We start from the raw sequence: 144179 nt of genomic DNA on the forward strand, positions 1-144179 counted from the left end.
ATCTCAAGTATTTGTGGGTTAATTATACGACATGCATCAAATTATTTTAGATTCATCATATTCAATCCACCACAAAGAACTTCAAAGAGTACCCCAAGATTTCTACGAGATAATGTAGTACGAAAACGTGCAATCAACCCCTATGCATAGATCCCCAAGATCACCAGAATGCGCAAGTTGATGGCATAACATATATAAAGTGAATCAATAGAATGCCCTATTGTCACCACGGGTATCCACATGCAAGACATGCATCAAGTGTTCTCAAATCCAATATTCAATCTAACATAATGACATCCCAAAGGGAAAGATTCAATTCATCAGAATAACATAGCAAGGGAAGAACACCATTTGATCGAAGTATAGTAACAAAGCCCATGATACATCAAGATCGAGACATCTCAAGAACACAAGACAGAGAGAGATAGAGATAGATAGAGAGAGAGAGGGAGAGAGAGAGAGAGATTGAACACATACCCTCAGCCCCGAGGATTAACTACTCCCTCCTCGTCATGGCCTCTGCCAGGATGATGAAGATGGACACCGGAGATGATTTATGCCGTCCGACAGGGTACTGGAAAGGTCCGGATGGTTTTTTGTCGATAGAGAGAGTTACAACGATGGAGCGAAAGTTCTTTGTTTATTTCTGAGGGTTTCTGTATATATATTGGATTTTTTGGCGTTAGAATCATGCTAAATGGAGCCACGTGGGCCCCAAAAGCATCATGGCGTGCCTAGGGGGTGGGCGCGCCTTGTTGGCTTGTGGCCCACAAGGGCCCCCCTCTGGTGGTTCTTTGCTCATGTATTGCTCATATGTTCAAGAAAAAATCGTCAAAAAGTTCCACGCGATTCCAAGAACTTTCATTTTCTGCACTAAAAACAACACCGCGGTAATTCTGTTGAAAACAACGACACTCTGGGTTACTTCTAAATAAATCACAAAAAGTGCATCAAAGCCATATAAAAATATTGTAAACATACGTGAATATGGCATGAATACTTCGTAAATTATCGATACGTTGGAGATGTATCAATACCCCAAGATTAATTCCTACAAGTCCTCGAGTAGGTAAATGATAAAAGAAATAATTTTTGAAGTGTGAATGCTATCATAGTATATAAGTTTGATCAATGTTAATTCCAATCACTTTTTCTAGCATCATAACCAACAACTTTTTATAAAAATAATCGTGGTTGAGTAGCAATCAATTCAGCTGTCATGGTTCAAACAATGCATTTTCTTTAAACTTAACAACCCATGTTCTTAGTCACCAAACAACTTCTATGCATCATCAAGTCTAAGTAAGATCTCTACATACACAATTATCACATAGTCTTCTATGACTGATAATAGTCAAGGCATATTTTTAGAACAAACAATATCCATCGAACACAAAGAAAGATATGGGCTTAAAGTTTCGCCTCCCAACATACTTATCACAAAGATAATTGTCAACAATAATGAACTATGATCAAATATATTCGACTGGATATATATGTTTAGATCTTTCCCCACCACATGGTGCTTGCCAACTAATAGACCGAGGTTGGAATAAGGAGTTGAGTCAACATGAAAAGTAAGTAAAATGAAAGTAAATAGATTGTCCCTTCGTAGAGGGAAGCATGGATTTGTACAGGTGCGAGAGCTCATTGTTTTAAAACAAAGATCATTATGTAATTTTGGATGGTGTGCCTTTCATGTCAACGTCACAACAGGGTTTTCAATATCTTCCATGCTAATCATATTATTGGTGGTTCCGAAACATAATTCAAATTTTACTCCCCCTCCACCATCGAAACACATTCTGTGGCTAGCCGTATCCACGGCTACCATCGAAACAATCAACTTTCTAGGGGGAGTTCTTGTTTATTTATTTTTGTATTATGCAGGACTAGGCATCCTTTTTACCGGCCTCTCTCATGCAATGACAAGTGAATAAACACTCATCTTGAGAATGACTCGCTTACCATGGAAGATAATGATCGCCTCGTCGCTCCATGAGCGGCACTAGCACACAAAACAGATGTTTATTTGAATGTTTAGAGGTGAAAGATGAAAATTTACTTGGAATGGCAGTGGAATACCATATATAGGTAGGTATGGTGGACTCTCTTGTAATAAACTTGGCTCAAGGATTTGGATGCACAAGTAGTATATCTCTACTTAGTATAAAGTTTTGGCTAGCAAAAGGTTCTAAACAAGCACCACACGTTGGCTGATCCATAACAATATAACTTCTATGCCAATATACACAAACATAACCATTACATTGTCTTCCTTGTCCAACTTAAAATATATGATCAAGGCTGAAAATAATTAATAGGTATTCACAATCATAAAACATGCCCAAGATAATATATTTGCATGTGAAAGTTCTCTCCCTTATACTAATCATTCATGAATTACTAGCATGACCAATATTGTGGTTGTCAAACTTCAATAGATTTATTTTCTAAACAAAGTGTGAAACTACTACTAAGCATAAAGCACATTTATAATTTCATATTTATTATATTTAATTCATTCACGATTTACACTTAGGATATATGTGAAGCACAAAAGTAAATATCAAACTACTCTCAAAAGATATAAGTGAAGATCAATGAGTAGTCAAACAATTAAGTAACTACTTGAGGACTCTCTATACATAAATATTTTCAGATCTGAGCATTTTATTAAAACATCAAAGAAAACGAAAATGCATTCCATGAATAGCTCATATCATGTGGGCAAATAAAAACTTAGGCTCAACATAGGCTAACCAATATTTGTTGACGAAGAGAGGTGGGATGTGTAGCATCCCCAAGCTTAGATGATTGATACTTATTGTAATATTTACTTGAGATGCCTTAGGCATCCCCAAGATTGATATTTTTTATCTTGTCCAATCCTCTCATATCCCGGTTTCACCTAAATCTTAAAAACGTCATCCGCACAAAAGTTGAAAAGAACTCATGAGATAGGTTAATACACATAAGACTAAACAAACACCTAATGTACTGCCAAGAAAAGAGGCATAATAAGTCTCAAACATAATTTATTTTATACTATCATTTCCACAATTTATATCTACCAACATAATCCATGAAAACTCTAGGATAAGTAGATAACAAAACTGTGACAACAACCTGTCCAAACAGAACAATCTATAGCAATCTATTAAAACAATGTACTTCTCTAACTCCAAAAATTATGAAACTTTAGGGCATGATAAAAATTTGTGAGAAAGTACTATTATAAAATTTCAAAAACTTTCCACGTTCGAGTAAAATCTGATAATTGAAATACTACATTAAAAGTTTCTGTTTTTGTACATCACATATAACACATGAAATTCAAGCATTCTAAAGGTTATTCTTGGAACTTTCTATTGAAAAAAAAGATTATAAATATTGGGAAACAAACAATAACAAAATAAAATGATGCTCCAAGAAAAACACATATCATGTGATGAATAAAAATATAGCTCCAAGTAAGATATACCAATAGTGTTGGGGACAAAAGAGGGGATGCGTTCTGGGGCATCCCTAGGTTTAGATGCATGAGTATTAATTGGATATTAAATTGGGGTTTCCTTGGGAGTCCCTAAGCGTAGGATCTTGGTGCTCCTTATTCACCTCATATCGGTATCTCACCCAAAACTTGAAAACTTCAGCCACACAAAACTTAACGTAACTTCGTGAGATGGGTTAGTGTAACAAAGATAGATCATTCACTTAGGTACTTCAAAGACAAGATTCATAATTGTGATCACATAATACCTATATTATTTTTTAATTACCATAATTTTTATCACTCAATATAAGCTATGGAAACACTAAAACAAGCAAACTATGCACGCAAAACAAAATCTGTCCAAAATATAACAATGTGTGAAGATCTCAATGAACACCTTACTTCTGTGACTTGAAAATTGTGAATAATTAGGAAACCACACAGAAATTGCATCACAATGTTTTTTAAAAAATGCAGAATTTTTTGACTCTCCAGTAAAATCACATAATTCGTATACTCGATATAGAAGTTTATGTTTTTGCACAGAATCAAACAAACAAGTATCCACACTATTCCAAAGGATTTACTTGGCACATTATTTGAATAGAAGCTATAAAACATGATTACTACAGTATCTTAGTCAGGCTAACACAAAAAATAGTAGGTATAGTTATTGGGTTGTCTCCCAACAAGCACTTTTCTTTAATGCCTTTTAGCTACGCATGATGATTTTAATGACGCTCGTATATAAGGTAGTAATTGAAACATGCAAGAGAACATCATGAATATAATTGCAAGAACATTTAAGTCTAATCCACATCCTATGCATGGGTATTTGCAAGAAAACAACTTATTGTAGAAAGAAACAACTTGCATAGGAAGGCAAAACAAGCATGACTTCAAAACTTTGAACACATAGGGAGGAAACTTGATATTACTGGAACACCTGCAAGCATATGTTCGTGCCTCATAATAATTTTCAGTTGCATCATGAAGGAATTCAACATTATAAATATAACATAAAGCATTCTTTTCATGATCCAAAAAGATAAAATTTTCATTACTCTCCACATAAGCAAAAAAAAATCATTCATAGTAGTGGGAGCAAACTCAACAAAATAACTATCATGAGATACTTGATTGATATAATCCAAATGAAAATTAAAATCATGATGACAAGTTCCATGTTTATCATTATTATTTATAGAATAAATTTCATCACAATAATCATAATAATCCCTTTGTACCTAAATAATTGTATTTGTGGAGAACTAAACTAGTTCTCCCCAACTACAATTATTTATGTGCAGAGGGAGTAAATAACAACTTTGTTGTCATAGTCAATTGAAACCTCTTCCAAAATAGTGGACTCATTACTAAATAAAGTAATGACCTCCCCAAATCCATTTTTATCATTATGACAATAAAATTTAACACCCTCCAAATTAGTGGGATCATTATTACCTAGAGTTGACACTCCTCCAAACCAATTTTCATCAATATAGTAATCATACATAGGAGGCATGCTATCATCATAATAAATTTACTCATCAAAACTTGGAGAAAAATTATCATTTTAATAAAACATAACACCCCCAAACATGTGGCTTTGCATATCATTAGCATCATGGATATTCATAGAATTTATATTAAAATATTTCTATCATGCTCATCATTCAAGGAATTCACATTAAGCATTGTTATAAATTCTTCCTCTAACAATTGAGCACAATTTTGTGAATCCTTATTTTCACGGAAGACAATATACGTGCGAAACAATTGAGGCAACCTAAATTCCATTTTTTCGTAGTTTCTTTTATAAAACCAAATTAGTGAAAAACAAGAAACTACAAGATTGAATTGCAAGATCTAAAGATATACCTTCAAGCACTCACCTCCCTAGCAACGCCGCCACAAAAGAGCTTGATGTCTACTACACAACTTTATTCTTGTAGATATTGTTGGTCCTCCAAGTGCAGAGTTTTGTAGGACAACAGGAAATTTCCCTCAAGTGGATGACCTAGGTTTATCAATCTGTGGGAGGTGCAATAGTTCTACGAAGAGATGCTGACACAAGTGTAGTATGGATAGTAGATATATGTTTTTTTCATTTGAAAATATAAAAGAACAAGGTAGAAAGTGTAAAACAGCGAGCAAAACATTGTATAAATGCTTGGAAATAATGCCTAGGGTTCATACTTTCACTAGTGAAATCTCTCAATAATGCTAACATAGTAGAATCATATGATCATCCCTCAATGTGCAACAAGGAATCACTCCAAAGATCATAAGTAGCAGAGAACATAAGATGAAATTGGTGTAGGTAGTAGAACTACCTCAAAGTTATACTTCCTAATCAATCTTTTGAGATATTCATATAAGTGTCACAAAAAGCTCTAGAGTTCGTATTAAAATGGCACCTATTATACATATCAATCAATCCTAATGTCACCTAGATACTCCAATGTCACCTCAAGTGTCCGTGGGTTAATTATACGATATGCATTAAACAATTTCAGATTCATCATACTCAAAGAGTACCCCAAGATTTATATCGGAGAACGTAGTATGAAAACGTGCAATCAACCCCTATGCATAGATCCACACGATCACCGGAATCTGCAGATACGTCCCAAACGTATCTATAATTTCTGCTTGTTCCATGATCTTTTGGGTGACATTGTTATATCTTTTGCTACACTTTTATATCATTTTACACATATTTGGACTAATCTACTAACTCAGTGCACCCAGTGCCAGTTTCTGTCTACTGATGTCCATTTTGCACGGGCTTTTACCCAATTTTCCGAATCCCGAAAAAATATATAAAAAATCAGCAAAACAGAAGATTCTGGATCACCGAAGGAGGGCTAGAGGCAGGCCAGGGGCCTCCCAGGCAGCCTGCTGGCGCGGCCAGGCCCTAGGCCGCGCCAGGAGGATGCCTGGGTGGGTCCCACCTCCTCCTGTGCCTTCCTTTGGCCTATATTCAGAGTCCTGAGAGGAAACCCTCGTAGACTTTCTAGAATCGCGAATTTCTCCATCGTTGCGCCGCTGCAGCGCTTCCGAGATCAGGAGCGTCGGGAGACCTCTTCCCGGCACCCTGCCGGAGGAGGATTGACCTCCGGGAGCTTCTCCACCACCATGGACGTGTCCTGGACATGCCATGAGTAGTCCTCCTTGGACCATGAGTCCATGTCCAGTAGTTATGTGATGCCTTCTCTCCAATCTTGTGCTTCAGTGGTTAGTCCTTGTGAGCTTCCCTACATGATCAAGGCATCTATGTAATTCTCTTGCTATTGCTATGCTCGGTTTGTTGGGATCCGATGGATTATGAGATTATGTTTAGATTGTTATGAGTTATATATTTGATTATCCTTTTATATTATGTTCCTTAGAGATTCATGCATGTTCTCCATTGCCTTTTATTGCTTTGGCCAAGTAGTAGATCGTAACTCCAAGAGGGAGCGTTATGCATGATTGTGGGTTCGTGTATCTCGATGTCTAGCTTGAGTGACAGAAACATGAGACTAGGGGATGTGCTTGTTGCCACCAGGGAGAAAACAATGGTGCTTGCGACCACGGTTTTAAGGATGGTTTACCTTACGCATAGTTCGGTAATGCAGTTGTCCATTGCTTTGAGATTACACTTTGGGTGGGGCTCGCAACTTAATACTGGAGAGATGTTCTGGATTGGTATCTCAAGGTGGATGATTAGTAAGTACACACTGATGAATAAACGGTCTACTTGTCTTGGCGTACTGCCCATTACTATTGAACCTCTAACTATCAAGGAGCATAATTAGCATTGCAGTGCGATCATAATTCTATCAATTGCCCAACTGTGATTTGTTTACCCTAGCATAGTTGTTTATAGTCTTTTGGGAGAGAGACATCACTAGTGAACGTCATGTGACTCCGGTCCATATCACCATCATTGTTTACACCTCCATCATTTACCATTTTCATTTACTTTTCCATTGCAATCACTATTACCTTCCTTCTTGTGTTTTGATCCTTTGCAAACTACAAGGCCGGAGAGATTGACAACCTCTTTGTACTCGTTGGGAGCAAAGTTATTTGTTGTGTGTGAAGGTCCACGTCTTCTGCTAGCGCCAGGGTGGAAGACACCTACTTGTTGAGCCTAGGCGTCCTCCTGGTTCGATAAACCTTAGAGTCTCCGTGTAAGGGAAATTTGTTGCTTACTACATCTCCACCTTCCACTTGGGGTAACCAACGAGGGGCAAGAAGTATATCCATCAACTCGTCATCAAGCGAATTTCTGGCGCCGTTGCCGGGGACTCCAGTCTTCAAGATAGGGGAGTTGCACAATATCTTTTACCTTTTCTTTTTAGACTTGTTAGTTTGATTTTTAGTTTTTGCTTTAGAGTCTTATACCAAAAACCACACAAAAATTAGTTGCTTGGTTCTTGCTTGTTGCCGCTGTTATGGGTTCCACTGAGAACACCAAGTTTTGTGACTTCAATAGTCACAACAACAATGACTTTATCTGCACACCTATTGCTGCTCCCGCCACTGAGGCCACGTCCTATGAGATTAAACCTTCTTTGCTGAACCTACTTATGAAAGATCAATTCTCCGATGGTGGAGATGATGCTGCTTTGCACTTGAAATTTTTTGTTGAGCTCTGTGATATGCAAAAATACAAAGAAGTAGATGGTGATATTGTTAAACTTAAGATTTTTCCTTTCTCCTTGAGAGGAGGAGCTAAAGTGTGGCTTCAATCTTTGCCTAGGAATAGCATAGATTCTCGGGATAAGTGCAAAGATGCTTTTATTGGGAAGCATTACCCGCGTGCTAAGATGATCCAGTTGAGGAGTAACACTATGAATTTTAGGCAATTGGATAATGAACATGTTGCTCAAGCTTGGGAGCGTATGAAATCTCTTGTTAAAAATTTCCCTACTCATGGTTTGACTGCTTGGATGGTTATCCAAACTTTCTATACAAGATTAAACTTTACCTCGCGGAATCTGTTAGACTCGGCCGCGGGAGGAACCTTTATGTCAACTACACTTGGTGCTACCAAAAAGCTATTGGATGAGATGATGACAAATTATTCTCAATGGCACACCAAGAGAGCTCCAACAGGTAGGAAGGTAAACTCTGTTGAGGAGATTTCCTCCCTTAATGGTAAGGTTGACATGATCATGACCCTACTTACTAAGCAAGCTCCTATTGATCCTCATGATGTTCCTTTAAATTCTTTGGTTTCTCAAGAAAGAGATCAAATGGACGTTAATTTTATTTCTAGGAACAACTTCAATGACAATGCTTATAGGAGTAATTTTGTGTGAAAGCCCGAGACCGACGCCCAGAAGATTCTCCCATCTTTTCCGCTTTCGTCGTGTGTTTAGTTTTATTCGTTGCATCGTCATGTAGTTTGCATCATCGCACCATGCATGGCATCATCTCAACCGTGTCTTGTCGGTGTTGCCTGTTGCTCCGTGTTGTTGGGTATTAGTGCTTCGTGAGTGGCGTCGTTTGTTGGCGCGATGAGAATGCGTGCGTGAGAGCCACCGCTAAACCCCGTTGCACCGCCGACCTAAACCTTCTCTCCCCTCTCTTTTATTTGTTGTGCGGTTTGTTAAAGTTTCCGTTTTAACCCCGTCAAAAGATTCGTCTTCTTTTAAGAGGTCCTTTATTTAAATGCGGGGGCAACCAAGGTTTTCATTATATTTATCCTTTGGTTTTATTTTAAATCCGTATCATTTTTTTCCTTTTCTCTTTTAAAGCACTTTTATTTTATTCTTTAAATAAAAGAGGTCTATTTTATTCTTCAAAAGATTTTAATTTTAATTCTTAAAAAAGGGGGTTTATATTATTTCTTTTAAAATGCCCAACTATTTCTTATAGTTAGGATTTTTTTTTTCAAAAGAGGTCAAAAGCATTTATTCTTTTTTTTGTAAAAGCCTTTCCTTATTTTAAAATTTCTATTTACAAAAAAAACCAATTAGGGGGAGGGAAGCCGTCCCAAGGCCAGCAACCCCCCAACCCTAGCCAGCCCATCCCGCAACCCTTTTTTCCCTCCTCGTTCCTCTCTCCCGCAGCGCTCCCTCTCCTCTCCCCGCGCGCCGCCTTGGCCGTGCCGCCAACCATGGCCTCGAGCAGCCCCAGCGCCGGCCTCCTCTCTGCTCCGCGCCGGAGCGAGCCGCCGTCGTCTCCCGCACGCGCCCCGCTGTCAGCAGCCCCGCGCCTCGCCGGTCTCTGCGCCGCCGCTCTGGCCTCCCGTGCGCGCGTCCCCTTCCCCAGCGCCGCCCTAGCCCCAAGCTCCTGCCGTCGGCCCCTCCTCGCCGCGCATCCTCTCTCCCGTCACCGGTGCGCAGCCCCGCCGAGGCCTCTCCTCCGTCGCGCCGCCGCCTTGTCCTCCCGTGCCAGCGCTGTGCCCCGCGGTGCTCGCCTAGGCACCGCTCCTCCCTCGGCTCGTCGTCTCCCCGCGACCCTGCTGCCGCCGTCGCCGCGCCTCTGGCCGCCTCCCTGCCCTGCCGCCGTCGCCCTGTCCTCTTGTCGCCGGAGGTTCCCCCTCTCCTCCCGTGGACGCCGCCCAGCGCCGCCATGGCCTTGCCCTCTGTGCGCCGCTGCCGCCTTGCCGGACCTTGCCGCCCGCGCTGGTTGCCCGCCGTGCACTACCGCGCCGCGCGGCCCTTGGTTCCGTGCCGAGCCGCCTACTGCGGTGCGTTGCTGCTAGGTGCTGTGCCGATGCTGTTAGCCTGCTATGCCGCTACCTTGCCGAGCTGTTGCGTTGCTTGCTGCTTGCATTGCTGAGGTAGCTGCTGCTTTGCCTGTTTTGCTTGCTGCTTGCTATTGCTGTTTATAGATGCCCAGATGCTGTTGCTAGATGCTGCTGCCCATGCCGAGCCGATGTGTGCCTGTCCCTGTCGCGTGCTCGCGTCGCTGTGCTGCTTGCCGCTTGGTGCTGTTGCTGCGGCCGCTTTGCTGATTAATGTTTGCTGTTGTAGCTTGCTTTGCTGCTGCTAGTTTGCATTGCTGCTAGTGGTAGGTTGCTGCATGCTAGTGCTAGTTGCTGTGCTAGAATGCCGTTTTGCTCTGCTGCACCGCTTGCATGTGGTTGCTAGCTGCTTAACTAGTTGCCGTAGGTTGCGGCTTGGTTGCCGTGCTGCTTGCCGTTGTCTACCAGCGCCGATGCATTTGCTGCGGTGCCGCATGCGTCCCCGCGTGCGCCGTTCCCCTCCGCCGTGGAACCAACAAGTTTTCCGCGAGTACCACGACGCCCCGACGACCCCAGACATCTACGGATTCGTGATCGACTACCTTCGCCGAAGACCGTCTGCCGACGCCGAGAGTACGACCACCGTCGACGAGACCGTGTACCACTACTTCAACTACCGGCGCGTGTACGACTACTTCCACGACGACCACGACATCGACGACCTCCGCTTCGAACCGATCCGCTCCGATATGCACGCGTCGAAGGTATACCGATGGGACATGTCGTGTACCGTGTACTAGGGATGTACGGATGTATGTGTTGTACAAGTTGAATGCATGTATGCACCATATGTATGCACCGTTGTTTGCCCGTGCACGTTGTCTTCCTTTTCGTCGTGCCCTCGACACATGGGAACCCGAGATACGGGATCACCCCATCTTTATTTACCGTTCCTGCACGCGTTCGTATACGTTGGCACCGGTTTCTCCTCGAGTTATCGGGACCAGAACGTGCCGTGGCATCGTTTCCGATTTGCCGCCATGGGTTCCTCACGCTCGCCGTGGCGACACCTGTTTATTTCTCTTCTTGCCCGTGATGTTTGAACTCTCATGCATGACGCATTCATGGCATATATATATTGTGTTGCATGCCTCTTGTGCTGTAGCTCCGCTCTTTGTTACGCGAGTTAAACTGACTAGGATGCCATGTAGGACCGTCGCTTCACCCTTGCCATGTTAACTACAACTTAATATTGCCGTGTAAATAACCGGGAGTGAACTAAATAATTAATCGAGGAGTTTCGTCGATATGCAACCCGTTGCATATCGAGCTTCACTTAATGTGTAGTGTTTGCGTGAGGTGAATTGCCATGCCACCCCTTGCATCAATGAACTGATCATGCATCATATTAGGGTATGCATCATGTCTTGCTTTTGTTGTGGTGAATACTTGTGTTGATGTTTGTTTCCGGTTTGCCCGTCTCGATAGAGTTCCGCAAGCGTGTCGGAATGTGAGGACCCGTTCGACTACGTTGGTTCGCCGACCTCTCGGAGTTGTTCTTCTTCCAAGCGGGATCTCAGGCAAGATGATCATTTCCCCAGATACCATTACTATCATTGCCATGCTAGTTATCGCTTCTATCGTTTACGTCTCGTTGCCTACCACATGTTTCCATATCAGCCTTTCAACAATGCCATGATAACCCTCAACCTGTTCGACCTAGCAAACCACTGTTTGGCTATGTTACTGCTTGCTTAACCCTGTCGTTAGCGTTGCTAGTTGCAGGTGCAGATGCTTCCATGTGATAACATGGGTTCCTTGTTATATCACCATATGTAAATGCTATTTAATTTAATGCACCTATATACTTGGCAAAAGGTGGAAGGCTCGGCCTTTTTCTAGCCAGGTGTTTTGTTCCACCTTTGCCCCCTTAGTTTCCGGCTACCGGTGTTATGTTCCATAAACGAGCGCTCCTAACACGATCGGGGTTGTTATGGGGACCCCCTTGATAATTCGTTTTAGATTAAAGCTGGTCTGGCAGGGCCCAACTTTGGTACTACATTTGCCTAATAACTAATGAACTGCATAGGGAGAAATTAACCCGAGGAGATTGAATCAACCCCCGAGCCAGTGCTCCTCATGAGTGTTGGTCCAAAAGAGAGCTACTTATTAACGCTACCCGGGGCAACTCGGCGTTTGGCGTGGTAACCATCGCTCATCCGTCGTGTCGTGAGAACGAGGTACGCGACTCCTATTGGAATCGTCGACACGTCGGGCGGCCTTGCTGGATTAGTTTTACCTTTGACGAGATATCTTGTGCATCGGGATTCCGGTGATGCTTTGGGTAATCTCAGAGTTGAGGTTTTCCACTAGGGAATCCGACGAGGTCGCGAGCTTCGTGATTGAGGATTTCTATGCGGCTTGTGGTAATTTGTGATGGACTAGTTGGAGCACCCCTGCAGGGTTAAATCTTTCGGAAAGCCGTGCCCGCGGTTATGTGGCAACGTGGAAACTTTGTTTAACACTAGTTCTAGATAACTTGAAGTTAATTTAATTAAAATATGCCAACTTTGTGCGTAACCGTGACTGTCTCTTTCGTGAGTTCCTTCTCCGATCGAGGACACGGTGGGGTTATGCCTGACGTAGGTAGCTGTTCAGGATCATTCATTTGATCATCAGTAGTTTACGTCCGTGATGCGTAGAACTTCCCCCTTTTATTCTTGTACTCGTAAGTTAGCCACCAAATATATGCTTAGTCACTGCTGCAACCTCACCACTTAACCATGCCTCACCTAACAAGCTTTGCTAGTCTTGATACCTTTGGAAATGAGATTGCTGAGTCCCCTGTGGCTCACAGATTACTACAACACCAGTTGCAGGTACAGATAGAGGTCATTTGACGCGAGCGCGTTGATTGTTCATTTGGAGTTGCTTCTTCTTCTTCTTCTTCATCGATCTAGGATGGGTTCCAGGCCGGCAGCCTGGGATAGCAAGGATGGACGTCGTTCTTCTTTTGTCGTTTGTTTTCGTCCGTAGTCGGACCCTGCTCTTCTCTTGATGATTATGTAATGTACTGATGTGACTCTGATGTAGCTTGTGGCGAGTGTAAGCCAACTCTTTATATATCTCTTCTTTTCAGTACATGTACTTGTCACGATATCCATTCTTGCGACACGACGAGATGCGCTTCTATCCCTGACGAGGCCCTCGTGCCAAATTGAGGATAGGGTCGCATCTTGGGCATGACAAGTTGGTATCATAGCAAGGACCGACATAGGAGCCCCCTTGATTGATCGAACTTGGCCGAGTCGAGTCTAGTGAAAAACTACTTTGAGTCTAGTATATATCGGAGAGTAGGATTCTTTTTTCTCCTCTTCTATGCTCTGGTGAGGAATCTTGACGTAATATTTTAGTTCTACTCCTCTTCTCACTCAAATTTTTTTTAGGATCACGCGGATATTCTTGGAATCTATATGATGCCGATGTGACGGAGTTCTGTCTTGGTGCCTCCTGTCTGACTTGATTTTCTTCCGGGGAGTTGAGCTCCAGGGGATTCTTGAGCACATCGTTATCATTCAGATTTCTTAGTATCTCAGAACGAAGGATGTTCGTAATTGCTTCAATACTAGTAGTGGCGAGATAACTCCGATGTCCCCAGTACTGGTGCAGATTGTTCGGGAGTACTGCCATACTCTGTATCATTGTGATCACGAGGGTCTGTAGGAGATGAAGGTCCGGGATTCTGGTCGTGTGTTGACGGATGTGATACAGGTGACGGGTTAGTATAGGAGTTGTGTGATTATTACTCCTTGTATCCGTGTACCAGATTGCATGACCAGATATTTCGGGAATTCATAGGTGGGAATTCAAGTAGTTGCTTAGAGGACAATCTTCCAACAAATGCAAGATGTTAGGTTGGGGTTCGACATTTAGTGGATTCGTTTGTTCACGCTCGACTTACAGCAGTACACGTTATGTCTTAAAGTGTCCTTGTAGCTTGCTACGACTCGGGGACGCTTTGTATGTCGGGTGCACTGCCTTGCACTTGATGACTACTGTAAAATCGAGCCCGTGCGATCCTGTCCACGAAAATATCGAACGGAAATCTTTCTCATGAGTTTGCTCTGGCTTGTTTTGTAAGCCTCTCCCTTTGTTTTTTTGAATATGGTAATTCAGTTGCTTCGTTGTCAAGTGATGATTTCAGATCTTTCCTAAGTGGTGTTCTCATATTTTTATGTGGGAATGCAATTCTTTTGTTCGTTCAAATTGTCAAATCAATTCTTGTCTACCAGGTTGTCATATCAATTCTTTTCCTACCGGTGTGCTTCTCTTAAGTGAATTCAACCCTCTCCAATTTGCAAGATTTTTCTCTCATTTTATTCCAGAGTTCATCTCATCTGTCCCCAGTTGTCTTTGTTTTTCCCCACCCTCCCGCCCTTTTTCTTCAGTGGTTGGATTTCATCGAACTGCATTTCATTTCAGTGATGCTTCCGCTATCTCTTCTTTCTTTCGTAACCGGTGATTCATTGTGAAGATTATCAGGAGATTCGTGTTCATCTTTATTCATTCTTGTCATCCTTACCGGTGAATTTAATTCAATTGTCCGTGTTCATCATATCCTTTTCATCATTGTAATTCTTTCCTATGTTCGAGATTCTTTCAGGCTATCTTGGTTATTCGTTCCTCTCTTTTCATCCGGAGTGTTGAAGATATCTCGGAAGTTTCGTATTTTCAATTCTTTTAATTCTTTCGAGGTGCTCAACCTCATCTAGTTTTCTTTTTACCGGTGCAGTATCTTTCTTTGTTAGCAATTGTTTCAACGGAGGTTTCTTTGAGTGGGCCCATAAGCCACAGGTTTTTCCCAGGATCTTTCCTGGCTCTTTTAATTTCTTCCCAGAGATCTCTAATTCTTTCCAACTATGACGTAAGTATGAATTTCATCAGTCATATCCCTTCTTCAAGTTCTATTTGAATTAATTCTCTTATTTGGCTCAACCTTGCATGCTTCTTTATTCCGGAGTGTCTCATTAATTTTTTGTGTTGCTCTCGTCTTCATTCTCAGCTTGCAATTCGAAGGAGTGTTTTTCTCGAATCTTAGTTCATTCTCTTGGATATTCATCATTTCAGCCTTGTGTTATAATCTGGAATTGTTTCCAATCATGAGTAATTCCTTTCGTGCTATCCGGTGCTTCTCTGAGTTGTTTTTATTACTCGATCCTCCGAAGGCCATCATTTCAGAAGACTTCTTCGTTCTCAGCTTTCAGCTTTCATCCTCAATTCTTCTCAATTGTTGTCTCTTCGTTCGTCTCTCAATTATTCTGGTGCCTTGTTCTAGTTTTCTCTCAGGTGGTTCATGATCTCTTCATTCTCTTTCATCTCCATTAATTCTTGGTTGCCTCATTTATTTCAATTCTCACCGGTGTTTCTTGCAACATTTCTTCTAGTTGTGCTCATATATCTTTCCTAAATCATTTCTAGAGGAATAAGTGGTATGCTAAATCCGTTGCTTGTCATCAATTTAACTTGATGAAGGATAAGCATAATATAATTCTTATTCTTGTTCTTCCTTCTTCCAAGAGATTTCAATTCTTCTTCCGGAGTGGATCACGATATCAATTCCTTTTCTCTAGTGTTCTTATCTTTCTTTTCCGGAGTTCCAAGTTTTCTCAAGTATCTCTTCGTGTTGCTTCATTTAAATCTTGGCAAGGTCATAATCTTATTCTTTTCTACCTTGATATCTTTGCATCATTCATTTGTATACGGAGGTCCTTCTTGGTGGTTCGTCAAGGTTTCAATTCGTTCTCAAGTGTTCTTCAAGATTCTTGTTGGAGAACCTCTAGTATCCTTTCTTTTGCATTTTTATGTGCGTTGTTCTCCTTTTTCCTTTGCGGTGGTATTATAGCATTCTTGTTAGTGTAGGAGCCTCGAAGAGTTTTCCTCTCAAGAATGAGATAATGAAACCCACCAATTCTATGATCATGAGATATTTCAACCCATGATTTCTTCATCGAGCTACCTTGGTTTGGATTTCACCTAAAGCCTTTCCTATGGATTGTTGCTATCATGGTGCTTGTCTTTAATCTAAGTTCTCAATGCATCCTCTTGGTGTAAGATTGTTCATGTCTTGTTTCTCCCAATCTATCCTTGTTTCTTTTAGTGGTTGATTGTCACCTGATATTTGTTGAGATGATTTTCATAAGTCCACTACTATCTTGTTCTTTTCGTTGTTGTTTCTCCAACAACTCTGTTCAATTCTTCTTGCAAGGGTGCTTGTCAAGTTCATTTGAGTTAGTAGTTGTCATTCTCTCTTCATTCTCTTCTTCCGTATGAGCTAGTTCCTATTCTATTGTTCCGGAGGCTTTGTGATGTTGCTCTTTTGGGTCTATTACGTTGTTCTATCAAGATCATGGTGTTCCCTTGCTCTATTTACTTGTTTGTTGTGAATATTGTCTAATTCTCTCTCCTTTTCGAATTTTTTGTCCCATTTTCCTACCGAAGTGCTGCCGAAATTTTCCGTGAATTCTTGCTTCTTTCTCATATCATTCCTCATCTCTTTGCTACCTTCAAGGATCGTTGGTTTCACTCGTTTGTCAAAGAAGCGACTAAATTTTTACCTCTTGTTCTTTCTAATCCTCTTCCCCCTTTCATTCTTGGATCTCGGGGCGAGATCTTCTTGTAGCGTGGGAGAGTTGTGACAGCCCGAGACCGACGCCCAGAAGATTCTCCCTTCTTTTCTGCTTTCGTCGTGTGTTTTGTTTTATTCGTTGCATCGTCATGTAGTTTGCATCATCGCACCATGCATGGCATCATGTCAACCGTGTCTTGTCGGTGTTGCCTGTTGCTCCGTGTTGTTGGGTGTTAGTGCTTCGTGAGTGGCGTCGTTTGTTGGCGCGATGAGAATGCGTGCGTGAGAGCCACCGCTAAACCCCGTTGCACCGCCGACCTAAACCTTCTCTCCCCTCTCTTTTATTTGTTGTGCGGTTTGTTAAAGTTTCCATTTTAACCCCGTCAAAAGATTCGTCTTCTTTTAAGAGGTCCTTTATTTAAATGCGGGGGCAACCAAGGTTTTCTTTATATTTCTCCTTTGGTTTTATTTTAAATCTGTATCATTTTTTCCTTTTCTCTTTTAATGCACTTTTATTTTATTCTTTAAATAAAAGAGGTCTATTTTATTCTTCAAAAGATTTTAACTTTAATTCTTAAGAAAAAGGGGGTTTATATTATTTCTTTTAAAATGCACAACTATTTCTTATAGTTAGGAATTTTTATTTTTTTTCAAAAGAGGTCAAAAGCACTTATTCTTTTTTTTTGTAAAAGCCTTTCCTTATTTTAAAAATTCTGTTTAGAAAAAAAAACCAATTAGGGGGAGGGAAGCCGGCCCAAGGCCAGCAACCCCCAACCCTAGCCAGCCCATCCCGCAACCCTGTTTTCCCTCCTCGTTCCTCTCTCCCGCAGCGCTCCCTCTCCTCTCCCCGCGCGCCGCCTTGGTCGCGCCGCCACCCATGGCCTCGAGCAGCCCCAGCGCCGGCCTCCTCTCTGCTCCGCGCCGGACCGAGCCGCCGTCGTCTCCCGCGCGCGCCCCGCTGTCAGCAGCCCCGCGCCTCGCCGGTCTCTGCGCCGCCGCTCTGGCCTCCCGTGCGCGCGTCCCCTTCCCCAGCGCCACCCTAGCCCCGAGCTCCTGCCGTCGGCCCCTCCTCGCCGCGCCTCCTCTCTCCCGTCGCTGGTGCGCCGCCCCGCCGAGGCCTCTCCTCCGTCGCGCCGCCGCCTTGTCCTCCCGTGCCAGCGCTGTGCCCCGCGGTGCTCGCCCTGGCGCCGCTCCTCCCTCGGCTCGTCGTCTCCCCGCGACCCAGTTGCCGCCGTCGCCGCACCTCTGGCCGCCTCCCTGCCCTGCCGCCGTTGCCCTGTCCTCTTGTCGCCGGAGGTTCCCCCTCTCCTCCCGTGGATGCCTCCCAGCGCCGCCATGGCCTTGCCCTCTGTGCGCCGCTGCCGCCCTGCCGGACCTTGCCACCCGCGCTGGTTGCCCGCCTGGCACTGCCGCGCCGCGCCGCCCTTGGTTCCATGCCGAGCCGCCTGCTGTGGTGCATAGCTGCTGGGTGTTGTGCCGATGCTGTTAGCCTGCTATGCCGCTGCCTGGCCGAGATGTTGTGTTGCTTGCTGCTTGCATTGCTGAGGTAGCTGCTGCTTTGCCTGTTTTGCTTGCTGCTTGCTGTTGCTGTTTATAGATGACCAGATGCTGTTGCTAGATGCTGCTGCCCATGCCGAGCCGATGTGTGACTGTCCCTGTCGCCTGCTCGCGTCGCTGTGCTGCTTGCCGCTTGGTGCTGTTGCTGCTGCCGCTTTGCTGATTAATGTTTGCTGTTGTAGCTTGCTTTGCTGCTGCTAGTTTGCATTGCTGCTAGTGGTAGGTTTAGTTTTACCTTTGACGAGATATCTTGTGCATCGGGATTCCGGTGATGCTTTGGGTAATCTCAGAGTTGAGGTTTTCCACTAGGGAATCCGACGAGGTCGCGAGCTTCATGATTGAGGATTTCTATGCGGCTTGTGGTAATTTGTGATGGACTAGTTGGAGCACCCCTGCAGGGTTAAATCTTTCGGAAAGCCGTGCCCGCGGTTATGTGGCAACGTGGAAACTTTGTTTAACACTGGTTCTAGATAACTTGAAGTTAATTTAATTAAAATATGCCAACTGTGTGCGTAACCGTGACTGTCTCTTTCGTGAGTTCCTTCTCCGATCGAGGACACGGTGGGGTTATGCCTGACGTAGGTAGCTGTTCAGGATCATTCATTTGATCATCAGTAGTTTACGTCCGTGATGCGTAGAACTTCCCGCTCTTATTCTTGTACTCATAAGTTAGCCACCAAATATATGCTTAGTCACTGCTGCAACCTCACCACTTAACCATGCCTCACCTAACAAGCTTTGCTAGTCTTGATACCTTTGGAAATGAGATTGCTGAGTCCCCTGTGGATCATAGATTACTACAACACCAGTTGCAGGTACAGGTAGAGGTTATTTGACGCGAGCGCGTTGATTGTTCATTTGGAGTTGCTTCTTCTTCTTCTTCTTCATCGATCTAGGATGGGTTCCAGGCCGGCAGCCTGGGATAGCAAGGATGGACTTCGTTCTTCTTTTGTCGTTTGTTTTCGTCCGTAGTCGGACCCTGCTCTTATCTTGATGATTATGTAATATACCGATGTCTCTCCGATGTAGCTTGTGGCGAGTGTAAGCCAACTCTTTATATATGTCTTCTTTTCAGTACATGTACTTGTAACGATATCCATTCTTGCGACACGACGAGATGCGCTTCTATCCCTGACGAGGCCCTCGTGCCAAATTGAGGATAGGGTCGCATCTTGGGCGTGACATTTTGGTAGCAATCCTAGACCGTTCCCATCCAAGAACTATGGGAACAACAACAATTATCCTAGCACCAAAAACTCCACTTCTGAATTAGAGAGCATGCTTAAAGATTTTATCACTTCTCAAAAAGCCTTCAACAAGAGTGTAGAAGAGAAACTAGAAAAAATAGATAGTCTCTCTTTGAAGGTGGACAACATAGCTCATGATGTAGAGATGTTTAAAACTAGAACTTCCCCACTTGAAGAAAGGAACACCACACCCATGAATGCTATGCTAGTCCAAATTAATGAGAACATAAGAATGCTAGCCAAACTTAAAGAGAGATGGGCTAGAGAAAAGGAAGAGGAAGAGAGAATTAAGAGCCTTCCTACACACACTACCATTGCTACTATACAAGTTGTTGAGGATCTTAAAACTTTTAGCACCCATCACACTCCCAGTCCCAATGGACCTATTAATGGTGATGCTAATACCTCAACTATAGGAGAAGAAGGTCCTATGAATTTAGAGACTACCAAAATAATGAGCTTAGATGACATTACTACCACTTTAATTAATGGTAGTAACCTTGATTTTGACAATTGTAGTCTCTCCGAAGTTATCACCTTTTTGCAAAGAATGGCTGAAGACCCCCACACTAGTACGCTCAATATTGCCTTCACCGAGCATATTACCAATGCTCTTATCAAAGCTAGGGAGGAGAAGCTCAACCTAGAGACTTCTATTCCTAGGAAGCTAGAAAATGATTGGGATCCTATGATCAAGATTAAATTGAATAATATATCTTGCTTTGCTTTGTGTGATGTTGGAGCTAGTGCCTCCGTTATGCCCAAAAGAATGTATGATATGCTTGATTGGAAACCTTATGATCCATGTTCTTTTGGTGTTCGTCTTGTTGATTCTTCCATAAAAAACCTTTAGGGAGAATTGATGATGTTCTTATTATTGTCAATAATAATTATGTTCCCGTTGATTTTCTTATTATAGACATTGAATGCGATCCTTCATGTCCAATTATTTTGGGACGTCCTTTTCTTTGCACCGTTGGTGCTATCATTGACATGAAAGAGTGAATTATCAAATTCCAATTTCCTCTTAAAAAGGGAATGGAACACTTCCCTATGAAGAAGATTAAGTTACCTTATGAGTCCATTACTCGGGCAACTTATTCTATTGGAGTTGGTAACACTTGATCTTCTTGCATTATGCCTAGCTCAAAGGCATAAAAGAAAGCGCTTGTTCGGAGGCAACCCAATTTGTTTTTTACTTTCTGTTTTAGTGGTCTTGATGCTTGTTACTACTGAAGCAACATCATTTTATCTTTATTTTTAAGCTTTGTGCCAAGTTATAGCCCCCGATTGCAAGAAAGTTCAAAAATTGTGACATGCTGTCTAGAAACAGATTCTGTGTGCTTGACGGAAAAATTCGCCAAAAATCAGCAGATCATCTTTTTGATCTGAATTGTTTTTACAACATGATCTATATAATTGACTTTGTGGCATATGTTCTGAGTTTTTTGATTTGAGTTACAGAAGTGCCCCGAATAAATTATTTACTACCTTTGTTCTCTTTTTCACAGATTGTGCCATGTTTTGTGTTTTCTTTTTTTGCGAATCCTAAGCTTGCTATTTATTTGCAAAAAACTTTTGGCATTCATGATAAGCAGTAGCTTTTCATGAAAATCTTTATTTTCAGCGGGTATTAAATTATTTTATTAAGGGTACTAACCACTCTAATCAGTTTATGATGAGTTTCATATGAAGGGAGTTTTCAAGTATGCAATGGGAGAGATGATGAAAGAAGATACAGGAGTGTAAAGCGCTCAGGCTTGGGGATGCCCCCATGCACCCCAAGAAATATTCAAAGGAGACTCAAGTGTCTAAGCTTGGGGATGCCCCCGTGCATCCCCTTCTCTATCAACAATCATCAGGTCATCCATCTCCATGCTATATTTTTATCACTTCATATGATATGTGCTATGCTTGGAGCGTCCCGCTATTTGCTTTTTAGTTTGTTTTAGTTTTGTTTGTTGTTAATAACAAGTCGGAACCTATCCTACCTTGTTTGGGAGAGACACACGCTCCATTCCACTCTAGAACACAACATAGGTTTTCATGCTTATTCTTTATGTGTGTTCTTCATCTTTTCGTAGCTACTGTCATGCTTAGCTCTTAGGTTTCATGCTTATCTTTTTAAGAGCTTTTATTTAGGTTGATTTTGGAACTCTCTTGAGTTATCATGTTTATCTTGTTTAGAGAGTTAGCTCATTGCACTGAGTTGTGTGTCTTGCATGAGTAGGTAACTGAGGTTGCTATTTAAGTATAATAGTAACTTGCAATAGTTTTGAGGTATTGATTTGAGTATTGTTTGGACTATTGGTGCAAAGAGCTTGAGCCTATTTGTGATAGGTGTCGTATTTTGGGAAATCCATGTATTTTTCAAAAACTAAAAAATTAGTTGAGAACTCTAGCTACTAAATTGATCGCTAACCTCTGGAGGGGTTGGAATATATAGAGTACCCTCACGATACCATGAGTCGAGGATGCGCAAGGATAACCAAACCCCCAAACACTCCTCCTCGGGGTACTCGCCTCTCTGTGAATTTCCTAACTAGATCGAGAGTTAGCAATAATAAGTGTATGAGTTCTTCGAACTAATGTGAGTATTCGATTGTTGGCACTTCCACCATCCATATTTTGCTACCCTCTTCGGTACCGTGCATTGCCCTTTCTCACATTGAAAGTTGGTGCAAACTCCGCCGATGCATCCAAACCCATGACATGATACACTCTATCATACATAAGCCTCATCATATCTTTCCTCAAAACAGCCACCATACCTACCTAATAAGGCATTTCCATAGCCCTTCCGAGATACATTGCCATGTAACATCCATCATCTCATGACTTGATCTTCATGTCATACATGCTTTTGCTTGATCATAGAGCCGCATGATAGTTGGGTCTTGCCCTTATTACTGCTACATAACGCGCTAGTATCATTGCATATCCTGCAACACTAGCAGAGGCATATATATATTTGCATACATCATGATAGTTTGCACTTGTATTATAAAGTGTGATGAATTTTCTTTTTATTCATGTAGAACATAGAGTGTTGCCCTTAAGAGAGGAAAATATTCCAAAGAGGACAAACAAAAGATCCCTAAGAGGACAAATGAGAGATAAAAGAAAGAGCCAAAGAGGCAACAAAAAAAATAAAAAAAAGAGAAAAATAAAAAAGAAATAAAAAGAGAAAAGGGGGCAACACTACTATTCCTTTTGAAAGATCCACACTCGTACTCCATTACTATATTGGTAATACATGGAGATTATCATTCATGCATAACGATGTGGGGATCCTTACACTATAGAACTTGGTTTGCATATTCCAATGATGAGCCTCCTCAAATGAGCTCTAGGTATTCGTGAGCAAACAAGTTGGATGCACCCCCACTAGTTACTTTGGAGAGCTTACCTTAGCTCATATGTACATATGTTACATGGCAATCCCTACTCCTCACATCATATCTATCATTTGGCTTTCTCTTGCCTATGGTTGTCCTCATTGATGTGAGCCTTTCACACCTTTTTGTCTTCCTTCCCCATCATTATTCTATTTGCCATCCTAAGTGCCGACATATCTTACTTATGCTCATCCATTGCATGAGTGCTCAAAGTCGAAAGGGAGAGGATCATTTTGACTTGTGCCTGACTAGTGGTCCGGGGATGAGTCAAAATAAGATTCCTAAGGAGACTAAGTGTGAGGTTTAGTAGATTGAGTTCTCAATTAAAAATAATATTTTATGATCTCAACCCATCTCCCACTTCTTGCACGCAAACACCATTTGGAGACATTCGAGTAACGGACAGCGAGAGCTCTTGCACCTTTATGTTCTTACTTTGCTAAATTCAATACTAGATATAGACTCTTGCTTGTTATTGTATTGACTTGAATTGCATATCTCACTTGCTTTACTTTGAAGTTCTTATATGTGTATTAGCATGTCAACATAGAAATTATCGTGTTATCATTTATCTACTCGAGGACGAGCAGAGATTAAGCTTGGGGATGTTAATACGTCCCAAACATATCTATAATTTCTCCTTGTTCCATAATATTTTGGGTGACATTGTTGTATGTTTTGTTACACTTCTATATCATTTTACACATATTTGGACTAACATACTAACTTAGTGCACCCAGTACCAGTTTTTGTCTGCTGATGTCTATTTTGCAGGGGCTTTTATCCAATTTTCCGAAGCCCAAAAAAATCCAGAAAAAATATATAAAAAATCAGCGAAACAGAAGCTTCTGGATCATCGAAGGAGGGCCAGGGGCCTCCCAGGTGGCCTGCTGGCGCGGCCAGGCCCTAGGCCGTGCGAGGACGTCGCCTGGGTGGGTTCCACATCCGGTGCCCTCCTTTGGCCTATATTTAGAGTCTCAAGAGGAAACCCACGCAGACTTTCTGGAATCGCGAATTTCTCCATCGTTCCGCCACTTTAGCACTTTCGAGACCGGGAGCGTCCGGAGACCTCTTCCCGTCACCCTACTGGAGGGAGGATTGACCTCCGGGAGCTTCTCCACCACCATGGATGCTTCCCGGACATGCCGTGAGTAGTCCTCGTTGGACCATGAGTCCATGACGAGTAGCTATGTGATGTATTCTCTCCAATCTTGTGCTTCAATGGTTAGTCCTTGTGAGCTACCCTACATGATCAAGGCATCTATGTAATTCTCTTGCTGTTGCTATGCTCGACTTGTTGGTATCCGATGGATTATGAGATTACATTTAGATTGTTATGAGTTATATATTTGATTATCCTTTTATATTATGTTCCTTAGCGATTCATGCATGTCCTCCGTTGCCTTTTATTGCTATGGCCAAGTAGTAGATTGTAACTCGAGGCGGGAGCGTTATGCATGATTGTGGGTTCATGACCCTTGATGTCTAGCTTGAGTGACAGAAACATGAGACTAGGGGATATGCTTGTTGCCACCAGGGAGAAAACAACGATGCTTGTGACCATGGTTGCAAGGATTGTTTACCTTACAGATAGTTCGTTAATGTAGTTGTCCGTTGCTTTGAGTTTACACTTTGGGTTGAGCTCGCAACTTAGTACTAGAGAGATGTTCTGGATAGATATCTCAAGGTGGATGATTAGTAAGTAGATGCTAATGAATAAACGGTCTACTTGTCTTGGTGTACTGCCCATTACTATTGAACCTTTAACTATCAAGGAGCATAATTAGCATTGCGGTGCGATCATAATTCTGTCAATTGCGCAACTGTGATTTGTTTACCCCTAGCATAGTTGTTTATCGTCTTTTGGGAGAGAGACATCACTAGTGAACGTCATGTGACTCCGGTCCATATCACCATCATTGTTTACACCTCCATCATTTACCATTTTCATTTACTTTTTCGTTGCAATCACTATTACCTTCCCGCTTGTGTTTTGATCCTTTGCAAACTACAAGGCCGTAGAGATTGACAACCTCTTTGTACTCGTTGGGAGCAAAGTTATTTGTTGTGTGTGCAGGTCCACGTCTTCTGGTAGCGCCAGGGTGGAATACACCTACTTGTTGAGCCTAGAAGTCCTCCTGGTTCGATAAACCTTACAATCTCCGTGTAAGGGAAATTTGTTGCTCACTACATCTCCACCTTCCACTTGGGGTAACCAACGAGGGGCGAGAAGTATATCCATGAACTCGTCATCAAAAGTCATAACATATATCAAGTGAATCAATAGAATACCCCATTGTGAAAGCAAAATTGCTCCCTAGGGTGGTTTTGATAATTGATCACAACATATGCATCATTGGACTAATATGTTTATCCAAGTATATTTGAGAAGAGTTCAAAAGTTGCTTTGCCTAAAGGCTTATGTGGAGATGCCCCTTGATGCAAGGAAGGAATAGGATTGGCCCAAGCTTCAAGCTAGAAGACTCTTCATTTTATATTTGTAAGAAATCACTTTTGAGTCCATAGGAATGCCAATACTATTAAAATGGGGTGAGGTATTAAAATGAACCGGTTGCTCAAGTGCTCAAAGTTAGCCACCAAAATACTCAATCATTTTTATCACATAACCATTCTGTCCAAACCACAAACTCAAAATTGGTGCCACCAACTTTCCCATTTAGCCCTCACCGAGTTTGATCTTAGACAGAACCCAAGCCATTCCCATCAAATCGGTGCAACCGAAACCATGTCGGTGCTACCAAGTTTGGGTGACCAACTTTCTGTTGTCTCGGTACACAAAATCGGAATTTCCGAGTTTGAGTATCTTTGTCACCGAGTTTGGTCATGTGATCGTTAGTTTCGGTGCCATTGAGTTTCGTATATCGGTTCCACCGAGATTCAAAAGTTGCCGCCTTTAGTGAAAGTAGGTGCCACCGAGTTGATGATTTCGGTGTCACCGAGTTTGCCACTTTGGGTGTACCGGTTGGATTTTGTGTGCTTCCCATATATACCCCTTCACCCACCTCTCATTCATGGGAGAAGCATTCGGATTACACACTTCATTGCCAGATTCATTTATCTGAGAGAGAGCCACCTACTCATGTGTTGGGACCAAGATATTCCATTCCAATCATTTGAAACTTGATCTCTAGCCTACCCAAGTTGCTTTCCACCAAATCAATCTCTCCTACCCATGCCCTTTCCGTGAGAGAGTGATTTTGTGTTGAGGAGACTATCTTTAGAAGCACAAGAGCAAGGAGTTCATCGTTCTACCACATCTATTACCTTTTGGAGGGTGCTGCCTCCTAGATTGGTTAGGTGTCGCTTGGGATCCTCCTACTTCGTGTTGTGGAGTTGAACCAAGATGTTTGTAAGGGCAAGGAGATCGCCTACTTCGTGAAGATCTAGCGTGACAAAGTCTAGTCCTTCATGGGCGGAAGCCGTGGTGGGATAGACAAGGCTGCTTCTTCGTAGACCCTTCGTGGGTGGAGCCCTCCATGGACTCTCGCAGCCGTTACCCTCTATGGGTTGAAGTATCCACTAGCATGGACGTACGGTAGCACCACCTATCAGAACCATGCCAAAAATCACCGTGTCAACCTCATGCGTTTGATCTCCCTACATTACTCCTTTGTTTTACACTTGCATGTTTTACTTTCCGCTGCTACACTCTTAGAACTGCATGTGTAGGGTTTACTTAACTTGCCTTGACTTCCAAAACTGCTCCTCAACTAAAATTGGGAAAAGTCTAACTTTTTATCTTGTCAAGTAGTGTAATCACCCCCTCTATATATACTTTTGATCCGACAAGTGGTATCAGAGCTTTGGTCTCCATTGCATTGGTTTCACAACCTAGGAGAGTATGGCGTCTATTGAGGGAAATTATGACCCTAGAGGTCCATACTTTGATGGCACTAATTTTGCTAGTTGGAAGCATAAGATTAAAATGCAAATTCTTGGTTTTAATCCTCACGTTTGGGTTCTTACTCGTGTTGGTGTACAAGGTGATTTGTTTGAAGAAGGGCATGAACTGGATCGTCATGCGACAGCCGATGAAGTGAAGATGTTGCAACTCAACCCACAAGCCTGGGACATCATCTTCAATTGTCTATGCCCCAAACAATTCAACAAAATCAGCCACCTTGAGAATGCAAAATAAATTTGGGATACCTTGATCGATATGCACGAAGGTACTGATTCTATCAGAGAATCTAAGTTGGATGTGCTTCAAAGTCAGCTTGACAAGTTCAAAATGAAGGATGATGAAGGTGTTGTTGAATTGTACTCTAGGCTAGCTCTCATCACCAATGAGATTGTCGGCTTAAGAAGCGAAGAGATGACCGACAAATTCATCATCAATAAAATACTTAAAGCTCTCGATGGAAAGTATGACACCGTGTGCACATTGATTGAAATGATGCCAAACTATAAAGATCTCAAGCCAACTGAAGTCATTGGTAGGATTGTTGCTCATGAGATGTCACTCAAGGACAAAGATGAGATGCATAACAAGTCAAGTGGTGCTTACAATTCTTCATGTGATGCTCCCGCTACTTCAAAAGACAATGTTGTCACTGATGAAGAGATAAGCCTCATGGTCAGAAAATTCAACAAGTTCTACAAGAGTAGAGGCAAAGAGAGAATCTCAAGCTCAAGACATGATCAGAAGCGCTTGTCCAGTCGTGACTGAAACTGTTACAATTGTGGGAATCCCGGACACTACTCCAATGAGTGCTCGGATCCCTAAAAACGAAGAGAAGAGTCACCTCGAAGACGAAGCTCAAGAGATACGTCAGCTCGCAGAGAGAGGAGTAGAGAAGATCGTTATGAATGAAGACACTCATGGAGAGGCAAGGAATCGGAGAAGAAGGACAAATAGACCAAGAGCAGCTCAAGAAGAAGATATCAAGCTCATGTTGGTGAATGGGTTTCTCGCTCCGAGTCTGACAACCAATCCGAGAGAATCTACCACTCCAACTCCGATTATAGTCAAGATGAATGTGTTGCCGGCATTGCACTTGTTTCCTCTAACTCCTACGACTTATTTGATTCACCAAATGAAGGATTATGAAACTGCTTCATGGCTAAAGTCCCCAAGGTATCACACCCCAAGTATCTTGATTTCAATAGTGATGACTTTGACTTGTTAGGAGAAGATGACTTGCTCTTTGATAAAACTAGTAATTTCACTGAAAATGAACTTGCTAATTATCATGCTAGTCAAGAGAAATCGAATGATGATAAGAAATAGATTGAACGACTAACTCAAGAATTAAACACTCTTAAGTTAGCTCATGGAACTACTCTAGAAGTTCATAGAGATCTTGCAAGAACTCATGAGAAGCTACGCTTCGAGAAGCTCAATTTGGAGCAAGAGCATGAGTTTCTAAAAGCGATCACTGATGATCTTTTAAAGAAGAGTTCTTCTTATCTAGCCAAATGATTACTCTTGTCTACTTTTGTTCCATAAGTTACACCTATGAACACTAGTAACAATGGCAAGCAAGTTTCTTCATCTAGTAACAACAATGCTAAAGCTAAATCTAATGATGTTGTTGCTAGTATCTCTCTTGATTCCACTAATGATTCCCTTAGCCAAGTTACACTTGAGCAACAAAATGATTTATTGTAAGGGATTATAGAAAGAGGTGTCTTCAAGAGTCTTGCCGGAAGTAAGCAATTTGAAGAAATTGTGCGCAAGCAAGGAGGACATCGAAAGAAACAAGGTGTTGGCTACTTCAACGTCAACGAAGATTATTGGGAAGAAGGTCCATATCCCATTTCTAAGTTTGTTCCTCAAGAGGAGAAGTATGATCCTACTCCTCCCAAGGGAACAAGCTCACAAGATGACCATCTACCACAAGACCACAAGGGCAAAGTAAAGCTCAAAGAAAGCATTGACTTATTTGAAGAGGAACCACAAGTCAAGGTCAAGTGGATTCCCAAGGACACTTCTAGCACTACCTCATCTAGTGCTACGGCAACTCCAAGGATCCCCACCAAGTTGATGTGTATTCCCAAGAGGACGAACTAGAAAGTTCTTGAGAGGTGACTCTGCCAATAAAATTCACTCTCATTCATTTTGGCAAGAACTATATGCAATCAACCTCAACCAAATGCATTAGTTCAAGGAACACATTCCCTAAAAGGTAACCAAGGAACAAGGTAATTAATGTATCTTTGGACATTATCCCATTTGTGTTTCACTCCATGTCCATAGATATTCTTGCATATGTTCCTCGTGCTTTGGGACTAACCCATGTAGGTGAGAAGAGTAAGAAACACCAAGGATTGCTCCCAACTCAAGATGATCTTCATCAACATTGAGCATCCACGACTACTTCACCTACTTGAAGTCTTCTACGACAAAACCCAAGGTTAGTTTATCCCTCTTAGGGGGGATATCATATCAAGGCGGAGCTTTACTCTAAATCCTGAGTAGAAGCCTATCCTAAGGATATGAACACATTAATGCTTATGTAAAAATGGTAACCCCACTTGTGCTTAACGATGAGTATGACCTATGATCAAGTATTCTTACTTGGCTCCTAAGTCAATATACTCATATGTAGCGCCCAAGTGCTTGATAAATGCTAGGATGTTTGCGCATATTCACCATATTTTATCTATCATCTTATTGTGTTAGCATGTTGGTCTGCATATTCTTGCTCATTCGAGGACATCCAATCGTTGTTATTTGGCTCTTGATTTATATTTTGCCAATTGGATGGACAAGAATGCCTAGGACCCTCCTCTAGCTATCTTTGCTTTCTCATCTCAAGTTCTATTCATGCCTCATCACAAAACTTGCACAAGCACTCGTCGATCCCTCTGTGTGGAGGAGCACTCGGAGTTCCGTATCGACAAAGGTTGCCTTCCAAAACCTCTTTGTGAATCTCAGTGAAACCAACCCCACGGACTCGGTTCCACTGAATTTCCAAAGTCGATCTCGGTTTTTCAATCTCAGTACCACCGAAATCACCAACTCGGTTACACCGAGTTTCCCTGTCAACTGACAACACACGAACTCAGTGGCACCGATTTTGTAATCTCGGTGACACCGACAGCGACGGGTATATAACTCCGCGGACCGGAATCTTTGAAACTACCTCCTCAAACGTCTTGTTCCAAAAGACCTAAGCTGCCCTGATGGTCCCCTGGTCGTTGCCTTTGCCTCCCAAAGCATCTTCGCCGTTGGGATTCGCCATTGTAAACGGAATCTTCACCGCCATCGCCGGTGTAGTCGGACCGCCACCAAGTTAGGGTACGGATCCGCTTTTCTCTTGTGCTCCTTTGATCAATCTCATGCGCATTAGAATTTTTATCTAGAAGCCACAATTGCAAACCCTCCTCTCCACCAGAAAATCTCGTAGCATAGAGAACGATGTAATTTAGGTTCCAATCCCCTGCAGCATGCAACTCGATGAGAACGAGTTGGGAAAATCGGTTCCACCAATTTCAGTTTTATGGTTCGTGAGAAGTAACTCGGTGAGACCGAGCAGTTCTTTTCGATGACACTGAAAAGACTACCAAGCCTCTGTTATTCGAGTAGAACTTCTCGGTGACTCCGAAATGGCCAACCCGGTGCTATCGATTTATAATCTGCAAAAGATCTTACACTAACTTTTTGAATTCAAATCTTAAAAAAAATCCTCTATGTTTTGTGATGCTCAACCCTTCTGCTCCTCTATATCTATTTCACAGGATTACTGGTTGCTGGTTTGCTGCTGAGTTGTTGCTTGTCTGCCAAGATGTCAGGATCTGAGGATAGCCACAATGATTTCAGAGAAAACAATGTTGAGATGGACAAGGGCACAAGTCCCGAGAAGATAGACTCTCACCCTGGATCTTACAGCTCCCATGGCCTGCCCAAGGTAGCTACCAGGCAGAGAATGAAGCTTAATTCAGATGAAGAGGACTCAGATTTTGTGCCAGAGGAAACTTCAGCTCCTCCAAAGGCTCCTAAGAGGACTGTCAGGAAGGAGTATGCTAAGCTTGCTGATCTTAGTGCACCTGAATCTGCAAGGAAAAGGATGACACTTTCCCTTGACAATCCTCCTAAGAAGGCTGGTGCAAAGAGAGCGAGGAAGAGGGTAATTCATGTTGTTGGGGGACAATCATCCATGTATGAGGACCCAGAAGATGCTGCTGGAGAAGATGAAGCCCCAGCCGATGCCCCTCCTCCTCCTAAGAAGAAGAAGCTTGTGGGTGATGCCATGCCCAGGAAATCTACTCCTAAGCCTCCTTTTAAGGCTAAGAAGGTTGTAGCTCATAAGAAGACTACAAAGGACATTCCTGTAGCCTCCAAGGAGAAATGCTCTGCTTATAGTGCCTTTGTTGCAGAGGAAGAAGAATAGAATGCACGCATTCTCAGAAAGCTGCAACCAAATCTGCCACTACATAACGCTGCTCATCTTGTACCTGAAGATATGAAGAAGAGGAAAGATGCAGGTTTGAGTAAATGGAGAGCTGTAGATCCATATGCCATAAGGAGAAGAACTACTGTTGATCCAAGGTTTCACACCAAGGAACAACAAGATTTCTATGAGACCGTCTTATATGACAAAAGTCCAACTGTTAGTGACATGAGATATGTTGAGTGGGCTTACAAAAAAGCCAATGAAGATTTCTTTCCCCATGTGCAAGACAACTTCAAGTATGTGGACGTTGAAGATTTTGTTGAAAAAGAGATGACCCCATGGAATGATGAACTAATCATGCAACTCTATTCAACTGTAATTTCTATGGAGATGGTTCTATTGTCTGGATGACTGATGGACAGAAGTATGAGTCAATTACTGATGAGTGGGCCACTATCATTGGTGCCCTTAAGAAAAAAGAGAGTGATGTTGACGTGTATTCTGAGCCGAAGAAGATTCACAACTCCATGGCGAACATGTACAAGCCAATTCCTCGCAAGTATTTGGCAACTCATAAGTTGGGCTCAGTATAATTCTTGCAAGCAGGAATACCCACAAGTAACACCATTCTGAGACACACCTTGATGCCTAAATCAGGTGATGATAAGATGATTAGAGGTCACTCCATCAGTTTGCTACACCATTTGGACACTCACACTAGATTCAGAGTGATGGACTTGATAGTACAGACTATCCGGAGAACAACTGCTGATCAGAAAAGATCATCTGGATATGCCCCGTACATTCAAATGCTTATCAATGCCAAACTAGGCAAGCATGTATATCTCCTTGATCATCCCCATTTACCTCTTCAGCCAGAATTTGAAGACAATGAAGTGGTAATGGATGGCAATGATCCCAGCTCAGGTGCAGCCAGAATGGCAGCAGAAGTTGAGGCTGCTAGAAATGTGCCACCAACACTTCCACACCTCAGAACTCTAGATGAGCAAATGGCATTTGTAGTTAGATCTGTCCAAGTTATGGAGAAGAACATCTTGGAGATTCTGCAAAATCAAAAAGCCTAGAGCGGGTCATGGAAACAAAGTTTCATGACATGGATGTGAAGGTTACGGAATTGACCACTATAGTCAAACAGCTTCAACATGAAGTTGACTCAGTGCAAATTCCACACTCACATAATGATGATGAAGACTGGCCACCTCACACTACCACTCAGTTCAGCACGAGGCCTAGGTCAGTTGTTGTACCTGCTCCGGAGACAAGATAGATTTCATAAGCTCAAGCATTTGCACCTTTAGGTCCAAGTCCATCTCAAGCACCTCATATATCCACTCCTCCAGCTCCAACAAATTCAGCACAAGCCTTTGTGGATGCTCTTGTGTCGACTCCGTCATCAGCTACCCAGAGAGACGATTAGCTCTATACTTTTAAATTTTTTGGCAACTTGTTGACAAAGGGGGATAAATGTATAGATGATAGGGCTTTGATAGAGAGAGAGAGAGCTTTTGACTTTATTTTCTCTCATTTGGTTTTACGAAAGTTTGATCTTTTGGATGAATTTATCCAGTTACATGTGTTTGATCATACACTTTGCTTGATTGATGCTACACTATTATCTTTTAGCTATTTTGTGATGATCATTCGCTTATCTTGTTGGTGTCATGTGCATTACTATTCATTCTTATCTTGTATGCGCACCACCAAGATGTACGCGACATGGAAGATTGACCCATGATCCTAATTGATTGTGCATTTGCATTCAAATGCAAATTTTAAATAATGCATAAATTTAGGGGGTGCTCTTGCTTTTCACATACCTCTCAAAGCGTCGATGATAATCATTCAGTATATCGTTTGTCGAAGCTTTGATCTATATGTTGTCATCACTTACCAAAAAGGGGAGATTGAAAGCAATATTGCTCCCTAGGGTGGTTTTTATAATTGATCACAACATATGCATCATTGGACCAATATGTTTATCCAAGTATATTCCAGAAAAGTTCAAAAGATGCTTTGGCTAAAGGCTTATGTGGAGATGCCCCTTGATGCGAGGAAGGAATAGGATTGGCCCAAGCTTCAAGCTAGAAGACTCTTCAATTTATATTTGTGAGAAATCACTATTGAATCCATAGGAAAGCCAATACTATTAAAAGGGGGCTGAGGTATTAAAATTTACTAGCTGCTCAAGTGCTCAAAGTTTGCCACCAAAATAATCAGTCATTTTTCCCACATAACCATTCTGTCCAAACCACACACTCAAAATCGGTGCCACCTACTTTCCGATTTCGGCCTCACCAAGTTTGATCTCAGATAAAACCCTAGCCATTCCCACCAAATCGGTGCAACTGATACCATGTCGGTGCTACCGAGTTTGGGTGACCAACTTTCTGTTGCCTCGGTACAAAAAATAAGAATTTCCGAGTTTGAGTATCGGTGTCACCGAGTTTGGTCATCTCATCGTTAGCCAGGTTTTCAGTGCCACCGAGTTTCATATATCGGTTCCACTAAGATTCAAAACTGGCTGCCTTTAGTGAAAGTCGGTACCACCAAGTTGATGATTTCGTTGTCACTGATACGTCCATTTTGTATCATGCTTTTATATCAATATTTATTCCATTATGGGATGTTATTACACATTATGGCACAATACTTATGACTTTTCTCTCTTATTTCACTAGTAGAAACAGGGCTATCGTTCGGCCCTGGCCAGGCCATTAGTCCCGGTTCTTCAAGAACCAGGACCAATGGGGGGTATTAGACACGGTTCGTGAGCCCAGGGGGGCGGCCGGGGCCTCGTGGGCATTGGTCCCGGTTCGTGTAGAACCATTTGTCCCGGTTCGAGCCACGAACCGGGACCAATGGTCCTCGCTGCTGGCCCACAACCATTGGTCCCGGTTGATGCCATGAACCGGGACAAATAACTTGCCTATATATACCCACCGCCGCGGCAGAGCACTCCACAGTGCTCTGTTTTTTCAATCCGGCGAGGTTTCTAGTTCACCTCCTATGCACATGAGGTGTTCACCTCCTATGCACATGAGGTGTTCACCTCCTATGCACATGAGGTGTTCGATGAAATGCCTGAGCCAAACTAGTTAAGCTTTCTCCTCTCGAAGCTCGACCTAGGAGCTGCATTTTTTCGAGATTTGTCTAGATTTAGGGGTCCGTCACGCCCCGTCCCCGTTTTCACCGCCGTTGATCGCCCGCGCCGATCTCGTCGCCGGCACCACCGTGGTGAGCCTCTTGTTCTTATCTTCTTTATGATACTTGTCTGCTTTTGTTACTTTAGATAGATATTTGTCTGGTTTTCTTAATTTTGACACAAATAATTATATGTAATGCACGCAGATGAACCGGCACTGGATGTATGGTGACATACACACCTCCGAGTACATTAAGGGCGTGCATATTTTTCTCGCAGTGGCTGAGGCAAACAAGCAAAATGGTTTTATGTGTTTTCCATGCAGTAAATGTGGGAATACGAAGTCTTACTCTGACCGGAAAATTCTTCACACCCACCTGCTTTACAAGGGTTTCATGCGACACTATAATGTTTGGACGAGGCACGGAGAAATAGGGGTTATGATGGAAGACGGCGAAGAAGAAGAGGACGATGACAACTATGTGCCCCCTGAATACGGTGATGCTGCAACGGGGGGAGATGCTGAAGATCCAGAGGAACCAGGCGATGTGCCCGATGATGCTGCAACGGGGGAAGCTGCTGAAGATCAAGAGAAACCAGACGATGTGCCCGATGATGATCTCCGCCGGGTCATTGTCGATGCAAGGATGCAATGCGAAACTCAAAAGGAGAAGCTGAAGTTCGATCGCATGTTAGAGGATCACAAAAAAAGTTGTACCCCAATTGTGAAGATGGCAACACAAAGCTGGGTACCATACTGGAATTGCTGCAGTGGAAGGCAGAGAATGTTGTGCCTGACAAAGGATTTGAGAAGCTACTGAATATATTGAAGAAGAAGCTTCCAAAGGATAATGAATTGCCCGACGGTACGTATGCAGCAAAGAAGGTCGTATTCCCTCTAGGATTGCAGGTGCATAAGATACATGCATGCCCTAATGACTGCATCCTCTACCGCGGTGCATACAAGGATTTGAACGCATGCCCGGTATGCGGTGCATTGTGGTATAAGATCAGACAAGATGACCCTGGTGATGTTGACGGCGAGCCCCGCAGGAAGAGAGTTCCTGCGAAGGTGATGTGGTATGCTCCTATAATACCACGGTTTAAACGACTGTTCAGAAACAAAGAGCATGCCAAGTTGATGCGATGGCACAGTGAGGACCGTAAGAAAGACGGGAAGTTGAGAGCACCCGCTGACGGGTCGCAGTGGAGAAAAATCGAGAGAGAGTACTGGGCTGAGTTTGCACGTGACCCAAGGAACGTATGGTTTGGTTTAAGCACGGATGGCATTAATCCTTTCCGGGAGCAGAGCAGCAATCACAACACCTGGCCCGTGACTCTATGTATGTATAACCTTCCTCCTTGGATGTGCATGAAGCGGAAGTAAATTATGATGCCAGTTCTCATCCAAGGCCCTAAGCAACCCGGCAACGACATTGATGTGTACCTAAGGCCATTAGTTGAAGAACTTTTACAGCCGTGGAATGGAAATGGTGTACGTGCATGTGATGAGCACTAACAGGAGGAATTTAACCTGCACGCGTTGCTATTTGTAACCATCAACGATTGGCCCGCTCTCAGTAACCTTTCAGGACAGACAAACAAGGGATACCACGCATGCATGCGCTGTTTAGCTGACACCAAAAGTATATACCTGGGAAGCTGCAGGAAGAATGTGTACCTAGGCCATCGTCGATTTCTTCCGACCAACCATCAATGTCGAATGAAAGGCAAGCATTTCAAAGGCGAGGAAGATCACCGGAAGAAGTCCGCCATGCGTACCGGTGATCACGTACTTGCTATGGTCAATGATTTACACGTAATCTTTGGAAAGGGTCCCGGCGGACTAGCTGTTCCGAGTGACGCTGGGGGACACGCACCCATGTGGAAGAAGAAATCTATATTTTGGGACCTACCCTACTGGAAAGACCTAGATGTCCGCTCTTCGATAGATGTGATGCACATGACGGAGAACCTTTGTGTCAACCTGCTAGGCTTCTTGGGCGTGTAAGGGAAGACAAAAGATACGACTGAGGCAGGGGAGGACGTGCAACGTTTGCACGGAAAAGACGCCATGCCTCCAAAGCAGTATGAAGGTCCTGCCAGCTACGCTTTTACCAAAGAAGAGAAGGAAATCTTCTTTGAATGTCTACTTAGTATGAAGGTCCCGACTGGCTTCTCGTCGAATATAAAGGGAATAATAAATATGGCAGAGAAAAAGTTTCAGAACCTAAAGTCTCATGACTGCCACGTGATTATGACGCAACTGCTTCCGGTTGCATTGAGGGGGCTTCTACCGGAAAACGTCCGATTAGCCATTGTGAAGCAATGTGCATTCCTCAATGCAATCTCTCAGAAGGTGATCGATCCAGAAATCATACCAAGGCTAAGGAGTGATGTGGTGCAATGTCTTGTCAGTTTCGAGCTGGTGTTCCCACCATCCTTCTTCAATATCATGACACACGTCCTAGTTCATCTAGTTGACGAGATTGTCATTCTGGGCCCCGTATTTCTACACAATATGTACCCCTTTTAGAGGTTCATGGGAGTCCTAAAGAAATATGTCTGTAACCGCGCTAGGCCACAAGGAAGCATCTCCATGGGCCATCAAACAGAGGATGTCATTGGGTTTTGTGTTGACTTCATTCCTGACCTTAAGAAGATAGGTCTACCTAAATCGTTGTATCAGGGGAGACTGACTCGAAAAGGCACGCTTGGAGGGGAGACAATAATATGCAGGGACGGATATTCTTGGTCTCAAGCACACTGCACAGTTCTACAGAACTCTACCTTGGTGACCCCTTATGTCGATGAACACAAGAACAGTCTGCGCTCCAAACACCCAGAGCAGTGCGACGACTGGATTACATGTGAACACATCAGGACTTTCAGCAGTTGGTCGGAAACACGTCTCAGAGATGAAAACACTGTTTGTGATGAGCTGTACTCGTTGTCAAGGGGACCATTTTCAACTGTTACGATTTGGAAAGGATATGAGATAAATGGGAATACATTTTACACGATCGCCCAAGATCAAAAGAGCACCAACCAAAACAGCGGTGTCCGCTTTGATGCAGCCACCGAGAGGGGAAAGGACACATATTATGGTTACATAGTGGACATATGGGAACTTGACTACGGAGTAGATTTTAAGGTCCCTTTGTTTAAGTGCAAATGGGTCAATCTGTCAGGAGGCGGGGTACAGGTAGACCCACAGTACGGAATGACGACAGTGGATCTGAATAATCTTGGGTACACTGACGAACCGTTCATCCTAGCCAATGATGTGGCACAGGTTATCTATGTGAAGGACATGTCTACCAAACCAAGAAAAAGAAAAAATAAGGAAGCGAATACATCATACGATGAGCCAAAGCGCCACATAGTTCTTTCAGGAAAAAGGGACATCGTGGGAGTGGAGGGCAAGACAGACATGTCCGAAGATTATGAAAAGTTTCATGAAATTCCTCCCTTCAAAGTCAAGGCTGACCCAAGCATCCTGATAAATGATGAAGATTATCCATGGTTACGGCGCAATAAGGAAATGACACAAGCGAAGAAAAAGTGAAGACTTTCTCCACAACTATTATGATGATACCATGCCAACTTTCAACCTTTTTGTAGTTCATTTGAAATGCACGTTGTAACAGACAAGTTTCCGTATGAAATCCTGATACTTCGAAAGATATTGTTCGTTTTGTACACGAAGTGCATCCAGTTTTTGCCGTAACCCTCTCAACTTTCTTGCATATGCTATGTGAATCAACTAAAAAACTCTTTTACCGGTTCATGCCACGAACCGGTACTAAAAGGTGCTCGTGGGGCCCCAGCCTTAAAACGTGTACCAAATAAAATGCCTTTGTAACAGCCTTAGAACTGGTACTAAAGGAATCAACTAAAAAGCTTTTATAAACCTCAAGTATTATTGAAACTAAAATTGTATTGAATTTTGTTACAAACTTTAATAGCAAAAAGAATTATCATAAAAGAAAATAAATAAGTAATTAGAATCTTGTTCAAAACATTAAAAGCAAAAAGAATTATCATAAAACAAAATAAATAAGTAATTAGAATTTTGTTAGAAACTTTAATAGCAAAAAGAATTATCGTAAAACAAAATAAATAAGTAATTAGAAACAAAAAAGAAAGCAAAAAACAAGAATTTTTTTTAAAAAAAGTGCCACCTACAAGGCCACCACGGCCTGCATACGACTAGAAACCCATTACTAGGGCCAGGATGCAGGCCCGCAGTAGGCCCAATAGGCCCAGTAGCACAGAGAGTGATTTTAGGCCCCTAGGCTTGCAGTAGAGAGGAGCTCGAAGTGGTTGGTTTGGCAGGGCTTATAAACCACTCCGAGCCCCTCTCGGCTAGTGAGGTGGGACTAAACATAGCACCGCACCGCGCCAGCACACGCCCTTTGGTCCCGGTTGGTGGCACCAACCGGGACTAAAGGGGTGCATTGGTACCGGTTGGTGGCACCAACCGGGACCAAAGGTCTCTGTTTCCCGCTCTTTGGGCTGCTGAAAAGAGTCCTTTGGTCCCGGTTGGTGGCACCAACCGGGACCAAAGGTCTCTTTTTCCCGCCCTTTGGGGTGATGAAAAGAGGCCTTTGGTCCCGGTTGGTGCCATGAACCGGGACCAGTGTTGTGCCTATATAAGCAGCACTCGCGAAAATTTAGTTCAGTTCGTTCTTCCCCGCCGCCCGACGTCGCGAGGCTGCCTGTCCGTCTCTGCCTCGTCGTCGCCGTCGTCGCCCCGCGCTGCCCCAACGCCGTCGCCGCCCCCCGCCCCGCGACGCCGCCGGCCCCTGCCCGTCGCCGCACCTCACCGTCGACCGTCGCCGCGCCGCCCCGCACCGCGCGCACCTCGTCGTCGTCGTCGCCGTCCCCGACACCATCGCCGTGAGCAAAGATTTTTTTTTTCTGTTAAAAGATTTTTTTTGGTGATATTATTGTTGAATATGCAAGTTTGTATGTTCATATATATGCAAAGATCGAATATGTCAAATTTTCATGATTTTTTTTTCTGTTCATAGAATTTTTATGATTTTTTTCTGTTGTAATTTTGGTCATAGAATTTTAATGATTTTTTTGTTCATAGTATTTTATTTGTCAATTTATGTATATGTTCATATTGTGTATGTATAGGAAAATTGTGCAACTATAGACTGTACATTCCTCTAGATAAAGCAAAGCCCGTGGCTATGAGCACAACTTCTAAATGCATGTTTACGGTCTAGTTTTTAGAAGCTTCACCAATACCTATACTTTATTGTTTCTATAACCAAGATCATTGTCTTATCCTTGACTTGCAAGGAGCATGAAAAATCCATGGCCTATAGGACCATGGTCCAATTTTTAGAAGCTTCACCAATACCTATACTTTATTGTTTCTATAACCAAGATCATTGTCTTATCCTTGACTTGCAAAGAGCATGAAAAATCCATGGCCTATAGGACCATAATTGTCTCATATAGTCAACACGCACTCTTTCTAAATACTGTGATGTGGTGATGTGGTAATTTGTTATTTATTTTTAGAAGCACACTGATATAAGAAGTAGTTTATTTTTAGCAAGAAAATTAATAGAACTAGTTTATTTTTTAGTTCATTTTACGATGCCTATCCCGCATCCTCGTCGTCGACTCGGCGGAGGACGACACCTGCTTGATCAGAGGGGCTCTGTCCGGGACTGGGCTCCGCCTGGCTGGTATTGGGACGTGCTACCTTCCGAGGGGTGTAGGTTGGTGAGGAGACAACCCGTTGTTGACCCGATCCTTGTTTGTTGGTGTACGCGTAGGCCAGTGACGGTGCCAAGGCTTCCGGACACCGCGGAGGTGGTACGTCACCGTGTCAGTGAGGAGGACAAGCACGTCCGTCGCTACATGGTTGCGTTGGAGGGCAGGTTCGAAAATACCTGGCAGGTTCTTCAGGGATATCACTGGAGCTATGATCCTGTGATGGTTCCTTCTCTTTGGGTGTCCACCGCCCGCGACGATACCCGTCAGACGCTACGGTTCTAGCTTTATTAGTGATGCTATATATATGACAAGAGATGATGTAGTTTTGCTTATAATTGAATGCATGCTAATTTGAATACTACTTTATTTTATGATTTGGTTTTGCTTATTGAATGCTCAAATTGGAAAAGTACTCCTACTTTTAATGCTAAAATTGGAGAGCACTATGCAGAAAAGTCCTACCTAATACTGATGATCATGTTGCCGTAAATGTTGTATGACAATGTTGTAAAGGGTAGTAATTGGTCTCTTCAGCCGCTTTTCAGAGATGAAGTTCTTCACGATTATACTTGAGAAATCCTCCAGCAGGCAGGTGCTGCCGGACAATTTTCTGAAGATGTTGGACGGCCATCGGCCACAGAACATGAAGCTGAGGCAGGCCAACAAGAGGCTTCGCAAGCTGTGGGACGTGGAGGTGGTGTTCGACATCGATGGAAGCATATACCTAGATCGTGGCTGGAAGCAGTTCGTCCGTGCCTACGACCTGCGGCACGGGTACTTCCTTGTCTTTAGGTACGATGGCAACGCCACGTTCGCCGTGAAAGTGTTCGACACGACTATGTCTCGGAGGCGCTACCAGGACGACGACGATGCCAGTATGCTCTGTCTCTTCTTCCTCTCCATTAGGCTATGTCTCACACCCATTTAAAAAAAAACTTTTTTGCATTTGGCAAGGCAATGGGAGCAGGAGCAGCGAGTACTGACAATGTTGTAAAGGGTAGTAATTGGTCTCTTCTACTACTTTTCAGAGATGGGGTTCTTCACGATTATACTTGAGAAATCCTCCAGCAGGCAGGTGCTGCCGGACAATTTTGTGAAGATGTTGGACGGTCATCGGCCGCAGAACATGAAGCTGAGGCAGGCCGGCAACGGGCTTCACAAGCTGTGGGACGTGGAGGTGGCGTTCGACACCGATGGAAGCATGTACCTAGATCGTGGCTGGAAGCAGTTCGTCTGTGCCTACGACCTGCGGCACGGGTACTTCCTTGTCTTCAGGTACGACGACAACGCCACGTTTGCCGTGAAGGTGTTCGACACGACTATGTGTCGGAGGCGCTACCAGGACGACGACGATGCCAGTACGCTCTGTCTCTTCTTCCTATCCATTAGGCTATGTCTCACACCCATTTTTAAAAAACCTTTTTTTGCATTTGGCAAGGCATTGGGAGCAGGAGCAGCGAGTACTGCGACAGGTGCAATGTCTACGGCAGCAGCGACTCTGGCTATAGCAAAAGTACCAGCGACTCTGGCTACAGCAAAAGTAGCAGCGACGATGGCCTCGCGATGGTGATCCCACAGCTGGGCGACAGGGCCATGCCAATTCTGGTAGAGGAGTACATCCCACAGCCTGGCCTAGGGCTTCGCCGCTCTAAGCGCATCAGGATGATGAAGGAGAAGGTGAAGAATCAGGAGTGAAGATCTTAAGAACCTGATGGAGCTTTAATCTTTATAGTGTAAACCTTTTAAGTACAATAGTGTTGAACTGCTACTGCACTTTTAAGTATGATGGTGGTGTGCCTGATGAAATTTTGTGCATGCTCATGGATGTTCATTGATGAAAGATAAAATTATTTCTTTTTGTGCTTGCTCATGGATGCTCCTTGGTTGGTGTATATAACAACCTAAATTAACCCCTAAACCAGCCCCTTTCAAAAAAAACTCAGCTTCAGCCAGGTGCTGACGCGTGGATGCCTGTTGGTCCCGGTTAGTGTCACCAACCGGGACTAAAGGCTCCCCTGCCTGGCCTGGCCACAGCGGCCACGTGGAGGCTAAAGGCCGAGGGCATTAGTAACGTCCTTTTAGTCCCGGTTCCAAAACCGGTTGGTCCCGGTTGGTGTAAGAACCGGGACTAAAGGCCGAGGGAATTAGTAACGACCTTTTAGTCCCGGTTCCAAAACCGGGACAGAAGGCCCATACGAACAGGGACAAAAGGCCCTTTTTCTACTAGTGTTTTACAAGATTTACATGAAGAGGGAGAATGCCGGCAGCTCGAATTCTCGACTCGAAAGGGAGCAAATTTGAGAGACCTATTCTACACAGCTCCAAAAGTCATGAAATGTTAGAGAGAATTGTTTTGAAATATATAAAAAAAATGGGCGAAAGAAGTACCGGAAGGGACCCACCAGGAGGTCACAAGCCAGGGGCGCGGCCTACCTCCCTTGGCCGCGCCCTGCAAGCTTGTGGACCCCCTGGCAGGCCTCCGGTGCCCATGTTCTGCTATATGAAGGTTTTTGACCTGGAAAAAAATCATATGAGAGCTCTCGGGATGCGCCGCCGCCATCTCGAGGCGTAACTTCGACAAAACCAATCTAGAGCTCCAGCGGAGCTATTCCGCCGGGGAAACTTCCCTCCCGGAGGGGGGAATCGAAGCCATCATCATCACCAACGATCCTCTCATCGAGAGGGGGTCAATCTTCAGGAACATGTTCATCAACACCATCTCCTCTCCAAACCCTAGGTCATCTCTTGTATCCGATCTTTGTCTCAAAACCTCAGATTGGTACGTGTGGGTTGCTAGTAGTGTTGATTAGTCCTTGTAGTTGATCCTAGTTGGTTTATTTGGTGGAAGATCGTATGTTTAGATCCTTAATGATTATTAATACTCCTACGATTATGAACATGAATATGCTTTGTGAGTAGTTACGTTTGTTCCTGAGTACATGGGATAAGTCTTGTTATAAGCAATCATGTGAATTTGACATTCGTTCGATATTTTGATAAGATATATGTTGTCTCTCCTCTAGTGGTTTCATGTGAACATCGACTACATGACACTTCACCATTATTTGGGCCTAGAGAAAGGCATTGGGAAGTAATAAGTAGATGATGGGTTGCTAGAGTGACAGAAGCTTAAACGCTAGTTTATGCGTTGCTTCATAAGGGGCTGATTTGGATTCATATGTTTGATGCTATGGTTAGATTTATCTTAATTTCTATTTTGTAGTTGCGTATGCTTGTGAGAGAGGTTAATAATAAGTGTGAGGTTTGTCCAAGTAAGGGCAGGACCCAAGCACCAGTCCACCCACATATCAAATTAGCAAAGTAACAAACCTGAATCATATGAGCATGATGAAAACTAGCTTCACATAAATTCCCATGTGTCCTCGGGGGCGCTTTTCTTTTTATAAGAGTTTGTCCAGGCTTGTCCTTTGCTATAAAAAGGATTGGGCCACCTTCCTGCACCTCTGTTACAATTGTTACTTGTCCCCGTTACAAATTACCTTATCACAAAACTATCTGTCACCGATAATTTTAGTGCTTGCAGAGAATACCTTACTGAAAACTGCTTGTCATTTCCTTTTGCTCCTCGTTGGGTTCTACACTCTTACTTATCGAAAGGACTACGATAGATCCTTTGTACTTGTGGGTCATCAGTCACCGAGTTTGCCACTTTGGGTGTTACGGTTGGATTTTGTGTGCTGCCTATATATACCCCTTCACCCACCTCCCATTCGTGGGAGAAGCATTCAGAACACACACTTCATTGCCATATTAATTTTTTGAGAGATAGCCACCTACTTATGTGTTGAGACCAAGATATTCTAGTCCAATCATTTGAAACTTGATCTCTGGCCTCCCCAAGTTGCTTTCCACCAAATCAATCTCTCCTACCCATGCCTATTCTGTGAGAGATTGATTTTGTATTGAGGAGACTATCTTTAGAAGCACAAGAGCAAGGAGTTCATCGTTCTACCACATCTATTACCTTTTGCAGGGTGTTGCCTCCTAGATTTGTTAGGTGTCGCTTGGGATCCTCCTACTTCATGTTATGGAGTTGAACCAAGATGTTTGTATGGGCAAGGAGATCGCCTACTTCGTGAAGATCTACCGTAATTAAGGCTAGACCTTCGTGGGAGGCAGCCGTGGTGGGATAGACAAGGCCCCTTCTTCTTGGAACCTTCGTGGGTGGAGCCCTCCATGGACTCTCGCAGCCGTTACCCTCCATGGGTTGAAGTCTCCACTAACTTGGACATACGATACACTACAACATGACACACCTTTGGTAACACCGTCTTGTGTTACTACAGGCCCAAAAGTGTATTACTAGGTGAGAGAGTAACACATTTTGAAATGTGTTCCATTATCCCGTGTTACTAAGTGATGTCAACTGTTACACATAGTAATTGTTACCATATGTTAAAAATAGTGTTACAATTAAAGTATAGTAACATGCATATTATGTGTTACTAAACACACTCGTAACATATTTTTATAGTTATAGTAACACCCAGAGTAACACATTTGCACAGACGTACAACATTGGTGGTAACATGTTTTTCTAACTCTAGTAACACAAGCGGTACACATCAACTAATAATATAATATCGGCCTATTGTAACACTATGATTTATAGTTGTTAAGTACTGGAGTAACAAAATTTTGTAACTATAGTAACACTATGATATCAATATGGTAACATAATTGGTGTATTTTTTATTATTAATAACAAAATTTAGTACCCCTTTTATGGAATATAAATTTATTTAATAAAATTGATGCAACTGCGCAAGTGGTTGACCATTTTATCATTATGCCAGCAACATAAAAATGGTATAGAAATAGAAGCACAACACACATAGAAATCCCCAATATGAAGGTACTAATTAAGAATATACAAGTGTATGATACATATGTATTACAATAAAGATATCATTCATATCATTTTTAGCATAGAAAACACAACTATGAAGAATATTACACCATAGAATTTGCATCAACTGGACGAAAGAAAAAGAACTTTTGGATTATATTACATTTTTCAATCTATGAATGTAAACTACGACTATTGGTAGATAAAATCTTCAGATTTTATTTGCTTCCGCATCCAAGAATTCAACTATAACTCAATTATCCTTCTCTCGAATCTGTAAACGAAAATTGCACGTTAGATATATGTGTTTAAATGCGCACAAATATGATTTCAGAATGTTGAAGAGAAGATATAACTTACAAAAGCTGAAGGCCATGCAATTAAGTATCCTGAAGAGAACGCTTCACCAATTGTCTTGCAATCAGAAACTTCCCTTACCAACTCCTCATTATCAAGCAAAGGTTGATCTATGCGCACAAGGGAAAATTCAGCACCTAACTCAATACCACACGCCTTAGTTCTTGGATCAGTACTACGAATAGTACCATACGCAACATTCCTCTTGTTGGGATATGTTGAAGTCTTCAAAACTACTTTGGAACCAGCCTATATTATGATCAATATTAGCATCTAATGACAATGATAATATAATTTACATGAACAATGTAAACACTTTTTAATGTCAGCCCAGTTTATTGGGAATAACTAGCATGATGCTCGTGCTTTGCTACGGAGCTATGAAAAAAGAGAAAAGTAACTTGCATGTATTTTTATTATGGAGGAATGCAAAAATTTACGGGGTGAATAGTAACATCCTATTTATCCATAAGAAATCTGCTGCCACAATCTTTTATACGTGTGTCATGCCATATATAGTAGTAAACAAAGAGGGAGGGGCGTTTTGGCTCTTGGTCCAAGTGATCTTGTTCTGCTATCCGCACAGGTTTGCTCTAAGATATGTACCAAAGTGCATTCAATGGTACATACACCAGTTAGAAACCAGTTAGAAAATTAGGAATACATAATGGCAGGTGTACGTACGTACAACAGCAACTGACTGTTACAAACGGGCATGGGATGAGCGCTCGGTGTGCGAGACATGAAGCTGTTGAAGGGCCATATCAAAGTGGCCAATTTAGCTGTGATTCAGGAGCATAGATAACAGTGATGCAGCGTCCGCATAGTCTATAGACTACAGGCAAAATGCTATACGTTGCTTGGTCTAACATTTAGGTACGGCTGATGGCTTGCAGTGTACACTGTACACCTCCGGCTGTTAACTTGGCAGTTAGTTTCTACGTCTGGACCAACGTCCCTAACGTCTACACGAAAATTAAATGTAGTCAGGGGTGGGCCAGACCACTGTTCCAAAATGGGGAGACGCCCATGAATACGATGCTAAATACATGAAAGAGCTCAGATCACGAGAACAAGGGACAATACATATTTCAGGTGCATTTGCACCCTAGAGCCAAAACGAATTTCCCTAAAGATAGATCGCTAAATAAATTGGTAGTTGGAGCACACTTGTACACAAGACTACAGGAAACTCAATTTTTGCATGGCCATGTAACTGTAGGTGATTAATGTGGTCGTACACTACCATACTTGCATATAGGAGATCAAACAAATACATTGGCTTTATAAAAACCGTGTTCCAAACTAAGCCTTACTTGCATATAGCAGATAAAAAAAGTTGTAACAAAATCAAGTTCTCAAGCAGGCATGATAACGTGGTTTGGGTTGGGAATTTGGCTGCATTAAACCATGGCCCCTAGCGGATCTTTACCTTGATGGTAGAAGTATGCCTTTTTCTTGAGCGAGCTAAGTGCGGATGTTCAGTTCTAGTACCCTGCCGGTTCTGTCTTGAAAAAGATTCACCCGTAGGATCCCTCATTTCCCTCACCTACCAAGAGATAATATATTAGATGGAAAGGTATTGATATCTTCAAGCTACAGAAACTTGCAACTTCAAACTCAAAAGCACGCAGAAATAACCTCTAGCACAGAATCAATAACAAGGTCCTGTGGCGATGATGAATTTTGTTGAATTTGTAATTGGTTAACATCATGGTCGCCAGCCTAGTTCCATGATACAACAACGGTAAGCAAGTAACTATCTTATATTCTATCTTTCTAATATTAGTGGGAGTAAGTGCAGGTATAACCTTTTCGTGCGAACAAGATAAATTATTATCCTCATAAATGTGGTGTTGCATAGACGAGCGCGCCTCAACGGGTCCATTGCATTGTATTCTCTATAATTTGAAATATTAATACAAAGGTTTCAATTGACAAGCAATGATATAGCCATGTATTAACATTACCTTTCTTTGACCATGTAGTATTGGTAACCGAGAAATACCATTAGCATTTGATTGGAGGTTTTCCTACAGAACTAACAAATCTGGGTAAACTATTGACAGAAATGCATACAAAAGTTGGGATAAAGAAGTCGTTTACCTCTTCTGCTTCATTATTCACATGGCCTTCTTTGTTTTTCATATGTTCAATAGTTTGGTCTTGCCTTTTAATATGTTCCTTCATCTTTGCTAGTTCCTCCCAAACATCATGTTCAACTTCATATGGTGATCCATCAGTTGTAGTCATATTGATGTTCTTTAGATACCGTGGTGTCCAACCATATACTTACTTAGGAGTTGGAAGCAAACCCATGTCATGCACTTGCCCAATCTTTTCTTTCCCTAATACTTCCTGCAGGGCATCACCTTTCGATGCAACTCTTCCATTAAATTTTTTTGCCAACTCTGGTCGCTCAGTTATTAGATTCTTCAATCGATCCTATAAGACAAGAATCATTCATATACTGCTTGTTAGGTTGAACTGTAAGTTGATTTCAAGAGCAATTAGATAATTTCTATATTAAATCTGTACCAGACGCTCATTTCTATCTATATTTTCAGCATTAGCATCATCCTTCTTCTTGTGAGTTGCTAAATAAACCTGTGATCTGTGTGGTCGTTTCTTTTCAGGATCAGCTTACCTCTACAAAACAGAAAGAACACCCATATGACAAAAGAGACAGAGAAAAATAATTCAACAATGAAGATTACTCACCATGTCTTCACTCCAACAAGCAAAACTCTTTGTGCCAGCATTATGTGAATTCTTCACGAGGGAACGACTAATTATGATCTTCTCAGCAAGGGCCTATTACAATGCAATCATATCATAAGTGCAACTTATAAGATCAGCCCAAGAACTCACATTTAAATTTCAAAACAGGAAAGTACAGTATCACATTCATTACCCTTCCTTTTTTCGACTTCCAAAATTTAACAAGCCCACGCCATTGATCGACGTCCACATCTTGTGGACAGAGCTTATACAAAGCCTTACGCTTGATGTTTGGATCTTTTTCAATGACGGGTTTGAAGAAAGCATCTTACAAAGTAGACTTATATTTCCTGCAGTCTCTTCCAATCGATTTGAGTATCCATTTTTCACATGACCTAGGATATACAAACTTTGTCTGAAAGTACAAAATAAAGAATGAATGTAAATAGACATGTAGACCACATTACAACTAAAGTGGACAAATTAGATATAAATAGAAGGACAAAAAATAGCATATTTGTTTCCTTGTCAATTGTGAAGTACCTGTACACACTGAAGTATTGTTTCCTCACCACTATTCTTTTTGACATCACGCCAATCATTTATGTTTAGTGGGCAAAATCCTCCATTTCTAGTTATCGTGCCTAGAAACTTCCCCAAGATTGCACCTTCATCTCCTATAGGCTGGCTATTTTCATTGCATTTTACAACTATTCTTTGCCCCTTTGGCATGTTCCAGACAATTGGCAAGCTTGTTCTCTTGCGCTTGCGTACTTCCTTGTCTACTACAAGATTAATGAAGAAAAGTAGTAATTAACTGACGCCCTCCATTTATCGATACTCACCATATACAAGTTCATTAATAGAAGTAAAATATGTAATACGTAGTTACCTCGATTGTGATATTGACCCTATTCATTGTGCAATGCTTCTGATCATGACCTGGTGCAAATTGCTCACAATTGTTGCAGTCCCCATCGTCATCATCACACTGGTCAGTAACCTGAATTACATTCAACCTTTTTGACCTACGCAACGGTCCTTCAGAACAACCATTCAACTTTTATTCCAAAAATTATAACAGTCAATACAGATATGTAATAAATATGGTTCAAGAGGAATACTTTGCGGCCTTTTCATAGTAAGTTGCCCTGCCCCTTTCCCTTCAGCATAGACACCAGCTTCCTGTAAGAGAACACTCTCATTCGGATGGTCAGATGGAGCAATATCAACTTGCTTGCTAGGTGGAGCAACATCATCACCAGCCTTCTCCTTAGACACATACAGATGGACATCTTTCACAATCTCAGGGTCAGACAACATCTTCATTACATGACCTTGACCATACATGTGAACAAAGTAGGGGCTGCCTAGTCGGGTTTTTTTCACATAATACAGAAAATCAATTTCCTGAAAGCCAACTTCCTCGATCATCAAGATTAAGTCATAATACGAGACATCACACCTCATCATGGATCTTTGTAAAATTTTGGTTTCCTGATTTGCATCTTCATAGTGCAGGTATATGGCCAACATGTCCCTCGCCATCCTAGATATATATTAACATGTCAATCAAAGGAACTCAAAAAAACTTGCATCGGTACAACCAGAAATAATTAGTACAGGAAAAATAACAATTCTCCAAAAGAAACATAATTACTCCAAAAAGGTGTCGATGTTCTCACTTCAGCAAAGAAATCAGTAGTTGCCATACCAACATAATTCTAGGTTGCTTCCAGTAATTAAGGAGCTGGTGAAATTACTTCCGAAAAGGTCTTATGAAATCTCTCTTTGCAACCCAGACGTTGTAACATTTAACCATATTATTTACTTAATGTTGAACCTATTTTATCCATGATATTGCTACATTAGGCGTATGCGCGTCTACAATGAATCAACCTGATTGATGGATTATGCATTGGCACATCGAAAACTGACACACAACCATCTATAGTATGGGCTAATCATGCATTTAGCTGCGGCCATCAGCCATCTACAGTACACGATGTGCTACGAATTGATGAGGGCGAATGGCAGGAGTTGACCATTTGACCCTGCACATCTCTCTCTGCCTCAGCCCTGCATCGGTACAGTGGTGTTTCACCTAGCATGCATGTGAGAGAATTCATAGCAGCCAGATTAGGGAAGCGGTGGGCGTTTAGATCCATACCAGCCTTGAGATCGTACACCTTCAGGATGTACGTGATGGAGCTGAAGAACGACGAATTCGTCGCTGCAAGGATCCAAACAGTGCCGAGGCAGATCAGGAAGCGGTGCTGAGGCAGGACGGTGCCGATGCAGATCGAGGAAGCGGTCTTGAGGCAGGACGAGGAACCGGCAGATCGATACTGAGATTGAGGTGTGGTGGGAGGGGGTTGCAGATGGCGGCCGCCCTGATTGCTGAAAGGGCGGCGTGCTGGGCGTGGATGGGAGTGCGGCGAGGTAGCCGCCGAACGGTGGGCGGCTGGGCTGGACGTGGATAGGTTTGAGACCCAATTTATTTAGATTTTTTAGTTAATTGGAGGGAATAGTAAGCGCTGAAGTTATAGATTTTGCGAGAACCGGAGGGAAATTTGTGTCTACCTTTTTTTATTAATTCAAACGGGAGGGAAATTGTTTCAGAAAAATCGGACATTGCTACGTATATTAATTTGTTTGGCATGGATATTTTCCAAACAATGTTTTGGCATGAAAAATAGAGTATATTTTATTTATTTCTAAATTAAATGTATCTAGCACTAAATACGTCTAGATACATCCATTTCTACGACAAGTAATATAGACCGGAGGGCGTAAAAAAATATACAACAAAAGAGAATATATGCAATTGCATTTAGCATTAATTTATTGATGTGTCTCTAGGAGAATAAGGACGCTCTTAGACGTCTCATATCCGTGTAGACATGCTTTGTAATGACGCTCTTAAAACGTCTCATTTTCGAGGCAACCTTTTCTCGATCTCTTGTTCCATCCCGCCTCACGCCTAATGCCAGGAGAAGGAGAGTGAGGTCTCGCGCGGCCTGCCAAATGTCACCGCTGAGGTGTTTGGTGTGTGGCATGCCAATTTTTTCTTTTGAATATTTTTAGAGGCAATTTTCTTTTAAAAAAATTCATGACTTTCTAGTTCACCCTCGACCGATCACAAAAATCGAACCCAGTTGGTATTGGCTCGTTGGCCATGCGGCGACTCAAGGTCAGTGGTGTGATTCCTAGTTTCACATCATTTTTTTAATTCATTGAAGAAACAAATTTTTTAATAACTTACCATTTTTTCGTTGGAAGACCGACACACCTTAAAAACCCGGACGAGGCCTTGGTTCCTTCTTTTTCCAGTGAAACCGTCGGTCCGGTTCTTAAAACGATATCCAAATTTAAGCTCTCATGTGTTGTTGGTCTTCCACTCCCTTGTGAGTATTGACATCAAATACTGAATTTCATATGATCATTTCAAAGTATGCATTTCACATTTATGGTCACCGAGTCATCCTAAAATTCACATAAAAATATGGTCAATACACTACAACCATACCAAAAATAGTTTGGTATTTACCAACCAAACTATATTGTTTTTTCATACCATATTACCAAAGAATGCGAACACTATTTCCCAAGATAATAACATATTTATAAAAAATTATATTGACACATGCGCCCTATATGTCAAAGGTATTTGTGATCTATGTATGCAGTTGATTTTTGGTTTTTCTAGTCCCCATATAAATAATAGAACATGTAACAATATGTATCAGCCATGCTTATGTGATACTAACACGTAACACATTTGAGTAACACATATTTATATGTTACCATATCAAAATCTATGTAACACATTCGACCAACATATATTTATATGTTACAGTTGTAATATTGATGTAACACATTTTGAGGTCTTATATAGTCTGTGTTACTGCCTGTCGTTGGACACAAAATGATGTGTTACAACAATTTCACTTGTAACACATTTTTTAATCTGTTACATGATTGTGTTACTTAAAGGCTGTTTTCTTGTAGTGATAGTGCCACCTACCGAAACCATGCCAAAAATCATCGTATCAACCTCATGTGTTTGATCTCCCTACCTTACTCCTTTACTTTACACTTGCATGTTTTACTTTCCACTCCTACACTCTTAGAACTGCATGTGTAGGGTGTACTTGACTTGCTTTAACTGCCAAAACTGCCCTCAACTAAGATTGGGAAAAGACTAAGTTTTTATCTTGTGAAGTAGTCTAATCACCCCCCTCTAGACATACTTTCGATCCTACACATTGTCACCACGGGTATCCACATGCAATACATCCAACAAGTGTTCTCAAACCCAATATTCAATACATGATAATGGGATCCCAAAGGGAAAGATTCAATTCATCACAACAAGATAGCAAGGGAAGATCACCATATGATCCGACTATATTAGTAAAGCTTGTGATACATCAAGATTATGACATCTCAAGAACACGAGAGAGAGTGAGAGAGAGAGAGAGCGAAAGAGAAAGAGATTGAACACACAGTTACTGGTATATACCCTCAGCTCCGAGGGTGAACTACACTCTCCTCGTCATGGCCTCCGCCGGGATGATGAAGATGGCCACTTCGGGAGGGTACTAGAAAGGCTCCAGATGGGGTTTTCATCAATATAGAGAGTTGCAGCAGTGGAGCAGAAGTTCTTTGTTTATTTCTAAGGGTTTTTGTATATATATATACGATTTTCGGCATTAGAATCACGCTAAACGAAGAAATGTGCGTCCCACAAGCCATCAGTGCGCGCCAAGCGGGGTGGGACCGCCCTGTTGGCCTGTGTCCTATAGGTGGATCCCCTATGATGATTCTTCTCTCTAATATTGTTCATATGTTCCAGGAAAATCATCAAAAAGATTCGGGCGATTCAAATAACTTCCATTTTCTGCACAAAAAACAACACCAGGTTTTTCTGCTGAAAATAACGTTAGTCGGGGTTAGTTGTAAATAGATCACAAAAATTGCATCAAAGCCATATAATAATATTGTAAACATAGGTGAATATGGCATGAATACTTCATAAATTATCGATACGTTGGAGACGCATCAAGTATCTCCGCAGGTGCTCTCACACATCCGTAGGTACTTGTTACACGAATAGGATGCCATGCCACATGCAAGCATCGGGAGTGCGACCGTGAACTTCTGGTAACCAGAAAGCCTATAGTTTCCGCGCGTCCTACTTCAGAATGAATTATTCATTGTATGATCGGAAGCCATGGTACAAACGATCCAAGAAAGTCATGTGCACCCAAAAAAGTCAACAAAAATGGTCAATGAATAGTGCATTGAGGGAAAAGTAGTCGAGCATCAGTGTCAAATGCATGCGCGCCCTGTTGTGGTTGAGCACTCGATGACCCTTGATAGAGCCCTTGAAATTGAGAACATCCTCCTCCACACGCTCCATGTGTTCAAGGACCACCTACATCATCACCGTGTCATCCGAGTAGTCCTCCTCGTCTGATGAACCACCACACGACTCAACACAATGCTCAAATATCTATTCTAAATCGGAATCCGTTGCTTGAAAGAGGGAGGGATAATTTTTTCAGCTTCGAGTTTTGATCAAACAATTTTCGTGCATGGTGAGAATAACAATTGAGGATAGTACCAGGCGGGCCGGTCCGAGGATCGGAGCTGAACGGGGACGAAGGAGATGCGGTCGGGAGCCTTGATGGAGCACCGAAGGTTGACGAAGACGAAAAATTCTGGTAGGGATGTGGCGTGGTGATGGGGTGGTTGACCGGTGGCGAAGGCAAGAGAGAAATAATGAAGGAGAAAAAAGACAAGGATGGAGTCGCGGGGGTCCGGGAAGGGATTTGGGTGGGTTAGGGGTGGCGGATAGTGACGTTTCTCGTGTGGGGACTCCCAAAAACCTCCCTCACTTATGTCTCCGTTTTGTGGGAGAAATCGCGTACGGACCGCCCCGTAGACCGATACATGACCGTGTTGGATGGCTTCAGCGATTCGGACGGATGCGGGGGGTTACGGTCCACCTTAGAGATGCCCTCACAAGGGATGCATGCAGTTTTTTTCTTTCATTTAATGTGCCATTGTAGGCCGATACACAAAGTTCCATCTTTACTCTATGTCATTCCTTCTCACTTCTCTAGTTAGGACTTTTCTTACATGGAACAAGCTACAACCAGCTAACTAGGACAATAATTATTTTCTACCAAATATTGCCTCACGCGATTTTGGGTGAGAGACTGTTTTGGCGTTTCGTTCAAAATTTGGAAGCAGAAAGACGAAAACGTTCACATCTTTCGTTCTTCCAGAGTAACAAAGTAAGAAATCCTCAATTAAAGTGGACTGTCATAAGTCAAACCTCATTAAATTTCATCTATTCTATATAAAAATATATCAACATCAAATTTACTTCACTATATTCACAATGAAATGAGTTTTCTTATTAAATATAGTATTTGGTATCATTTCTAGACTTGGTCAAACTATAAAAAGTTGACACACAAAAATAATATAACTTCAATTATTTTGGAATGGAGAAGTTAATTAGAATCCATTTGGTATCCTAATATGAATATATATTAATATGTTGAAAAGAACCTCAAAGATTGATGCCCATTTTAGATATGATTTACAAATGGCACTATCTTGAATTCAAAAAGTTGAATGCACTTGATGTTGAATTTGACTCTTTGAAAGCACTTTATGTTGAATTCAAATGTATGTTGGTTCCTAGCTAGGTATTTGGAATGTATATCGTGTATGTTTTCTATGTATAATGTGCTTGACACATGCAACATAAATCGACTTAAATTTATTTATGAATTGCAAAAGGCATGCAGGTGTTGTTTAAATTTCAAATACCGACTATGTTTCAATAATATCATATAATACCATCCGCATGCTCAAATTTGATTTAATATGCTTGGTTGATAGACAAATGTCTGTTCATACATGAATTGTGAATGCCATGATACCATCCAAATTCGAATCCACTTTATAATCAATTTATGATGTAGAACGATCTTCTATGCATAGTTCCACCCATCGGCCTCTCTTCACATATTTTACTCTTGCACGTACGCGCATACACTATCCATCGACCTTCTCTATACATAGACTAGTTATCTTAGGCTTATACGATCATCGGGTCTGGTTATAGCAGACCCATGGGCACATAATTGTACTGATGACTATAGTGACACAGGGTTCAAGTACAAAATTGTGCACATGCCCTACCCATCACAAACGATCTATGTTACGGACTCGACAATGATCATACACATTATTGCACACAATTAGTTTCTTCAATTGTGTGACCTGTGGAGCGCACAATTCACAACGAACAGTCTCATGTGGTGTCGACAATTATCGCACATGACTATTCATCATTACCGTTTGTGAAACTTTGCCCTCATCACACACGAGTAAACTTATTGTTCAATGTGTGCAATGCTTTAAGTCATTGCACACACTTCATTTTTTCAAACCGTTTGGCCAATAAACACCCATAATAATGGGCACTTCTTCGATCCGATGCTTGGCCAAATGAGCCAAGGGAAGCTTGCACGGGAACCTACGCGGTTGCGCGAATGAATCTTCGCGACTGCGCGGGAACAAGCTCACCAATGATACGTTAGTGCCTCTTCGAGCAGGTGCGTGGGAGTGTGCTGCTCAAGCTTGCATTGCAATCCTCCGCCAGGAATGTGGGGACAAGACATCTAGGTCGTCTAGCCTCCATTTAATCCATGCGCCATTTAACCTCTTTTGTCTCTTCAAACTTTCCAAATAATGCAAAAACCACACCCACGGTGACAAATATAGAGAGGATATCTTGTGTGGCTCCATTGTTGGCGCTCCTAGCGGCTGCCGACGACCAGGGACAATTCACCATTCATGTCGTAGTGGACACCCACCGAGGGTTCTTGGATCTCTTGTGTGGTGTACACCAACGAATTGATCTTGGTGAACTCCATCCACACCATGGAGAAGTGGCTTGCTTAGGACAAGTACAAAGTGGTTGGCTTCAACCTAGAGTAAACCTGTGGTCGTGTCGGCTATCATCAAAAGGTTGCAGTCACCCAGCTTTGCATGCGCCATCACATCCTCATCTACCACTACTGTGTGGCCACAAGGCCTTGCGAGCGTTTTTCCAGGTTTGTCAACAACGCACACTACATCTTTGCTACGTTGGACACCACCAACGATCTAAAGGTGCTCAAGACCTTAGGATTCGGCTGCCAGAAACTTGTTAACATCCAATCCTATTAAAGGGTCTGGCGCCACGAGAAGAAGAAGCAGAAGGACTCCCTGGTTGACCTTGCCATAGATCTCATCGAACCCTACTATAGAGATACGAAGGATGCCTGCAAGAAGAAAAAGGTTATCTGGCACCACGACTAGGTCCATACACTGGATAAATACCATCTCAAGTATGTGACCAAGGACGTGTACATAAGCTATGAGTTGGGTAGACAAATCGTTGACTTGAGGAAGTACCGATTTCGGTTGACCGACACCCCTCGTCACAAGAAGTAGAGGATTTGATGACCATTGCTACTAGTTTAGTATGTATGTACTTCTTAGTTGAGGTGTGCAAATGTTATATGTACTTGGTTATGTAATTAGATGTTTATTTTGGTTATGCAATCATATTTTGGTTATGTAATTATATTTGTTAGAGCATGTACATGTATTTTTTAAAAATAATTAAACTCTCATGCTTTACTTATACCTATTTAGAGAGTCAACACGAATTGGTCATTCACATGGTTAGTCATAAAATCCTACATAAAACTTGTAGATCACTGATTATCATATGTTTTATTCCTTGCAATAGTTTTACGTTATTAAGTTGGTAATATGTGGAGGTACTAGTGTATGATTATGGTTTATTAAGAATATTGGTTTTAATGTTTGTGATTGTCACATCCCTAATCTTTCCATTTGCTTTGTGCTAACATGAGTGTTGCATCATGTTATATTCTATTTAATTCTAAATGGGGATGATCAAACCCTAGCACCAAATAAAATTAAAATTGGTTCAACCAAAATTATTGTCAATGAACCCAAAATGGTCTTCAAAATGTTCACCCTATCTGATAAATATTGGAAACAACATAACAGGGGTGGTCCACTTTTTATCAACCTTTTCCGGAATTTTAAATAAACCAACAAAGTTGCTAAAAATGACAAATAAGAGTTTATAATTATTTTAGTTGATTCAAAAATGCTTAAACTTTTTATGGGACTTTGGAATATTCGGTGTATATCCTATAAATTATTTAAGGTTTTTTGGATTTATGATTTTCCCCCAAAAAAATAAAACAAAGGGAATTTATTAGAAAACAGAAGCAAAATAGAAAAAAATGAAAGGTAAGAAACTTACCTGGCGGCCCACTCGAGCCCAGCCCACCAGGAGAGCCTTGGTGCGCCGACGAGGCTAGCTCCTCCCTGCCTACTTGGCTAGCCCGTGACGCTCCTATACGATGCCACGCACCCCCCCCCCCGATCTCTCTCTCACTCTCCCCATGCTCATCCCCCTCCTCTGCTCTATTCCTCGCAGCCACCCGAGCGGAGATCATCACCGCCGTCACCGTTAGTCACGGCCACCAAGCCCTTCTCACCCAGGGAGCGTGTCCGCTAACTCAACCATCGATCAAATCATCCCCTAGGTGAAGGAATCGAGCCCGAACGAAGGGCAGCATCACCATCGACGTCGTCTTCCTCGCCTCGGCCGCTAGACTTTGCTATTAAATTTGTCATCCACGGCACCTCTCCGAGCTAAATGACCACCCCCTCGACACAACTGTGAGCTATTCTTGCTCCTACCTTACCCTCGTTGCTCCTAGGGACCCCTACGTAGCTGCCGCCGGAACCCGAACTCTGGCCGCCGCGTTTGTCGTCGCCGACGTCGTTTTTGACCACCCCTTGCCGTTCTATGACCATAGTTGGATGCGACCGAGCACCAGCTCCCCAACAGCACCAACTGCGCCCGAAACAGATGCCCGTAGCGATTTTCCAACGAGGTGCAGTGCACGCTACCACTGATTTGGTCGTCGCCGGTGCGCCACCATGTTTGAACGCCGGTGGGTCACTGCCATGTGGGTCCTGCCTGTCATGTAATTAGGTTAACCCTAATTACCAATTATCTAATCATGTGTGCGAGTGATGTGTGGACTCCGCGGGCTAATAAAGCCCGAGTTAAAAATGATACTTGTTAATTATAGCTAAGCCACTGACGTGTGTACCCCACACATCAGGCTTGACCTGACTTGGCGTTCTTGACTTGCTGACGCACACGTGATGCAGTGCTGATGCATTGATGATTTTCTGGTATTTAAAATATCCAAGAAATTCCAGAAAATAACTAAAACTTCTAAAAATCATCGAAATTCAACCATAACTCGAATGAAAAAAAATATAAGAAAAATCATTAGAAAAATGCAAGGAATCTGTTTATGGTATTTTCATGCATGTTAGAGCAACTTATGTCCTCTCTTTTTGAACAAATCAAATAAATGATATTTAAATAACCACATATGAAGTTTGAATTTGAACCTTTGTTTCAAACCAACTTCATTTAATCTTGTTGCTAGATGCATTAGATCAATCAACACCATATTTCCATGTCATGAACATGCATCATAGTGATGCATTTCCGTTAAATAAATGTTGTTCTTTTTCTATTTGCCGATGGTGTTCCCTCTTAGTAGACGATGGTTCCGACGTTGTGATCGTTGACACTAATGAAGACCCATGGTTATCTTCAGAACTGTCAGGTAAGCAACCTCCCTTGAGCATTCCAATACCATCCCACTCTCTCGCTCCTGCTCTCTTTTTGATGCATTAAGACAACAACGATTCAATTGTTACTTGTTCTCGGTAGTTGATCCCATTCCTTTGCATAACCTGTCCTTGTCACAGTAAATAGTTAAAACCACTTAGCATGAGTAGCAACTGCCTGAGCCTTGTTGTGCTTACTCATCCAAGCTTTCTTACTGTGCCTTCTATGCTTAGAGTCGTGTTGGGTTTGATCCATTTGGGCGATGAATCAGAATGGCTGTGAACAAGTCCTGCTATGTGAGAGATAATTATGTGAATCCGATGCGGTAAAGGTAGCGATGAGAGGCCATGTAGGAGTATATGGTGGGTTGTCTCATTGGTACCGTCCTTAAGAACTGAGTTCTGTGTATGTTATTCAAGACAAGATACTACCGCACATTGGGATCCTTAATTGACTCCCTCAACTTATTAATCGCCTTGATCTCTGTCCAGGAGTTGCAACTAGTTTCTCGTGTTTGTAGGATGTGGGCGTCCGTGCATAGCGCTGACCGGAGGGGTAGGCTACGACACGGTAGATACAATAGTGGTCGGGTATACCAAGCGTAGAACCATCCGTCGAGGTGGACTGGGAACCTTGTACACATCGTTTGGGGTCGTAATGGATACTTTGGCCAGACTACCTTACGGGTCCAGTCTCAAATAGGCGATAAACCTAGACTAGAGTCATGTGTGGTTAGTCAGGTTGTGGTCGACGCCCACGCCAGTGCTTCCGCTTGAAGGTTGCCGAAATGCATGACGTGCATATGGTGGTAAGTGGTGAGAGCGTGTGTGAAGAAGTATACCCCTGCAGAGTGAATTAATGTGTTCGAATAGCCACGTCTTTGGATATGGACTACTGGGAAACTTATGTGGTACATAGACAACTTGAAATGGATACTCTAAAATACGCAAGATAAGTGTGAGTGCTATGGATGGCCTTCTTGTAGGGATACGAGAATGGATCCATAGTGGTGTACTTTATTTGGTGAATATGTGGACTCTGTGTGCTATCCCACCTCAAATGAAGTACTCGTAGTCGTAGTACATGTTAGCCAAGAGTCAAAGCTAACTTGCTGCAATTAAACTCCACAACCCCTTTGTTGACAATGATGCATATGTATATAGTTCTGATGTAAGTCTTGCTGAGTACCTCTGTACTCACGGTTGCTTAATTTATGTTTTGTAGAGGAGACATTAGTCTCACTATTGGTTATACACGATGTGTTCGATGTTAACCGGTATAGCTTGGGAATCCCATATAGAGGTCTCACTCCTTTTGTAGGGTCGTTGTAGCTTTTCAGGCTCTTCCAACCATTTTTCGTAGATGTCTGTACCCAGACATGTAACTTCCGCTTGTTGATTGTATGCTCTGAAAGTTGGGTCATGTGACCCCCTGCTTCTAAGATTATACCATGTTGGCTCTTCGGAGCCTTCTAAACAAATGTTGTGATGTTGTGATGCCATTGTTGTATCTATGCATATCGGGCATGCGTGTGTGCATGTGATGTGCAACGATATGTATGATTCCACACCTAGTTGTGTGCGTTTAGTAGTACTCTTTACCGAGAAATGCCCCTTTGTGCTTCCTCTGAGCCTTGGTAGCTTGTTACTGCTCCGGACACATTGGTTGACCGACATGTATCCTTCTTTGCTGCTGTGTCTGTCCCTTCGGGGAAATGTCACCTAGTGTAATGGAGTCCATGTGGCTTTCTATGACTCGTCTACACTCGCTGTTGACCGACACCTGCTTTGTTGGGTTATGTATGTATGTCCCTATACGGATGTGCCTCTTGTGTTTATAACTAGTCATGTTGACCCGGGTTCTCTCACATATGATTGCTAGCGGCATATTCATATACGTGATCTAAAAGACGCAAACGGTCCCGACCAAGGTAAGGTGGAAGCCATGAAGTCATTCACGCACGTGCGAAGTATTCTATGGTTTGGTAAATTGATCATCTCTATTCCATATGTATCCCTAGGACACCAAGCCATTGATTGACTTGTCAAGAAAAGGGAGTCTGTAAGTGCTAATCCTAAGCTATGTACAAGACTTTATTATACTTTAATGATGGTTCCAAATGAGAACTCAGTAGTGTTTTGTTGTAAGATTCCATATGAACACAATTGTCTTAGACAGTTTGTTCACATGTGTCTTGCCATCCAGCTCATGTTTTGGACTTGACTTCCGTAGTTCATCTCCTGAGAATCTCGCAACGTTATCTCATCGAATTGTGTTGTAAGCCTATCACTTTCTGACATGTTGAGTCTGAAAGCATCCTGTCACCAACTAGATCTGAATTTTAGGCGGACATGATGGTTGGAACATTTCCCAAGAATTATAAGATTGGTCTCTCTGTAACCCGGTAAGGTGATGTCATGGCTAAAACACCTAGTCGGAGGAACTATTATTGTAGTGTCTTGTCTCAGCAACATTAGCAACTTCCCCATGAGGATTCTTTACAATTTATTCTAGAAGTTGTTCCTCATGGACCCCTTTTAGACCCTGAAGTCCGACCTATTACTTGATGTTCTAGATGCCAAGTATTATCTATATTTTGGTTATGCTAGTACATCAAGGAGAACATTAGAAGCGGAGAGCTAAACGTCTCTCGGTCGATCGTCCGAATTTCGATCCCTTGGCATCGCTAAGGTGAAATCCGAGAAAGTGTTGTCCTCCTTTCCATCTGCATCCTCCATCATTATTCATCATGGTAGTATGATGTGTCACCAAGATATTGGCATGGATGTTGGTAAAACCTTGATGAATATGGAATTTCTCAAGTTCTTGAGAGCATGCTCAGACACTGGGTTATATCCTCGTATCAATTGGCATGTGCCTTCCATTGACCGAGTTATTCTATAACTCTAGTTTCCTCCCAAACTGAGTATGCTATTCCTTAGAACTCCTTCAAACAACCGTTTGCGGATTGCCTTGGGATGGTATAAAGTGTTTCAATAATCTATGTATCAAAAGTAATTCTTTTTTCCACTCAAGGGAATAACTCTACTAGTCACCTTCCTAAGGTGCCCCGTTACGGTATGAAGGGCAACTTAATTCCTCGCTACTTCGAAACCTCACCACCTTCTACTTTCAACGTGGAATTGTTGCCTACCAATTGAACCTTCTTCATCTGCCTCGTTCCATTCCCCTAAAATGTGTTTTGTGTCTCAGCTCAAAACATGTTCCTATGTCTTGTTCTAAGAGTTGATCGATCTCGAAGAAGATTGATTTTTGTAGGGGTTTCCTATTCCTTTTTGTCGTCATGTTTAGATGAAGATATTGAGAGGAAAGATGTCAAGGTCAATATGAAGCAGTGGGCAACATCTTCTCGAGGGCAAACTGATAGTGAAGATTGCGATAGTTAGTGCCCCCTCTTCCTCTTACCCTACACTAGAATCTCAGGACGAGATTCTTGTTTAGTGGAGGTGAGTTGTCACATCCTTAATATTTCCATTTTCTTTGTTCTAGAATTAGTGTTGCATCATGTTATATTCAGTTTAATTTGAAATGGGGTTGATCAAACCCTAGCACCAAATAAAATTCAAATAGGTTCAACCAAACTTATTGTCAATGAGCCCAAAATGGTCTTCAAACATTTCCACCCTGTCTGATAAATGTTGGAAACAACATAACAAGGGTGATCAACTTTTTATCAACCATTTTTGGAATTTTAAATAAACCAACAAAGTTGCTGAAAATGACAAATAACAGTTTATAAATATTTTAGTTGATTCAAAAATGCTGAAACTTTTGATGGGACTTTGCAATACTCAGTGTATATCCTATAAATTATTTCAGAGTTTTTGGATTTATATTTTTTGCCCGAACAAAATCAAACATAGGGAATTTATAAGAAAACAGAAGCAAAATAGAAAAAATGAAAGGTAAGAAACTTACGTGGCGGCCCAATGGAGCCCATCCCACGAGGAAAGCCGTGGTCCGCTTCCACCTCTGCCTACTAGCAGAGGCATGTCGCCCGCGTGCGCGCTGACAAGGCCAGCTCCTCCCTGCCTGCGTGGCTAGCCCGTGACGCTCCTATATGATGCCACGCACCCTCCTGATCTCTCTCACTCTCCCCGTGCTGATCCCCCCTCTGCTCTATTCCCCGCAGCCACCCGACCGGAGCTCGTCGCCGCCGTCGCTGTTAGTAGTGGCCACCAAGACCTTCTCGCCCAGGGAGCATGTCCCCTAGCTCAACCATCAACCAAATCATCCCCTTGGTGAAGGAATCGAGCCTGGACGACCGGAAGTATCACCATCGACGTCGTCTTCCTCGCCTTGACCGTCGGACTTTGTTGTTATATTTGTTGTCCACAACGCCTTCCCGAGCTTGATGACCACCCCCTCAACACCACTGTGAGCTACTCTTGTTCCTACCTTAACCTCGTTGCTCCGAGCGCCCCCTACGTAGCTGCCGTCGGAACCCGAACTTCGTACGCCGCGTTTGTCATCGCCGACAATGGTGTTGGTCTGTGACTATGTTCCTTCTACACGCTTGAGCCAACACCACTTGAGTGCAACGGATAGTGGAAGTCACTTTGCAAGCTATGGTTGACGGGCTATTTGGTGAGAATATATAACCGTAGTTCTGGTGAATACACTTAGTAAGATGGTTTCTGAAGCTTGTAGTGTTGCTCTACGCATTTTCAATTGATTTTCGTCAGGGATGGCAAACCTAAGCCCAATAATAGTAAACATTTGCTTGACAAAAAAGCAAAAAATATTCTGACATATATTCATAAAATTCAAGTTGTGTGATCTTTTCTAAGTGACACCAATATGGTTAAAAATATGGTTCTTGTGTCACTTTGCAAAATACATCCATTCCTTCATTTTGTTAGTTCAGGTCATGTTAGATGACCTGGTAACACATCCATCGCGTCTGATTTTTTATATTTCTATGAAATTACTCTTGCAACTTGAGGTTCTCCCTACAACGGATAGAAGAGGAATTTTCAAAAGGTTGAACTATTCTTACGATCTAACCACTTCCCAAAAGTTTTGTAGCGTAGTGACATAGTGCTATCTTGAGATTAAAGTACAATCTTGATAAGTTTGTTAGACATGAGTTGAGCATTTCTAGTTACTAGCATTATATAGTCCAAACTTGTACTGGCATAGTGTTGTGGTAGTTTTGCTTGTTCATATATAAACCAAACTTGCGGTAATGTATCCCCCTCCTTTTATTATTGTTATTTTGTCAAAGTATTGAAATGCATAGAGCAGTTCCCCTCCTTTTCAGTAGCACAATATCTACTTGACTAGCTTCTTATGCTTGTTGGAGGTGGTGCACCTATTTTATGGTTTTTCTAGTTTATTCTACTATGGAATGTGAGCTATGTATGTAGTAGGCCAAGTGATTTGCACGTGAATAATAGGATAGTATGATACTCCCTCTATCCCAAAATAAGTGTATCAACTTTAAGATTTTGGGGCGGAGGGAGTAATAATTTATAATTATGAGTTAATTAGTAATAAGAGTGCTAGTTAAAATTATTACTAATGGTTCTCTTTTTTGTTTAGTTATTTATTTCTATTTTAATATTGCTTATTGGCAGATGAGAAAAATAAGCATGGTTGATTAGAAAAGAAGATCATTGGTATTGCACATGAAGATTGATGTAAAAGATCCTTTGCAAGAGACTCAACTTGGCCGTTCTATTTATCTTATAAAAATAATTTTCGGGACTAAAATAAAACCATGACAATTATGATCGATCGGGGAGTAGTAGTTTATTTCAAAGTTCCATTGAATTCTGAGTTTGTATGTGTGCCTTAATATACATTTGAAAATGTAAAAGGCCTTTAAAGTGGCTTCAAATTCTAGTTAAAGGATGTCTTTGCATTAGATGCAAGAAAAAAATATTTTTTACATTATGTGCTTGTTTGATGAATTTGAAGATGTGCTAGTGAAGCACAAATAGTGTGTGAAAGCCCTTGGTTGTGTTCTGTACGTGTAATGCTCCAGCGCGCGCATGTGCACATGATGTATTCAGATTACTGTGCCAAACCAAACAGTATTAAGGCATCTATTTCCTTTACATGTCCGAACCAAACAAAATAGGATTTGTGCACTCCGGAGCTATTACGTTGTGTAATATTCATGCCATATTTAAACTTTTGTTCAAGATTATGTTAGATAGCATTCCACATTAAAAATTATCTTTTTATCATTTACCTACTTGAGGACGAGCAGAAATTAATCTTGAGGATGCTGATACGTCTCCTTCGTAACTGTAATTTTTGAATGTTTCATGCCATGATTTTACAATTTATATACTTTTGGCAACAATTTATATAATTTTCTTGGACTAACATATTGATCCTATGCCCACTGCCAGATCCTCATGTTTTTCCATGCTTTGCAGAAAATCCAAAGGAGTCCAAACATGATAAAATTTTATAAAAAATTATTTTGAAATATATATGATTTTTGGAAAGCGGAATCAATGCAAGATGATGCCCCACGTGGTCACAAAGCAACCCGACATGCCCATGGGGTATGGGCACCGTGTTGCCTTGGGACTCCCTCTTAAGTCGGTTGGGGCCCTTATTTTGCCAAAGAAAGATAATTTCCCGGGAAAAATCCCCTCAAAATTTCAGCCCTATTAGAGTTGCAGATCTTGTGATATTTAGAAATGGTGAAATGGTAGAAAACAGAACATGGAAACAGAAGAGAAACATAGAGAGAGATCCAATCTCCGAGTGGCTCCTACCCTTCAGGATCCATGGCAGCCACAGACGAGAGGGGAAACTATCCTTGCATTGATGGGGAGCCCAAGGAATAATAAGAAGGAGGGGACTCTCTCCCCCTCTCTCTCGGTGGCGCTGGAACGTCGTCGGGGCAACCATCATGGCAGTGATCTCCACCAACAACTTTGCCTCCGTCACCATCAACTCTCCCCCCTCTATGCAGCAGTGTAACACCTCATTTCCCTGCTGTAGTCTCTACTTAAACATGGTGATTAATTCTATATAGTTTTACACAATGATGTGTCGCTATCCTATGATGTTTGAGTATATTTCTTTTGTGCTACATGTTAATTCTGGTATGGTGTGATTGATATGAGGTTTATGTTCGTATGGTGTTGTCCTATGGTGGCCTTCATGTCACTCGAGCATGTGAAATGACTATTGTAGGGTGTCGAATATGTTCAGAATTCGCTTATAGTGAGTTGCTTGAGTGACGGAAACACAAACCCGAGTGGGTTGTTGCGTATGGCAGTAAAGAGGACTTGTTACTTAATGCTATGGTTGGGTTTTACCCTAATGACATTTAGTAGTCTCGGATGCTTGCTAGAGTTCCAATCATAAGTGTATATGATCTAAGTACGGAAAGTATGTTAGCTCATGCCTCTCCCTCATATAAATTGCAATAATGATGAACGGTTTAGTTACCAATTACCTATGGACAAATCTTTCTCTTGTGTTAAAAAAAATATCTACTAAAAAACTATATTATAATATCTTGCAAATTATTCATCATTTTGTTCTAGCTAACTACTCCTAGTTTTATTCTTGCAAACTTATCCTCTTGCACCTACAAAGTAGTTTTATTCTTGTTCTAGGAAAAGCAAACGTTAACTCTACATAGAGTTGTATCGGTGGTCGATAGAACTTGAAGGGAATATTAATTCTACCTTTTTCTCCTCGTTGGGTTATACACTCTTACTTATTGAAAAAGCTACAAACGACCCCCTACACTTGTGGGTCATCAATCCATGTGAATAGTAACTTTAGAATCAACCATATATGGCATGAACTTATCACATGCAAACACGACTGCTAAATTTTTTCTGAGTGGTAGCATAATTTCTTTGGGATGTGCCTAAGGTATTTCTAGCATAGTGAATACTATTTAACTTCTTATCAATTTGTTGACATAGAACAGAAGCAACGACATAATCACTAGCATCACACATTATTTCAAAGGGTAGGTTGCAGTCTGGTGGTTGAACAATAAGTGCAGTTTATTATCAGATGAATTGTGGGTTTATGATCAGACTATTCATGAATATTAATTTAGTCTTCTCTGAATTCTTTTATGAATGATTATTATAACTTTTTATTTCTCTCCAATCTATCGGTTTGGTTTGGCCAACTAGATTGATTTATCTTCAGTGAGAGTGGTGCATTGTGATGGGTTGAATCTTGCGGCGCTCAACCGCAATAACAGGAAGGGACATTACACGTATTTGTATTGCTTCCATTAAGGATAAAATGTTGGGGATTATTCATATTGATTTATTTTACTTTGTCTACATCATGTCATCTTGCTCCAAGCATTACTGTGTTTCATGCTTAATACTCCATATTTATGCTAGATAGCATCGATGAGTGGAGTAATACTAATAGAAGAAGGTAGGAGTTGGTTTACTTGCTTATGTACGTGATACCTATATACATTATAATTGACATGAAAAAATATTTCATAACTATGCACTATTCTGTCAATTGCCCAACAGTAATTTGTCTACCCACTTTATGCTATCTTCGAGAGAAAAGCCTCTAGTGAAAACTATGGCCCCGGGTCTACGCAAAATATATTACTAAAAACCTAAAAATATTGCTTCCATTTATATTTTTTTATATTTTTTTATATTTATATTATCTATCTATATGTATTTAATCCTTGCAACTAACAAGTTCAACGGGCTTGACAACCCTCATGTCCGCGTTGGGTGCAAGCATTTGATTCTATGTGTATAGGTGCTGACGACAAGATTTTATGTGATTCTCCTATTTGTTCGATAACCTTGGTTCTCACTAAGGGAAATACTTATCTATACTATGATGGATCGCCTGTCCTCTTTGGGGAAAAACCCAACACAATTTACAAGTAGCAGGAAGAATTTCTGGGGCCATTGGTGAAGAGACATCATCAAATTCTTATCAGGTTCCTTCATAAAAAATATCATTCACTTGTTCTAGTTTATATTTGACTTTATCTTTGCTTGCCTAAAAATATCAAAAACACAAAAAATACTTCTATTTGCTTGTTTGCTAGTTTACTTGCTTTGTCCCTATGCCTCAAGAGAGATTCTACAATACTTCCTATTATCAAAGGATGAGTGAAATTAAAAGTTGAAAAAAAATCATGACCAATATGCGCGCAACAAATTCTTTGCTGAGGCGATCAAAAAACACTCCACTTTATTATAAACTATTAATAAACAACTTGATGAAGTCAACCGATAAGTATCTAATCTCCAATCACAATTTGCTCAAACCAAAGAATTGATAGGAAATTTTCAGACAAGCAAATCACCTTAGTAAATAGGATGGCTGCTAAGCCGGAATCTTTCCCTATTAATAATCATGATGAAGATCTTAAAATGATTGGTGTTTCTCCTATTGAATATTTATTTACTAATCTCAGTATTGATGATAAAGGGACTAGAGATGAGTTAACTTTAGCTAGAAGGCATCCCATTTGTTCGGAGGGTGATGATTCTAATGATAAAAATGAAAAAGTGGATTTGGAGAGGTCAAACTTTATCTAGTGATGTACCCACTATTTCGGATTACAAGGAATTTAATTATGAAAGTTGTTGTTTAGTTGAATGTATTTCTTTGCTGCAATCCATAATTAGCTCACCCAATGCGTATGAATAAAACAAAACTTTTATTAAACAAATTATAGAAGCTATGATAAAATCTCATGAAGAGAAACTTGAGTTTGAAGTTTCAATACATAGAAAATTGCTTGATGAATGGAAAACTACTATTAAAATTCATCTTTAAGAGTATGAATGTAATGATTTGTGTGACATTGCTGCTAGTGTTTCTACTATACCTAAATATCTTTATGATGTGCTTGGTCTCATCGAATTACAAGATTGTTCCCTAAACATGCATCTTGCGGATTCCACTATTAAGAAACATTTGGGTAGAACAAATGATGTGCTTATTATTACTAATAGAAATTATGTGCCTCTATATTTCATCGTGCTTGATATTGAATGCAAGCCGTCTTGTCCAACAATACTTGGTAGACCTTTATTGCGAACTATAGGTGCTCTTATTGATATGAAGGAAGGAAACATAAGCCTCCAATTCCCATTAAAGAAAGGCATGGAACAGTTCCCTTGAAAGGTAATTAAACCACCTTACGAATCCATTATGAGGGTCAGGTATAGACTGAACATCAAAGATCATATCACTTGATAATATAGGGGGCATAAATCGACTGCGCTTGTTGGGAGGCAACCCAATAGGTATCTTAAATTTTTGTTCTAACTTCTATAATTTTGTGTGTGCATGATTATTGCTACTATAATTATTGTGTTTTAATGTTTTAATTAGTGTTTGTGCCAATTAAAGCCTTTGGGATTGGTTTGGATGATAGTACAATTGATATGGTGCAAAAACAGAAACTTCTACGTCCATTTCAGAATTTCTCTGATTTTACTGGAACGTCATTTTGATCTGAAATTTGTAAACACTATTTATATAAAAATGTGCCAGATTTTACTAATTTTTATATTTTTCGAAGTTACAAAAGTATGCTTTTAGTGCTGATCATTATAGGTTGTTCTGTTTTTTAAAGATTCTGTTTTTTGCTTCCATAGTTTGCTTGTTTTGATGATGTTATGGATTATATGGGAGGTGGTATAAGTCATGGAGAAGTTATAATATAGTACCTTATGAAATAAGGAGCGGCAAGACCCTAAATATGAATCAATTTATAACAGTGCCTAAAGTTTATGATTTGTCTATTATACTACTGGATCTCATGAGGTTTTTGTTGAGTTTTGTGTGTTGAAGTTTTCAAGTTTTGGGTGTTATCATGATGGATGAAGGAATAAGGAGAGGCAAGACCCTAATATTGGGGATTCCCAAGGCACCCCAGGGTAATATTCTAGGAAGAATAAAGCGTCTAAGCTTGGGGATGTCCTAGAAGGCATCCCATCTTTCGTCTCCATTCCACTGGTTTGTCACTCGGAGCTATATTTTTATTCATCACATGATATATGTTTTGCTTGGAGCGTCGTATATTATAGTTTGCTTTGATTTTAGTTTTCCACAATCATAGTTTGCTGGATACACCTATTTGACAGAGACAGGTATTCATGATGATTTTTAAGAATACTCTATGTGCTTCACTTATATCTTTTGAGCTAGGCAGTTCCTCTATTGCTTCACGATATCTTTCAGAACACGACGACATGTAGATTTTATAGAAATAATTGTACTCTCGTTCTTCACTTATATCCGTCTGAGAGTCCAATAAATAGTAACGGCAATCTGCATGGGTTACAAGACTACTCCCGAAAGGATATGTATTGAAGGAGGATATAATAAAAACTTTCATGTAACACATTAAAAGAGAACTGTGGGTTAATTATATTGATGTAGTAATATGAAAGGACATGAATGCATGATTTTTAGTATAAATATCAGTATTAAATCATGTAATTAATTAGTGATCTAAATATTTGTTATGACATGATGATGATGTGTGAGTGTTATTATGTCTGAATGAAATCCTATGTGTTGTTTGGGTCGGAGGCATTCGATGGATAACCCCTACCAATGTTCTCCCTAGGGGTATGTGGTAGTACTTTGCTTCGAGAGACCTAATAGTATTTGCAATAAGTATATGAGACCTTTATGACTACTGTGAATCCATGGATATATGCACTCTCACCTTTCCATGTTTGCTAGCCTCTTCGGTACCATGTATTACCCATTTGCACCTCGAGGATTGGTGTGGCCTTTGTGTGTGCATCTAAACCCCGTGATATGATACCCTCTATCACACATAAGCCTCCTTATATGTTTCTCAAAATAGCCACCATACCTACCTATTATGGCATTTGCATATCCATTTCGAGATATATTGCCATGCAACTTCCACCGTTACATCACATAACTTGTGTGTTCATCATCATATTGCTTTCCATGATCATGTAGCTGACATAGCCTTCGTGGCAAGGCCACCATTCATCATTATTTACATGTTCTACTAGATCATTTCACATCCTCGTACACTGCAGAGGCATTCATTTTGAGTCATTTCTTTTATATCATCACTGAGTTCTTATACCAAGTTATAAGTAAAAAAGTGTGATGATCATCATTATTGGAGCATTGTCCGAGTGAGGAAAGGATGATGGAGATTATGATCCCCCCACAACTCGGGATGAGACTCCGGGCCGAAAAAAGGAAAAAAGAGCAAAAAAGGAAGATGAAAAAAAAGAAAAACAGAAAAATGAGAAAAATACAAAATGAGATAAAAGAGAGAAGGGGCAGTGCTACTATCTTCTTTTCCACACTTGTGCTTTGAGGGAGCACCATGCTCTTCATATAGAGAGTCTCTTGATTTGTCATTTTCATATGCTAGTGAGAATTTTTAATAATAGAACTTGGCTTGTATATTCCGATGACGGGCTTCCTCTAATGCCCGAGGTCTTCATGAGAAAGCAAGTTGGATGCACAACCATTTAGCTTCCGCTGACCTTTCATATACTTATAGCTCTAGTGCATCCACTGCATGGTAAGCCCTACTCCTTACATTGATATCGATTGATGGGCATCTCCATAGCCCGTTGGTCCACCTAGTTGATGTGAGACTTTTTTTACACTTCGACTCCTCTTGATCCCTACCACCATACTCTATTCCACCCATATGACATATCCATGGTTCACGCTCATGTACTTTGAGAGGTTGAAAATGCTAAAGCGTGTTAGAAGTATGATCCAGTTACCCGACTTGACATCGAGGTGTTCTTGATTTATACTTATGCGGTGAGGACAGAGTCATGCCATGCTTATATGATAAAATGAGTACGGAATGACATTCTTTAAGGATCATGTATTTTGAATTTGAATGATTATGTTGTTTATGTTTATGGATATTTTTATGTTGTTATCAATTAGTTCATCATTTCTCAAAGATCATACATGAAAGAGATTACATCTTGGGTAGCATGTGATATTTGTGATTTGCATTGGGTTTTTCCCTGAAGAGGAGGGGATTATGCAACACTGTAAAGGTAAGGATTTCCCTCAGTGGGAGTCAATGTTATCGAACCAATAGGAGTACCACGCAATTTCCCGTCTTCATCACCTACAAATAAAAGAGCACACACTTGCACCCAACACGCGCAAGAGGGTTGCCAGTCCCCTTGAACTCGTTACTTGAAAGCGATAAGTAGTGGTAGATATATAATTTGATAAATATAAATTAAAAATAAAAATAAAGTAAATAATGGCACAAAGGTATTTTGAGTTCTTGTAAATATATTTGTGAAGAGACCTGGGGGCCATAGTTTTTACTAGAGGCTTCTCTCTCGAATAAAATATACGGTGGTGTAAGAGCCTATTTATCCATATGTGGTTTTGGTAATTGATGACAATTCTTATGGAGTAATCGTTTCCTTGAGTTATATTCGAAGGATTTGTCCATGGGCACTTCTTGAAATCCATTTGTTGGTTTCAATGAGTTTATATGGTGACCAATGTGATATTCGAGGTTTTATCCAAAGATTGGTCAGAGAGAAGATAATATACAAGGTTGATCAAGACTAAGTCAAAGAGTGAATCAAGTTGATTAACACACAAAATATACAAGATGTACTGACAGGGATCAAGTGATCCCATGGTATGGTAAGCATTGTCCATTACGCTTTGTGTACTCACCCATGGTCTACGTGAGAGTTCTATGTGGGGTTAGGTATATTTCCATGGGTGTGTTTCAAGAGGAAGATATCATACAACCCATGGAGGATGACATCAAGTGGCGATCGTCATCAAGATTGCGGCGTGCAAGTTCAAGTGTAGCATCACGAAGAGATCATCGTAGAAGCTTGTCGTCCATTATGATGACAATGGACTTGTGGAGATGTGTTGAAGAGTGGATCACCCATAGTGGAGTATGGTGGCGAAATAAACTAGTCTTCATCGAGCCAACACAATCAAGAAAGGTGGTCTATCTTGAGGAATTCAAGATCATCATCATATAGCTCAAGTGTACTATGTGCAAGGTATAGGTTTGCCCTTGATAGGTTTTATATTGGACGACTCTCATGGTGGTAGTTGGGAGACCATGTTAGAGGATCATTTGTCGTACTATCAAGGAGGGTTCTCAAGTGAGTATCTTGATTGTATCGTTCGTTGAGAGGTCAAACCATTTGCATCCTTGCATCATCTTTGTTGGTTCTTGTTTGGTGATTCTTTGTGTGAGTTTCAGAGCTTATGATCATCTTCATGACAAGCTCGAGTTTATCGACAATTGAGTCCATATGCATCATCTATGATGTTTTCGATGTTGGAGTTTTTGCCGGTTCTTCATTCATAGAGAGTTCACATCTCAATATCATTGGCATTTTCATGTTAACTTGCTGTTGGATAACTCTTCTCGTCCTGAATCAAACAAGCTTGAGTTTTCTCAATTTGGAGCTCATTTGCAGAAGTTATGGTAGTTCGGGTGTTCCTGCATTCATCTGTTACTTTTGTTCTGATCCAGAAAGATCCCAGCGGTAGTACCGCTCCCAGTAGAGGTACTACCTATTTTCTGCCATAGTACGGCCCTGGTCCGAGGTAGTACCGCTCTCGGGCGGTAGTGCCCCTGGCGAGTGCCGCTGGCTGTGCTGCTGCCTTGGGGTCTCGACACTTTTCGTGTTGGACTAGGTTGTTTCTGGCCGGCAGTTCAGCACGGTAGTACCGCTTGTTACTACCGCACCAATTCCGCCCATGTTTTCTCGAGATGGAATCTTCAGCGGATCTTGGGCGGTAGTAGGAGGTGGTACTACCTCTTATCTGCGATAATACAGTTCGTGGTAGTGGTAGCACCACGTCGGCGGAACTACCACTCGTGTGTGTACCCTCTGATTTGTGGCTCTTCCGCCCAAGCTGTAGTACCACTCCCAGCAGCGGTACTACCTCTTATGGGCAGTAGTACCACTCTATATAGTGGTAGTATCACTTTTGTGAGGGATGAGGAGGTAACAGTTGGATTTTTACCCACTTGTAAAAGGGGCTCTTCTTCCCCATTGAACCTTATCCTTTGAGCTCATGTTTTCCCCCCATTGTTGACCTTCTTTGAGCTTTCTAACTCCCAATATCTCCAATGATTATTTCCACTTCTTGAGGGAAAATAGAGAGGAGATCTAGATCTACGTTTTCACCAATCACTTTCTCCTCTATGTGAGGGGAACCCTTTGGACCTAGATCTTTGAGTTCTTTGTGAGCTCCTTGTTCTTCCTCTCATATTCCTCCATAGTTTTTTTTGTTGTGGAGGGATATGAGTGTGAGGGACTTGTCCACTTCGTGTGTTCTTACCATTACATCAGTTGCATTGGTTTGAGTTCTCCACGGTGATACATGGAAGTGAAGTCTGAGAAGCTTATTACTCTTGGGTGTTTGGGCACCCAAGAGCTTGTGCCTCTTGGGTACTTTGGCGCAATAGAAGGTTGGTGGTGCCTCGGAGCTCGATAATTGTGGTGTAAAGGTCCGAAAAGCGTTGTGGTCTCCAATTAGGTTGTGGAGATTTTGTCGAGCAATTGAGCTCACCTTGGAGCCACAATCCATTGTTGTGAATATTCGTGGTGTTGATGGGAGCCTCCAATTAAGTTGTGGAATTGCCCCAACCTTGTTTGTATGGGTTCAGTGACCGCCTTCAAGGGTCCCTTTGTGGAATCATGGCATCTTGCATTGTGCGAGGGCGTGAGGAGATTACAGTGGTCCTAATGGCTTCCTCGGGAGCATTGTGCCTTCACACCGCTCCAATCAGATATTAGAATCCGCCAGGGTGTGAACTTAGGGATACATCGTCGTCTCCGTATGCCTCTATTATCTCTTACCTGAACCCTTTACTTATGCACTTTAATTTGTGATCGCCATATTCTTTCTTGTTATATAACTTCCTATCACGTACTTGTTTATCTTTCTTAGCATAAGTTTTTGGTGCATATAGGTGAACCTAGTTGTTTCAGGTTTTGTTCTTGACTAACTAAACGTTATATTTATTCCGCATTTGTTCAAGCCTAAATCGTAATTATTTTAAAGCGCCTATTCACCCCCCTAGGCGACATCCTCGTCCTTTTAGGTGGGTAGACAAATTATTGTTGGACAGTTGATAGAAAAGTGCATAGTTATGCAATATTTATTCATGGAAATGATCACACATATAGGCATCACGTTTGTAAGCAAGTAGACCGACTCCTTCTTGCATCTACTACTATTACTCCACCCATCGACCGCTATCCAGCATGCATCTAGAGTATTAAGTAAAAGTAGTGTAATGCTTGGAGGATGATGACATGATGCAGACAAAGTAAATCGAATTAATATGAATAAACCCCATAGTTGTACCCTTAGTGACAACAATACAATACATGCCACGTCCATTTCTTTCACTAGGATTGAGGTCCATAAGATTGAACCCACTACAACGCACCTCTCCGACAGAAGATAAATCAATCTAGTTGGCAAAACCATACTGTTAGATCAAAGAGAATTATGAAGCTTTCATAATCATGCATATATATATATATATATATATATATATATATATATATATATATATATATATGAAATACTGGAAACAAACTCAATATAATCTCATGAATAATCTGAACCTAAACCCATAATTCATCGGATCCCAACAAACGCACCGCACAAAGTGATTACATAAGATAGATCACTGCAAGAATTGCGGTGATCATGGCAATGAAGAACGTATAGAGAGAGTCATCTAGGTACTAACTACTGATACGTCTACGTAATATCTGTACTTTATCATTTTTCCCTACCAATATTATACAACTTTCACATATTTTCGAAACATTTTATATGATTTATTGGACTAACATATTCATCCAGTGCCAAGTGCATGTTCTTGTTTGTTGCATGTTTTTTGTTTCGCATAATATCCATATCAAATGAAGTCCAAATGCGACAAAAATTTATGGAGAATAATTTATGGAATATATGTGATTTTTGGGAGGTGGAATCAACGTAAACGGAGGCCCGCATCCTCCACTATCCACCAGGGCGCGGCCCATACCCCCTGGTGCGCCTTGCCCTTTAGTGGCCACACTGTAAGTCGGGTGGGGATCTTCTTCGTGCGCAAGAAAGATAATTTATGGAAAAAATCGTGTAAACATTTCAGCCCGATCGGAGTTACGCATCTCCGGGAATTTAAGACACATTGAAGGGCCAGAAAATGAAAACGTGAAACGGAAGAGAACATAGAGGGAGATCTAATCTCAGAGGGCTCCTGCCCCTCCGCCGCCATGGAGTCCATGGACGAGAGGGGGAACACTCCTCCCATCTAGGGGGAGGCCAAGGAAGAAAAAGAAGGAGGGGGCTCTCTCCCCCTCTCTCCCGGTGGCGCCGGAGTGCCGCCGGGGCATGGAGTGTGACAGCGATCTACATCAACAATCTTGTCGCCATCAACACCAACTCTCTCTCCCTCTATGTATCGGTGTAACACCTCTTTTCCCGCTATAAATCTCTACTTAATCATGGTTCTCAACACTACGTACTATTTTCCAATGATATGTGGCTATCCTATGATGTTTGAGTAGTTCCGTTTTGTCCTACGGGTTAATTATGATATGATGTTATTGATATGAGTTGTGTGTTGATATGGTGTTGTCCTAAGGTGCCTTCCATCAGGCGCACACGTAAAGGATACACGCTGGAGGGTTTTCAATATGTTCATGATTCTCTTATATCAGGTGGCGGCAGTGAGAGAAGCTTACACCCGGGTAAGGGAGTTGTGCACGTATGGCAGTAAAGAGGACTTGATGTTTAATACTATGGTTGGGTTTACCTTAAATATTTCTAGTAGTTGCAGACACTGTTGAGGAAAACTTTAACTCGTAGCTGCTCAGTTGGCTGGCGAGTACGAGATTAATGAACTAATCGGCAAGTTAATCGGTCATTTAATCAATTAATCGGATGATTTTTTGGTTTATCGGCTACTCGGTGACCATATGAGTAGGGATTAATCGGAAAGTTAACTGGTTAATCGGATGAATTCTTGAACACGGGTTACAGATGCTTGCTAGAGGTACAATCATAAGTGCATATGGTCCAAATACGGAAAGTGTGTTAGCGTATGCCTCTCCCACATTGCATATGATAAGTATCTATCATGTTATATTCAATTGCATATGTACAATCGTTTTCTTGAATTACACAAAAAGCTTTCTACTAAACAACCCCTAACTTTTATTTCCATGATCTTTATTTTCTTGCAAAACAACACCTAAATTTTATTTACTTGTTCTTTATTATCTTGCAAACAAATCTATGACACCTATTAAGTACTTCTATTTTTATTATTTTTTTAGGTAAAGAAAACATTAGGTGTGCGTAGAGTTATATCGGTGCTTGATAGAACTTGAGGGAATATTTGTTCTACCTTTAGCTCGTCATTGGGTTCGACACTCTTATTTATCGAAAAGGGCTACAAATGATCCCCTATACTTGTGGGTTATCAACTACAAACTCGTAGGTCTACGATGAACTACTCACACATCACCATGGGAGCAACAAGATTGATGTAGAGGCCCTCCATGATCGATCCCCCCTCCGGTAGGACACCACAACAACGCTCAAGATGAGCACATGGTAGAAGAGAGGCTTGCGAAGGCAGAAAAATGTTTCAGGAGGCTCTCTAGGGTTTTTGGAATATATGTGAATTTATAGGCCAAAGAATAGGGCCAGGGGCGCTCGAAGGTGGCCCCAAGCCATTAGGGTGTGGCCACCCACGGGCGCGCCCTATTGGTTTGGCGCAACTCTGTGTGGCCTACGATCTTCCTCCTAAGTTTCCCGGTCTTCTTTTTTTCTGAAAAAATTACAAAAAAGTTTTGGGGTATTTGGACTTCGTTTGGTGCAGTATTCATGGAAGGCCAAAAACATGAAGAAAACAACAACTGGCACTTGTCACTTGGTTAATAGGTTAGTTCTAAAAAATAATATAAAACAATAAGTAAATGCTAAAAATTATCCTAGAATGATAATATAATAGCATGGAAAAATAAAAAATATATAGATATGTTGGAGACATATTAGCACGTCGCAGTAAAAAAGTTATATCATTTACCTACTCGAGGACGAGCAAGAATTAAGCTTGGGGATGCTGATACATTTCCAATGTATCTGTAATTTGTGATTGTTCCATGATATTTTATTATCATTCTAGGATACTTTATATGCATTTATATGATTTTTATATCATTTTTGGGATCTAATTTTTTAACCGAGTGCCTAGTGCGAGTTATTGTTTTCTACGTGTTTTTGGCTTTTCAAGAAACCAGTACCAAACTCTACGAAACTTTTAGACATTTTTTATGGACAAAAATAAGACCTGGAAGCTTCAAAGGGAGGTCAGGTGCCACATGAGGCAGTGGCAAGACAACAGGGCACGCCCAGGGGGGTAGGGCATGCCCTGTTACCTTGGTACCACTTCGTGGCTCCGTTTGACCTAACTCTGCCTCTATAAATTATCTAAAATCAGGAAAACACAAGAGAGACACCTGAATTACTTTTTTCGCCCCCACAAGTCTCTGTTTCACCGTGATCCCATCTGGAGCCCTATTATGGTGCCCTGTTGGAGGGGGCGATTGTGGAGGGCCTCTACATCAACCTTGTTGCTCCCATGATGTTGTGTGAGTAGTCTAGCACATACCTACGGGTCCACAACTAGTACCTAGATGACTCTATCTCTCATTGATTTTAATTACAAAGTTCATAGTGATTACCATGGTGATCTATTCGTTGTAATCTTCTTTGCGATGTGTTTGTTGGGATCCGATGAATTGTGGCTTTATGATCATATTATTGATGAATATTAACTAAGCCTTCTTTGCGTTCTTTTATGCATGATTATTATAGCTTTGTATTTCTCTCCAATCTATCGGTTTGGTTTGGCCAACTAGATTGATTTATCTTTAGTGAGGGCGGTGTGTTGTGATGGGCTCAATCTTGCGGTGATCAATCCTAGTAACAGTATTTGTATTGCTACCATTAAGGACAAAATTATGGGGTTTATTCATATTGATTGAGTTTACTTTGTCTAAATCATGTCATCTTGCTCCAAGCTTTACTCTGTTTCATACTTAATACTCTAGATGCAAGCTGGATAGCGGTCGATGACTGGAGTAATAGTAGTAGATGCCGGCAAGGGTCAGTCTACTTGCTTATGGACATGATGCTTATTTACATGATCATTGTCGTGAATAAATATCTCATAAAAATTATGTATCCTATCTTTCCAACAGTAATTTGTCTACCCACTGTAACTATGCCCAGATCTTTGAGAGAGAAGCCTCTAGCAAAAACTATGGGCCCCGGGTCTACACAAAGTAACAAGTTCAAGGGGCTCGACAACCCGCTTGCCTGCGTTGGATGCAAGCATTTGAGTCTGTGTGTGTAGGTGTTGACGACGAGAGTTTGCGTGATTCTCATATTGGTTCCATAACCATGGTTCTCATTGAGGTAAATACTAATCTCTACTCTGTTGCATCTCCTTTACTCTTGAGGGGAAAACCCCAACACAATTTACAAGTAGTAGCATCCCACACTAGAACTATTTTTTAACAGTGGCACCATATTGGTGGCATCTGGTGTCCTCGCGAGTAAGGCCATTTTTTCCACGCCATAGCTAGGATTTTATGCACTAGTGGTGCAATGATCTAGCATAACATGTATAGCAATGATGAATGGTGGCATTGCCACAAAATATCATGGCAGCTCAGTATGATCATGCAAATAAAAATGACAACGAATGCTCAAGTCACGTGATAAATAGTAACAATGGAAGTTGCATGCCAATATATCCTGGAGTGGCGATAAGAATGCCATGATAGGTAGGTATGGTGTCTATTTTGAGGAAGGGTATAATAAAGATTATGTGAAAGGGTGTATCATTTCACGGGGTTTGGATGCACTGGCAAAGTTTGCACCAAGTCTCGAGGTGATAACAATCAATGCACCGTGTGGTGGGCATGTTGACATTGTGGATCCTACAGATAGTTTAACCAAGCCACCAAAGGTTTGTGTGAAGAAGGATGTGGATGTTGCGGTGCACGAGTTGGAGGCACCTAACTCTAGGGCCTGGTCCAACATACCTCGGCGCCCTTCCTCCCCTTCCCTATCCGGCATTGCGGACGAGCAGCTCCTAGTGGCCAACGATGTTTCACGCTCGGTTCAGAAGAAGAAATCCATGATCAGGAAATTCTTAGCCAAGATCTGGCCTCGTCAGGCTCTAAGCAATCAATTGCGACTGTGTGCAAGAGGTTGGACACTAACGTGGGGTCGATGTATGTTGGGACTGGCTTGGGGGGTCCTCTCCATTGGCACACTCCATTCCCGTCCATTCCCCGGCCTCTAGGGCGCTCAAGAGCAGACGTTCATGGCACAATGGTGTGCTAATTATGGATCAAGAGGAATGAGACATGATGCCCATAGGTACCTTTTATTTTGCATCACATGTCCAGCTTTCCTGCCCTCCCTGTTCGATAGCCATTATGTGCAAGTTGTTTCCGATTTTGAGTTTATTTTTAACAGTTTTGTTGGTTCTTCGTCTTTGTTGCTTTCCATTATCCGTGGTAATGAAGTTTCCGAGGTGGAAATTTCTAAGGACAAAGAGGTTGCGGCTGCACCATCATAGCCAGCGCCTGATTTGGACCTTTCTGCTAAGGAGATAGGTAGGGGCAACCTTCCACGTACACTGTAAAATGGATGTGTTCTATGTGATCTACAATCTATGTGGCGCCATGCATGTCGACTCTTCGCATCAAAAACCTCTCTTGTAGATGAGATCTTTATTTTGGGGCATCTATGACTTTGACGCTAGGGGAACCGAGACCAAATCCGAGATATTGTCCGTGGTTCTAATGTTGATTTTTTGATCTTCTGGAAACTTTTAAACCTTAATTTTCTTTGAATGAGCTCTCTGGAGTGCCCGGAGTAGACAATTTTGTTTAGAAATTCTTGTCGGTGTTGGGTTATTCTTATGGCATTTTGCTAGGGGTAAAACTAGACACCTTTGACTTCGTGGCTTTTGATCATGGTGTTTTTTGGGATCGTGTTGTGGTGCTTCGCAAACATCTTAACACTCTATGTGAGGTGATGGTGGTGTATGGCCCGATGAATCACTCCTTGTCGCATCTATTTCTTGATGAGCTCTCTATTAAAATAGAGTCTTGCAATTTGCCTCTTCTCATTGATGGGGATTTTAATTTGTTGTGTGATCCCTCGAGTAAAAGTAATGATAACTGTTGCTGGCCTTTGGTGGAGGCCTTTAATGATTTTATTAGATATGTTGCTCTTCATGAGATTCCTAGGGTTAGTGGTCGTTTCACCTGGTCCAATCATCAGGAATCCCCCGTTTGGTCTATGCTCGATCACTTTTTTCTAAATCATGCTTGGGACATTGTGTGTCCCCATTCGTCCCTATCTACCCAACCTCAAGATAGCTCTGACCACTATCCCCTTCTCCTTGACTCTAGGCTCCAGTCCCTTTCTATTAGCTGAAGGTTCCACTTTGACTCTGCTTGGCTGTCAGTGGATGGTGTCGCTTCTCTTGTCACTTTCGAAATCACTCATTGGTCTTATGATATTCCTTTCTCTTTTAGTCCAATGGACAATTGACACTTTTTCTCTTACCAACTGAGAATGTTTGTTTGCGGTTGGGGTCGTAACGAGGCTGCCATGGCCATCAATACCAAGGTTGATCTCCTGTGACAAACTGAGGCTTTATATGCTGATGTGGACAAGGTGGGGATCTCTGAGTTGGACTAGCAACATCGTTATGATCTAGAGGGTTCATTGATGCAGGTCTATCATCGAGAAGAGGCCAACTGGCAGGAAAGGTGTATGATTAACTCCACGCTGAAGGGTGACTTTCTTTCTCCCTATTTTTTCACTATTGCCAATGGTAGATGGCGTCGCTCCCTGATTGATAGTCCCATTTTCAAGAATGTTGGATCATGTGATCCTAATCTGATTGTTGATCATGTGTGTGATTTATTTGCCTCTCCTTTTGCGGCCAAACCTTCATCAGGCCTTCTCATATCCTCGTCTCCATGCACTACTAGGGATCGTATCTCTGGGGACGAGAATGATGCGTTGATGCTTCCCCTTTCTAACGACAAGATTAATGCTTCTATCATGACTTCTAATTCTAATTCTGCTCCTGGGTCAGATGGGTTTGCCATTTTCTTCTTCAAAAAAATCTCATATGTGCTTAGGGTTTTGGTGTGTCCGGTTGCGCAAGGTTTTTTCTTGGGGATGGTTGATCTGTCTAGACTTAATTACGTTGTTCTTACGCTCATCCCCAAGGTGAAAGGTGTTTATTTTGTCTCCCAATTCCATCCTATTGCTCTCATCAACAACTTTGCCAACTTTCCAGCCAAGGGCTTTGCCACCCGCCTCTCCCCCATGGCCCATAGGGTTATTAGCTCGGCCCAATCTTCTTTCATCAAAGGGCTCTTCATCCTTGATGGTATTCTTAGCCTTCACAGGTGCATGATTTAAATAAGATAAATATTAAGGCGGTGATCCTCAAGCTTGATTTTGAGAAAGCTTATGATTTTTAGAAACTTGTGATCCTCGTGATGCATTGCTGGACAAAGACTTCGATGGAGCCTATGTCCATCGTCTCATGCAAATGGGCTCTCGTGGCCAAACGACTGGCTGTCAATGGGAAGGTGAGCAATTTTTTTGCCAATGGTAAAGGCCTAAGGCAAGGGGATTCTATATCTCTCCTCCTGTTCAACTTCATTGCCGACACCATGCCATGTATTCTTTCCCATGTGGCCTCTGCTTATCATATTTCTCCTATCGTTTTCCATCTCATCCTGGAGGGGATTTTTCTACCTCTAGTATGCGGACGATGCTATAATCATACTTGAGCTTAACGATCTTCGTCGTGCCAACCTAAAAATTATTCTTCTCTGTTTTGAGGTAGCTTCTGGGCTTAAAATTAATTTTATGAAAAGTGAGGCCATTACCACTTGTGTTTCTTAAGTTGGTGTTCTTAGGATTGCCCATCTTTTGAACTGCAAATTGGGGTCCTTTCCTTTAAAATACTTGGGTCTCTATAGTGCTCCGTTCAAGCTGTGCACCAAGGAGTTTGCTACCATGGTTTCTAAGGTGGATAACTGGGTCATGCCCGTTCGTGGTTGCTATAACTATAATGTTGGCTAAGTTTGAATCATTAATGCTCGCCTCTCTTATTACACATGTTTGTTATGAGCATCTATAGGATCTCGGAAGGGAGAGGTGCTGGATTTGATAAACACCATGGGACTTCTTAGTAGAATGTGCCTGATAATCTTCACAAATATAGGATGGTTATGTTCAAAATTATGTGCACACCCAAGAACCTTGGAGGGTTGGGAATCCTAAAGACTTTGATTATGAATGAATCCTTGATCATTAAGTGGTGGTGGAAATCTTAATGACGAGGCATGATGCTCTCTGGTTCCAGATTCTCAAATCCAAATATTTCCACATTCTAGCCCTTTGTTTGTTAACTCTGTTGGTGGATTGCAGTTTTCGCGACAGCTTATTAAATTTCGGGATGACTTCACATCTCATGTTAAGTTTCTGGTTGGTAAGGGTGACTCTACTAGGTTCTGGTTGGACTGGTAGTGTGGGGATTCTTCTCTCACCTCTTAGTTTCCGGTTTTATTTTCGTACTTTTCCTCCCCTAACATTTCTATCTTAGAACTCTCTCGGATTAATTTTCATCTAGGCTTCAGACATTCCCTTTCTCGTGAAGAGTTAGGCTACTGGCATGACCTCACTTCCTTGTTTTCTATCCTCTCGGGGGAGAACTCGGTGACTTGGCCCCATTCGCGGTCGAGTTGGTTTTGTGTAAAGTCTCTCTATTCTAGGTTGATCTTGGGCTATGCTACTTCTAAATTCAAACCGATCTCACAAGGCAAGGTACCTCCTAAGATTAAAATCCTTATGTGATGTCTATTAGGGGCACACATACGTGCGGTAGATCAAATCCGTAAGCGCAACAGATCGGGCTCTAATCGATGTTACTTGTGATTAGACCATGAGGACTCTGATCATATTTCATTCAGATGTGCAATGTGCTAACGAAAACACTATTTTTTTCAAGTTGACCATTTTCTTGCAGCAGTGGAAATTATTGATTAAGGAGGGTGATCGAGACACGATGGATGTGCTTATATCCAAGGTTTGGGCCTCGAACTTCATGCTTTTTCAGAAGGATGTTGATCGAAGGACCTAATCTTACCCTGAACATTCCATTCATGTTTGCAGTCGGTTGTGGGCCTGTGTGCCTTATTATGTATGAACTAATTGGTGGCCTTAGTGCTTTACTGTTATGTGGTCATACCTTTTGGGCTTGTTGGTGTGTTCGTTATTTGGCATGTGGGCCGGATCTCTACTGTTTTGTTGACTCTTCCTGGTGGCTTTATTTACAAGGTCGGGCATATGCCATTTCTCTAAAATAACACACAATGCATAGTATCGAAGAGGCTAGCAAAATGTCAAAGGGACGAAGTGCTTATAGTCTACAACCTCACATTAATCACAAATAACTCAAGTATTTTTGTGAAAGCCTAGTGTTCCTCGAAGCAAAGTATTACTCGCATGCCCCTAGGAGGGAGGTTGTGAGGAGTTAACCCCCCCCCCCCCATCCAGACAACACAAAGGATATCAATCAAGAACACATTACGCTCTGACTCCCTGTCCATGCCATGACCGACATTCTAATGAGTGGGAAATAACAAACCTTAACATCAATATTTTTACTAAACCAAAATTATTAACTAGTAAGCCCTCATATTATAACCTCAATATTGTCTATCAAACACAACCTATTCAGTGATCTAGATGCAAGGTTTTATTATAGCATCTTTTATACTTATCATTTTTGAACCAAACATGTAACCCATGCAAATTACCATTACTTACTTAACTCTCAAAAAATACAAGTGAAGCAAGAGAGTGCAATTTATTTCTATACAATATATGTATCACCATGCTATAAAGATATAAGTGAAGCAGATGAGCAATTGCCTCAACTCAAAAGATATAAGTGAAGTTCAATGACATTCTATAAATTGTGAAGAATGTGTGTCTATCATAATAGGTGCAATTAGGGAACAATGATTGGGTAAACAATAAACAAACAAAACAAAGACACACTACACTCCAAGCAAAACACATATCATGTGACGAATAAAAATAGGTCCTAGTGATATTGCGGATAGGTTGAAGATGAAAGAGGTGGTGTCTTCTGGTCCATCTCCAAGCTGAGATGCTTGGATATTCCTTGAATATTACCTTGGGGTGCCTTGGGAATACCCAAGCTTAGGAACTCACCACTCCTTATTATTTTCTCCATCATGGTCTCACCCAAAACTTGAAAACTTCAATCACACAAAACTCTACAAAACCTCATGAAATGCATTACGATAATAAAAAAAATCATTACCTCAGGTATAGTAATAAATATATTCATAATTGTTCTCATATAATATCTATTGTGTTTTATCATGTCCATTACTTATACCCCGATACAATCCATAGAAACTCCAAAACAAGCACACTATACAATAAAAACAAAATCTATCTACAACACAACAACACGTAAATATGCAGTTTTTAGTCATACCTCTATAACTTTGAAAACTCTGAGAAAATAGGATGTCATAGACAATTTATAATTAAGTTATGTTTGGAATTTCAGGAAGTTATCACACTCGAGTAGAGAGGAACAATCCAATCTTTCGACACAAAGTTTTTGTTTCTACACAGAACCTAGTAAAAAAACAGTTTTCCAATGTCCCAAAGGATTTACTTGACACAAAAACAAAAGAAAAGTCATAAACCTAATTAATACATTATCAATAATCATTTGGACTCAGGAAACATAAATTAAAAAAGATAACTATTGGGTTGCCTCCCAACAAGCACTATTGTTTAATGCACCTAGCTAGGCATAAAGCATGGTTTCATTTTTTGTCAGATTTCATCTTAACTAATTTTGTGGGGTTCTTTTCAAATCCACGTGGTTCTATATGCTTCCCCTTTGTATCCAAGTTTGATTCTTAAAGAGAGCTACATGATTATATCAAAGCAAATTTATATCAAGGATATTAAGATTTTTGTTGCAACTCGCAAGAAAGGAATTCAAATGATCAAAGTTGGGAATAAGGTTTTTTAAGAGGTTCACTCAAGTTTTGTAAATTAATTATATTTCTATGCATATCCCCTATTTTATATATAATTTAATTTCCTCATTTAATGTGTATAGACCCAAATTGTATAGGGGGAGATCCCGTCATTCCTTCTATTAATTCATAGCAGTATTAGAATCTCTTTCGATAAAGTTTCCCTTAGCATAAAATCAGATATTTTCCCATCACGCATGGTTAACCTCACATAACTTTTTTGAAGAAGAATATTTGTGGATTTCATATAGCTAGATATATTTTGAGCAATGCAAATCCTATACCAAGAATCTTTCATACTTTCTCCACCACGTTATTTAAAATTAAGCACTTCATTTTCGCGAGTGGAAGCAACAAGCAAAGAACTAGCCATAATAGCAAGTTAAGATATTAGCATAATTATTTTTGTTATTTTAATTTTTTGTAAAGTTAACTAATAAAGAAAAAGAAAAGTAAAAAAACAAATTAATAAATGTGTGCAGAGGCACCTAGATTATTTGGTGAAGCCTCCTCGGCAATGGCACAAGAAATCCTTCTACATCTTGGTGTAGGTGTTGGGTTTCCCCGTGGAGGAAAGGATGAAGCAGAATAGTAGTAAATATGATTTCCCTAAATTAAGAACCAAGGTTATCCAGTAAATAGGACATACCACATATATAATGCCAATAGTACGTGCACACATTGTCGGTGCATGAGTAATGGGGTACCCAGTGCCCCTGACTTATGCTCACGCGTAAAGAGCATAACCCCTCGAAGGCAACCACCAACCCAAGCAAGTATCTGGAACCAAACGCCGGCAAGACCTACACAAGCAAACCAGGACGCGCCCAGGATGCGGCACTCACATACCTGGCGCCTGTCGGGGACCAAGGTGCACTCATCTTGCAGAAGACCCAAGAAGCTATCCCCCGGTAGGCGTGAGCCGATCAGCCACCGCCCCACCGCATCACAGCGCTATCGCTTGTCGATGCGGTGTCCATACCTCAAATGGCTGGGTGGATCTTGCTAGACACGTGGCGATGCACCAGAAGACAGATTACGACCAGTTGACACCCGTCCAGAGGCATGTCAAGACACCAAGCAATAGCCAGTTGAGCGGTGGCAGGAGCTTGCCAGGGATGCACCCCCACACGCCACCTAAGGCTGCATTTATGGCATTTTGTCTTGAGTGCGAGAGTTAGGTATGATAGCACTGTTAGCTATCTAATCATGTCTGTTTGCCATTGTGGACGCCCCTTGAGCTATAAAAGGAGGCCCAAGGCAACCTACCACAGGATTCAGATTTAAGAGGAATCGGACCCTATGGGATTTGGACCCAAGAAGATTTGTACGCACGTAGTAGCTCTCCACAGCAACCCTTGTCGGGGCACAACATTGTGCGAGCTTCGTCTTCCCCAAATCAATCCACCAAAGCAGGAGTAGGGTTTTACGCTTCTCAGCGGCCTGAACCTGGGTAAAACGTCTCGAGTCTCATCATCGTGTTGCCTCGTAATTTCTGCACTTTGTGCTACGGGATCTCCCAGCCGAACCATGAAGGGGCCATTGGCCCCATAGGTGATCGAGTGCAACTTGCCCCGACATCTTTGGCGTGCAAGGCAGGAGGAGTGGTTCGTGCAAACCTGAGATTATGAGCAACGTGCTGATCTTCGTGACTGTTCATTTTCCTCATGGCTTCTAAGAAGAAGACTGGCGCAAACAACCATCCTTCTACTTGGAAGGCCATGACGCTTGCGGCTACAGACCCTCCTGGCGCCGGGGCAGAGTCAGGCGATGCAGGCACCGCTGGCGATGCAATTGGCAGAGGAGGCGGCACCGTCGTGTCCCCTGCGGCCAAACCGCAACAAAGAGCGTCGAAGGCGAACAACACCGACGTCCTCGCGAGCCTGGCCCTGTTGCTGCGGGCAGATGGGACATCCAGAATCCACGCTTCTGTCCCATCAGTGGCCACAGTCACAACAGTGGCACCCAATCCGAAGCAATCCATGATCCATCGGCTGTGTGTGTCACGGGCGCAGCTGCTGGGCGTGTGCCTCGACTAGAGCAAGACGGTGTGTTGAGCAGAGCCGCGGATCCACGAGCTCAACCCCCGCCACGTCAGACCGCCACGACGACTGCTGCACGACAACAAGGGTATGATGACGCTCCTCTTGGTTCCATCAGGAGTTGAGCAACAATTGTGAAAGTAATGGCGTAGACTTAGTTGTTGTTAAGTTTTCCACCCGCGGCTGACAAAATGGAGGAGTGGAGGGCCACCATATAGAGTTTGATTTGCTTCGCCGAAGCCAGCAAATCGCAACATGAAGTACCGTTCCATCGTCCATGGATGACGACGGTGGCCTGGACTGACGGTCGTGTTGAGGGGGGTACACCAACGGTGCAGTTCCCTCCTTGACATAAAACCCAAGGGCAACCGCAACAAGCTCCAAGCACTGACGGACCTAACGAGGCATGATGACCCACAAGTATAGGGGATCAATCGTAGTCCTTTCGATAAGTAAGAGTGTCGAACCCAACGAGGAGTAGAAGGATCTGACAAGTGGTTTTCAGCAAGGTAAAATCTGCACGCACTGAAATTGTCGGTAACAAGTGATTGTGTGGTGAGATGATTCATAGCAAGCAACAAGTAACAAAAGTAGCAACGGTGCAGCAAAGTGTCCCAATCCCTTTTGTAGCAAGGGACAAGCCTGGACAAAGTCTTATAGGAGGAAAAACGCTCCCATGGACACACGGGAATTTCTGTCATGCTAGTTTTCATCATGTTCATATGATTCGCGTTCGTTACTTTGATAGTTTGATATGTGGGTGGATCGGCGCTTGGGAACTTCCCTTACTTGGACAAGCATCCCACTTATGATTAACCCCTCTCGCAAGCATCCGCAACTACGAAAGAAGAATTAAGACAAAGTCAAACCATAGCATTAAACTAGTGGATCCAAATCAGCCCCTTACGAAGCAACGCATAAACTAGGGTTTAAGCTTCTGTCACTCTAGCAACCCATCATCTACTTACTACTTCCCAATGCCTTCCTCTAGGCCCAAATAATGGTGAAGTGTTATGTAGTCGACGTTCACATAACACCACTAGAGGAAAAACAACATACAACATATCAAATTACCGAACGAATACCAAATTCACATGACTACTATTAGCATGACTCATCCCATGTCCTCAGGAACAAAAGTAACTACTCACAAAGCATAATCATATTCATGACCAGAGAGGTAATGAGTATCAATAAATATCTCAACATAAACTCTTCCACCAAGTAATCCAACTAGCATCAACTACAAAGAGTAATCAACACTACTAGCAACCTTACAAGTACAAGTCGGAGTCGCGAGACGGAGATTGGTTACAAGTGATGAACTAGGGTTTGGAGATGAGATGGTGCTGATGAATATGTTGATGGTGACGAGTCCCCTCCGATGAGAGGAGTGTTGGTGATGACGATGGCGACGATTTCCCCCTCCGGGAGGGAAGTTTCCCCGGCAGGATCGTCCTGCCGGAGCTCTAGATTAGTTCTGCTCAAGTTCCGCCTCGTGGCAGCGGCGAATCCACGAAAAAGCTCCTCCTTGATTTTTTCCAGACAAAACCCTTCATATAGCAGAAGAGGGGGCAAGTGGGCCAGCAGGCTGCCCACAAGCCCTCATGGCACGGCCTGGGGGTGGCCGTGCTGTGCAGGCTTGTGGCCAACCCCTGGCGCCCCTCTGGCGCTTCTTCGGCCCAATATTTTTTATAAATCCGGAAAAAATTCCTCGTTGATTTTTACGGCGTTTGGAGTTGCGCAGAACAGTGCTGCGGCAACAAAAGTCCTTCATTGGCGCTAGGAATTCTTCATGTTACTTCTTCTGGTTTGCGTCGGTTTTTCCCTTGAAGAGGAAAGGGTGATGCAGCACGGGAGCAGTAAGTATTTCCCTCAGTTTGAGAACCAAGGTATCGATCCAGAAGGAGGGCCTCGTCAAGTCCAGAGTACCTGCGCAAACACAAACAAGCTTGCACCCAACGCTTCAAAGGGGTTGTCAATCCCTTCAAGATTGTTTGCAAAGTGAGATCTGAAGGCGGAAAGTGCAACGAAGTAAAGAAGTGTAAGGCTGAAAATATGGTGTGGAGTAGACCCTCGGGGCCATAGTGTTCACTAGAGGCTTCTCTCATAATAGCAAATATCACTGTGGGTGAACAAATTACTGTCGAGCAATTGATAGAACCGCACAAAGTCATGACGACATCTAAGGCAATGATCATACATATAGGCATCACGTCCGAGACAAGTAGACCGATACTTTCTACATCTACTACTATTACTCCACACATCGACTGCTATCCAGCATGCATCTAGTTTATTGAGTTCACGACGAACAGAGTAACGCCTTAAGCAAGATGACATGATGTAGAGGGATAATCTCAAACCAATGATGAAAACCCCATATTTTTACCCTTGACGGCAACAACATGCTGCGTGCCTCACTACCTCTTCTGTCACTGGGTGAGGTCACCGCACGGTATGAACCCGAAACCAATTACTTCTCCCATTGCAAAAATCATAGATCTAGTTGGCCAAACAAAACCCACAACTCGAAGAGAACTACAAGGATATGAAATCATGCATAAGAGAGATCAGAAGAAACTCAAATAAGATTCATAGATAATCTGATCATAAATCCACAATTCATCGGATCTTGATAAACACACCGCAAAAGAAGATTACATCGGATAGATCTCCATGAAGATCATGGAGAACTTTGTATTGAAGATCCAAGAGAGAGAAGAAGCCATCTAGTTACTAGCTATGGACCCGTAGGTCTATGGTGAACTACTGACGCATCATCGGAGAGGTCATGGTGTTGATGGAGAAGCCCTCCGTGTCCGAATCCCCCCTCCGGCAGGGCACCAAAACGTTCCCCAGATGGGATCTTGCGGAAACAAAAGCTTGCGGCGGCGAAAAAGAGATTTCGATTATCTCCTTATTTTTTTAGGATTTTTAGGGAATTTATAGGTGCAACCCCTAGGTCAGGGGGCGCTCAGGGGGGCCACAAGCCTGTGGGCCACTGCCTACCCCCCTGGCCACGGGGTGGGGCCTTGTGGGGGCCCCTGAGGCTCCCCTGCCTTGGCTCCCAAGCTTCCCGATCTTCTTCCATTCCGGAAAAAATCTTTTTGGGAATTTTCTTCCGTTTGGACTCTATTTCAAAATCTCCTCTAATAGGGATCAAAAACATGGAAAAAACAGGAACTCGCACTTGGCACTGAGTTAATAAGTTAGTCCCAAAAAATATATAAAAGGCATGCAAAACATCCAAAGTTTGACAAGATAATAGCATGAAACCATCAAAAATTATAGATACGTTGGAGACGTATCAAGCATCCCCAAGCTTAACTCCTGCTCGTCCTCGAGTAGGGAAGTGATAAAGAATGAATTTTTGATGTGGAATGTTACCTAGCATAGTTGTCCTTTGCAACTTCTTTCACGTGACATGAATGTTCAGATCCGTAAGATTCAAAACAATAGTTTGCTATTAACATGGAAACAATAATACTTCAAGCAAACTAGCAAGGTAATCATGACTTTCAAAATAACAAGGCCAAAGAAAGTTATCCCTACAAAATCATATAGTCTGGCTATGCTCCATCATCCTCACACAACTAATGTAAATCATGCACAACCCCGGTATTGGCCAAGTAATTGTTTTTGCACTCTTACTTTCTCAAACTTTTTATAACTCTCACGCAATACATGAGCGCGAGCCATGGATATAGCACTATAGGTGAAATAGAGTGTGGTGGTGGTTGTGAGACAAAAAAGAGGAGATGGTCACATTGACTCGGCGTATCAATAGGCTATGGAGATGCCCATTAATAGATATCAATGTGAATGAGTAGGGATTGCCATACAAAAGGATGCACTAGAGCTATAAGTATGTGAAAGCTCAAAAGGAGAACTAGTGGGTGTGCATTCAACTTGCTTGCTCACGAAGACATAGGGCAATTTTGAGGAAGCCCGTCATTGGAATATACAAGCCAAGTTATATAATGAAGATTCCCACTAGCATATGGTGGTGACGAAGCAAGAAGCTCTCAATCATGAAGAACAGGGTGCTATCATGAAGCACAAGTGTGGAAAAAATAGTAGCATTGTCCCTTCTCTCTTTTCTCTCTCTTTTTTTCATTTGGGCTCTTAGGCCTTTTTTTCTCTTTTCTTTTCCCCTCTTTTTTTTGTTTTTGGGCTCTTTGGCCTCTTTTTTTTTATTTCCTCACATGGGACAATGCTCTAATAATGATGATCATCACACTTTTATTTACTCACAGCTCAAAGATCACAATGATGATGACTCCATAGGAAATGCCTCCGGCAGTGTACCGGGATGCAACGATCTAGCATGGCGTATGACATTGAAAGCATCTCGCTAGCTATCTTACGATCATGCAATGGCAATATGAGAGTGATGGCACAAGTCATGAGATGGAACGGTGGGAGTTGCATGGCAATATATCTCGGAATGGCTATGAAAATGCCATAGTAGGTAGATATGGTGGCTGTTTTGAGGAAGGAATTTGGTGGGTTTGTGCACCGACGAGAATTGCGCGGCACTAGAGAGGCCAGCAATGGTGGAAGGTGAAAGTGCATCTATACCATGGGCTCACATTAGTCATGAAGAACTCACATAATTGTTGCGAAAGTTTTTATTAGTAATCAAAACAAAGTGCTAAACGCATACTCCAAGGGGAAGGGTTGGTAGGTGTAATCCATCGCACGATCCCGACCTCAACACAAAGGATGACAAGCAATAGATCAATTATGCTCCAACTTCCTAACATAGCGGTTCACCATGCGTGCATGCTACGAGAATCACTAACTTCAACACAAGTATCTCTAGATGCACAACACCCTACTAACCTAGCTCTCAATATTACCGAATCCACGTCTCAAAACTCATTGAGAGGAATCGAAACTTCTCTTTCTACTCAATGCACATGAAGATGGAGGTTTTTGCATCCTCTTTAGGTATCTATCACTTTTGGGACTACTTTAATAGCATAAGCCAACTAACAAATCACGCACCACCGTGCTCTAAAAGATATAAGTTAAGCACTAGAGCAAAAGTATCTAGCTCAAAAGATATAAGTGAAGCACTATGAGCATTCTAGCAAAATCACGATGAGTGCAGGTCTCTCTCTCTCTCAAAAAGGTGTGCAGCAAGGATGATTGTGACACAACAAAAATAAAAGACTCCTACGATACAAGACGCTCCAAGCAAAACACATATCATGTGGTGAATAAAAATATAGCTCCAAGTAATGTTACCGATGGATTGAAGACGAAAGAGGGGATGCCTTCCCGGGGCATCCCCAAACTTAGGCTTTTTGGTATCCTTGAATTTGGCTTGGGATGCCTTGGGCATCCCCAAGCTTGATCTCTTTCCACTCCTTATCTCATCGCCCATGAGAACATCACCCAAAACTTGAAAACTTCACAACACAAAACTTAAACAGAAACTCGTGATAGCGTTAGTACAAGAAAGCAAACTACCACTTCTTTTGGTACTGTAGCAAACTTGAATTCCATCTATATTGTTGTTGGGCTACTGTATTCTAACTTTTCCATGGCTAGTACCCCCCGATACTAACCATAGTTTTATCAAAACAAGCAACCAACTCAACAAAAACAGAATTTGTCAAAAACAGACCAGTCTGTAGCAATCTGTATACTTCATATACTTATGGTACCTCAAAATATCTGAAAAATTACGACGGACTGAGAAAAAAGCATATCAACCAGCATAAAAAAGAATCAACTCAAAAGCTCTTTCTTTATAAAAACGAAAAATAATCTCGTGAGCGGAAAGTTTCTGTCTTTTTCCAGCAGGATCAAACAACCATCACCAAGACTAGTCATAAAGATTTTGCTTGGCTCAAACACAAAAAGAAACAAAAAATACACTATCATAACAGAATTATGATGGTGTGGACGCAACAAAACAGAAAGAAAAAGATAAATTCATTGGGTTGCCTCCCAACAAGAGCTATTGTTTAACGCCCTTAGCTAGGCATTGATAATTCAATGATGCTCACACAAAAGACAAGAATTGAAGCACAACGAGAGCATCATAAAGCATGTGAAAATCACATCTAAGTCTAACATGCTTCCTATGCATAGGCATTTTATAGGAAAACAGATTGTCAGTACAACCAATAGTTGCCATATGCAAGGAAGAAAAAAAGAGACAATGGCAATCTCCACATAACGGGAGGTAAATTGGTAACATGAAAGTTTCTACCACCATATTTTCCTCTCTCATAATAATTACATGTGGGATCATATTCGAATTCAACAATGTAGCTATCACATAGGATATTCTTTTCATGATCCACATGCATGCAAAGTTGACGCTCTTCAAAAATAGTGGGATTATCATCAACTAAAGTCATGACTTCTCCAAACCCACTTTCAATAATATTGCAAATATCATTGCAACAAGTAGTGGACATAGCAAAACTAGCATCCCCAATCTTAGGGTTTTGCATATTTTTAGCATGATTGTCACTAATAGAATTTATAGTGAAACCATTGCAATCATGCTTTTCATCCAAGGATCCCTCGTGAATCACTTCATAAATTTCTTCCTCACAATTTTCAGATTCACGCATCTCAAGCAAAACTCCATAAAGATAGTCAAGTGCACTCAACTCACTAGCAATTGGATCAACATAATTAGATCTCTTAAAGAGATTAGCAAGTGCATGAGGATCCATATCACTAGATTTTCAGCAAGCGAAGATGCAAGCATATTGAAGGCACATGGCACACAAGCGAACAAAGAGCAAGCGAGAAAAAGGGCGAACGAAAAGGCAAACAGAAAAGGCAAACGAAAAAGGCAAATTGTGAAGTGGGGGAGAGGAAAATGAGAGGCAACTCGCAAACAAACTAAATGCAAGAGATGAGTTTGCGACACCTACTTGGATGAGTCCTTGACTTGATCTTCCTCCCCGGCAACGGCCCCAGAAATTCTTCTGCTGCGGCAACATAAGTCCTTCCTTGGCGCTAGGAATTCTTCTTGTTACTTCTTCTGGTTTGCGTCGGTTTTTCCCTTGAAGAGGAAAGGGTGATGCAGCACAGGAACAGTAAGTATTTCCCTCTGTTTGAGAACCAAGGTATCAATCCAGAAGGAGGGCCTTGTCAAGTCCAGAGTACGTGCGCAAACACAAACAAGCTTGCACCCAACGCTTCAAAGGGGTTGTCAATCCCTTCAAGATTGTTTGCAAAGTGAGATCTGAAGGCGGAAAGTGCAACGAAATAAAAAGTGTAAGGATGAAAATATGGTGTGGAGTAGACCCTGGGGGCCATAGTGTTCACTAGAGGCTTCTCTCATAATAGCAAATATCACGGTGGGTGAACAAATTATTGTCGAGCAATTGATAGAATCGCACAAAGTCATGACGATATCTAAGGAAATGATCATACATATAGGCATCACGTCCGAGACAAGTAGACCGATACTTTCTGCATCTACTACTATTACTCCACACATCGACCGCTATCCAGCATGCATCTAGTGTATTGAGTTCATGACGAACAGAGTAATGCCTTAAGAAAGATGACATGATGTAGAGGGATAATCTCAAACCAATGATGAAAACCCCATCTTTTTACCCTTGATGGCAACAACACGATGCGTGCCTTGCTACCCCTTCTGTCACTGGGTGAGGACACCGCACGGTATGAACCCAAAACCAAGCACTTCTCCCATTGCAAGAATCATAGATCTCGTTGGCCAAACAAAACCCACAACTCGAAGAGAATTACAAGGATATGAAATCATGCATAAGAGACATCAGAAGAAACTCAAAAAAGATTCATAGATAATCTGATCATAAATCCACAATTCATCGGATCTCGACAAACACACTTCAAAAGAAGATTACATCGGATAGATCTCCATGAAGATCATGGAGAACTTTGTATTGAAGATCCAAGAGAGAGAAGAAGCCATCTAGTTACTAGCTATGGACCCGTAGGTCTATGGTGAACTACTCACGCATCATCGGAGAGGTCATGGTGTTGATGGAGAAGCCCTCCGTGTCCGAATCCCCCCTCCGGCAGGGCACCAGAACGTGACCCAGATGGGATCTTGCGGAGACAGAAGCTTGCGGCGGCGGAAAAGTGATTTCGATGATCTCCTGATTTTTCTGGGATTTTTAGGGAATTTATAGGTGCAACCCCTAGGTTAGGGGGCGCTCAGGGGGCCCACAAGCCTGTGGGCTGCGGCCTACCCCCTGGCTGCGGGGTGGGGGCTTGTGGGGCCCCTAAGGCTCCCCTTCCTTGGCTCCCAAGCTTCACGATCTTCTTCCGTTCCGGAAAAATTATTTTCGGGGATTTTCTTCCGTTTGGACTCCGTTTCAAAATCTCCTCTGAAAGGGGTCAAAAACATGGAAAAACAGGAACTGGCACTTGGCACTGAGTTAATAAGTTAGTCCCAAAAAAATATATAAAAGGCATGCAAAACATCCAAAGTTTGACAAGATAATAGCATGAAACCATCAAAAATTATAGATACGTTGAAGACGTATCAAATAGGTATCTCAAACTTGCTCCACTTTCAGGCCAAAATTCCAGCTGCCGATATTCTCCCTCTTCATGTAAACCTTGCAAAATAAGAGAGAAAAGGCATAAGAATTGTACCGTGAAGTGAAATAACAGCCCAAGAAGCGATAAATATCAACATGAAAACATGATGCAAAATGGACATATCAACTCCCCCAAGCTTAGACCTCGTTTGTCCTCAAGCGAAAGCCTAGCTCAATAAATATGTCCACATGTTAAGGGAGATAGGTGTCGAAAAAAAAAGATACGAACATGCATGCATCATGATCAGAACAGTAATACCACATATAATCTCTCATGCTAAAGTGATAATTCCTTCACAAAGTAAAGCATGGATCAAGAACCTTACCGAGAAGTAACAACCGATAGCCTTTAGTCATTGAAGCAATTGCAATTTATCACAACATCAGAAAGAGTCAAATAAGAGCTTGTAAAGAAAATCCACATAGTCAATCATTCTTTCCTTCTCTACAATTGCTACAACTCACGTGGTAGTCATGAGATCAAAGTTTCAGTTGGACACAAAGAAAGATAGGGGCTTATAGTTTTGCCTCCCAACTGCTTACCTCAAGGGTAATGTCAACAATAATAATTCATGAATACTTACCTCCAAGTTTACATACGAATATAGATCTTTCCCAAGCATATGACGTTAGCCAAGATAAAAGGCGAGATAACGAATTGGTGAAGATCACCATGACTCTTTCAAGGGAAAAAAGTAAAGGTACAAGATAGGCCCTTCGCAGAGGGAAGCAGAGGTTGTCATGCGCTTTTGAGGTTTGGATGCGTGTCCTCTTAGTGCGGAGGAACGTCACTTTATATTGCCCCCTGTGATAAAGAACTTTATTATGCAGTCTGTCGTTTTTATGTCTTCCTCATCACAGGTTCGTACAAAGCTTATTTTCCACACACTAATAGATCATACATATTAGAGAGAAATTTTTATTGCTTGCACCGATGACAACTTACTTGACGGATCTTATTCAATCCATAGGTAGGTATGGTGGACACTCATGGCAAAACTGGGTTGATGGTTTATGGATGCACAAGTAGTATCTCTACTTGGTGCGGGAGGTTTGGCTAAAGTGAGGTGGAAGCAATCGTCACATGCTAAGGGATCTCTAATCATATAACATTGTTCGTAGCCAAGCAAACACAATTCATTATGTTGTCTTCCTTGTCCAACATCTAATTCTAGGCATGCAATAGTTTAGTGAGTGTTCACAATCATAGATGGTGTCAGAGATGATATATTTATATGTGAACCTCTTCTTCTTTATCACTTCCTATTAATTGCAACAATGACCAAGGTCTATGTTTGCCTACCCTCAACAAGATTCAATCCTCATTCTTTTTATATGTGAATCCATCACTTCCCATAAGATCATTACATGATCTTTCATGCTTTTATTCTATTCTCACTCTTTTGATCATGGCAAGAGGCAAAGCCCTTCAACTAAGACACTCTTAATTATATGGCTCACGAGCTCGAATACATCGGGGGTGACACAAAGCAAAACTCAAGACTAAAACACTAAGACTTTTAATCTACTAGAGAAAGAGAAAACTGAAAAGGAAAACTAAAACAAAGGTAAAGGCAAAAGATGTGATGGTGATACGATATCGGGGAACTCCCCCAAGCTTGGCACAAGCCAACGGGATTTCCCATACCAATGCTTAGTTTTCTTCCTTTGGTGGTGATGCTGGAGTTGTTGCAGTCTTTGACTCCAAGAGGGCCATTAATCTTTGATTTATACCTTGGAGATCTGCGATATGTTTTTCCAGCAAAACAACTTCACGAGTGAGATAAGTATTGCGAGCACGAGTTGTTTCACAAAACCTCAAGAGTTCAATCAAAGATGGAGACAGTAGGTGGAGGTAGGGTTGGAGGAAATCCACTTCTTCAACTTCTTCCTTGTTGAGCATAGATTGCACTTCGTCCCATGCCTGATCCTTCTCCTTAGCTTTGCCCTTGGTTTCTTCAGGTAGCCCTTCCTTAGCCTCCATGACCTTCATCCTTTTCAGATCAGCATGTACTTCTCCGTAGACTTAACGGAGGTTGTTCTCCCCCACAGATTCCTGGGACGACATCTTGACCTAGATCTGCGGCAGAAAACAGGCTCGAAATGAAAAACAAAGGAAATTATGCGTGATGCAGGGGTCAGACCAAACGGGAGTATATATAATGATTTTTTTCAGACCAGAAGGAGTACCCTGCATGCAAACAGAGTCCGGGAGGCGCAAGAGGAGGCCACAAGCCCTCACGGTGCGGCCAGGGGGTGGGCTTGCGCCATGCTGGCTTGTCGCCTCCTCGCGCACTTTCCGGACTACTTCCAATTTTTGTATTTTTTCAAATATTCCAAAACGGAGAAAATTTCCTACTGGAAAAGTTTTGGACTCCGTTTTCTGATCGAATAACATACCTCTTCGTTTTCGGAGTCTGAAACAGGCTGATAAATATCCCTTAGGTATTCTTCCGGAGTTATGGTATTGATAATATTGCTTTCAACATTTATGGGAGTACCTGAGATATAATGCTTGATTCTGTGCCCATTTACAACTCTCGGAAAATTACCTTCCGTGTTGTTGATCTTGATAGCACGGGAATGATATAATTCCTCAACAACATAGAGACCTTCCCATTTAGAGAGAAGCTTGCGTGCAAAGAATCTTAAACGAGAGTTATATAGCAAGACATAATCACCTACATTGAACTCACACTTTTGTATCCTCTTATCATGCCACCTCTTAACCTTCTCTTTGAACAGCTTGGCATTATCATATGCCTGAGTTCTCCACTCGTCAAGCGAGCTAATGTCAAATAACCTCTTCTCACCGGCAAGTTTGAAATCAAAGTTGAGATCTTTCATTGCCCAATAAGCTTTATGCTCTAGCTCAAGAGGTAAATGACATGCTTTACCGTACACCATTTTGTACGGAGACATGCCCATGGGATTCTTATAGGCAGTTCTATAAGCCCACAGTGCATCATCGAGCTTCTTAGACCAATTCTTTCTAGACCTGTTGACAGTCTTTTGCAGAATCAGTTTAATCTCTCTATTACTTAGCTCTACTTGACAACTGGACTGAGGGTGATAGGGAGACGCAATCCTATGGTTGACACTATACTTAGCAAGAGTTTTACGGAAAGCACCATGAATGAAGTTTGAACCACCGTCGGTCATTACATATCTAGGGACTCCAAATCTAGGGAAGATAACTTCTTTCAGAATCCTAATAGAGGTGTTGTGATCAACACTACTAGTGGGGATAGCTTCTACCCACTTAGTGATGTAATCAACAGCAACTAGGATATGAGTATACCTGTTGGATTTTGGAAAAGGTCCCATGTAATCAAAGCCCCAAACATCAAATGGTTCAATGACAAGTGAATAGTTCATAGGCATTTCCTGACGTTTGCTAATATTACCTATTCTTTGACATTCGTCACAAGACAAGCCAAACTTACGGGCATCCTTGAAGAGAGTGGGCCAATAGAAACCTGATTGCAATACCTTGTGTGCAGTTCTATCTCCCGCATGGTGTCCTCCGTAGGCCTCGGAGTGACACTTCTGTAGGATCAGTCCCTGTTCAGGTTCAGGTACACAACGTCTAATAACACCATCTACTCCTTCCTTATAAAGGTGAGGATCATCCCAAAAGTAGTGCCTTAAGTCAAAGAAGAACTTCTTCTTTTGCTGGTATGTGAAACTAGGTGGTATATATTTGGCAACAATATAGTTTGCATAACCAGCATACCACGGTGCACTACGTGAAGCATTGATGACATTCAATTGCTCATCGGGAAAGCTATCATCAATAGGTTGTGGGTCATCAAGAACGTTCTCCAACCTAGACAAGCCATCTGCTACTGGGTTATCAGCACCCTTCCTATCAACAACGTGCAAATCAAATTCTTGTAGCAAGAGGTTTAGCGTCCTTCTTCTCCATGAGGTACTTAATAGCAGCATGATCAGTATGAATAGTGACTTTGGAATCAACTATGTAAGACCTGAACTTTTCACATGCAAACACGACTGCTAAAAACTCCTTCTCCGTAGTAGCATAGTTTCTCTGGGCACTGTCTAGATTTTTAGTAGCATAGTGAATAACATTCAACTTCTTATCGACTCTTTGCCCTAGAACAGCATCAACAGCATAATCACTAGCATCACACATGATTTCAAAAGGTAAGTTCCAATCAGGTGGTTGAACAATAGGTGCGGTTATCAAAGCCCACTTAAGTATTTCGAAGGCTTCCTCACAATCATCGTCAACAACAAAAGGAATATCCTTTTGCAAGAGATTGGTAAGAGGCCTAGAAATCTTAGAGAAGTCTTTAATGAACCTTCTATAGAAACCAGCATGGCCAAGGAAACTTCTTATACCTTTGATATATGTGGGGTATGACATTTTCTCGATTATATCAACCTTAGCCTTATCGACTTCAATACCTCTTTCAGAAATTTTATGTCCTAAGACGATGCCTTCATTAACCATAAAGTGGCACTTCTCCCAATTCAAGACAAGATTGGTGTATTTACATCTCTACAAGACTCGATCAAGGTTGCTAAGGCAATCATCAAAGGAAGAACCGTAAACGGAGAAGTCATCCATGAAAACCTCGACAATCTTCTCACAAAAGTCAGAGAATATAGCCGTCATACATCTTTGAAAGGTGGCAGGTGCATTACATAAGCCAAAAGGCATACGTCTATAAGCAAAGGTACCAAAAGGGTAGGTGAAAGTGGTTTTCTCCTGATCAGATTATGCAACTCATATTTGGGAGAAACCAGAATACCCGTCTAGAAAGCAAAAGTGTGTGTGTTTAGACAGCCTTTCCAGCATTTGGTCGCTAAAAGACAAAGGGTAATGATCTTTCCTAGTGGCTTTATTCAGTTTCCTAAAATTGATCACCATCCTATAGCCAGTAATAATCCTCTACGGGATCAATTCATCCTTATCATTAGGGACAATGGTAATGCCTCCCTTCTTAGGGACGCAATGCACCGGACTCACCCAATCGCTATGAGCAACAGGATAGATAATACCCGCTTCCAGGAGCTTTAGTATTTCTTTTCTTACTACTTCTTTCATCTTAGGATTCAATCTCCTTTGATGATCAGCAACTTGTTTGAAATTAGGATCAGTTTTAATCTTGTGCTGGCATAGAGTGGGACTAATGCCCTTAAGATCATCAAGAGTATATCCAATAGCAGCACGGTGCTTTCTCAGACTTTTTAGTAACTTCTTTTCTTCATGCTCTGAGAGGCTAGCACTAATAATAACAGGATATATCTCTTTTTCATCAAGATAGGCATACTTAAGGGTATCAGAAAACTGTTTAAGCTCGAACACAGGATCACCCTTTGGTGGGGCTGGATCCCCAAGCAGTTCAACACGGAGATTATTCTTAAGGATAGGATATTGTTCTAAGACAACTCTATATATCTCATCCCTTTCATCCATATGCATATCATTTTCATACTCAAGAAAGTATTGCTCTAAGGCATTAGTAGCTGCCATCATCGCCTGCCAAGCCTCTGCAGGAGGAGGCGGCGGCGGAGGAGGAGGAGGAGGTGGTGGAGGCGGCATATCCTCACGCCCTGGGGTCTGACGAGTCGGTGGATCCATCCTGAAGACGGACAACATATTAGTCCACAGAATAGTTGAAGATATTGCTGAATCAAAAGACAGGAATAACTGAACAGAATTTAGCATTGCACTCGAACAACATAGCAAGAGTCCATCCTCGAAGTAACAGACGACAAAATTCCGATAAAGACCACTGTAAAAAAGTGTGAGCTACAACTGCTCGGAACAAACATATGACCAAGATTTCTCAAACCTCAATCAAGCGTCTGTAGGAAGATAGTCCTATAAGATACTACTAGATATCCCACCTATGAATTATCGAAATAATTGGTCATGCAATCTGGTACATGGATACAAGGAGTATTTCACACAACTCCTAAACTAACCCGTCACCTGTATCACATCCTTCAACACACAACCAGCATCTCGGACCTTCGTCTACAACAGATCCTCGTGATCACAATGATACCAAGTGTGGTAGTACCCCCGAACAATCTATACCAGTACTGGGGACATTGGGGTTATCTCACCACTACCAGTATTGAAGCGATGTGCACGGGAATCCCCTGGAGCTCAACTCCCCTGATACTTAGAGCAGATAGGAGGCACGAGGACGGGATTCCGTCACATCGAAATCATATAGATTTCACAAATACCCGCGTGATCCTAAAAAATATTTTGAGGGAGAAAAGGAATAGAGTTAAAGATTTCCTAAGACGGGAACCTCACCAGAGCATAGAAGAGGGGAAAAAAGAATCCTACTCTCCGATATAACTAAGACTCAAAACATTTTCTAGACTCGACTCGGCCAAATACGATCACTCAAAGGCTCCTATGGTCGTAAGGCTCTGATTACCAACTTGTAGCGACCAAGATGCGGTCCTTTCCGATCTGGGGATCGAAGCCCCGAATAGGAAAGAAGCGCATCTAAGCGTTTCGCAAACGGGTAACACAGCACAATAATAATAAAGGTAGACAATCCGTGATTCAATTGTCTTCTTATAAATATCTCAGAGTACATCACACATACAACCAAGGTAGTTCCGCTACGGACTACAAAACATAGAAATGCTACGCTACCCTCCCTGCAGGCCCACGATCACGACCACGCCTCAATCCTCTGGATAGTTTACGGAAAGGCGGTCTGTCTCCTCGTCGTACTGCCACGCCAGCTGAGTGCCGTCGGGATCATCTGTCTCTGGGGTACCTGTACCTGTTGGGAGTTTTGGAGAATCCGTGAGCCACGGGGACTCAGCAATCTAAGACCTTGGTGCCAGAACTAGTCAAGTTATTAGGTGGGTTAAGGTGAAGTGTATAAGGTTGCAGCATCCTAAGCTTGATTTGGTGGCTATCCTGCGTAGCATTTATGAAGGTGGTCTACACTAGCGGTCGTTATTACTTGATCACTAAGTGATCCTGAATACCTACCTACGGCATTCATAACCCCACCGTGTTCCCGATCGAACAGAGATCTTCGAGGGGACACTCACGGTTACGCACACAGTTGGCAATTTTATTAACTTATGTTTGAGTTATCTAATATCGGATGTTAACAAAATATTCCAACTTGCCACATTACCACGGGCACGGCTTTCCGAAAGATTAAACCCTCCAGGGATGCTCCAACTACTCCATCACAAACGTACACAGGCCGCAAAGGCATCCTCTATCACGAATCTCGTGATCTCGTCAGATTCCTTAGAGGAAAACCTCAACTCTGGGGGAAACCAAAGCTTCACTGGGATTCCTATACGCAAGATATATCGCTAAGGTAAGACAAGACTAGTAGGACCTCCCAACGTGTCGACGACCCTGATAAGAGCCGTGTATCTCAGTCTCAGGACACGCCGGATGAGCGATGGTTACCACGCCAAAACACCGAGTTGCCCCGGGGAGCGTAATAAGCTGCTCTGGGTTGGACCAGCACTCATGAGGAGCACTGGCCCGGGTTGTTGATTAAAGTCCTCGGGGTAGCTACTCCCTATGCAGATTATTATTAAGTGATTAGCAAATTAACACCAATGTTGGGTCCTGCCGGACAAGTCTTAGCACTACGTGATTTATCGAGGGGGTCCCCATAACAACCCCGAACATGTTAGGAGCGATCATTATGGAATCAAACACCGGTAACCGGTAACTAAGGCGGCAATAAAGGAACAAGGCACCCGGCAAAAGGCTAGGCCTTCCGTTATTTACCAAGTATATAGGTGCATTAATTAAATAACAGAATTTAAGATAATGATATCAAGCTCATGTTATCACATGAGTCAAAGCACCTGCATCTAGCAACGCTAACGTTAGTAGCTGCGCAAAGCCTACTTAGCCATTCAAGTTTTGCTAGGAAGGGATCAGTGTTTGGGTTAATGGCATAGCAGGAGGCAATATAATTCAGTGGTAGGCAGCGAGCAATATGACATGGAAACGCAAACTAGCATAACAAGTCTAGAGATGGAATCAAGGTCATATCATCTTGCCTGTGATATCCTCAGCTTGGAATGGTTCTTGTTCGTCCTGCACGTACTCTCCCGAATCCACGTACTCGTTCTCCGATCCCGGTGCTACCCAAATTAAGAATAACATCCAATGAACAGCAGCACCTCAAGATGCAACAAGCATATGATGCATGAGATGAAAATGAGCATGCATCACTATTTCTATCACTAGCACAAGCAAGAGAAGCTACTACAAGTTTCTGTACAGAACTGTACACTAAGATATTTTGACATGCATGATAATGACATGAACAGATGCGTCTCATTAAAACGATGCAAAACCATATAAAGAACATTACAATCGGAGCTACGGATCAACGGGAATCAACGAAACAAGATATGAAGCCCTACGTGTCAAAATCAACACCACACACTCAATTGGCACAAATCTGGTATTTCCAGATTGCCAAGGCATATAACAACCCAACATGAATGGATTGGAGCAAGGAAGAACACCACAACATCAACTAAGCACCCACAATCATCAAAAAGACAAAACTACATAATCTGCCATAATCTGCATCTTAGCACTTTGTGAGCTACATGCAACATAGCTACAGCCCTCCAAATATGACAAATAATATATGTGGCTGTATCTAGCCAAGAATAATACCAGCTCAAGCAAGAATCACACAAAAAGGAATTATACAAAGGAAGACACAGGGCTGCAAACTTTCCCAAAACCATCAGATCTCACGGACTTAGTGAAAATTCCTGCACCTGACTTTCTGTCTTTGTTCTGAAGCTTTTATGACAGCAACCAAAACATAAGCTACAGGATTACAAATGGGATGAAATTGGACAGGGAGCTTCACAAACATATCAGGTCCAAATTCCTAGCACTGTACTAAGGCTAGATCACAACACAATGACCAGCACAACCTCATCTACAGGAGAAGAAAATGTTTCCAGATTCCCACACTTTGTGAAATTCCAGATTTCACTAAGCTGGAATTTTCAGTCACATGCCCACTTTGTCTAGGCATAGCTTGCACACAAGTAACACCAAGTGATAAATTACACCACTATGGTGTAGAGCAAAACCCCTACTACTTCCACACAAAAGCTCATGCCCTTGGGCGCCACCTATTCCATGGAAACAAAGAGCAAACTTGCAACAAATCTGAATATGTCAACTCCATAAAGTATCCTAATGGTAAAACTAACTTCACCACTGGATTCCTTGGGAGATTATACCCCAAAATCATATATAATATGTGGGCACTTACTTGGGACAAGTGACCAAAAATTAAGGAAGAGGAAACTACTCCAAATCATGCCTAGTGAATAGGGCATCATTTCACGTAGTTCCACTATATCAACAACTACATGGTTGAGCTCATGTGCACAATGGCAAAGTGACATGGGGGTTTGAACCCCATGTTTGTGTCATGCACATTAACTTCACAACCACTTCTACCAAGCTATCCACACATATAAATCACCATGCCCTCCCACATATGGACATGTGAAGGTGCAGAGCTTTGCTTGTAAAGGTGGAATGCTTCTCACACACACATCTACTCCACATCACCCACAAGAACATCATGCTCTAGATCAAATCACATACCTACACATGTTATGAGCAATAAACACTAGAACAAGCTCACACACACAAGGTATATGTGGTGAGGGAGGGAACCCTTCACTCACACACAAACTTGCACAAGGCCACCATAATGAGGATGACTAGCACCCACATGCTCTAGCCTAGCAAGGCACACAAGTAAACTCACAAGTAAAACACACACTTGCATACTTATACTAGAAACACCTCATGTGTGTGCAACACTCACACACACATGCACATATCTTGCCACCTATCTTGACACACAAGCAAAAGAACACACACCACCTACACTTCCAACAACTACAATGGAGGCACCACACACACATGCACATTTGGCAAGCATCAAGTGTGTGCACACACATATGCACATTCCTCTCACAAGAACACATACACACATCACCTCAAATGGCCATTCTATAGCAGTAAAGAAAAACAATAAAATGGCCTCTGCCATCTAAGTTTAATGCACAAACATCAGGCAACCAAAAGAGAAAAAGGAAAAAATAAATAAGAGGGAAAAAAGGGCACCCTGGTCTCGAACCCCTGTGTCTCTGGTGTGCAACTCTGCAGCACACCACTGGGCTTAGAGGCCCTACTCGACAGAGAAGACTAACTAAGCAGGATAATCTGCACTGCTGCTGTAAACACTTCTGTCAGGCAAAAATGAAAAAAAAAGGGGAGGTGTATCCCGTGGGATTCGATCCCGGCACCTCACGGGAACAACCCCAAGACGCCAACCACTGCGCTACGCTACTACTACTAACATAGAGGAGGAGGCATCTCTGAAGATCAACATCCCTGCTACGAACATCTCGCCGGCGACCGAACCAGAGGACGAAGCTGCGTCTACCTCGACCACCTACGCCATACTATGCTGCGGGGGAGTGTAGTAGGACACGCAGGGGATCCATTCCCGTCTCGAAAGGAACCTACCAACGCATCTAGCCACGGGCAGAACCTCATCTACCCTGCCTGCTGCTGCCATGGCTCCCGAGCAGAGTAACTCGACGATGAGCTAGCACTACAGCTCGCTAGAGAGGAAAGAGAAGGGACGGCGGCTGCTCACCGAGGGGGAAGGAGAGGAGAGGACGCCGGCGTCGTGGAAGAAGAAGAAGTGCTGCTGGTCGCTGCAGGAAGACGCCGCCCGAACCCGAGGAAGGAGGTGCATGTCGGGGATGTCGAGGAAGAAGCTCCGACTCCGGCTCCGCGCAAAAATGGAACCCCTCCTGGGTCCTCTTGCTTGCGCAGCTGCGGGGAGGCGACGAGGTTGAAGCTACACCGGCATCGAGCTCGACCCGTAGCTGTTCATGGCGTTGGGAACGACCCCGAGGTCTCTGGCGGAGCGGGAGAAAGAAGAGGAGAGAGAGGAGGAACCCTAGCTGCCTGGGGGAGGGAGAGGTGAGTTATATGAGCCTCGGGGGATGAGCTTGAGCCGCTGAATCAAGCTTACGCTGATCGGGAGGCTGACACTTGATCGTACATGCATGACGTCGGGAGGAAGAAGATAGTGTCTCGCCTGTGGGCTCTGTCGTGAAGGGATACGGGCCAGGGAGAGCTATTCTGAACCGAGAGAGAGAGAGAGAGAGAGAGAGAGAGAGAGAATGGGCCGCCAGGGAGAGGGAGCCCACCTTAGGCGCCACATAAGGGAAAAAATACATCCTAAGATTATTCTTGTTTACAGAAATAACAGGGAGAAAAGAAAAGCCCAAGATAAACTACAAGTGCTAAAATAAAAATGGCACTTGCATTGGACATATAAAATCAAAACCTAATTAATAAAAATAGAAACAAGAGTTTAGGAGCACGTAAATATTTTACAAAACAGAATTAACTTGGTCTGTTTTGTAATTATATGCACCCTTAAAACATGTTTTAATAATAGCAAACACACCACTCCATATCCAACACAAAACTTGCTAAACCATGGGCATTTTTAAAAGAGGGCTGGGAGAAGGGAATCTTGACATAGGAGAAATAGAGAGGAGGGGTGGAGATGGTTTTGAAACCTAAGCATATACTATCACATGCACACCCCACATAAGTTATACATTACATGCACGTCATCGCAAGGAATCACAAGGTAGCTAACCACAAGATCACCACCACCACATGAAATGCTAAGATCATATGGCAACAACACAAGACAAGGGCATGCAATGATATGTTATGCATGCATGCATGGGAAGGAAGTGGTAAGGGAAACACATGAAATCATGGCACCAAATATATCATTGTAACCATGACAAGGTGGACCCACATGCAATAGGTTCCATATATTGAAGGTTTACATCTGGGGCACTACAAACTCTCCCACACTACAAAGAAGATCTCGCCCTCGAGATCTAAGACTGAAAAAAATCGGGAAATTCGGAACGGAGGTGATCCTCGCGTTCCCACGTAGCCTCTTTATCGGAATGGTGAGACCACTGTACTTTGAGAAATTTGACAGTCTTGTTACGGGTCTTGCGCTCAGTCGCCTCGAGAACTGCAACTGGATGCTCACGATAAGAAAGGTCAGGCTGAAGGTCGATGTCTTGAAGATGAACAGTGCGCTCGGGGGTCTTGAAACACCTGCGAAGCTGAGAAACATGGAACACATCATGGACATTTGCAAAGGTTGACAGAAGCTCGAGCTGGTACGCAAGGTCGGCTCTCTTGCCAACCACTCTGAACGGACCAACGAAACGAGGCGCAAGCTTGCCTTTGATGCCAAAGCGCTGCATACCCTTCATAGGCGACACCTTGAGATAGACAAAGTCATCAAGCTCATAAGACATGTCACGGTGCTTGCTATCGTAATAGCTCTTCTGACGGGACTGAGCTGCTCTGAGGTTGTCGCGAATGATCCGACACATCTCCTCAGCTTCTTATATCATATCATTCCCAAGGAATTGACGCTCGCCGGTCTCGGACCAGTTGAGCGGAATACGGCACTTCCTGCCATACAGAATTTGAAACAGAGCCTTGCCAGAACTAGCTTGATAACTGTTGTTATACGAGAACTCCGCGAAAGGCAGACAATCTTCCCACTTCATGCCAAAAGAGATAACACAGGCTCTCAGCATATCCTCAAGAACTTGATTCACTCTCTCCACTTGACCACTAGTCTGAGGATGGAACGTTGTGCTGAAGCGGATCTTCGTGCCCATAGCAGACTGAAAGGAGTCCTAGAACTTGGAAGTGAAGATACTTCCACGATCTGACGAGATCATCATAGGTACGCCGTGCAAAGAGACAATCCTGGAGGTGTACAACTCTGCCAGCTGAGCTGCTGAAATGGACTCCTTGACTGGAAGAAAATAAGCCACTTTACTCAACTTGTCGATGACGACGAAGATAGCATCATTGCCCTTCTTGGACTTCGGAAACCCGGTGAAGAAATCCATCTCAATGTGATCAAACTTCCACTCGGGAATCGGCAAAGGCTGCAAGAGGCCTGCTGGGCGTTGATGTTCTGCTTTCACCCTTCGACATACATCACACTCGTTTATGAACTCAGCAATCTCACGTTTCATACGAGTCCACCAGAATGTCTGCTTCAAGTCATGGTACATTTTGGAGCTTCCACGATGAATAGAGAGCACAGAGTTATGAGCTTCTTCCATGATCACCTTCCTGAGATCACCTTTCGGGACGACAAGGCGATCCTCGAAAAGCAACGTGTCCCTGGCATCAACAGTGAAGCGCTTATACTTGGGGAGACTCTTTCCCACACCAATCTTGACCTTCTTCACCATAGCGTCAAGAAGCTGAGCTGCTCTGACTTGATCTTCCAAGGTAGGAGAGATCTGAAGGTTCGCAAGAAACCCCTGAGGTACTAGCTGAAGGTTAAACTTCCTGAAAGACTCAGAAAGACCCGGCTGGAGAGGTTGCGGAATCAGACTGTTGCAATACGCCTTCCTGCTCAATGCATCTGCCACAACATTTGCCTTGCCTGGCGTGTACTCAACACTCGGATTAAAATACTTGAGCATTTCCACCCAACGTGTTTGCCGAAGATTCAAGTTAGGCTGAGTGAAGATGTACTTGAGACTCTTGTGATCGGTGAAAACTTCAACCTTACGTTCCAACAAGAGATGTCTCCAAGTCATCAAGGCGTGTACCACAGCTACTAGCTCGAGATCGTGCACAGGATAGTTCTTCTCTGCAAGCTTCAACTGCCTGGAGGTATAAGCAACCACCTTCCTATCTTGCATCAAGACTGCACCAAGACCCTGGAGAGAAGCATCGCAAAAGACCTGGTACGGCTTAGAATCATCCGGAGGGGCCAAGACCGGAGTGGAGATAAGCTTCTCTTTGAGTGTATCGAAGGCCAGTTGACACTCTGGAGACCAAGCATACTTAACACCCTTCTGAAGAAGACTAGAGAGCGGCTTGGCGATCTTGGAGAAGTTCTCAACGAACCTTCTGCAATATCCAGCAAGCCCGAGAAAGCTTCGAAGCTGCTTCACATTCTGCGGAGGCTCCCATTCAACAATGGCTTGAACCTTGGACGGATCAACCTTAATGCCCTCGGCAGAGATAATATCCCCAAGATAAACCACTTCTTTCAGCCAGAACTCGCACTTGGAAAACTTGGCATACAGCTTGTACTCTCTCAGTTTATCAAGCACCAATCTGAGATGTTTCTCATGTTCTTCCTCAGTCTTAGAAAAGACCAGAATGTCATCGAGATAGAGCAAGACAAATTCATTCTTGTATGAGGAGAAAATATAGGTCATCAATCGACAAAATGTCGGAGGAGCATTAGCCAGACCAAAATACATGACTGTATACTCATACGAGCCAAAACTAGTCCTGAATGCCGTCTTCGGAATGTCTTCCTCGCGAATGCGAATTTGATGATAGCCCATTCTGAGATCAAGCTTGGAGAATACTTTAGCACCTTTCAACTGTTCGAACAACTCAGTTATGTTCGGAAGTGGGTATTTGTTCTTGATTGTCTTCTTGTTCAATCGACGGTAATTGACACACAGCCGGTCCGATCCATCCTTATTCTTGACAAATAGAACACCACAGCCCCACGGAGACGAGCTCGGTCTGATCAAACCCAAACGCTCCTGCTCATCGAGTTGCCTCTTAAGTTCCTTCAACTCTTCTGGACCCAGCTTGTACGGCCGTTTGCACACTGGCTCTGTGCCTGGCTCAAGCTCAATGACAAACTCAAATTGACGGTGCGGAGGCATGCCTGGCAGCTCTTCAGGAAACACATCTAGATATTCGCATACCACTGGGACTTGCTCAATAGGATGGATCTCACCCTTTTAATTCAAGGAGAACAGACGGATTGTATCATCGCGCGCCGCGAATATAATCACATCCTCCGAAGAGTGGGTAAGCTTGACTTCTTTCGCTTCACAATCAATTGACGCCTTGTTCATGGCCAACCAGTCCATACCAAGAATCAAGTCGATGTCGGAATTTCCCAAGACAATAGGAGACGCCAGAAAAGAATAACTGCCTATCTTGACAGAAGTATCCGGAACCCTCATGTGCGAACTCATGCACATGCCGGGAGAAACCACACGGAAGGGACTATCCAAATGAATTGCAGGAATATCATGCTTAGCTATGAAAGGCTTGGAGATGAAGCAATGCGAAGCACCAGAATCAAATAACACTTTAGCAGGAATATCATTGATGAGGAGGTTACCCATGATCACATCAGAGGAGTTGTCTGCTTCAGCTGTGTTTACCATGTTGACTCGAGCTGATCTGGGGTTGATTTTGACAAGAGCGTTGCTTGGAGGTTTGCCTGGAGGAGGAGGCGGCAAACGGAGCTGAGAAGTACATTTGTTGGCATAATGACCCTTCTGCCCACATTTGTGACAAGTGACATCTGCTGGCTGCCAGAACTGAGTCTGAGGAGGCCCTTGCTTGTGATGCTGGTATCTCTGCTAGAAGCCAGGGTTGGGTGGGTGGGAAGAACCACGACCACCTGAGTGCTTCAGCTGCTGTGAGTGCCGAGGAGGAGGAGAAACCCAAAACCTCTGTTGCTTCTGAACCACCTGAGTTGAGGAAGAGCTGGAATCTCTGAAGCGCTTCTTGGAATTTTCCACCCTGAGCAAGGCAGCCTCTGCTGTGAGAGCTAGGTTATAGAACTTGTCGAATTCCTCAGGATCGTGCAAGGCAAGAGCTAACTGCAAGTCTTCTTTCAAGCCACCCCTGAACTGGTAGATCTTGCTCTTCTCATCCGGGATATCCTGCAGCGCGTAACGGGCCAGCTCGTGGAACTCGACATTGTACTTGTACACAGAATTGCTGCCCTTCTTCAAACGCCTGAACTTCTCACGCATCTCCTCCACAAAGCTGGTAGGGATGTAGTGGGACCTGAAGTCACGACAAAACTCGTCCCAAGACATCACCCTGTCGCCTCTGGAGTCCTTGAGCTGCTGCCACCATATAGAAGCCTGTCCCTTCAACTGAAACGTTGCAAACTTGACATAGTCCTCCGGACGCACATTGCTACACTCGAAATGTTTGTTCATATCCCGGATCCAATCTTCGGCATCAAATGGCTGGTCGCAAGAAGTGAACGTCTTAGGCTGGTTTGACAGGAACTGACTTAGATTGGCGAAGTGATTGCCACCCTGATGGAAATTGCCCTACTGTTGATTGGCTCTCTCCTGGATCAACTGTAACAGCATCTGAGTGTTTGCATTAGTAGCTGCCATCAACGCCTGCCAGGCCTCTGCAGGAGGAGGCGGCGACGGCGGAGGAGGAGAAGGTGGTGGAGGCGGCATAAACTCACGCCCTGGGGTCTGACGAGTCGGTGGAGCCATCCTGAAGACGGACAGCATATTAGTCCATAGAATAGTTGAAGATATTGCTGAATCAAAAGACAGGAATAACTGAACAAAATTTAGCATTGCACTCGAACAACATAGCAAGAGTGCATCCTCAAAGTAACAGACGACAAAATTCCGATAAGGACCACTGCAAACAAGTGTGAGCTAGAACTGCTCGGAACAAACATATGACCGAGATTTCCCAAACCTCAATCAAGCGTCTGTAGGAAGATAGTCCTATAAGATACTACTAGATATCCCACCTATGAATTCCCGAAATAACTGGTCATGTAATCTGGTACATGGATACAAGGAGTATTTCACACAACTCCTAAACTAACCCGTCACCTGTATCACATGCTTCAACACACAACCAGCATTTCGGACATTCATCTACAACAGATCCTCGTGATCACAACGATACCAAGTGTGGTAGTACCCCCGAACAATCTACACCAGTACTGGGGACATCGGGATTATCTCACCACTACCAGTATTGAAGCAATAACGAACACCCTCCGTTCTTAAATACTCAGAAATCTGAATGATGGCGATGTGCGCGGGAATCCCGTGGAGCTCAACTCCCCTGATACTTAGAGCAGATAGGAGGCACCAGGACAGGATTCCGTCACATTGAAATCATATAGATTTCACAAATACCTGCGTGATCCTAAAAAAAATGAGGGAGAAAAGGAATAGAGTTAAAGATTTCCTAAGACGGGAACCTCACCAAAGCATAGAAGAGGAGAAAAAAGAATCCTACTCTCCGATATAACTAAGACTCAAAACATTTTCTAGACTCGACTCGGCCAAATACGATCACTCAAAGGCTCCTATGGTCGTAAGGTTCTGATTACCAACTTGTAACGACCAAGATGCGGTCCTTTCCGATCTGGGGATCGAAGCCCCGAATAGGAAAGAAGCGCATCTAAGCGTTTCGCAAACGGGTAACACAGCACAATAATAATAAAGGTAGACAATCCGTGATTCAATTGTCTTCTTATAAATATCTCAGAGTACATCACACATAAAACCAAGGTAGTTCCGCTACGGACTACAAAACATAGAAATGCTATGCTACCCTGCCTGCAGGCCCATGATCACGACCACGCCTCAATCCTCTGGATAGTTTACGTAAAGGCGGTCTGTCTCCTCGTCGTACTGCCACGCCAGCTGAGTGTCGTCGGGATCATCTGTCTCTGGAGTACCTGTACCTGTTGGGAATTTTGGAGGAATCCGTGAGCCACGGGGACTCAGCAATCTAAGACCTTGGTGCCAGAACTAGTCAAGTTATTAGGTGGGTTAAGGTTAAGTGTATAAGGTTGCAACATCCTAAGCTTGATTTGGTGGCTATCCTACGTAGCATTTATGAAGGTGGTCTACACTAGCGGTCGTGATTACTTGATCACTAAGTGATCCTGAACACCTACCTACGGCATTCATAACCCCACCGTGTTCCCGATCGAAGAGAGATCTTCGAGGGGACAGTCACGGTTACGCACACAGTTGGCAATTTTATGAACTTATGTTTGAGTTATCTAATACCAGATGTTAACAAAATATTCCAAGTTGCCACATTACCGCGGGCACGGCTTTCCGAAAGATTAAACCCTGCAGGGGTGCTCCAACTAGTCCATCACAAACGTACACATGCCGCAAAGGCATCCTCTATCACGAATCTCGTGATCTCGTCGGATTCCTTAGAGGAAAACCTCAACTCTGGGGGGAAACCAAAGCTTCACTGGGATTCCTATACGCAAGATATATCGCTAAGGTAAGACAAGACTAGCAGGACCTCCCGACGTATCGACGACCCTGATAAGAGTCGCGTATCTCAGTCTCAGGACACGCCGGATGAGCGATGGTTACCACGCCAAAACACCGAGTTGCCCCAGGGAGCGTAATAAGCTGCTCTGGGTTGGACCAACACTCATGAGGAGCACTGGCCCGGGTTGTTGATTAAAGTCCTCGGGGTAGCTACTCCCTATGCAGATTATTATTAAGTGATTAGCAAATTAACACCAATGTTGGGTCCTGCCGGACAAGTCTTAGCACTACGCGATTTATCGAGGGGGTCCCCATAACAACCCCGAACGTGTTAGGAGCGATCATTATGGAATCAAACATCAGTAACCGGTAACTAAGGTGGCAATAACGGAACAAAGCACTCGGCAAAAGGCTAGGCCTTCCGTTATTTACCAAGTATATAGGTGCATTAATTAAATAACAGAATTTAAGATAATGATATCAAGCTCATGTTATCACATGAGTCAAAGCACCTGCATCTAGCAACACTAACGTTAGTAGCTTTGCAAAGCCTACTTAGCCATTCAAGTTTTGCTAGGAAGGGATCAGTGTTTGGGTTCATGGCATAGCAGGAGGCAAAACCCCTACTACTTCCACACAAAAGCTCATACCCTTGGGCTCCACCTATTCCATGGAAACAAAGAGCAAACTTGCAACAAATCTGAATATGTCAACTCCATAAAGTATCCTAATGGTAAAACTAAATTCACCACTGGATTCCCTGGAAGATTCTACCCCAAAATCATATATAATATGTGGGCACTTACTTGGAACAAGTGACCACAAATTAAGGAAGAGGAAACTACTCCAAATCATGCGTAGTGAATAGGGCATCATTTCATGTAGTTCCACTATATCAACAACTACATGGTTGAGATCATGTGCACAATGACAAAGTGACATGGGGGTTTGAACCCCATGTTTGTGTCATGCACATCAACTTCACAACCACTTCTACGAAGCTATCCACACATATAAATCACCATGCCCTCCCACATATGGACATGTGAAGGTGCATAGCTTTGCTTGTAAAGGTGGAATGCTTCTCACACACACATCTACTCCACATCACCCACAAGCACATCATGCTCTAGATCAAATCACATACCTACACATGTTATGAGCAATAAACACTAGAACAAGCTCACACACACAAGGTATATGTGGTGAGGGAGGGAACCCTTCACTCACAGACAAACTTCCACAAGGCCACCATCATGAGGATGACAAGCACCCACATGCTCTAGCCTAGCAAGGCACACAAGTAAACTCACAAGTAAAACAAACACTTGCATACATATACTAGCAACACCTCATGTGTGTGCAACACTCACACACGCATGCACATATCTTGCCACCTATCTAGACACACAAGAAAAAGAACACACACCACCTACACTTGCAACAACTACAATGGAGGCACGACACACACATGCACATTTGGCAAGCATCAAGTGTGTGCACACACATATGCACATTCCTCTCACAAGAACACATACACACATCACCTCAAATGGCCATTCTATAGCAGTAAAGTAAAACAATAAAATGCCCTCTGCCATCTAAGTTTAATGCACAAACATCAGGCAATCAAAAGAGCAAAAGAAAAAAATAAATAACAGGGAAAAAAAGGGCACCCTGGGGTCGAACCCCTGTGCCTCTGGTGTGCAACTCTGCAGCACACCACTGGGCTGAGAGGCCCTGCTCGACAGACAAGACTAACTAAGTAGGATAATCTGCATTGCTCCTGTAAACACTTCTGTCAGGCAAAAATGAAAAAAGGGGGAGGTGTATCCCCTGGGATTCGATCCCGGCACCTCGCGGGAACAACCCCAAGACGCCAACCACTGCGCTACGCTACTGCTACTGACAAAGAGGAGGAGGCATCTCTGAAGATCAACGTCCCTGCTACGAACATCTCGCCGGCGACCGAACTAGAGGACGAAGCTGCGTCTACCTCGACCACCTACGCCATACTATGCTGCGGGGGAGTGTAGTAGGACACGCAGGGGATCCATTCCCGTCTCGAAAGGAACCTACCGACGCATCTAGCCACGGGCAGAACCTCATCTACCCTGCCTGCTGCTGCCATGGCTCCCGAGCAGAGCAACTTGATGATGAGCTAGCGCTACGCCTCGCTAGAGAGGAAAGAGAAGGGACGGCGGCTGCTCACTGAGGGGGAAGGAGAGGAGAGGACGTCGGCGTCATGGAAGAAGAAGAAGCGGTGCTGGTCGCTGCAGGAATACGCCGCCCGAACCCGAGGAAGGAGGTGCACGTCGGGGACATCGAGGAAGAAGCTCCGGCTCCGGCTCCGCGCAAAAATGGAACCCCTCCTGGGTCCTCTTGCTTGCGCAGCTGCGGGGAGGCGACGAGGTTGAAGCTACACCGGCGTCGAGCTCGACCCGGAGCTGATCATGGCGTTGGGAACGACCTCGAGGTCTCCGGCGGCGCGGGAGGAAGAAGAGGAGAGAGAGGAGGAACCCTAGCTGCCTGGGGGAGGGAGAGGTGAGTTATATGAGCCTCGGGGGACGAGCTTGAGCCGCTGGATCAAGCTTACGCTGATCGGGAGGCTGACACTTGATCGTACACGCATGACGTCGGGAGGAAGAAGATAGCGTCTCGCCTGTGGGCTCTGTCGCGAAGGGATATGAGCCAGGGAGAGCTAGTCTGCAGCGAGAGAGAGAGAGAGAATGGGCCGCCAGGGAGAGGGAGCCCACCTTAGGCGCCACATAAGGTAAAAATACATCCTAAGATTATTCCTGTTTACAGAAATAACATGGAGAAAAGAAAAGCCCAAGATAAACTACAAGTGCTAAAATAAAAATGGCACTTGCATTGGACATGTAAAATCAAAACCTAATTAATAAAAATAGAAACAAGAGTTTAGGAGCACATAAATATTTTACAAAATAGAATTAACTTGGTCTTTTTTGTAATTATATGCACCCTTAAAACATGTTTTAAAAATAGCAAACACACCACTCCATATCCAACACAAAACCTACTAAACCATGGTCATTTTTAAAAGAGGGAAGGGAGAAGAGAATCTTGACATAGGAGAAATAGAGAGGAGGGGTGGAGATGGTTTTGAAACCTAAGCATATACTATCACATGCACACCCCACATAAGCTATACATCACATGCACATCATCGCAAGGAATCACAAGGTAGCTAACCACAAGATCACCACCACCACATGAAATGCTAAGATCATATGGCAACAACACAAGACAAGGGCGTGCAATGATATGTTATGCATGCATGCATGGGAAGGAAGTGGTAAAGGACACACATGAAATCATGGCACCAAATATATCATTGTAACCATGACAAGGTGGACCCACATGCAATAGGTTCCATATAGGGAAGGTTTACATCTGGGGCACTACATCTGTCACGAGGCCAAAAGCTATAAATATAATTCCGATCACGATGTACTAAATGCATAGGATAAAACTTTTGATGAAATTCCAATTTCAACCGATTGTTGTCCCATGATCCAATATCATCACATAGCCTATACCATGTCAACGCCTTATCCTTCAAAGATAAAGGAAAGACCTTATTCTTGACCTCATCCTCAGGCAAACCTGCAAGCTTAAATAAACCACAAACTTCATCTACATAGATTAGATGCAAGTCTGGATGTGATGTTCCATCTCTTATAAAAGGATTAGCCAACAGTTTCTCAAGCATACCCGAAGGAAATTCAAAGCAAATATTTTCAGCAGGTGCAGCACGTTGAGGAGCAACTATTTGTGCTTCCATTTGAGGTGAAGATACCACGAACAAGCCCCTCAAAGGATTAGTATCCATAGTCACAAGTGAAAATAAATTTCAGCACACTATATGAATGTTTCCTTACCAAGTTCCACTTACCAAAGGCGCTTCACTCCCCGGCAATGGCTCCCGAAAAGAGTCTTGATGACCCACAAGTATAGGGGATCAATCTTAGTCCTTTAGATAAGTAAGAGTGTCGAACCCAACGAGGAGCAGAAGGATCTGACAAGTGGTTTTCAGCAAGGTAAAATCTACAATTGTCAGTAACAAGTGATTGTGTGGTGAGATGATTCGTAGCAAGCAACAAGTAACAAAAGTAGCAACGGTGCAGAAAAGTGGCTCAATTCCTTTTGTAGCAAGGGACAAGCCTGGAAAAAGTCTTATAGGAGGAAAAACGCTCCCGAGGACACACGGAAATTTCTGTCATGCTACTTTTCATCATGTTCATATGATTCGCGTTCGTTACTTTGGTAGTTTGATATGTAGGTGGACCGGCGCTTGGGTACTGCCCTTACTTGGACAAGAATCCCACTTATGATTAACCCCTCTCGCAAGCATCCGCAACTACGAAAGAAGAATTAAGACAAAGTCTAACCATAGCATTAAACTGGTGGATCCAAATCAGCCCCTTACGAAGCAACGCATAAACTAGGGTTTAAGCTTCTGTCACTCTAGCAACCCATCATCTACTTACTACTTCCTAATGCCTTCCTCTAGGCCCAAATAATGGTGAAGTGTTATCTAGTCTATGTTCACATAACACCACTAGAGGAAAAACAACATACAACATATCAAATTACCGAACGAATACCAAATTCACATGACTACTATTAGCATGACTCGTCCCATGTCCTCAGGAACAAAAGTAACTACTCACGAAGCATAATCATATTCATGACCAGAGAGGTAATGAGTAGCATCAAAGATCTGAACATAAACTTTTCCACCAAGTTATCCAACCAGCATCAACTACAAAGAGTAATCAACACTACTAGCAACCTTACAAGTACCAATCGGAGTCGCGAGACGGAGATTGGTTACAAGTGATGAACTAGGGTTTGGAGATGAGATGGTGCTGATGAAGATGTTGATGGTGACGAGTCCCCTCCGATGAGAGGAGTTATGGTGATGACGATGGCGATGATTTCCCCCTCCGGGAGGGAAGTTTCCCCGGCAGGATCGTCCTGGTGGAGCTCTAGATTGGTTCTGCTCAAGTTCCGCCTTGTGGTGGCGGCAAATCCACGAAAAAGCTCATCCCTGATTTGTTTTTCAGACGGAACCCTTCATATAGCAGAAGAGGGGGGCAAGTGGGCTAGCAGGCTGCCCACAAGCCCTCATGGCGCCGCCTGGGGGGGTGGCCGCACCGTGCAGGCTTGTGGCCAACCCCTGGCGCCCCTCTGGCGCTTCTTCGGCCTAGTATTTTTTATAAATCCAAAAAAATCCTCGTTGATTTTTACGGCGTTTGGAGTTGCGCAGAATAGGTATCTCAAACTTGCTCCACTTTCACGCCAGAATTCCGGCTTCCGGTATTCTCCCTCTTCATGTAAACCTTGCAAAATAAGAGAGAAAAGGCATAAGAATTGTACCGTGAAGTGAAATAACAGCCCAAGAAGCGATAAATATCAACATGAAAACATGATGCAAAATGGACGTATCAAGGCACCATGGCCTCGTCCGGCGCATGCGACCAGGGAGACCAGCGACGTGTCCTGGAAGACCGACGAGGACGACGCATGTCAGGGATATACCCCGCAGTGTAACCCGGCTTGAAGTATGACCCGCCAAGGACTTGGCGACTCACCGGCGACTGAGCAGTGACCTAGCAGGCGGCTCATAGATTACCCCATAGGAGACTCACAGAAATGACGAAGGCCCAGTGTACGCCCTGGCATAAGGCAGCTCATAGAGAGGCCAAGAGGGTCGGCTCACAAGAGAAGGCCCAAGAAGAGGAAAGACTCCCACAAGAAGGAAACAACACCCGGATTAGGATTCAAGAGAGACTAGTCCTATTCCTACTCGTAGTAGAACTCTACATGTAAACCTACCCCTTCCACTTATATAAGAAGGGGTAAGGCGCCCCAAGAGGGACAAGATTGACAACTTAGGTCTAGACAAGACAAATCATGAGATAGACAGATTAGACACCCACGATATTAGAGGTGCCAAGTCTGCACCCTTGTAATCGAGATCATCATCTTCATCAATGAAACACAAGCAGGACGTAGGTTTTTACCTCCATCGGAGGGGCTGAACCTGGGTAAACTCGTGTCTCTCAATTCCGACCAACCCCTCTCAAGGCACCACATGGTTGCGATGGCCTCACACCTAAGTCCTTGCATGAGGACATCTGCCGTGACAAAACCACGACAGTTGGCGCCCACCGTGGGGCTGATCGCACGGTGGTATTATGTCCTTGGAGGGAAATTTCTAGGGATCAAGGAGCTCACGATTGTTCTGATTTTTTTGAAATGGGCAACCCCTTTTCCATTACTCACATAACGGAAATACAAGTCCTGTTTTGTCCAAAAAGGAAACCAGAAAAAGGGGTGCGAGTTCAGAGAATTCTTGGGAAACCTACACATAGACACTCGTCATCGAGCAGCCTATCGTAGGGCAAAAACCCAAGAACACCCATAACACGCACAGAACCACTACCAAGTTTAAAGAGACAAGCTGCAAATAGTATATTACACAGGTCCACGCCTGAGATTACTCCACACATGGGAGACCATAAACTAGAAGCACTAAGTGCCAGCAACTCCAACCATCAGCAACCATCCTCTAGGGCCGCACATATCCTCAGCATATTTGACGCGTTCATCTTCAGCATCTTCGCGCCCCTCTCCATCGCCAGTTTATCATCCCCTGTAAGGAGTCCTGCCCAATGCGTCAGGAATCCACAAGTAGAATAGACCACATCAAAAGGAGACCCCAACTTTTTCCTCTCAAACTTCGCGCTATTGCGGCAGTTCCACAGTGCCCAGCAAACAGCAGCTAAACCAAAAGTATAAAACCTGGCACCATTAGGCATATATGTAAAACACCAAGCATAAAATTGCCACAAATTATCAGGGCCATTACTAGTCCCCAGCATACACCCCACTGTTCTCCAAACCACTCTAGCCACAGGGCAGGAAAAACACAAATGCTATGAAGTCTCCCTTTCTGAGCAAAAAGAACATCTAGGGTTACCTTTCCATTTCCTCCTATTCATCACATCTTGTGTGAGAATAGCATCCTGAAACAGCTGCCATAGGAAAATTTGAATCTTAAGAGGTAATTTTGCACTCCAGATCCAGCGAAAATCACAACCAACAATATTTTTCTCCAAATGCTCATATATAGATTTAGTAGAAAACCTTTTTCCAAACTTCCATCTAATCTGGTCCGGATCATCACGTAAAACCCATTGATCCACCACCGCATTCAGCTCTACCAATTGGCCCGCCAGAATAGGCGTCAGTTGTCTCCTAAACAGATCACCTCCCTCCCAGGCTTTAAAATCCCTCACGGTAATATCCTGATTATTACAAATATAAAACAGTTCCGAATACAAATTTTTTAAAGGAGGACTATCATTCACCAAATCATGCCACAATCTAGTCATATTACCAGATCTCAAGATCACCTCTCTACGAGCCATATAATGCGGCTTAACTTTCATAATAGCCTTCCAAATAGGAGAATCAGAAAACTTACTGGAGATAGATGTCACATCAACTCTCCTAAAGTACTTAGCCCTAATCACATCTTGCCACAACCCTTGTTGTGTTTCTAACTTCCACCACCATTTGACTAACAAGCTCACATTCTGCTTATGTAAGTTTTTCACCCCCAGGCCCCCTTTTTTCTTGGACCTACAGATACGATCCCACCTAACAAGATGATATCTCTTGTTTCCCTCAGATTCCCGCCAAAAAAATTTCTTCCTATGCTTATCCAGTTTATATATGACCATCTTAGGAAGCATAAACATAGCCATATAGTAATACACTATGCTAGTTAAGGATGAGTTCATCAGGATCAACCTGCCCCCCGAAGATGCAGAATTCCCAATCCAGGCTTCACAACATTTACGAAATTTCTCATCTAAAAACATCCAGTCAACACTCCTGAGACTAGACCCACTTACAGGAACTCCTAAATATTTCATAGGGAAATGACCTATCTGACAGTTAAACATGTCAGCATAAGTATTTATAATAATGTCATCACCACCCACACAGAACACCTCACTTTTCTCAAAATTGATTTTCAAACGTGACATCATCTCAAAAATATATAGCAAGAGTTTCATATTAACAGCAGCAGTGACATCATGCTCAAAACATATAACAGTATCATCTGCATACTGCAGAATAGCCACACCATCTTCAACAAGGTCAGAGGCCAAACCTGTAAACAATTTCTCCTTCTGGGCATTTCTCACCATCTTAGAGAGGGCCTCCACAGCAATATTGAACAAGAAGGGGGAGAAAGGATCACCTTGTCTGACCCCTTTATGACTTTGGAAGTACGGGCCTTTCTCATTATTCAACTTGATACATACCGTGCCATCATAAAGGATTTTTTTAATCCAACCACACCAAGTTTCTCCAAAACCCATGTTCTTGTGACACTCCAAAAGGAACTCCCAGTTAATCTTATCGTAAGCTTTTTCAAAATCCAGTTTTAGGACTACACCACATCTTTTCTTCCTCTGAGTATGATGTAAAATCTCATGTAAGGTAAGGATACCTTCCATAATATTTCTATGTTTAATAAAAGCATTTTGATGTCTACTAGTGAGCACATCAGAGTAAAGAGCCACCCTGTCGTTTAGAACCATAGTAATCAGCTTATATGGGCAACGAAGCAGACAAATAGCTTTGTATTGTTGGATCTTTTTAGCTCCATCCAGCTTAGGAAGCAGAGTAATCACCCCATAGTTCAAACGAGCCACATCCAACGAATTATTATGGAACGCATCAAACAGTCTCATCAGATCTTTCTTAACAAACCCCCAACAGTGTTTATAAAATTCAACAGGTATATTATCTGGACCTGGAGCTTTATTACTTTCCATAGAAAATAAGGCTTTCTTCACCTCCTCCTCCATAAATCTACCAGTGATAAACTCATCATCTTCCATACCAATTTTTTCCCCACTGGACCAAGTATTAGGATCCAGGTGGAACATGTTACCATTCGCAGGACCAAATATCTCTTTGTAAAAGTCTGTTGCATGTCTCAGTAGGTTTTGCGTCCCCTCAATCACCACATCTCCATTAACAAGAGAATGTATAGTATTTTTCCTCTTTCTACCATTAGCCACTCTATGAAAAAAGCTGTATTACGATCCCCTTTTAACAACCATCTCTCATTAGATTGCTCGAGCCAAAAAATCTCATCATTATAAAGAATCTCATTATACTCAGCATATAATGCAGTTCTTTGCTCATAAACCTCAGGATCCAAAGGTCCAATCTCTTCCATATTTTCAATCTCTTCCAATTCTTTCTTAATCTCATCTTTTCTTTTCCTACTATGACCAAATATGTTTGATCCCCACCCTTTAAAATATTTCTTGATACGCTTCAATTTAATATTGAGAATATCAATAGGATCATTTGCCCTAACAGCTTGATCCCAGATGCTCTTGGCCTTAGGAAAGAATTCCTCATTCTTAAGCCAAGAAAGCTCAAATCTAAATTCTCTCTGCCCGGAGCACTTCTCACCTCCATTCCAGTGGATAACAGCAAGGGATTATGATCCGAAACCTCCTTCACCAGCTTACGGACAGAAACCAAAGGATACATATCTTCCCAACTAAAACTCATCAAAACCCTATCTATTTTTTTCCAAAGTAGGGTGACGTTGCTTATTAGTCCACGTATACTTCCCTCCTCCCATATCAATCTCTCTTAGGCCCAGGGAGTTGACAACATCATTAAATTTTGCCACAAACTTGAGATTACCATGTTTTTTATTCTTCTCCTGCACCCCTCTAATGATATTAAAATCTCCCCCAATAATGTAAGGGACATCAATATTACTACATGTGGCAAGCATTTCATCCAGGAAATCATCTTTACGATCATCATGTGCCGCACCATACACCACAACCAACACCCATATGCATTTGTTTCTTACATCAAAAACACGAGCCTGCATCATAAAGTTCCCCAACGTCCATGAAATCAATTCCAGGCTCTCTTTCTTAACCCCACAAAGGATACCTCCAGATCTTCCCACTGAGGGTAAACAATTCCAAACAAAAAACCACCAGGATCCACTCTACTTAAGTATTTGACAGGAAACTCTTCTCTCTTGGTTTCTTGAAAACCAACAAAATCAAGAGAATGATCTTTAATAATATCAGCAAAACAGGAAGCCATCCCTTTTCTACATGCCCCCCTACAATTCCAAAAGACCCCTTTCATATAACACCTTTAGAATTTTTCCTCCCTCTGGGGCCCCTCTTAGGAATCTCATTGGGGGCACCCATCTTCTGATCCAAGGATGTACCATTCTTCTGACTCCTAGTAACAGGTCTAGCTATCACCACAGGTTTCTTAATTCTATTCTTTTTTCTAGATCTCACAATAGTAAAGTCATCATCCTTCATATTGCCTTCTTCCATCCATCCCAACTCCAAAGGAGTAACTACCCCATTAGCATTGATCAAAGACATATTATTAACATCTTCCTCACCTTCCACTACATCCTCTCTTTCCACCCTAGCATTATTATTTCTACATTTCTCCAATTCCCTAATAATATCAATATTAACAAAATCATTATCAGGAATAATCACCCCCATCTTAGAAGCAGCTAACATCATTTTTTGATTGGATAAAGCATCAAAAGAGTTGTGAGAATGTAATGTACCTTTTGCATTCCTTTTCTTGACAGCAGCAACAGCCTTCAACTGCACATCCTCCATCTTGCTCTGCACATTACGAAGACTGAATCTCAAATTTTCCTCAGTAGCCAAGGGAGGAGTAGGAATCACCTCCACTTCCACAGCATTGTCAGGAGATTCCACCATATATTCCACCTTTCCAGTATCACATTCCCCCTTCTCAGCATCAACAGGAGTCATCTTGAGGAGCAATTCTCACCACATCAGCAAAGGATTTTATTTCACTCACAGGAGATCTCATTTTTTTTGTTCATATCACCATCAGGAATATTAGCACTTACAAGTTTTTCATCTTCCATGAATTCCATAGCCATAGAATCAATTAACAGAGAAGTATGCAAGGATACATCAGATTCTATGCTCTCTTGAGATTCCTGGATTTGTTCTCTTTTACCCCCTCATTCTCATTTTTCTCCTCCACAAACTTCCTGGGACTAATATCAATTCTAGGTTTTTTATTTTTATTATCATCTACATCCTCATTTTTTTCCTTATCCATGTGCTTACCAGCACTAAGGAGAGATTTACCACGATTAGGATCTCTCACCAGGATCTGATCCACTTCAAAGTAGAAATCATAAAAATGTTCCCCCAAAACAGCCTCGGCTACAGATGGGATCTCATCCACACTCCTGCAACCAATCTTCACCCTAGCAGAAGCAAGACGATGTAAGGTAGCATAGTCAATCTCCAAGGGGACACCAATCAAGGAAGCCACATAAGCCATGTTTCTCTCACTTCTCTTATCCAGAGGCACATTACTAACTTTAACCCATGCTACCTCCATCACTCCCTTAGATGCAACCGCAGAGGACCATTTAGTAACATTCACAACAGCACCACTAGTTTTAAGCACAATGCGACCCACATAACAAATTTGAGCAACAACTCTAGGATTAGGAAATCTCACTACAAGCACTCCTCGTCCGATGGCATGAGCAGAACACCGCCATCCAGTGGCAAGATAATCATTTAAATCTAGCTCCATCTGCCTAGTAGACGTCTCCCCCTCAACTATACTCACAACAATATTGTTGGATCTCTCTTTCATCAAATTCGTAGAGCATGAATCATGTATGTAATAAAACCCCTGTCCCCTTGTTTGGAACGCACACATAGATGCAACACAACTCCAAGGAAGAAACTCACAGCAAACAGAAGCTAGATGTCCTAAGCGGCCACATCTCTCACAAAATGCTTGAGCACAGAACGCAGGAGCGTGTTCTCGAGACTTGCATATGGGGCATGGATCATGAGTACTGGAAGGGTTCACCTGATTAGCTTTTGGGCCTTAATTCCGACGCAGAGGTGTGGAGATCTGTCGCTCTGTTCCCTCACCCGCAGATCCAGAGGACCCCTGGCTCTTGGGAACCCAAATCCCACCCTCAGCCGTCTGCTTCCCCATCGCAGCCTCCTCCCAGCGCGAGGTGTCATCGGATCCAGAGGCGACATTCGACGTAGAGGAGTTGTTGTTGCCGCCGTCATCCCGCTTCCAGGAGAACTTCCGGTCACCACCACGACCGCCGCCCCGTCCAGGAGCAGGACCAGGCCCGCGTGCCCCGCGACCGGGTTCCCCCCGTCGGCCACCACGGAATCCTCGTTCTCCATCTCCCATTGGCGAAGGAGACGCGGTCACCGCCGCGAAGGAGCGTGGGTCTCCCCCGACTTTCCCTCTCCACCAGCCAAAGGAATCACTCTCGCTCGATCTAGGGTTTCTCGACAGCGCCGACCAGAAGTGGGAGAACGCCTCCTCTAGGTCAAGCCGCGGTGTGGCTCGGGGTCTTATACCCCCTTCCGAAATATGAGCGGCCTGATCTCTCCCCACATGTCGGGCATCCGCCATTGATGCGCTGTGGGGCTCCGAGCCCACACCGGGCCCACCTGTCGGATCACCCGTCGTTCCCCTCGTCAGGCCCGACGCTACATCCCCGGCCGCCCTCGTCGGAGCTCCGATCTCCGGCAACCGATCCCGAATCCGCGCAAAAAAACAAGGAAAGGCCACCATGTCACCGATATCTAGGGTTTCCCCTTCCCGAAGGCATCTCGCATCGATGGTTTCACCCCTCTCATCCCGAAGGACTAACCTGAGTGCCTCCCGACGAAGGAGTAGCTCGCCGTTGGCGAATCGAAGGTGCCGCGAGCCGATGTCTGCAGCGAAGGAAACACGCCATCTCGTGTCCCCTTCATCCTTTGGTCCTCTCGAGCTCGCCATCCGCGTTTGTCTGAACTGCCACCACCTCTGACCTGCCCAACAATTGGAGCAAGTCAATCCATCCGCGATTGTTCTGATGAAGAAGAGCTGAGGACTTGTCAATTTTAAATTAGGTTTTGTTTTGCTCTGTATGCTCGGATGCGACGCGATCTTTTGAAGCCTGAATAGAGGATCTATTTCCACTGTTGATATCGCGCGTCGCGGAGCTGGTTAGGATTTTTTGCTGAGTCGGCGTACGCTGCGCCACTGCACCACCGATCGAGATCGATTCTATGGTGCACTTGCCATGCGAAATTATCTATTGCACCCATGGCGTATCTGATTGAGTTTGATGTGGAACCGTCAAATCCCATGGCTACAGAGCACTACAGCATCCCGAGAGGATTAGACGACTGTTTCCTGAGATCAAATCAAAAGCAAAACAACATCCAGTATCGACATCGTGTACTGGCAGCTATTGGAAGAAAGACCACAGTCAGAGGTGGACTCGGTCGCGTCGCGCCCGCAGCTGGTTTCGCCGCAAGCCGGCCGCGACCGGGATACGGGCTCGCCACTCCACCGTCGTTTGCCTCACCTCGCGTGTCCGCGCCTGCCCGACTCCGTCACGCGCCCGACGCGTGTTGCTGTGCCGCCCTACCTACGCTGCTCCGACTCACCTTGATCGGTGGCAGGCTGGCCACGACCCGGAGGAGCAGACAGTTTCGGATTCGATGTACAGGCCCTGGCCCGGAAACTTCAGCAGCCTCCGCGTACGCTGCAGGCCGAAGCCGCCGTTTGCAGTTTCAGCGGGTCGCAGTTCGTCTCCGCCGGCGTGCCGCCACTGCCACCACGCCGGCCACCTTCGCCGCATTGCGTCACCCGCTTCGCTCCAACGCCGCAGCTGTCCACCGCCTTGCAGGCCTCCCGCGTCGATGCGCGCCGTCTAAGTCGCCTTCGCCGCCGTCCGCATCGGCGGCCTCCTCGCGTCGCAGCGCGCTCACCTCTACTGCGCTCGTCCGAGCCGTCGTCTGCCTCTGCTGCTAGTTTCACTAAGCCGTCGTCCGCCTCGGCGGCCTCCTCACGTCGCAGCGCGCTCACCTCTGTTGCGCTCGTCCGAGCCGCCGTCCGCCTCCGCTGCTGGTTTCACTAAGCCGCCGTCCGCCTCGGCAGCCTCCTCGCGTCACAGCGCGCCTACTTCTGCTGCACTCGCACGGGCCGCCGTCCGAGCCGGCCCACTGCCGCCGCAACATGGCACAGCTGCCGCGACACGCCACTGCGCCTCGCCTCCATGCGCTGCTCCAGCAGGCCGCCCGTTGCGCCTTCACGCCGGACCACCACTCCAACACCGGTGGCTCACCCGCCCCGCTCGCCCTCTGGTTCAACAGCCTGGCTTCCAAGGGCGCCGAGGAGCTCATGCTCGCCAAACCTCGCGTTCAAGTCGACACGTCGCTCACCTTTGCCATGCTCACCTACATCTACCTCCGCAAGCCGCCGCCTACCCTGAGCCGCCTGCCGGCTCAGCGCGACCGTCGGCCGCTGCCTCACCCCGCTCCCTCCTTGCATGGCTCGCGCCACCTCACCTCCGCTGCGGCTCTACCTCGTAGCTCCACCCCTCCTCGCCCGCTGCGTTGTGGTTGTCGCCACGGCCTCGCCTCCGTCCGCGCCCAGCTCATGTTGCTGCATCGCCTTGCCGGCACCGCTCCGGCTCACTTCGCCTCCGTTGTGCGCCCGATTCCTATTGCTGCGCTGCTCTAACTCGCCTCGTCTCCGGCTGATGTGTGCGGCTCGCCGGTGCCTCTCCCGTGCATGGAGTGTGCATGTGCATGGATGGATGGTTGATGAATCTTTCCCTGGGCATGAATTGTGTGGATGCTGGATGGATGATGGATGGTTTCCTCCCATGCATACGTGATGGATCAGGTAATATCTGTAATTCATCTTACAATGAGGCATATGAGCAAACCAAGTCATCAATCCCTTAAATAAATCAGGACAATTATGAATGATAAAATAGGTATTATATTACACGTACGGGTCCGGTCAATCTACGTCAACCCAACGCGGATGGCTCGCGGTTCAGGCCGGCTTACAATGACGCGGCCAACTCTCACGTCCACGCGACCAAGATGGTTTACAATGACACGGTCAACTCTCACGTCCGTGCAAACATAGGCGGCTTACAATGACGCGGCCAACTCTCACGTCCGCACGACCAAGATGGTTTACAATGACACGGTCAACTCTCACGTCCGCGCAAACAAAGGCGGCTTACAATGATGCGGCCAAATCTCAAGTCCGCGCGAACCAAGACGGTTTACAATGACGCGGCCAACTCTCATGTTTGCACGACCAAGGTGGCTTACAACGCCACGACCAATTCTGGAGTCCATGCCAAAAGGCCAGACAACTCTCGCATTTAAGACGCCGCCCTCACGGCCCAGATTATGTCAACCCACCGGAGCAGTGTTCGCATGTACGAGGCGCCTAAGAAACGATGCAAGACGCTGTCCTCACGGTCCGGATAACATCAACATATCGTGTCGTGCTCACTTAAAAAGTCATGATACGTCTCAAACGTATCTATAATTTTTTATGGTTTCATGATGTTATCTTGTCATCTTTGGATGTTTTATGTATCTTTTATATCTTTTTTGGTACTAACTTACTAATTCAGTGTCAAGTGCCAGTTCCTGTTTTTTCTGTGTTTTTGGCTCTTTTCGGATCTGATTTTGGAACGGGGTCCAAAAGGAATAAAATTCCCGAAATAAACTTTTCCCGAACGGAAGAAGATCAGGGGGCTTGAGGGCCAAGGCAGGAGAGCTACAGGGGGCTGATGTTTGTTGTGTATCCCTTGCAACGGCGCCAGAAATAGTTGTGTCGACGGCACCAGGAATCCTTCAGCTACGGCTACGCCTTAAGGGACTTCCTAGGCAAGTATACAAAGAATTTCCCCCGTGGCCTTGGAGCCTTGCGTTGGTGTTCCCTCGAAGCGGAAAGGGTGATGTAGCACAGCGACGGTAAGTATTTCCCTCAGTTTGAGAACCAAGGTATCAATCTGGCGGAAGAGTATCTCAAGATCCTGCACAAACACAAAAGCTTGCACCCAACGCTATGAAGGGGTTGTCAATCCCTTATAGATTGTTTGTCAAGTGAGAACTGAAAGCAACAAAGTAACAAAGCAAAGTAAAAGCGGAGTTGTAAACGATGGATGTGAATAGACCCGGGGGCCGTAGTGTTTACTAGTGGTTTCTCTCATGAAAGCAAATAGTCGGTGGGTGAACAAATTACTGTCGAGCAATTGATAGAACTGTGCAGAGTCGTGACGATATCTATGCAATGATTATTTCTATAGGCATCACGTCCGAAACAAGTAGACCGATACTTTCTGCATCTACTACTATTACTCCACACGTCGACCGCTATCCAGCATGCATCTAGTGTATTAAGTCCATAAGAACAGAGTAACGCCTTAAGCAAGATGACATGATGTAGAGGGATAATCTCAAACCAATGATAAAAACCCCATCTTTTTACCCTTGATGGAAACTACTTGATGTGTGCCTTGCTGCCCCTCCTGTCACTGGGAAAGGTCACCACATGGCAAAACCCAAAACCAAGCACTTCTCCCATTGCAAGAATCATAGATCTAGTTGGCCAAACAAAACCCAAGACTCGGAGAGACTTACAAGGATATCAAATCATGCATATAAGAAATCAGCAAAGACTCAAATATATATCATAGATAATCTGATCACAAGTCCACAATTCATCGGATCTCGACAAACACACCGCCAAAGAAGATTACATCGGATAGATCTCCATGAAGATCATGGAAAACTTTGTATTGAAGATCCAAGAGAGAGAAGAAGCCATCTAGCTACTAACTACGGACCCGTAGGTCTGAAGTGAACTACTCATGAGTCATTGGAGGGCGATGATGATGATGAAGAAGCCCTCCAACTCCAAAGTCCCCTCCGGCAGGGTGACGGGAAGGGTCTCTAGATGAGATCTCGCGGAAACGGAAGCTTGCGGCGGCGGAAAAGTATTTTCGAGGCTCCCCTGATGTTTTGCGGAATATTTGGGAATTTATAGGACAAAGACCTAGGTTAGGGGGCGGCCAGGGAGGCTACAAGCCTGCCCACCACCGCCTCCCCCCTGGTGGCAGAGTGGGGGCTTGTGGGCTCCCTGGAGCCCACCTGGCTTGGCCCAAAAGCCCCCTGCACACCTTCCGTTTAGGAAAAAATCATTTCGGGGTTTTTCTTCCGTTTGGACTCCGTTCCAAAATCAGATCTGAAAAGAGTCAAAAACACGGAAAAAAACAGGAACTGGCACTTGGCGCTGAATTAATAAGTTAGTTCCAAAAAGATACAAAAAGTTACATAAAACATACAAAGAAGGCAAGATAACAACGTGAAACCATCAAAAATTATAGATACGTTTGAGACGTATCAGGGGCCCACAAACTGAGGGAAATACTTACCGCCGTTGTGCTACATCACCCTTTCCGCTTCGAGGGAACACCAACGCAAGGCTCCAAGGCCATGGGGGAATCCTTTGCGTATTTTCCTAGGAAGTCCCTAAAGGCGTAGCCGTAGCAGAAGGATTCCTGGTGCCGTTGCTGAGGAGTATCAAGACAAGAATAGTCTCCCGTCAGCACGTGTTTATGGCGCCGTTGGAAGGTCTTTTGTTGCAGTAGCAGAAGTATTTCTGACGCCGTTGCCGGGGAAGGAGAGATCTACCCAAGTAGGTCTCACAAACTCATCTCTTGCATTTACTTTTTTGCCAGTTGGCTCTCGTTTTCCTCTCCCCCACTTCACATTTGCCATTTTCATTTGCCTTTTTCCTTTGCCGTTTTCATTTGCCTTTTTTCCGTTCGCCTTTTTCTTTCGCCCTTTTCTCTCGCTTGCTTTCTGTTCGCTTGTGTGCCATGTGCCCTCAATATGCTTGCATCTTCGCTTGCTGAAAATCTATTGATATGGATCCTCATCCACTAGCTAATCTCTTTAAGAGATCCACTTATGTGGAATCAATTGCTACTGAGTTGAGTGCACTTGACTTTCTCTATGGAGTTTTGCATGAGATGCGTGAATCTGAAAATCGTGATGAAGAAATTCATGAAGTGATTCACGAGGGCTCCTTGGATGAAAAGCATGATTGCAATGGTTTCACTATAAATTCTATTAGTGACAATCATGCTAAAATTATGCAAAACCCTAATCTTGGGGATGTTAGTCTTGCTAGGACCACTACTTGTTGCAAAGATCATGATTAGGGTGATGATTTTTCTTTTGATCTTGAAAATTTGTTCAAGCCTCAAGATGAATATGATATTTGCAATATTATTGAAAGTGGGTTTGGAGAAGTCGTGACTTTAGATGATAATCCCACTATTTTTGAAGAGCATCAACTTTGCATGCATGTGGATCATGAAAAGAATATCCTATGTGATAGCTATATCGTTGAATTCGAATATGATCCCACATGTAATGAGAGTGGAAAATATTGTGGTAGAAACTTTCATGTTACTAAATCACCTCTCGTGATGTTGAGATTGCTCTTGTCTCTTTCTTCTTCCTTGCATATGGCAGTTATTAGTTGTCTTGACAATTTGTTTTCCTATAAAATGCCTATGCATAGGAAGTATGTTAGACTTAGATGTGATTTTCACATGCGTTAGGATGCTCTCGTTGTGCTTCAATTCTTGTCTTTTGTGAGAGCATCATTGAATGCCTAGCTAAGGGCGTTAAACAATAGCGCTTGTTGCGAGGCAACCCAACGAATCTATCCTTTTTCTTTCTGTTTTGTGTTTTCTACACTTTCATAATTCTGCTATGATTGTGTTTTTTGTTTCTTTTTGCGTTTGTGCCAAGTAAAACCGTTATGATTAGTCTTGGGGATGATCGTTTGGTCATGCTGGAAAAGACAGAAACTTTCTGCTCACGAAAAGAATTTCATGTTTTTTCTGTAAGAGATTTTGAGTCGACTCTTTTTGCTTCTGATTCCTATGAAAATTCTTCAGACTGTTGTAATTTTTCAGAATTTTTGAAGTACCAGAAGTATACGAAGTATACAGATTGCTACAAACTGGTCTGCTGTTAACAGATTATGTTTTTGTTGAGTTGGTTGCTTATTTTGATGAAACTATGGATAGTATCGGGGGGGTATTACCATGGAAGATTGAAAATACAGTAAGCCAACATCAACATAAGTAGAATTTAAGTTTGCTACAGTACCTAAGGAAGTGGTGGTTTGCTTTCTTATACTAATGTTATCACGAGTTTCTGTTTAAGTTTCGTGTTGTGAAGTTTTCAAGTTTTTGGTGAAGTTCTTATGGAAAAAAAGATAAAGAGTGGCAAGAGCTCAAGCTTGGGAATGCCCAAGGCACCCCAAGAGATTCAATGATGCCGTAAAAGCCTAAGCTTGGGGATGCCCCGGGAAGGCATCCCCTCTTTTCGTCTTCAATCCATCGGTAACGTTACTTGGGGCTATATTTTTATTCACCACATGTTATGTGTTTTGCTTGGAGCGTCTTGTATAGTAGGAGTCTTTTATTTTTGTTGTGTCACAATCATCCTTGCTGCACACCTAGAGAGAGAGAGATATGCACTCACCGTGATTTTGTCGAGCTTCACTTATGTCCTTTGGTAGACAATTCAGCTCACATGTGCTTCACTTATATCTTTTGAGCTAGTTGATTTTGCTCTATGTGCTTCACTTATATCTTTTAGAGGACGGCGGTGCATGGCTTGGTAGTTGATCTATGCTAGGAAAGTAGTCTCAAAAGGGGTAGTTATCCAAAGGGATACGAAAACTTCCACCTTCATGTGCATTGAATAGTTAGAGAAGTTTGATTCATCTCAATTAGTTTTGAGTTGTGGTTGTGGTAATATTGAAGTTATGCTAGTAAGGTGTTGTGGATCTAGAAATACTTGTGTTGAAGTTAGTGATTCCCGTAGCATGCACGTATGATGAACCGCTATGTGATGTGTCGTGGGTATAAGTCTGACCGTAGATATGTAGGGTACGAAAGGATGGGCAGAGCCTTAGCTACGGCGAGGTTGTATTAGATCAGGCCCCTCTACGGTGGAGGTAAAAGCCCTACGTCTCAGTGCTCTTGGGAGCTTGATGTCGAGTGGAATATGGATTACAGTGAAATGCTAACCCCTGCACCAGTGGGAAAGGGTGGCTTATATAGAGTGCGCTGCCCTTCACAACGGTTAGGTGCACAGGGGTGGTGTAGTGGCGAATAAATGCCTACGTTACAGGTAATGTATGCCTTAAGTGCTAATAATGGTATATGAAAACGTATGACCGTTGCCCTCAAGGGGGGTTACGATGTACAGAGTGGAATCCAGTCGGTAAGTTTGATACGTTCCGAATGCTCATCTCCGACTGGATGATAGAGGAATCGTCACCGACTGGATGATGGGAAGTCCTTAATTCAGTCGAAACTGACTAAGGGCCTTGTCCCGTATGAAGGGTAGTCCTTGGGTAGGACCTATAGGGCAGGCCTATGACCCTACCCTCGGACTATAACCCCATCATTAGTCCCCGAATGGATTGGGGTTGGAACGACGAGACGATGCTAGGAATACGAATCCGATTGGTATGGATGCGACTTTGGCGTTGCTTGCCTCGATCCATTTTATCCTCTTGACCAGTGATCCGAGTGGATTTGTGTGTGAAACGAACCGTCAGAGACCGAGTGCTTCCGCGGAATCTTTTGACGTGACCGGTCAACTGACAGCGGCGGATTTTCTGGGATCCTCAAATTTCGGTTGCCGCGCGCTCAGCGGGGGTGACGACATCGTCATCGAGTAGTTTCTGCCGCCTCGATTACCGCGCCTTCATCTCCTCCACTAATATCGTAGCAGCCGGTCGGGGATAAGATTTCGGGGCCACCTGCTAGTGACCCAGTCGGAACCTTATTTAAACCTCCCCAGTGAGGGTTTCTCGTTGCGCTCGCCTGATAACTCACACTCACCCCGCTTCTCCCGTAGCTCCATGCGCACTCCACGCCTCCTCCTTCCTCTCCTCCCCTGCGGATCTGCAGCCTCCACCATGACAAAGGGGCAGACGAGCAAGCTCGAGTCGCAGAAGAAGAAGAAGAAGAAGAAGGCGGCTCCTGCACAGCGGCGCCAGCGTGCTCTGCCGGCGGGTTGGATCTAGGGGGATTTCCTCCCCTCCACGGTGACGAAGGATGACCTGCTGGAGCTGGTGGAGCAAGGTTTGATCGAAAACAAGTCGTGAAGGCTGCCGGCGGAGGGCGAGACGGAGCCGGTGCCCCGGGAGGGGGAGCGCGTCTTGCTGCTCAGCCACGTGTACCGAGGCTTCTCTCTGCCTCCTCGCCCCTTCTTTAGAGGTATCATGAACCACTTCGGGGCACAGCTCCACCATTTTCCTCCCAACGCAATAGCTCATCTTTCTGCCTTCGTCGTGCTTTGCGAGTGCTTTATCGGTTGTCCTCCCCTTTGGGGGCTCTTTAAGTACATATTCTCCGCTAGATCCCAAACCGTCAAAAGACTTAGCTAGTCGGATGATAAAACCCATCTCCTCCAGCTCTGCGGGGGCTTAGGCTTCCAAAAGAAAATGAAGAGTAGCTATCCCGCTCTCCAGTTGTCTGAGTCCGTTAGGAACTGGTAGTCGACTTGGTTCTATTGCCAGGACGTTGCTTGCCCGAATGTCGCGACTGGACTGCCCGCTTTTAGCCTAGACCGACCGGCTCCGCCCAGGCAGCTTGCGCTCACGAAGATGGAGAAGATCCAGATTCAGCCTCTGGTCGAAGCGCTGATAGATGTCGTCCGCAAGGGAGTCACCGGCACGGATCTGCTGGAGATTTTTCTGGGTCGGCGCATCCAGCCTTTGCAAGCCCGACACCACGCCATGTGGCACTACACGGGGCCTGAGGACTCCAGTCGGACTCACCCCGAATGCGTGACCGGGGAGGTTGTGACGGCGTGGGTCCGCAGCATCACAGGCGCTTGCGATAACCCCAGAGGAGCCCGACGAGTGAAGCCCTTCCGCTGACAACCCTCCTTCGAATGAGGTGAGCATATCTTGCCGAGTGCTTACAATTCCCTTAGATTTGCCGCTTTTTCTTGCATCATTGTCTGACGTCTGATGTTGTCAACTGTATCTTGTGCAGGCGTGGACCAACTGGTATTCTCCCGTCTCGAACGGGAATCCGGCTGAGGAAGAGGAAGGCAGCCAGGAGGGCAGCGTGGAGAGCGCCGAGTACGTCTCCGATAGTGGGGAGACGGAGGAGGAGTCCGAAGAGGAGGAGGGGGAAGATGGGGAGCAGAGCTCGCCACCCCCACCACCAGAGCCTCGAACTAAGCGTCGTCACGAACCTGTGACTCCGTCGGCTCCTCCAGCGGCCCCGAGTGCCCCGCCAGCTCCTCCCGTGGTTCCGAGCGCCTTGCCAGCAACTCCCGTGGTTCCGAGTGCTCGGAGCACAAAGAGGACCAGGGACGCTGCTGCCGAGCCCGCGGGCCAACCTTCCAAGGTGGCCAAACCGAGTGGATCCAAACCTCGGAAGGCTTTGCCTCGGATGAGGATCGTCGTTCCCGTTGCCTCAGTGTAAGTGTCTTGTTCTCATATCTTCTTTCAGTGTTTGATTGAACTTATGCTTATTGGTCGAGTGGATGTTATCGACAGAGCTGCTACCTCCGCCACTTCTCTGCCACGCCAGGAAGACGATCCCATGGATACGGACAACGTTGCCACATCCCAGCAAGGTACATCGTGACGACTCCGAGAGCTTAAATTATTGTTTCGCGAATTCTGTCTTTGATCTTGCCCTTTTTTCTATGGTCTCACGTCGTTCAGTCGGGCTTCCTTCAAAGGTGATTCATCTGGAGGAGGACGACCAGAAGGGGTCCGGGCAAGCTTCAGTGCCTGTCCTTGAGGTCGTTCCATCTGCTACCGCTCCCGCCATGGACGCGCCGCAAGCCGAGACAATGTCGTCGACTGAAATGGTGCTCACCGCGGCTGAACCGACTAGAGCAGGACTTGGGATGCCCAAGGAGTCTCCCGTGGTGCCGGGTCCGTCGACTGTCTAGTACGACACCCGACACCTCCTGGAAGATCAAGTGGGAGCCGCCAAGGAGGCTATGGTGCAGGTGGAGTTGATGGCGAGTGATGCGAAGGGGGCGTACGACTCCATCGCATCTTTGTACAAGAGAAGCTTGGAGCTCCGGGACGATATCCGAGTAAGCGCGCTAGTAAGTATTTGCTTTTGTCTTGTAACCCACTGGGTGTTTAAGCGACACACTCGGATACAGTAGGATTATTTTGCAGTGGGTTCACTCTTAGTGAACCCAGTGGGTGTAGTCCCCGAGACTTCTGTCGAGTGCTTGCACCGGCAGTTGTCTTTATATACATTGTCTTTGACTTGATCTGGTGAAAACTAATCTGTCCGAATGGTGCCAGTGGGGGCACTCTTAGTGCACCTACTGGAAGTAGTCCCCGAGAGTAATTTTACTCAGGTCGGGTAGTAGTAGCCGCATAGGCTTGTTTTTTGTTATGTAGCTCAATAGGGCAGACCTGTTTGAGCTTCATGCCAGTGGGGTCACTCTTAGTGAACCCACTGGGTGTAGTCCCCGAAACCGCTGTCGACTGCTTGCGTCGGCAGGGGTCTGAAGAACGTTGAGGTTTTATTGTTTTCCTTGTTGAATTTGTCTGATCTTCTCTTCGCGTTGATTTGCAGAAGACTTGCGAGATGGGATCAGCGTACAACACTCTGAAGGTTGAAAAGATTCAGCTTGCTGCGGAACTGGAGGCAGCTGTGCATGACTTAGCTGGCGGAAGGGTGCTCTTGCTGAACGAGAGAATTCCTTGGAGGAGTCCCGTGAGGCAAACAAGGCATTGGTGGCCGAAATTGAGAAAATGGGCAAACAAAGGACTGAGCTGATGGGGCAGATGAAGGTGATGAATAGTCGGTGCATATCAGAGGAGAAGTACGTTAGTGACTGGGCAAGGAAGATGATTGCGCTTCTCGGTGGTAAGTATTTTTTTCAAGTGCTTCTTGACCTTGTATTTCATTTTGCGCTTACTTTCTGCTCGTCTTGTCTTTGCAGATTTTTGTATGGACGCTGAGGCTGAAGCAGCTGATGTTGAGCAGTCGGTTATGCCGAACGTTCCACTCGGCGACGAAGCCAATCGAGACATGCTCCGAGCGCACATTCGCCTTGGCAAAGTGGGACCTTTCGTCGGTCGCCTGAGGGAGGTCGTCGGCCGAATCGACAAGGAGATGTGGCCCGAAGACGAGTCCCGGCGGGAGATAGAAGGGTTGATGACCCGGCTGGAGGACGTCCCAAACCGAGTGCAGACGTGGAAGAAGTCTGCTGCTCGCTGTGGTGCGGACGTGGCGCTGTCGCTGGTCCGAGTGCACTGCAAGGAAGCTCGCGAAGAGAAGCTGAAGGCGTTGCAGGTCGCCAACACCAAGAAGCTTTGATTCGAAGATTTCATGGAGACCTTCCTTGAGAGCGCCACTCGCATCGCAGACGGGATCGACCTCGACACTTTCGTGGAGCCTGCCAGTCCCAGTGCCAGTCCTGACGATGCTTGAAAAACTTAACCTCGGTATGCCGAATGGTATTTGTATCAAACTTTGGCCACTGCTGGTTGCCGTGACATTCGTGGTTCGGTGTGAATAAGCTTGATCTACACCAAACCGACTATCGTTGAACCAACTTTGAATTCGAATTGAATATTTTGCTCTTCCTTGGATCTCGAGGAAACACTCGAAGGAAGCTTTTTTACTTAGGCGATTCTGGATCGCAGCTAAGTCCCCGAGTGCGGCATCTCATGCGCACTCGGAGCGAGTTGATACTCATGTAATTGTCAGTTGTCTTGACATCCACATGAGCCTCGATGAGGGTCTGCTAAGCCTCCGAGTGGATCTCGAGGATACACTCCAAGGAAGCTTTTTACTTAGGCAATTCTGGATCGCAGCTTAGTCCCCGAGTGCGACGTGTAGTGCACACTCGTAGAAAGTTTGTACTTAGGCGATTCTGGATCGCAGCTAAGTCCCCGAGTGTGACGTGTAGTGCACACTCGGAGAAAGTTTGTACTTAGGCGGTTCTTGATCGCAGCTAAGTCCCCGAGTGCGACGTGTAGTGCACACTCGGAGAAAGTTTGTACTTAGGCGATTCTTGATCGCAGCTAAGTCCCCGAGTGCGATGTGTAGTGCACACTTGGAGAAAGTTTGTACTTAGGCGATTCTTGATTGCAGCTAAGTCCCCGAGTGCGACGTGTAGTGCACACTCGGAGAAAGTTTGTACTTAGGCGATTCTTGATCGCAGCTAAGTCCCCGAGTGCAACGTGTAGTGCACACTCGGAGAAAGTTTGTACTTAGGCGATTCTTGATCGCAGCTAAGTCCCCGAGTGCGACGTGTAGTGCACACTCGGAGAAAGTTTGGACTTAAGCGATTCTTGATCGCAGCCAAGTCCCCGAGTGCGACGTGTAGTGCACACTCGGAGAAAGTTTGTACTTAGGCGATTCTTGATCGCAGCTAAGTCCCCGAGTGCGATGTGTAGTGCACACTCGGAGAAAGTTTGTACTTAGGCGATTCTGGATCGCAGCTAAGTTTTTTTTAAGACCGGAGTCTGCCAACACGGAAGAATTTTGAGTCTGCAAAAAATGAATCTGCTTTCTATTACTTCAATGATACTTGTTATTTACATTGCTCCAGTCGGCGGTAACGTGTAGAAGCGCTTCAGGAGATCTCCGTTCCATGCTCGTGGCTCGTCCGTTTCCCTGTCGAGGTTGTATAGTCGATATGCACCGTTATTCAGCACCTTGGAGATGATGAAGGGTCCTTCCCAGGCGGGAGCCAACTTGTGAGGTCTCTGCTGATCCACTCGGAGCACCAGGTCGCCTGCTTGGAATGTACGACTCCTGACGTGTCGCGCGTGAAATCGCCACAGATCTTGTTGATAAATGGTTGAGCGAGTCAGTGCCATCTCGCGCTCTTCTTCTAGAAGATCCACTCTGTCTTGCCTGGCTTGCTCTGCTTCGGCTTCGGAGAAGAGTTCGACTCGTGGAGCATTGTGAAGCAAGTCACTCGGAAGGACTGCCTCTGCTCCGTAAACGAGGAAGAACGGGGATCGCCCTATAGATCTATTTGGGGTTGTGCGGAGACCCCACAGCACCGAAGGCAGCTCGGTGACCCATGCGCCGGCAGCATGTCCTACTTCTCGCAGGAGTCGAGGCTTCAGCCCTTGAAGAATAAGTCCATTCGCCCGCTCTGCTTGCCCGTTTGTTTGGGGATGCGCCACAGATGCAAAATCCACTCGGATACCTTGGCCTGTACAGAAACCTTTGAATCTGTCCGAGTCAAAGTTTGTGCCATTGTCAGTGATTATGCTGCGCGGTACCCCGAATCTGGAGATGATGTCCCTGACAAACTTGATGGCCGTAAGGGCGTCGAGGTTCTTGATGGGTTTGGCTTCAATCCACTTGGTGAACTTGTCAACTGCCACCTACAGATGAGTGAATCCTCCTTGGCCTGTCCTGAATGGACCGACTGTATCTAATCCTCACACTGCAAACGGCTAGACAAGAGGGATTGTCTTCAGCACGGATGTTGGCTTGTGAGACTTGTTCGAGTAGAATTGACAGCCTTCGCATCGGTCAACCATTTCCTTCGCCATTTCATTCGCCTGCAACCAGAAGAAAACAGCCCTGAATGCTTTGGCGACGATTGCCCCTGAGGAGGCATGATGACCGCAGGTTCCCGAGTGAATTTCTTCCAGGATTAACTGTCCCTCCTCAGGGGAGATGCATCGTTCAATGACGCCTGAAACACTTTCTTTGTACAACTGGCCATCAATGACGGTGAACGACTTCGACCTGCGGACGATCTGCCTAGCTTGGACCTCATCTTCTGGTAATTCTTGCCTTAGGATGTACGCAATGAACGACACGGTCCAATCGGGGATGATAGCAAGAATCTCCATGATCAGATCAACCACAGCAGGGACCTCGACTGCAGTCGGATCTGTCGAGCTCTTTGGTTGTACTGGTTCCTCTGTGAAGGGATCTTCTTTAACTGAGGGAAGGTGTAGGTGCTCGAGGCAGACATCACTTGGGACTGGTCTCCGAGTGGATCCAAGTTTTGCCAATTCATCTGCTGCTTGGTTTTTCAGTCGCGGAACATGGTGGAGTTCCAGACCTTCAAACTTTTTTCTCGAGCTTCCTCACCGCGTTGCAGTATGTAGTCATGGGGGGTTCCTTACGTCCCACTCCTTCATCACTTGATTAACCACCAAATCTGAATCGCCATAGACCATCAGGCGATGGACGCCGAGTGAGATGGCCATGCGCAATCCATAAAGGAGAGCTTCATACTCTGCCTCGTTGTTGGAGGAATCGAAATGTATCTGCAACACATACTTGAGCTTGTCACCCTTTGGCGATATGATCACAACACCAGCGTCGGAGCCATTCAACATCTTGGACCCATCAAAGAACATTGTCCAATGAGCCGAGTAGATGTGAGTCGGTTGCTGTTGTTCTACCCATTCTGCTATGAAGTCAGCTAGAGCTTGAGACTTTATAGCTTTCTTGGCCTCGAACTTGATGTCGCAGTATAACATCTCCATTGCCCACTTCGCCACTCGGCCTGATGCGTCCCGATTGTGGAGGATTTCCGACAACGGAGCATCAGAAACGACAGACACCGAGTGGTCTTGGAAATAATGAACCACCTTCTTCGCAGTCATGTAAATCCCGTAAATAAGTTTTTGATAGTGGGGATATCTCTGCTTGGAAGGAGTCGGGACTTCAGAGACATAATACACTGGCCGCTGAACCTTGTATGCTTTGCCTTCTTCTTCGCGTTCGACTGTGAGAACAGTGCTGACGACTTGATTTGTAGCCGCGATGTACAGAAGAAGGGGTTCTTTACTGAGCGGAGCAGTAAGAACTGGCTGTGTGGAAAGTAGGACTTTGAGGTCGACGAATGCGATTTGGGCTTCATCTGTCCACTCGAAAGTATCTGATTTCTTCATGAGTCGGTACAGAGGTAGCGCCTTCTCGCCGAGTCGACTGATAAACCTGCTCAAAGCCGCTAGGCAACCTGTGAGCCTTTGAACATCATGTATTCTGACCGGCCGCTCCATTCGGACGATGGTCCCGATCTTTTAGGGGTTGACATCGATACCTCGTTCGGAAACGAAGAAACCGAGTAACTTTCCGTTGGGAACACCGAATGAACACTTGGCTGGGTTGAGCTTGATATCGTACCTTCGAAGGTTGGCGAATGTTTCTGCTAAGTCAGTCAGCAGGTCGGAACCTTTGCGTGACTTGACTATGATATCATCCATATACGCCTCCACATTTCGATCGATCTGGTCAAGGAGGCATTTTTGGATCATGCGCATAAAAGTTGCTCCTGCATTCTTTAAACCGAATGGCATAGTGATGTAGCAGAAGCACCCGAATGGGGTGATGAAGGCTGTTTTTAATTCATCGGGGCCATACAGACGGATCTGATGATAGCTCGAGTATGCATCAAGGAATGACAAACGCTCGCAACCCGCAGTCGAATCGACAATTTGATCAATGCGGGGGAGCGGGAAATGGTCTTTCGGGCAGACCTTATTGAGATGCTTGAAGTCGATGCACATTCAGAGAGACTTGTCCTTCTTGGGCACCATGACAACATTGGCGAGCCACTCGGAGTGGTCTACCTCGCGAATGAAGTTGGCTGCCAAAAGCTTAGCCACCTCTTCTCCGATTGCCTTCCTCTTGTGCGCGGCGGACCGACGCAGGCGTTCTCGGACAGGCCGAGCAGCAGGATCCACATGCAGTCGGTGCTCAGCCAACTCCCTGGGTACAACTGGCATGTCAGCGGGCTTCCATGCAAAAATGTCCCAGTTCTCACGGAGGAATTGGATGAGCTCGGCTTCCTATTTTGGATCGAGGGTGGTGGAGATGTTCGTCGGGGCAGCGGTGTCGTCCGTCGGGTGGATGCTGACCTTCTTTGTTTCTCCCGCCGACTGGAATGCGGACTCCGAAGCTGGTTTCTTCGAACGCATCAAGTCAGCGGGATCGGTTGTCTTCTTGTACTCGTCGAGCTCGAGGATAGCCATCTGTTGATCGGCAATCCTCGAACCCTGCTGCAGACACTCTTTGGCCCGCTGCCGATTGCTTGTGATAGTGATCACACCTTTGGGACCTGGCATCTTCAGCTTCAGGTACACGTAACATGGACGGGCCATGAAACGCGCATATG

The sequence above is a fragment of the Hordeum vulgare genome, chromosome 6H (assembly GCF_904849725.1).
Source record: "Hordeum vulgare subsp. vulgare chromosome 6H, MorexV3_pseudomolecules_assembly, whole genome shotgun sequence".
NCBI lineage: Eukaryota > Viridiplantae > Streptophyta > Magnoliopsida > Poales > Poaceae > Hordeum > Hordeum vulgare.